This window comes from Giraffa tippelskirchi, chromosome 12 (genome assembly GCF_054371585.1).
Source record: "Giraffa tippelskirchi isolate mGirTip1 chromosome 12, T2T-mGirTip1v1.2.pri, whole genome shotgun sequence".
NCBI lineage: Eukaryota > Metazoa > Chordata > Mammalia > Artiodactyla > Giraffidae > Giraffa > Giraffa tippelskirchi.
The window spans coordinates 80,239,055-80,383,233 of NC_137286.1; the positions used below are offsets into that span (position 1 = coordinate 80,239,055).

General features: G+C 36.5%; 1 long non-coding RNA gene across 1 annotated transcript; it reads right to left on the bottom strand.

Annotated features, from left to right (window-relative positions):
* Nucleotides 1-12,069: 12,069 nt before the first annotated feature.
* LOC145528925 (uncharacterized) lies at nucleotides 12,070-70,885 on the bottom strand. The gene is made up of 4 exons (XR_014070795.1): nucleotides 70,637-70,885; nucleotides 49,931-50,106; nucleotides 16,643-17,252; nucleotides 12,070-12,397 (listed from the first exon to the last, which is right to left on the bottom strand). It is a non-coding gene; the product is annotated as an uncharacterized LOC145528925 (long non-coding RNA).
* Between the last annotated feature and the right edge of the window lie 73,294 nt (nucleotides 70,886-144,179).

Consider the following 144,179-nt stretch of genomic DNA (forward strand, 5'->3'; position numbering starts at 1 on the left):
TGACCCAGGGATTGAACCCGCAACTCTTATGTTTCCTGCATTGGCAGGAAGAGTCTTTACCACTAGCGCCACCTTTTATTCCCCTCACCTGTGTCTATTTTCCCATAAATATATGTCGCATTCTCCAATATAGCTTCACAAATTATAAAGAGGATATTTTTTTCTTCATTTATCCTACTTGGTTAAGTTGGTTTGAAACTTAAGTATGGAAATGTGCTGATGTACTGAATGCCTTCACATCCAATAGTGGTTCATGAAGATGGTAGGGTTCCAGCCAAATGGAATCATTTTAGAAATGGCAGGATGTTCAAATCAGTATTATTATTTTACAAATGAAGAATCCGATATTTAAGGAGGTTAGTTATCTCTTTAAGGGGTTACAGTTAATTCATGGCAGAACTATAAACTAAACTGGTTTATTGACCATCAAGGTCATGCATACTAAGGATCCCTTCCAATTTGCTATATTTGAAAATCCATGATCGCTAAATTCAGAAGATCTCATTTCTAGTTCCTTTTCTTATTACTTATTACAACATTCAGTTTTCTTTTTTGCAAAGCAATGCCCAAGTTCACAAGTTTGTTCTAGAATAAGAAGAGTACCCTATATTATTATTATCATCATTAGTCCTGTCCTACTCTTTATGACCCCATGGACTGTAGACTGTCAGGCTCCTCTATTCATGGAATTTTCCAGGCAAGAATACTGGAGTGGGTTGCCATTTCCTTGTCCAGGGGATCTTCCAGACCCAGGGATTGAACCTGGGTCTCCTGCATTCCAGGCAGATTCTTTACCATCTGAGCCACTAGGGGACCCCACACTATTGAGAAAATATCCACTTACCACATTATTCTCTATAATTATTTTTCTAATCTGAATCACAAAAATAAGTAAAATATGAACTCTTAAGGAATGAATATTCTAAAATATTAACAGCATTTAGCAATGCTGATTAGGATGATAAATTATAATCACACAGTTAATTTTAACTGCATGAGATTTTAAGACATATTCATTAAAAACATGTAAAAGTTAGGATATATTTCTACAGTAATTGAGAAATTATAGTTTTCTGTGTAAGGTGAATCTAAAGGTATTTTAATATATCATAAAATCTGAATTCATACCGTCATTATCAAATCAAGTGCTCTTTTAAATCTGTCTTTCATGGGTGCCCTGTTTATCCTTTTCTATTTTTTCTTACCTTTACAAACCAGTTTCATACACATTTACCCAGCAGTACTATTTTTGTTACTATATTTGACAATCATTTTTGTAATGAACACAAATCATAGAAAATATTCCTTTTTAAATAGTAATGTCTTTTTTTTTTTTTTTTTAATCTTACTCTCACTGAGATAGCTTGAGGAAAGCAGACAGGTTCAAATGAAAAACTGTCATTTATTCATCCTTTTTTACAGTTGTCAATCTTACCTGTGGGATGACTTCTCTGTTGATGTCTCTGCATACCTGATGTATCCTTAATTCCAACTCTCATTGAAAACTTCACACTAAGCTAAAAGATGTAATATCAAGGAAAGATCATGGAAGAAACCTAAGCTGAACATAACTAGTTTAAATAGCTCTGCAACTTCAAAAGGATAGTCTGATAAGGGTGCTAAAAATATACAAAAACTAAAAGGCAAATTGCTTTTCTTAATAAATTATTTTGAAAAGTACCTCATCTAATTTAGATAATTTGTGGCAATTTTTAAAAAATTGTCTCATCAGCATTCTTTACTTAATGGTTAATCCCAAAACAATCTGTAATAATTCTTTACAAGATTTCAAAAAAAATTATAAACAGCATCTAAAATTGGGTCTTGACCAGTGAAATACATTTAAGTAAAATTTAAATTACCTACACTAACTCCACTTTCGTGAGCACCCAAATTAACTGAGGGCTTCCTGGGTGGCTCAAATGGTAAAGAATGTGCCTGCAATGCGGGACACCTGAGTTTGATTCCTGGGTCGAGAAGATCACCAGGAGAAAAGAATGGCAACATACTCCAGCATTCTTTCCTGGAGAGTTCCATGGACAGAGGAGCCTGGAAGGCTACAGTTCACAGGGTCACAAAGCGTCAAACATGACTGAGTGAGTAACACACACAAATTAACTGAATTTATTTCAAAAGATATCATTTAATTACCTTTTATTATTTCATTTGCTTATTCATCTTCAAAAAAAATGTTTATTTAATGTTTGCTATGTTAGAAATTGAACCAATATTGTGAAAATGCCTATATTGCCCAAAGCAATCTACAGATTCAATGCATTCCCTATCAAATTACAAAGGACATTTTTCACAGAATTAGAGCAAAAATTTTACAATTTTATGGAAATACAAAAGACTTCAAATAGTGAAAGTGATCTTGTGAAAGAAGAATAGAGGTGAAGGAATCAGGCTTCATGACCTCAGAATTTACTACAAAGCTACAGTCATCAAAACAGTGTGAAGTGGCACCAAAATAGAGAAAGAAAGAAAGAAGCATAGATCAATGGGACAGGATAGAAAGCCCAGAGATAAACCCATGTACCTACGTCCACCTAATGTATGACAGAGGCGGCAAGAATATACAATGGAGAAAAGATAGTCTCTTCAATAAGTGGGGCTGGAAAACTGGACTGCTGCTGCTGCTGCTAAGTTGCTTCAGTCATGTCCAACTCTGTGCGACCCCCAGATGGCAGCCCACCAGGCTCCTCCGTCCCTGGGATTCTCCAGGCAAGAACACTGGAATTGGTTGCCAGTGGACAACTATATGTAAAAGAATGAAATTAAAACAGTCCCTGGTGGCTCAAATGGTAAAGAATCCACCTGCAATGCAGGAGACCTGGGTTCAATCCTTGGGTCAGGAAGATCCCCTGGGGAAGGAAATGGATAACCACTCCAGTATCCTTGCCTGGAGAATTCCATGGACTGGCAGGCTACAGTCCACGGGGTCACAAAGAGTTGGACATGACTGAGCAATTCAATCTTTCATTTTCACTAATATTATACACAAAACTCAAAATGAATTAAAGACGTAAATGTAAGGCCAGATACTATACAACTCGTAGAAGAAAATATATGCACAACACTCTTTGACATAAATCACAATTTTTTTTTGTTCCACTTCCTAAAGTAATGAAAATAAAAAGAAAAATAAACAAATATGTTAGAAATTGCCCTCCCCTCAGAGAGCATTAGGTGCAGTCTCACTGTTGCCCTCACTGTCCTTGAATCATATTCATTGAATCTGGAAAGCTTCTATCACAACTTTATCAACATATCAAAATAGAATATTATCCTGGGGGTTACACAGAATTCCTTGAAATTATAATATCTGAGTCAACTCCTCTTTTTTAATCACTTGTGTGAACTTGTTTCTTAGGTGGCTCTTTGTGTGACCACAGAGGCTAAGAAATCACTTTCATATGGAGTCAGTTCAGGCTCCATATACCTTGGACTTCACTTTGTATTCCTTCTCTTCTTTTGGTCTGAGAAGGGACAGAGAGCAGGCAGAGCCACAAAAAGTCCCCTACGTCACTGAGGACTTCCCAGGTGGCGCTAGTGATAAAGAACCCATCTCCCAATGCAGGAGACTTAAGAGGTGTGGGCTCAACCCATGGGTTGGGAAGATCCCCTGGAGGGAGGCATGGCAACCCCCTCCAGTATTCTTGCCTGGAGAATCCCATGGACAGAGGAGTCTGGTGACCCACTGTCCAAAGGGTCACACAGAGTCAGATACGACTAAAGCTACTTAGCATGCAGACGCACTATGTCACTGAAAGAAACGTGGACCTGAATTTAAGGGTGATATAAGATAATTGACAGTTCTATACAGGGTTACTAACATGATTCTTATTGACATGTTTTAAATTATCAATGTTGTTAAATTTCAGAAGCATATGAAGTTTTCTACATGTACGTTTTTGTATGTTAGTGAGCAGAAAACAAAGAGCTATATGTTGAAAACACGTAGCTTATTTTTTATTTAATTAACTGCAATAGATTGGCATTATGTATGATGTTTTATTAAATACATAAATTAATTTCTGAGGTACTCTGGAATCCAGAGATCCCACACTTACTTCCACTATTGATTTAACTTTGTACAAATTGCTTATCCTTTCAAAGCTCCTTTTTCTTTGTTGTTTTCATTTGTTTGTTTGTTTTGTTTTTGGTGAAAGCTTCAGCTTCTTAAAATACCAGGGACCAAAAGCCATAGTGAGGAGTTTGAGGAGAGAATGAGTGATGTGGAAAATTGGAGAAAGTATAGAAATCAATAATAAGAAGTGGGCATAAAAAGAGAGAGGTGCCAAAGTAGCTGAGCATGAAGTTGAGTTTACATTATTTGTGTATGTGCGTGAGTTTTCGGGAGAGAGAGACTTAACCATGTTTTAGTGCTGATGTGAGAGAACTGCTGTCTACACGACATTTAAAGTCATGAGAGAAAAAGAGGATAATATGGAGAAAAGTCCCTGAATATCCTTTGGGGAATATTTGTCATATTAGGATCACATAAAATAAACAATATTCTCCAGAAATAATATATTAAGTTCTCTCTTGACCTATGCTCTCATGACACTGTTGTGTGTTTGTTCAGTTGCTAAGTCATGTCCAACTCCTTATGACCCCATGGACTGTAGCATGCCAGGCTCCTCTGTCCTACACTACCTCCTGGAGTTTGCTCATGGCACTATCATGAGATTTACCAAGTTGTGTTATATTTGTATATTTACATATATATCTCCCAGGTTAGGGAAAAATTGAGCGCAGGCAGAGAAGGGGCGATAGAGGATGAGAAGGTCGGATAGCATCATAGACACAGTGGATAGGAATTTGAGCAAACTCCAGGAGACAGTGAAGGACAGTGAAGCCTGGCAGGCTGCAGTTTGTGGGGTCGCAAAGAGTTGGACACGACTGAGCAAGTGAACAACAATAACTCCCAGGTTAGCTTGTTAACTCTTTGAAATTTGAGGGTTTACTTTGCTAATCCCTTTTTCCCTAGAACCTAATATTTTTTTATTACATTGAATAATGCAATGAAAATGCTATGTGAAATGCTGTATGTATAACTATTATAGTTATTACTGTTCAAATCATTAAGAAAATGCATATAAAATGCTTAATGATATATAATATGATGAAAACCTCATTTGAAAGAGATGGATTCAATACTTGTAGTATTCAAAAGTTTCTTCTTAATGTTGTTTTCACATACCCTTTGGAGTAAATTTTTAAATGAAATATACTGGCTTCTTATTGAGACTCTACAGTGGCAACATTTCCAGTCTATTCTATCAGCTCTGAGCTCAGTAAAGATCTTAGAATGCCTAGATCCTGAGTATCAAACTGAAGGAAAGGATTGGAAGCATGATGCAGTTTTTTGTTTGTTTGTCTGTTTGTTTTACCTTGTGTTCTCATCTGATGGTGAAGATTAAGTGTCCTGATGCCAATCAGTTGGGCTTAAAATTTGTAAGTATGTAGGCATTTAGCCTTAAGCATAATCACTACTCTTTCAAATAATACTTTAATGATGACAGTATCATCAAATAAACACTAATCATTCCATTGGTGACAACAGATTATAATACCTCATTTTTAAACTTCAAAATTATCAAAAGTAACTAATTCCCTCTTGGCCTGGTAACCAAGAGCACAATTAATTAGCTATTTAGTTCTGAAAGTTTTCAGAGTTACAAATTTTCACTTAAATGGAATTGGAAATAGTCTTCACACAGAAACAAATGGAAATGTCTTTCCAATTAAAAATTCACTTACCCATACACATACATTTTTGTTTTGAAGTACAGAAAATTATTAGTTGTCATAATTAAAGCTTTCCAAGGGGCATCTAAGGCAAATTTCAAATAAAACATTTTAAATTCTGCTGACACTTTTCAAAAACATTTGTGATTATTACACTAGAGTCAAGAATTTAGTGAGAAAGTGAGTTTTAATAGTTAAAACTCTTGTAAGACACAAATATCAAGTACAAAAAAAAGAAAAAAAATCATCATAGAGAGTTCTGACTTAATATAAATCTCACTAAAGATTATAAAGAGCTTTATTCATATTCAAAAGTGGATCAAATCTTATGAATTTCTCTGAACTGACAGGGAGTTAAAAGGAAGCGGTTTGTAGGAGAGAACAAGGTACCTAAGCCTTCTCATCAGCAGTTTAGTCAGGAAAGGGACCTGGTGACTGCTCTAAGCAGCCCACACAATTACTTCTGAAATTTGCTGCCAGTAAAATCTCTTTCCATCTCGAATTTAAGTCCTGTGATTGTCACCTAAATCGAGTGTTCAAGTAGAATACCAAGTGCAAAACATTCCATTAAATGTTTTTTTTTTTCGTTTATGCTTTGGTGTCACCCGCCCACTCTGTTTATGTTTTTATACTAACCATCTTATATACACCCTCAGGCAAATGTGCATGTATCCCAGAATAGTAATACACAAAGTGATACAGTACACATCATTATTACACCACAGCTTAAGTTTATATTTTTAGAGTGTATAAAAGCATGTGAAAAATTCCTCTCCCACAGATGAAATGCTCTTTGATATTCAGTTTTGAAAAGGTTATTAGCTTTAATAAAAAACTTTAAAACTAGGGAAACTTGTTTAAAATATTCCATCTATATAATTTTTGGCAGCTACATATTGGAACAGGTTCTAGAAATCTCAGGAAAAAGGAACACTCCTCACAACATGAAAATGTGCTACCTGGATGGGATGGTGTTGATATTTAGTCTACAACCCTCACAACCTGAAAATGTGCTACCTGGATGGGATGGTATTGATACTTAGTCTACAACCCTCACAACCTGAAAATTTGCTACCTGGATGAAATGGTATTGATACTTAGTCTACAACCCTTACAACCTGAAAATGTGCTACATGGATGAAATGGTATTGATACTTAATCTCAAGGTCATATCCAAACATGTACCACTGACACAGTTATTGGCAGAATTTTGTGTTCATATGGAGGACAGGATAGGCAACATGCCTTGAGTAATAGGGAAGAACAAATCTGATTCCATGCTTGATCTGTTTCTTTTACTTTAACCTTTGTGTTCTGTTTATTGTTTTTACTACAGGTTAATCACAAATGGATGTTGCCTTTAGCTTGTGTGCATGTGTTCATGCTAAGTTGCTTCAGTTGTGTCTGACTCTATCGAACTCCATGGACTGTAGCCCACCAGGCTCCTCTGTCCATGGGATTCTCCAGGCAAGAATACTGGAGTGGGTTGCCATGCCCTCCTCCAGGGGATCTTCCCATTCAGAGATCGAACCTACGTCCCTTATGTCTGCTGCATTGGCAGGTGAGTTCTTTATCACTATCACCACTTGGGAAGCACATTGCCTATAGCTTAGAATATACACAATAACTCATTTCAGGGAACTCTGCCTCCCATGCCTGAGTGTTAAGCTAAAATATTTTTGCTTAAGTTTACAGGAAACAGCCTGACCAGGCCCACCTATGAATGGCTACAGGAAAGAAGAATGAACACATTCCCTCTGGAATCTGGCTAGAACCAGGAAATATTTGAAATAATGTATTGCCTTTTTTACATTAGACCCTCACCTCCCCTGACCTTTGTTTTTATAAATGAAGCTAGCATCCAAATCTGGGGAAGATGGTTCTTTGGGACAGTAGTCCACCATCTCCTTGGTCTCCTGGTTTTCTGAATAAAATCATTATTCCTTGCCTCAACAGCTCATCTCTCAATTTATTGGCCTGTTATGTGGCAAGCAGTACAGGTCAGAGTAGGTAACATTAGCAAAGGAGTGTGAAATTCAAATTTGGTTCACCTCCCCTAAATAGAGAGAGAGTGAGATGATTGGACATATCATATTAAGCCTATCTTCTTTCTTTCCAAGCTCCCTATCAAGAAGTAAGAATACAGATTAAATGAGCAAATGACAAACTGAAAATAATAAAAGTTGATATTTTTGATTAAGCTGAGATTTTTTTAACAATGAACAAATATTTACTGTGTCCCTCTTTGATTTCAAGGCAAGTGTCTAGGCACTAGGGATATAAGAAAAAAAAAAAAATGACAGAAACAGTACCTGCTGTTGTTAAGCAGGAAATTAGCCATGAGCAATGAGAGGCAGCCCCATTGACTAAACGTCCAGTAGCTACCTAACCCTGCCAAGCTATTTGCCAGTCCTGTTCCAAACACAGCCTTGTCAGTACTCTAAATGCTCAAAGGATCAGAAAAATCCCCCTGTGGGCAACTGTCCTCTCTCTGGCACACAAACACACCTCACACTATCATGTTCTTAGATAACCTTGGTGGCCACTGGGCTCATTAAATGCTCATAAATATTCCATGAATATATGCATCTAATTATAGCAGACTGAATTATGGGAAGGACATATGCAGCAGAGCCTAGGACATATGCAGCAGAGCCTCTTGTTATATAACCTGCTGCTCTCAGATAAGACTGTCAGTCAATGACCTCCTGGATTATGCAAAAAACTTTGCCTTAAAAACTCGATACCACGGCACTCTAGAGCCATTGTTTCCTTGGCGCGGTCTACTTCTTCCTCGAAATAGGCTCTCTGTTCTCTCTTTAGCATAATAAACTCTCTTGCAACAAGTAAGACCTCAAATTCTTCTTTGTATCCTTACCAAGAACCAAGGCCAATGGGAAGAGGAGTCTCTAGACTCTCTTCTGCTAACACTATGATGGCTTTTTCTAGAATGCAGATATATAAATGCTACCTTTGAATTTCATGGTGCTATAGGAGCACTCAGTCCAACTTGGATCTTGTAAGAAACTGGAGATGGGAGGATGCCTGGTAAAACAAAGGGATGAGCAGTTAGCCTCTGCAATTCCACTTGTATCTTCACTCTGAATCTTGTTTATATAAAAGTATGAAGCTACATCTTTCCTTCTGTCAGATTCTGCCTGTCTCTAAAATAACTCTTTTCTCTTTCATAAATAATCCTTATATTAGCCAGACGTTTCCCTGATTATTAAATTGGGTATTTGGCTGTAAAGTGTGAAGACATGCTAACCACCAAGTGATGAGGAGAAGGAATAGTAGAGACAACATTCACACCTTGGTAACCACTCCGCTCTCCCCCAGGAAACTTCATCTGTTGGGAATAAAGTCTTAAATTAGTGTCAGGGGACCTATGTTTCTTCACCATTCCCATTTGTTGTGCAAACAGAAAAAGAGAAAAACTATCATTATGGAGAAAGATCATAGATTCCCAATAAATAGGTAATACCTGAGTTTGTAAATAAGAAATTGGCAAATTTATAGGATCTTTTGTGTTCTTCCTAATGCCTTAAGTTGAGTAAATCTACTGAGGGAACCACCCTGATCCAAATTTATCTCAGTCCTTGAAGAGTGTCCACATGAAATGGAGCCCGCTAAGAGTTCACTTACAGTGGAAACACTTGAGAAATTCCAGCCTTTCTATTATCTACAGTCTGGATTAAGATTTGTTTCTGCTGTTGGTTCCCAAAATGGAGTGTTCAAGGTTGAAATCTGAAACTGGTCCCAGTATGTGGAAGGCAAGTAAAGACTGGGTAAAGAATCCGATCACTCCAGATTGACAGGCAACAGGTCTAAGAAGCAAAGGAACTTATATATGGGACGTGTCATGGGCATCACGAAATGAGTAGGTCTTCACACTTCCTGCCAAAATTTTAAAAGATTATGCAGAGGACTATGTTTTGTCACATACACAATTCAAATGGCTTCAGCAATGCCTTACCCTCTCCAGTCTGTGTCCCTTAAACAGCTCCTAGTGCAGGAATGGTGGACAGAGTGCACTTTCCAAGGATGGGGGAGGGGCAAGGAACATCCAACTACCTGAGTCCAGTTCTTGGGTCAATCCAAGGTCACAACCTTTCGATGACCTTTTCCAACACCTGCCAATCGATACTAAGATCAAGATCAAAGACCTCCGGGGTAACTTTTGAGGTCCTGTGTATCTCTGGAGTGACAGAACACTCAAAATGTCAGTGTGATTTGCTCTTTCAGATTTCTCTCTCTGCCTGATCTCTAGTCCATGGACTGACTGTCAACCTGCCTTATCTCAGTCTCTATTCATGATCGCACTCTCTTCCTGAATCTTTTGCCATCCTCACATACACACACACACATACAAACATAAATAGATGCTTTAGGACATGATAGCTTTAATTATAACCTTTAAGAAGGGCTGGATCTGCTGTCCTTATTTTTCTCCCTGTTCTACCCTACATATATTACTTGGGATTCTAACATAAAATAATCAATTTCTCATAACCCCATTTCAGATCATTATGTCCCTGCCCTCTTTCCCTGTACTCTGTATCTTTATATAGTTACACAGCACCTCTAGAGGGGCCTTTCTTACATCTTATGCATATTTAAATTTTATTTGTTATTTGCACAATCATATTTAATATGATTTACTGAATGTTTGCTATATGCCAGGAATTTCTAAATACTTTATATTCATCATGTTTTTCCTGTAGTGTATAAATAGCAAATAAGATAATACCTAACACATAGATCCTACTAATATTTGTTGAATGATATTATGATATTATCCCAATTTATAGTAGTAAAATAGACTTATAGAAACAGCAATTTGACTAAAATGCAGAATCTAGTTCTTAGTTTCCTTTTCACAACTAGTTTTAAGCTGCAATTATTACCCTGGCTTTTTGTCAACTACCTTTGGGTTGTTCTTTTGCTGTTTCTTGTGTTTAAGTTCCTATCATGACAATAACTTTCCTTCTTCTCATATATTGCAATTAAAATTAACAAGAATATAATCATTTAACTTCACAGAGTTTTTCTTTGTTCCTTATAACTCAAGATACTGTTTTAAAATATATTTGGCATATTTTCCATCTCAGTAATTTTAGTTTCACTTTTGTTATTAAAGATAATCCAATTTATCCAAATGTAAGCAAAAACTTTTATTGGAAATTCACTGTATAGAAATTATATGTCAATTAAAAAAAAAAAAAAAGAAACAGGCTGCGGGTCATTGCCCTGGAGAAGAGAGTATAAAAAGAAGTTACAGTGAACTTTTGGCTTTGAATTTCTAAAGAAGTTTCTAGAAACTGATTAAGGAATGAAATACAAAAAAATATGATAAACGGAAGTATAACTTTTAAAATACATGATTATCAAGTTCTTTTATATAGTTATTCACTATTTATTATAGATTTTTACTTATCACTGCGTAGAATCTTATTATTTGAGCTCTTCAAGGATATGTATGTATACACATTTCATTACATTTGCAACATTTTGTGCAGACCTTGAGAGAAAACTTATTGACCAAAAATGAATTTTAATTGCAAGATAAAGAGAAATTTACCAATGAATTCTAAAAAATCAATTGCTTATGTATTAATTGTTTCATTTATATAAATTACAATTTCAGATAACTCTAATAGCTCAGACACTTCATTTTCACTGTATTAATTATTCAGTGGGTGTATAGATTTCAAGTACACATAAGGACCTGAAAAAGTCTTATCAAAATGCATATTGCTAAGCTTCATTATCCAAATTCAGAGTCAGCATATCATTGAGGGCCTAGAAATCTAAAATCTTGCCCCATCACTTCATGGCAAATAAAAGGGGAAAATGTGGAAACAGTGACCGATTTCCTCTTCTTGGGCTCTAAAATCACTGGGATGGTGACTGCAGCCATGAAATCAGATGATTGCTTCTTGGCAAGAAAGCTATGACAAACATAGACAATATGTTGAAAAGCAAAGACATCACTTTGCTGACAAAAGTCTAGATCGTCAAGGCTATGGTCTTTCCAGTGGTCACATACAGTTGTGAGAGCTTGATCTCTCTCTCTCTCTCTTTCTGTATGTATATAAAGAAGGCAGAGCACCAGAGAATTGATGTCTTTGAACTGTGGTGCTGGAGAAGACTCCTGAGAGTCCCTAGGACAGCAAGGAGATCAAACCAGTCAATCTTAAAGGAGATCAACCCTGAATACTCATCAGAAGTGTTGTAGGAAGGAGGACCCCTTCCAGGGCCTGAAACCGGGCTCTTGTCTAACATTCGGAAATGAATCGTCCGAGGAGACACATGTGCTGACGAAGCAAGATTTTATTGGGAAAGGGCACCTGGGTGGAGAGCAGTCGGGTAAGGTAACCCAGGAAAACAGCTCTGCCACGTGGCTGGCAGTCTCGGGTTTTATGGTGATGGATTAGTTTCCGGGTTGTCCTTAGCCAATCATTCTGACTCAGAGTCCTTCCTGGTGGTGCACGCCTTGTTCAGCCAAGATGGATGCCAGAGAGAAGGATTCTGGGAGGTGGTTGGACATGTGGTGTCTCCTTTTGACCTTTCCTGAACTCTTCCAGTTGGTGGTGGCTTATTAGTTCCGTGTTCCTTACCAGGACCTCCTGTCGTAAAACAACTGATACAAATGGTTACTATGGTGCCTGGCCAGGGTGGGCAGTTTCAATCAGTGTGCTTCCCCTAACAAAGAGACTTCATACTCAAGATACTTCTTGGGAATTGGGGCGGAGGTATTTCTTCTGTAACTTCTTCCTGCTATGCATGGGCGTAGGCCTGCCTAGCAGAGCAGAAGTCTCTCTCTACCTGATCTAAGTCAAGGTATTTTTTGCCTGAAACCAGCATTCACCCTTGTAGTAACATCAATTTAGTTTGAAACTGTTGGTTCCTCTCAGAGATGAAATAGACAGGGGCCAAACAGGAGACCTAACAGGATGGTCATCACTGGTCCCCAGAAACAGGAGGCAACATTTGGGGTGACGGCTGCAGGGTTTGTGACTTTTTTTTTTTTTTTGATTGGTTGGTGGTGAGGCAGCAGGGCTGTGCTCCAGGTATCTTGTGTTTAGTCTGAAGTTACCATCCTCCACCTGGGTGGGGGCTCCAGTTCTGTAGAAGAACTCAAAGACATTGTTATGCATATTTCTTTGAGTAGGAACCAGGACCCTGTCTGCTTGGCTGGACCAACCTTTGATTGTTTCTCCTCGGTTTCTGTATCCCTTCGCTTCCCTGATTAGCAATTGTTTGAATCCACCCTTTGGAACTCAGGGAAGGTCAAGGAGGCTGAATGAAGCCTATATCCTACAGACAAGAAATGGAGAACACAGAACAGATCTGTACTCCAGAGCCCCAGAGTCTTGCTCAGTTTTAATTTAGGGGACTAGGCAATTATGATTGTGATAACTTCCTGTCAAAATAGGGCATAGGACTGCCTCAGCTTGGAGAATAGACACTGAATTGGAAGTATTCCTGAGTATGAAGTTCTAGATCTGAGTCTTGTATGATTAAAATCTCAATCCCTTGGTCTGCCATTTTGGTGTAACAGACCCAATTAGAAGTAGTTGGAGGAGTGATAACTGGAATTTTAATAGACAAAATAAATCTCATTTCTTTTTAGAAGAATAGTCCTGAAACCCAGTCTGGCCCTGGCACTTCAGGGAGACTTGTAGCCAGGTAGCCAGTTGCCTAGTTTTATAAAAAGTTAGGTTGCAGTTACTAGCTTCCAGCAGACATTGTTTTGAGAATGGTGGCATCCAAGCCTGACACAACTCAGAAAACTCAAGTGTTTAGCAATACAAGGTCTAATCTGAAAGTACACCCATAGCATCACCTAGTTATTTCCCAGGATGTCGGAACCATAGCTACTCTATTTTGACTTTTAATTGTAAACTTTTCTTTAATAGCCAAAGCAGATTTCACTGTTAAGGACATCAGTGTTTCTCTAGGTATGAAAAGATGTAAGAATTGGATGCTGAAGCTGAAGCTCCAGTATTTTGGTCATTTGGTGAGAAGAGCTGACTCATTGGAAAAGACCCTGGTCCTGGGAAAGATTGAGGGCAGAAGAAGAAGAGAGTGTCAGAGGATGAGATGGCCGGATGGCAACACCCATGCAATGGACATGAACTTGGGCAAATTTCATGAGATGGTGAGGGACAGAGAGGCCTGGTGTGCTGCACATCACGGGATAGTGAAGAGTCCGACACGACTAGGCAACTGAAAAACAATGGAATATATTACACATTAATAGTTATCAACGTGCCATTTGGTCCATGTCTCAGTAACAGGATTGGACACAACTTCAGCACACAAATGAGAATCAGTTACTGCAATACCATGAGATGTTTTCCTGGTTGTTCTTTTATCTTGTTTTCCTCAGATCAAGGACAGAAACACAGTTATAGGCTAGTAACCTGGAACTGTTGTCCATTACATAATTAGCAATTGTTACAACTGATTATTGTAAGTGACTCCTTTTCAAGGGTAAATTTACATTAAAATATTCAATTGTCAAGGAAATGACTGTGACTATTCTTTCAAAATGTGAATGAAAATAGTCATTCTTTCTCCTACTCACATCACAGCATAGGGTGACTATACCCTAGAACCCCAGCAGAGTCCAGAACCATATATATATATATTTTTTTTTTTTTTCCCCTAAATTGTAAAATAGAAAGTTAGGTTAGGTAATCTCTAACTTCATTCCAAGTAAAGAATGATGTACTATCCTGGGTAAGATCCTGGAACAAAGACATTAAGAAAAAAAAAACAAAACTAAAGAGATATAAAATGAGTATGAACTTAATTATAAGCTATTGATATTGTTTCATTTATTTTAAAAAATTTCTCATATTAAGATGTTAATAATGAGAGAAACTAGGTATACTGTATACAGGAACTCTTCATCCTGTTGTTGCAATTATTCTGTAAATTTCTCTCTACTGAGTTGTTCACTTAAAATTAGTTGTTTCATAGAATATTTCAAATATTTTTAATTAAGATAATGAGCTTATCCATTACCCCTCGAGTTTTCATTGTGTTCGTTTTTGATTCCTTGAAACCCCTTCTCCGTTTTCAGGTAATCAGTAATATGCTTTTTGCTTATGTGGAATAAACTTTGAATTTTCTAGAGTTTTATATTTTAAAAAAAAATCCTTTAGATGCACTGTTTCTGGTCTTTTTTCATCCAGCATAATTACTTGGTATCCTGTCATTTTAGTTATGCATTTCAGTGGTTCATTCATTCCTGGATAATATTATTTGCATGAAAGTTTCAATACCACCATTTTTCTCTCCATGGATCTATTAATGGATCACTGAAGTTTTGGAGTATTATATACAAAGCTACTAGAAACGTCACTTTTTATGTTTTTATATGCATTTATAATTTCATTTCCTGTTGGTAAATACTTAGAACTAGCATGGTTACATTGCATGGAAGTTGAAATTTTAAATTTTTAAAGAAAGTTCCAAGCAAAAAAATTGTAGTAATATTTTGCATTCCAACTAACAGTGTATGAGATTTCCAGTCACCCTATAACCTCTCCAGTACTTAGCTCGGCAGTCGTTTTGTTTGTTTTTTTTTTTTTAGCAATATAATAGATGTGCAATACTATCTCATTATTTTGTACATTTACATTTTGCAAATGACTAATGATGTTGGACATCTTATGTGTTGTTTGACCTCCATATATCCTTTTGAGTTAACTATTTGTTCAGATATTTTGCCTATTTTTTAATTGGGTTGTTGTCTTATTATTCAGTTTTGAATGCTTTTGTAATCTGAAACCACATATCCATTATCACATGTGCCTCTCCATAATTAACAAGTAGGAGTCTCTATGGTGACTGTTCTCAGAAGACAAATATCTCTAAATTTTTTGCCTAAGAAGAGGTCTATCTATTTATTTATACATTCATTTCTTTGTCACAATTCCTCCAAATTCTTTACCTCCTGGCCATTTCTCAGCTATATCTATGAATCAATGTACATTTTTACTTTAGACCATGTTTCCTGAATGAAACATATATCATGAGAATTTCATCCAGGATTTTCTCTATCATTCTTCAGGGTTACTCCTTCTGGCTTGTACCAGAATATTGTGCAGAACCCTCTGAAAATTATCTTCAGAAAATGTAATATGAAGAATATAACAAAAGACAAGTGGTAGGTGCATAGTGGCAGTACAGCTGAAATCAACATACAGGAAGTATAAAACAGCTTCTTGTGTTAATTGTTTGTGCATTAGAGATTTCCTAGCTAATCTAACATATACCACTATCACTGAATAAAGCAACGTTATTGGACTCTCCCAAATTTATAAATAACTAGAAGGCCAAAGGTCAGGTGGTTCTCCATTGTACTCAATAGCGATCCAAGAGGTGTTTTTCAAAAGGTAACTAATTATTTTGTAAAGAAGGTAGGGATTGTTGTAAACCTCCAATTATTGATATAAGCCTCTTAACTCAGCTTGCCACTATCACACACGTTTTAGATGTGACTTTTAGAGTCTGGTGAAATATTTAAGTCTCTGTACTAAACTATGACATAAAACACAACAGCTGGCCTAACTTCACTACTTAGGTCTTCTTCACTGAATTGTAAAGTTCAGTAAGACTAAAACAAAAATTACCACTCTCGCATTCACAACTTTGATATGCAACAGTTGTCTGTAATTCTCCTGAGGCTGCTTTTGTAGCAGAAAGAGAACATTCTTAAGGTTTCCCCCTTGCTTTCTTGCACATGAGCTCTAATCCCTTTCATAGATGGACAAATTGCAAGGATTGTGGCAGTTGTGAAGCATAGCTAGTCGAAGAATATACACAGAAACTAAAGAAATAAGTACATTACGGGTACACTATTGTATCTTACCTTGGGTAGAACTTACGGTACAAATCCATTTATTATCTGCTGCCCATCAAACACTGCTCTGTTTGGTGAACTGTAGTGGCACTCAAGATGCATAGGAAGTAGTTTACAAAAATCTCCATAAGGTCTGACTATTTTTCTTTCCCTGTATTCAGACTTTCTCAGGAAAATTAGTAGATGATTCAGTGCTTATGATCATAAGCTATGTTTATAGTGCTTATGATCAATTTAGATGTCTTCCTCGGGGTATTTGTCCTGCCATTTATTGAAAGGATTCTGAGTCTATGATCTGACGTCTGGAAGTTGGCAAAAGATCGTGACTCTATTGTAGTGTGTCAAAAGTAAATTCAGCTTGCCAGACTTAGAATTATTAAATTTATGCAAATTAAGCTAGCCTTTTGTGTAATATGCAAATATTTCATTCTTTGTATTCCATAAATATTTGTGCTTCTAAAGGAGATATTTAAGAATCAAGCTATTTTGCCACTCTTGTTGCAGAAAATCCGCCATTCTTCTTTATAGAATATTGATTACAATCATCTTTCTCTTTATTATTAATTCACAAGTGAAAATCCATGGTGGGTGTATTTGATTGATGGAGCCATCACTCTACCTGTAAGGAGGGTAGAAAAGTAATGTTTTAATAAGAATAGAAAATAGCACTTGAGAACTGGTATTGAAATTCTTTACCACCCATAAGCTCTGTGCGTTGAGGGAGTCACTTGTGTACTGTACCTCACTTTCTTTATCCATAAACTAGGAATAATAGCAGCTACCTATGAGGGTCACAGATAAGATTCAATTATTTAATTAATATAAAATTCTCTTAACATATGTTCAGTATATAGGACTCAATTAATATTGGCTATTTTCCAACAATATCATTACTGTTATCATTATTTGACATGTTCAATTTATTCATAGGATAAAAACCTCTGCTCTCTCCAATACCCATAAGGTCAGAAAGTTCCCACATTTAGAAGTGCAATTGTGGTATTCTGAGTCAAAAAGAATAAGAGTGCTATATAAATTAAGCATTCAATTCACAATCTGTCAATCAGTGCTTTCTTTCATTCATTTCATCCTACCTATCTAAAACATTTTGCCCATTTTCCATGTTATAATTTACGGCCATCCAAGTCAAGATTTTTGTATCTGGAGCTGTTGACCATCACCTGTTGCTCACTGTGCCAATAAAATTAAAAGTTTTGGACACTGTCATTATATCATGTAAAACAAGCTTCATTAATTATGTTGCTTTATAATATCATCCTTGATTTTGTGAATATCACTAACCACATTGCAGTAATGGTTTATAAAAGTAGTGTTAAAATCACTGAGGCAGACATTGATTGACCTATCTATATCATAGCTTATAGAATTATGTTTTTTGCAGCCTAGGAATAGACAAGATAATAATGGGGGGAAATAAACCACAGCAAAACTAAAGAACTAACATGTTTTATAAATTAGTCTGCTAATTGTATATAAAGTATTTGTATAACAGTGTTTCAGAGTAGGCATGACTTTGGAAAAGCAAGCTGATGAGAGTCTGGACTTATTATTGGCAGAAAAATATGAACAATAGCTTTGATTTTACAAAGAAAAATAATCAGAAGCAATTTGTGATGGGTTGCATTAAATAGTATTGCAGCTTGATTAAGACTGTATCCAAGTGATTATTGATATAAATGGTTAAATAATAATAAAAAATATCAATTTTGGATTACAGATGATAGATTCATTATAGGAGTCACTGAGTTTGAGTTAGCATCAGGATGTTCACATGCTGCTATTGCACGTAGGTATGCAGCTTTGGAAGTTGTCAAAGATGCTGGATGAGGAGTTCACAATAAATGTTTACAAGTCATCAATATTGCAATGATTGTTAAGGTCATGAAAGTGGTTGAAACTGTTAAGTTTGGAAGCAAATAAGAAGAATAAAAATAATTTAGTAAAATGCCTTCAGAAACACCCTCATCTGGATGTGAGTTTAGTCAAAAAAGAAAATATGAGACTTAGAGAGGTGATAAGAAAATGGCCAAGATGAAAGACAGTATCAAACTATTGTATTGTGTGATACAGAAAAGTCATGGAAGCCAACAAAAAATGAAAATGTCTCTCCTCAGGAAAAACTGTTATGAAATGCAGAAAGTCAGCATTTTGAAGTTGAGTAAAATGTTTTCCAAAGCTGATGTCCATATGATTAAAAGTTTATTAAAAAAACAAAAAAGTTGGGAGAAGAATGCAGTCATGGAAATAGAATACAACTCTGTACACAGAGAACAAAGGTCCGTCTAGTCAAGGCTATGGTTTTTCCAGTGGTCATGTATGGATGTGAGAGTTGGACTGTGAAGAAAGTTGAGCACCAAAGAATTGATGCTTTTGAACTGTGGTGTGGGAGAAGACTCTTGAGAGTCGCTTGGACTGCAAGGACATCCAACAAGTCCATCCTAAAGGAGATCAGTCCAGGGTGTTCTTTGGAAGGACTGGTGTTGAAGCTGAAATTCCAATACTTTGGCCACCTCATGTGAAGAGTTGACACATTGGAAAAGACCCTGATGCTGGGAAAGATTAAGGGCAGTAGGAGAAGGGGATGACAGAGGATGTGATGGTGGGATGGCATCACTGACTCAATGGACATGAGTTTGGGTAAACTCTGGGAGTTGGTGATGGACAGGGAGGCCTGGCGTGCTGCAATTTATGGGGTCGTAAAGAGTTGGACATGACTGAGCGACTGAACTGAACTGAACTGAACTGAACACAGAAGAAAACCTATTCAAGAACAAAATAAAGAAATGAAGCAAGAAAATGTGTTCATTCAAATACCTTTAACATACAAATAAGAATAGTCACCAAAATCAAAAGAAAAATATTTTCCCAGAGACCCTCGGTCAAATTTCCTAGTTGGAATCCTGACATCCTTTAATATTTACCATTTAATTAGTATTATTTCTCCGCTTTCTAGGTAATGAAAATTCAAGTATCTAACTATCAACTCATTTTTAAATAAATTCCACTAATAAGAATTAATCTCAAAAATATACAAGTAATTCATGCAGCTCAACTCCAGAAAATTAAACAACCCAATCAAAAAATAAGCCAAAGAACTAAACAGACATTTCTCCATAGAAGACATACAGATGACTAACACATGAAAAGATGTTCAACATCACTCATTATCAGAGAAATGCAGATTAAAATCACAATGATTCATGTCAATGTATGGCAAAAACTATTACAATATTGTAAAGTAATTAGCCCCCAACTAAAATAAATAAATTTATAAAAAAAAAAAAATCACAATGAGGTACCATCTCACACCGGTCAGAATGGCTGCTATCCAAAAGTCTACAAGCAATAAATGTTGGAGAGGGTGTGGAGAAAAGGGAGAAAAGGGAATGCAGTCTAGTACAGCCACTATGGAGAACAGTGTGGAGATTCCTCAAAAAACTGGAAATAGAATGGCCATATGACCCAGCAATCCCACTGCTGGGCATACACACTGAGGAAACCAGAACTGAAAGAGACATGTGTATCCCAATGTTCATGGCAGCACTGTTTATAGTAGCCAGGACACAGAAGCAACCTAGATATCCATCAGCAGACGAATGGATAAGGAAGCTGTGGTACGTATATACAATGGAATATTACTCAGCCATTAAAAAAGAATACATTTGAATCAGTTCTAATGAGATGGATGAAACTGGAGCCTAATATACAGAGTGAAGTAAGTCAGAAAGAAAAACACCAATACAGTATATTAACACATATATATAGAATTTAGAAAGATGAGAACAATGACACTATATGCAAGACAGCAAAAGAGACACAGAGATAAAGAACAGACTTTTGGACTCTGTGGGAGAAGGCGAGGGTAAGGTTATTTGAGAGAATAGCATTGAAACAGGTATATTACCTTATGTGAAATAGATCGCCAGTCCAGGTTCGATGCATGAGACAGGGTGCTCAGGGCCAGTGTACTGGGACGACCCTGGAGGATGGGATGGGGAGGGAGATGGGAGGGGGTTCAGGATTGGGGGCACATGTACACCCGTGGCTTATTCATGTCAATGTATGGCAAAAACCACTACAATATTGTAAAGTAATTAGCCTCCAATTAAAATAAATAAATTATTAATAAAGAATAACTGAACCAAAAGGTAATTTTCTCATCATTATAATACTGAAAATTATAATGATTAATAATTTATTTTGCCAAATATCCTTTATAACTTGTAGCTTCTATTGAAGAACAGAAGACTTTCCCAATAAATCTCTTATATGAAACAATAGATATGATTGGAAGTCATCAATCGATAATTTTTATTTGAAAAATGTCATAAGCAGCGTAAGCATATCTTACCCACTTTGAAATAGGTTCAGTACTGAGTAACAAATTCTTTGGATTTACCCTCTAAAAGTTCAGATTTCTAGTTTTGTTTGAACACAGGGGAAAATAATGAATATTATTCATTAGCATAAAACTTAAATAGAGGTAATGAGGGCTAAAACCAAAAGCAATATGCAAATATAGTGTTGTTTTTTTTTTTCTTGACATAGAGATATAAGGTTAGTTTCTGCTAATATTGATCGGTGTCCTGAAATTTCAACTAAACTGCTATTTTAAAATAATAAAAAATTAAACTTTGCCTTGAGTATATAAGTGAACTGAAAGTCACTCACTCATGTCCGTCTTTTTTCAACCCCATGCACTATACAGTCCCTGGAACTCTCCAGGCCAGAATACTGGAGTGAGTATCTATGCCCCTCTCCAAGGGATCTTCTTAACCCAGGGATTGAACCCAGGTCTCCCACATTGCAGGAGGATTCTTTACCAGCTGAGCCACAAGGGAAGCTCTGAGTGCATAACTTGTGACCACTGGCAAGAACTCATTGTTAATAGACTTCAATAATCAGAAAAGATATTTTAAAATATTTTGAGTATTATATGAAATCATAGATAAATGGGCCAATAAATAAGCATATTTTACTATTATGAATGAATGAATACAGCATTTGAGGCTACGTGTATCCCCCAAATTAGGAACTTCTTTGGTGACCCAGCCAAGTCTTTCTTATAGAGACACCATTCTCAGGACATAAGGACTGAATTATATTAAGACAAAGGGTATGGATTTGAGTACACTGGACTTCCCCCAACAAAATTAGTTGACTAATCTTCAATGTAATGATTATGCCAAAACCAAAAATCAGTTTTATGTTTACCTGTTACACTGGTGTGGAGATCTATGATTATATATTAATTATATTTGAAATTCAAAGATAGCATGTATTGATTATTAATTGAGGGCTTCCCTGTGGCTCAGATAATAAAGAATCTACCTGCAATGTAGGATACCTGGGTTAGATCTCTAGGTTGGCAAGATCCCCTGGAGAAGGAAATGGCACCCCAGTCCAGTATTGCTGCCTGGAGAATCCCACGGACAGAGGAGCCTGGCAGGCTACAGCCCATGGGGCTGCAAAGAGTTAGACACGACTGAGTGACTAACACTATTGATTATTAACACAAACCCACAAAGGCATTGAGAAAAAAAAAATTACTTTGCTTTTTTGAAATTATTAAAAGCTAACTAGCTCAAAGCACTTTTATATAAAAAAAATGACCTCAGATCATTCAGAACATTATTCATTTTTTATTTTAAATTAGATATACCACATGTACTCACACTTGAATGTAGTAACATAGCAAGTAACTTTTGTTTGTAATTAAACATTTGTGCTTTTTTAACCTTAGTAGGAATGTTGCGTTTTGCCCTCCCTTCAGACTTCTTCCTCCCATTCTTTAGCAGCAGGCAAGGTGTCTGCCTGTCTCCGTAATATGAATGGTTGAACATTTCTTGTAAAGAATGGAATACAGTATGCTGTAGGAATTGCATAAAAAAATCCTCCATGAAGGAAAAAAAAGGCTCTGGGACCTTGGATGTCACTTCCAGGAGAGACAAATTTATAAGTATAACAATCTGTCTTTTATAACTGACGTCTAAGGTCCCAGAGGCCTTTTCCCTATCACTAAGGATATTTCATGCATTTCCTACAATATGAAAAACCTGTGAGTGTAACATTTAGACATTTTTGCTGCACATAAAAGGAGGTTTTTTTTTATTTTGGTGTAGATCCATATCCAAAATCAATTTTAATATTAAAGTTTCATCTTCAAAAGAAATGAGACTTTTACACCATTGCAATAAAGAAATGTTAAAAGATTAAGCTTACTCAGCAATTTAATATTTCACCGGGAACTAATAATAAAGAGGCCATTCACCCTTGTAGTGTAACAGTCACCAAGTGAGGTATATTCTCTTTGGGACTCAAAGAGGTATGGCTGTCACTCACGGAACAGTGGCAGAAATACAAATGACTGCTTTAGTGGCCTGAAGAGCTAAGTGAGCTTTTCAAAGTGACATTTGCCATGGAGTGTCTAAGGCATTAAGAAAAATAATAACTGTGGCTCAAGGAGGCTAAATGATACACCACCACAATGCTACAGAAATTATCCTAAAACTGTTGCAAATCATGTAAAATGTCTTGACCAATCAGTGGGGTCATGCAGACACAAAGGCTGATTCCACCTTTCGGGTAAAAAATTTTTTTCAAAGATTCATTTCTGCTTATGACCAAAATTGTACTACTTTGTCAGAGTCAAGCAAGGAATATAACAATATGGATTCCACTGATCCATGAACATGGAAAAATCACTTCACTTAAGTTTACTTTTGTTTCTCTAAGCAATGTTTTGTAGTTTTCAGTACACAGGTCTTGTACATATTTAATTATATTAGTCAACAAAATATTGCATATTTTGGGTGCTATCATGTCTAGTATTTTTACATTTAATCACATTTTTATTGCTAGTAAATAGAAGTGATAATGCTAACAGCTGTATCGGTTGCTCATTTATGCATGCTTTTAATAACATGGAGCTATCCATTTTAAAAGGGGAAATTTTATGGCATGTAAATTATGTCAATAAAGTTGACTCAGGAAGAAATATGCAGTGTCCTTACTGTATAAGTGTTAGTCACTCATTTGTGTCTGACTCTTTGCAACCCCGTGGATTGCAGCCCTCCAGGCTCCACTGTCCATAATATTCTCCAGGCAAGAATACTGGAGTAGGTTGCCATTCCCTTCTCCAGGGGATCTTCCTGACTCAGGGATCACACCTGGGTCTCCTGCATTGAAGGCAGATTCTTTACCATCTTGAGCCACCAAGGGACCCCCTTACTGTATAAGATTTTGTAGATAGAAAAATGAGATATTTCCTGTAACATGTTTATCACAGTCCTAAAAAAAACTGAGGCTTCCCTGATAGCTCAGCTGGATTTTTTGGTAAAGAATCCGCCTGCATTGCCGGAGACCCCGGTTCAATTCCTGCGTCGGGAAGATACGCTGGAGAAGGGATAGGCTACTCACTCCAGTATTCTTGGGCTTCCCCTGTGGCTCAGCTGGTAAAGAATCTGCCTAATGCTTGACAAAAATTATTATAGCTCTTATCATTATTTTAATTCTACATAATACATATTTTCTTTACTATATACTCAGCATTCATTGCCACATATATACTTGAGAATCCATGTAGAATATTATCTACATACATAAACAGGATATATTATTGGAGATTTTCAAATATTTTAATATTATTGACAAAGATCCTTATGAATACAAAAATTATTATTGGTTTCAGTCTTCAAATGAAGTCCTTTGATGTTATTCTCAGTTGCCTGCTTTTAATATTGCCGCTAATACTCCTGTCTTGCTTACCCAGAATTCCACTGTTTCACTTTGTTGACAGTTTATGCCCAGAAAACTTCCACGTGAGTGCTTTGCTCACATTTTCCCTCAAAGTTATTTGCTGACATTCTTTGTCTTAATCTTTGAGAAGGATGACTGTCTCTTATTGGACACTTTTGTTGTGCTCCTGTGCTTCACAGTTTATTATTGCAACTGCGGTCTCTTCTCCTTCCATCAACAATATTCTTGGCAAAAGAAATTTAAATTCCTCTAAAGATGAATGTATTTATATGCAACATTAAGTAAAAAAATAAAGTAAGAGTAATAGTAATAATTATACATACATGTAGGGCTTCCCTGGTAGCTCATACAGTAAAGAATCTGCCTGCAATGCATGAGACCTGGGTTCGATCCCTGAGTCGGGAAGATCCCCTGGAGAAGTGCATGGCAATCCACTCCACTATTCTTCCCTGGAGAATTCCATGGACAGAGGAGCATGGTGGGCTTCAGTCCACGGGGCCACAAAGAGTTGGACACATCTGAGCAACTAACACACACATATATATATACATTTATATATAATGTACCACATGACAGGGAGCCAAGTGGTACATATATACGCAAGTATACGGTTCTATATACACACGTATGTAGTGAAATCTACAAAACAAGTAGGGACTGGGTGCTAATTATACTTTATTTGCAACTAAATTTGTAGAACAGAGTAATTAAATGGCTTCTCTAAATTATGACCATGTTTAAGCAGCCTCATACTGAGGCAGTCTGAATTCTTGTAACTAGAATCTCAAACATTATATTCTCTTACCATTCAAAATTCTCTTTTTTGATAAGATGAGTAATATTAAATTAGTTATGATGAATTACAGAACTTAAATGATCCATGGTTAAATCAATTCATTTTATATCCTGGAGCAAAAATATAATGATAGGCATAGACTTCATATTTTTAACGTTGAAGTTCAAGGTGACTATATTCACAACTCACATTCAAACATATAATGTAGCTTCACATTCCACCTTTAAAATGTTAGTCCTTCTTGGACAATTAACTTGGATTCCAAGTAAGATTGCATTATGTTTCCATAAAACAGATATATCCCTGTGCTTTAATTAACTTGTATCTTAAAGCTATGCATCAAATGTTGGCTTTTAAATGCCTTAGAGAGGCTTTTGGCTACATATATTTTGAAGGTGTTTCTGAATGAATTGTCTAAATATAATGAAAAGTTAATGACACTATTTTGCTATGTTATTCACAGTTCTTTAAATAACAGCTCGATACTGTATTTAGCTAGCCTTGAACTCAGTCATAGAATATCTATCTAAACATCATATATATATGTATATATAAATGTATGCCCAGGTGCTAAGTCGCTTCAGTTATGTCTGACTTTTTGTGACTTCATGAACTGTAGCCCTTCAGGCTCCTCTGTCCATGGGATTCCCCAGGCAAGAATACCAGTGTGGGTTGCTCTGCCCTCATCCAGGGGATCTCCCCTAGCCAGAGATAGAACCTGCATCTCTTATGTCTCCTGCATTGGCATGCAGGTTCTTTACCACTGGTGCCACCTGAGAAGCCCTTATAAACACACACATATATATATAAACCTTATATTTATATATGCTATGAACCTTAGTGTGCAAAACTGAAACATGTCTATGCAGAAAAGGCACACAGATCACAGTCACTCAGATCAGTCTTCACTTTGAGTGAATACTTCAATGTGATCCAAGTAAATTCCTCTTAAGAAGTTCATATGCGATTTCTACTTATGGTGATGAAAGAAATCCAGTTTGATTCAACGTATTACATTTAAATTATTTAGAAAGACATAGGTATATTTCTCATTTCTATAATATATTTTATTATTTGACTATTTGTGCTCAGTTTTATGACATTCTTTGTTCCCAAAATGAGTTTTCATACAGTTTTTGCAAATGATCTGTGTCCATCATCATGTAATGTATCTTCTATAGTTTCACGATGCTCTATTTCAGGTGTTCATGGAAATAAGGCCACTGAAAACAACTTCTGGCAAATAGGGTGGTATAATAAACACCTATTTTATATCCCTTTGACATTTTAATTTGATTGCTGAAGACTACTAAAAATTGGCAAATAAATAAAATTTCTTTTTGCTCAGTATTTTTAAAAATTCAGTAGCTCTTGTTACCTAGCACATAATACAAAGCTTATGTAATGCTTGGAGTAAATTTACAAAGAGTAAAATTGAGATAGATGGAGTCTGTTATTTGGAATTCTAGTATTCTCAAGATATTTAAACGCATTTAAAAGGGGTGACAATGATGATAAGCTAATAAAAGTATAACTCAAGAAAGCCAGACCATATATAAAGATATCTGAACATACCACTATCAGAAAGTCAGAAAATATTAATTTGTTAAATATTTTCAAGTAACGAAAACAAGGTGCGGGAAATAATTACTTTTTTAAAAAACCTATGCATTTCATTAATGAATGAGGGGTACATAATAGACCGTCATCTCCCTACTTGAATTATTGGCACATTTGTTCAGATTCTTCATTATTTGTAACCTGAAGGAAGACCTTCGGGTCTTAGCAGCCACTTTAAGATTTCTTCTCCAAACTCTGTCTTCATTTTCAATTCAAAAGTTGGAAACAAGCCAGTCTTAGCCTTTAATTGGGACCTTAATTGGGTTTTTGATGCCCTAATTATAAACAAGGTAATTGTAGTAATTATAAATGAATTAGAATAATAATAATTTTAAAATCAATTTTAAGTACTTACAAAAGAGATGTTTAATATGACATCACCACCTCAAACATTGTGATGCTTTCTACTACGTATATGCATGCTTGTTCAGTCACTTCAGTCGTGTCCAACTCTTTGCAACCTGTGGACAATAGCTCACCAGGCTGCTCTGTCCATGGGATTCTCCAGGCAAGAATACTGAAGTGAGTTGCTAAGCCCTCCTCCAGGTGATCTTCCCAACCCAGGAATCAAACCTGTATCTCCTGCATCTCCTGCATTGCGGGCAGGTACTTTACCCACTGAGCCACATGGGAAGCCCCACTACATACATATCTCTCATTAAATCTGGCTTAGATTTCAGGAAATTGAAATTATATAATTGTACATATATCTTTGTGATGAATCGAATTCTTATCCTATTCCCCAAGATTTTTTTAAAAGAAGCAGTATAATATTTAAATAAAAAGACCAATATCACAAAGTTAAAACAATGCACGTGCGCGCACGTCCGTGTGCGTGTGTGTATGTGTGTTCAGTAGCTCGGTCGAGTCCAACTCTTTGTGGCACATGTAATGTAGCCTGCCAGGCTCCTAGGCCCATGGAACTTTCCAGGGAAGGATACTGGAGTAGGGTATCGTTTCCTGCTCCAGGGGATCTTCCTGACCCTGGGATGGAACCCACATCCCTTGTATCTCCTGTATTGACAGACAGATTCTTTCCTGCTAGCGAAACAATAGACAGTGCTCAAATTTGAACACAGATTCAATTCCCAAATCCACAATCTATTTAAAATGCCATTTCATCATTTCTGTAGGTGAAAATTATTAAACAGATAAATGAGTGCCTATTCTTATTAGCTTGAACTTCTAAATATTAAAAATGTTAATACATTTTTGAAATAATAAATCATATTTTATTGTACCTTTAAATAAGTATTTCTTTTGTTTGAATCCCATCCTATTTAAGGGATGGCTCATTTATTTTCTCACTTTGTAACTACGAAATATCTGTTTCACACTTTAAAAAAATCTTTTGTGCTAATCGCCTTTCAGCAATTATATGTCCTTCTCTAATGAAGCAGAATACAATCAGCTCAGATTTTAATTTTAACTACATCTATGTCCGCTTTTTAAACAAAATCACATAACCAACACACAGCCCTTTCATTTGTTACAGTCGTCTTGACCAGAACTTTGACCGAAATAGCGATTAAATTAACATTTACCGTAGGACATCACTGAGACTACGTTCATTTTGCTCTTGTCTTGACAGAAATGCTTGGGAAATAGTTGTCAAAGTCTCAGATAACTATCAAATCCTGGCCCAGCTACTTGCACCTGTGTGATATTGTGCTACAATCTGCTTCTTCTGAAAAACGAAGACATAAAACCTATTGATTATATTTGTTGAGAGTTAAAACATAATACCTAACCAACTCTGCCAGGCAGATAGTTGAAATGGAGAGTAATAAATTGTATCTGTAATTATAAAATGACCGCAATATCTTGATGATGATACAGCCTAATGATTATTTATACCCATGGAACCCACTACCTGTCAAGTTCAGCTGCATATTTCTCTGTATGCCGCCAAACTTGACAACACTGCTCATCGTATTGAGTTCTTTCGAACCTGTTTCCAGGTCATATCCTGGAGGAAATAGTAGTTCGTTTAAAATAATAAAATACACTAACAGGAAAATACATTTGTAATTTCCTATTAGAATAACTGATGACATTATGATTGAAGATATCAAAAAGACGTGAAAATGCCAGAGATTTTTTTCAACTTCTAATCTCAAAATTTTAAGTGTACATCCTAAGTTTTTAATTTTCTGCTGATCTATCTTCATAATCACTGATAATTTCCTCAGTTTTCCAGGGTACGAGATGAACATCTCAAAGGCATTATTTATTTCTCCTCTGTTTTTCTGATTTCTGTAATTTTTAAGTTTTTCTCTTAGTTTCCATCTCCATGTTGAAATTATCAGATCATATATTTTGTCCATTTTTTCCATTAGAAAAATCTAACATATTACACATATCTATTTCACATTTCTCATCTGATCTTTCTGACATCTGTGTTATAGCTCATTCTGCTTCTAAAGTTTTCTTTGTCTTTTCGGACTGTGTTTTTTCTTCTATTTCTGTGCGCCTTGTAATTTTTGGCCGAATGGTAAAAATGTTTTTAGGACACACGACAAGAAGGTTGGTTGGCTGATTGGCTATTTATTTTTTTTATTTAAATGCTTGCCTGATTGTAGTATGGACTCAGTAATACTAATTAACTGACTTGAAATCTGTTGAGCAGAAATTTTTTAAGTTCACTTTTATAGTGTAACATGTAGATCAACTTTTATAAATGTCCTACACGTACTTGAAAATGTATGCTCCAGTGGACATGCGTCCAGAGATCAATTATTAATGAAACTCCTTAAATATATTATATATGCCATATATTTTCTGTTGTTTTGTTTTAAACATTTATCAATACCTTATCGAGGTATTTTAGAAACCTCTCATCATGTTGGCATATTTATCAATTTCTCATGTCAAAAAGCTATGAAATTTCCTTTATATCTTTGAAATTGTTATTCTTATATATACACTTAACTTTTAGATTCCCTTTGTATGTTAAAGAGTTTTTCATATGGCTTAGGTTCATCCTTTAACCCTAAAATATTTTCGCTTAAAATCTACCTGTCAGAAATTGTGCAGTTATATCATTTTATTTGCAGAATAATTTTAATTTGTATTTTATAATTTCACACTAAACCAATCTTTTGAATTTAGGCATGTGCCTTGGAAACAGAATGTAGCTATTATAAAACAAGCATTTTAAAATTGAAAAATTTATATTAGAGTTACTCTTAAATGAGTGAGTTCACTAGAGGAGCTCCTACTAACTTCCAAGTACAAATCAGTCTAGAAATTTATTTGTTAAGCGAGTAAAAAATTCAACTGTCACCTTCTTATTTATACCTTATTTTTAAAAACCTCATCATCTGGTGAAAAAACTTGAAAATATGAGTGTTTTCTACTTTTAATGGCTTTAATTGCTGAGAGTAATGACTCTGAAAAGAGATTATATTTTTATTGCCTGGGATGTTCTTCCAACGCAGAGTTTTTCAGCATAGCAGTGCAAGTCCTGGGGGGTTACGCTAATGGACAGTGTTGCCACCAAGAAACACCTTGCTGAATTGGTAGTTATTTCACGGAAAAAAAAAAAAGAAGTCATTCTTTAGACTGAGTCTTTTAAATACACTGTGAAATGAAGGGCATGTAAGCTTAAGAGTAATTATTCCCATTATGCACACTTTTATGACTCAAGATACTGAGATAACAAGGAAAATATGTAAAATAGGCATGTACAGAAAGCTCAGCAAAGATGAGATTCTCACTGAGTAGAATTGATTAAAAACATGAATAGGTACATAACACATTTATAAATTTTTTTAAAATTGATCATTTTATACAATACAGAAATGCTGTATTAATTGATATTTAATTTCATGAAGTGACTAAGTTGCTTCTAATGGAGATTATGCATTATTAGGGAGGGGAGATCATTTCTATTTTATATCAAGTATGTAGGTTATGTTATTCAGAATACATCAAAAATCAGAATTTTAACATTAATAATAAATTTCTACTACGTAAAGGAAAAATAGCAAGTTATCAACATTACACTAAAGTCTCATGAAAGTCACTTTCTGGATCATCTGATCATCTTCCATTATGTCATCTCTCTAGCACTCTTTAATTAAAAAACGATAAACATCACCCCATGTTCTGTTAAATGGAATGTTTAGGAGCATATAAAGTTGAGAATTTTCTTGTGCTTCAGTTAAACACTTATAAAGGGACTGTAAATTGAAATCTGGGTAGGGGAGATTTTTCAATATACAATTATTTAATACTGGAAAGAAGTGATAGAAACTGTTCTGTTTATTTAAGCAAAGTTCATCGACAACCTAAATACTTCAAAATTATCAGTCAACTTAAAAATTGTGATAACATACATTTGAGAATTTATAAAAGAAAATGATTCAGCTTACTGAAGACACTGTGAAAATGTCAACATTTATTTATTTATTTACTCTTGAGATGGTATTCATACTAGTATTTTGTGCAGCAAGTTGCTAGAAATGTAGTGGCTTAAAACACCTATTTATTATCTAGCAGTTTCCATAGGTTAGGAGTCCAAGCACAGCCTGTTCAAGTATTCTGTTCAGAAACTCACAAAGAGGCAAAATGGTATCAGTTACTTTCTCATGTGGAAGATGGATTCTGGAAGTATTTTCTTCCAAGCCCATTCTCATGGTTAGCAGAATTTACCTCCTTATGATTATGGAACCAAGGACCCAGGTTTCACTGGTGGTGGCTGTCAGTCATCCCCATGTCCAAGAAACTGCCTGCACATCCCTGCCAGGAGGGAATTTCCGTCAGCATTTTCACAGCATCTCTGTTTAGTTCCCTGAGGTCAGCAGGAGAATAACCCTTAGACAATCTGGCAAGATGGAGTTTTACAGGTGCATTGTAATCTAATCATGGGAGTGACATCCCATTCCCTTTGTTATACTCTGCTTGTTAGAAGCAAGTCAAAATTTCCATCCACACTCAAGGGGATGAGCTTATACAAGAATTTGACACATTGAGGGTTACCCTAGGGTGAGTCCACTCAGAATTCGATTTCACTCATAATCTTTGTACATATTACAATATATATATTAAGAGCATGTATGATAAATATAATCTTCATATAATTTATATTACATACAATAGATATATATAAATAATATATAGATACAAATTATAAATAAAGTTTTGTAATACTAAAATTATTATCTGTGATAGAACAATCATCAACCCTTACTCAACAAGACTCTCAAAACTCTTTTGAGTAAGTTATCAGTAACCACTTTGAACCTCAAATCATATGGGTTAAAAGAAGTGCTTAGAATAGTGTTTTGAACATAGTAAATATGTAATAAATGTAGTTTATCAGTATTATTATTGTTTTAATTATATTAAATATTATTGGCATCTGGTCCCATCACTTCATGCAAATAGATGGTGAGACAATGGAAACAGTGACAGACTTTATTTTCTTGAGCTCCAAAATCACTGCAGATGGTGCCTGCGGCCATGGAATTAAAAGATGCTTGCTCCTTGAAAGAAAAATTATGACCAACCTAGACAGCATATTTAAAAGCAGAGACATTACTTTGCCAACAAAGGTCCATCTATTCAAAGCTATGGTTTTTCCAGTAGTCATGTATGGGTGTGGGACTGAGTAAAAAGACCATAAAAAGACCATATAAAGACTGAGTGACAAAGAATTGATGTTTTCAAACTGTGGTGCTGGAGAAGAATCTTGAGAGTCCCTTGGACTGCAAGGAGATCAAACCAGTGAATCCTACTATGGCAAGAAAAATAGTGGTGAGGTTGGGGTGACAGAAAAATTAGCAACCCAAAACAGGACAAAGTCTGAACTTCTACTTGACTGAAAAAAAGAGTGTAGGATAACATACCAGACATGCCTTATATTCTGTGGGGATTCACACAGGGCTAGTTTTCTTAATTAACACAGAATTAAAAGGCAAAGAAAAAATATTTAGTCAGAATGATTAAAAGATGGAGTTTCACAAAGACATGTAGGTAGTATTGGGTTTGTCTTTGGGGTATGTTCATAGTGTGTGGAACTTACCATCTGTCCTCAAGATGAGACGTAAGAGAAGATAATTTTCCTGGACTCATCAATGTCAGTTTACTATTCATGTGAGGAGAAAAAGTACAAAGGTATTACTCAAAGGCAGGTAAGGGGAAGAATGATAGTCCATTCCTTACGTCCTTTAAGGGTTAGTCGCTCAGTCATGTCCAACTCCTTGTGACCCTGTGGACTGTGCTGGTCCTCTGTCCATGGGATTCTCCAGGCAGGAATACTGGAGTGGGTTCCCATTCCCTTCTTCAGGGAATCTTTCCAACCCAGGAGTTGAACCCAGGTCTTCCACATTGCAGGCAGACTCTTTACCATCTGAGCCACCAGGGAAGCCCCTCATTATTCCTAGGCAGTTGCAATCACCTCTAGTTAAAATCTGTCTTCCAACATTGTTTTTGTCAAAGAATTGTAAACAGGCAGTGAAAATAAAGCACTAAAATAAACAACTCAAGCAATAAAATTTGAAACTTTTCTTAATTTTCAGCAATTCTTGTCAGTTTTCAGAAGTTTTCTCCCAGGTAGTTCTCAACACTGAAGAAATGTGTCCTGTATTGTGAGTTCTTATATGCACTACTGAGTTTTCAGTTATGACTATACTTATTTGTCGATTTACTATATATCACTGGGGTAATGACTGGACATAATGCAAAGAGAGATCACTAACATAGGTTTTTTGGAGAACCAGGGACAACTACAGGTAAGAATGAGCTTAGTCTTAAAAAAAAAAAAAATTGGAGAAACATAAGTAAAATTGTACAGAAGAAAGCATCCCAGAGGGGGAAAAAAAAACAAAGCATTAGAATGTGCAAAGTCATGGAGACAAAGAAATAAAGGTGATTCTTAAGAAGACAGTTTTAGTGGAGTGATATGTCTGGAAATAATCTGAGATTTTGATAATGTTTCAGGAGCATGAGGCTAGAGAGAGAATCTTGGGCCAAAATATTGATAGCTTAAAAGAGATGAATGCTTGAAACATAGAAGTAATAAACTAAGATCTACATTTTATCAACATCTTACATGTCCTTTGGGCCCGATGCAATGACATGGGTTCCCGTGGGAAGATGGTGCAGCAAAACAGGTTAAAAAAGTGAATTAAAGGAGCAAACCATCAGTATAAGAAGGAAAAAGCTCAGCTGGGACATATTTGAGAGATGATTTTAACATATATTGGTGGCTAATATATATGTCTAGGAAAGGAAACAAAAACTTGTCTCAAACTGCACATCCCAATAAGATATGCTCAGCTACATGTGGCTTTTCACATTTAAATATATATTCAGTTCAGTTCAGTCACTCAGTCATGTCGGATTCTTTGCGACCCCATGAATTGCAGCACGCCAGGCCTCCCTGTCCATCACCAACTCCCGGAGTCTACCCAAACCCATGTTCATCGAGTCGGTGATGCCATCCAACCATCTCATCCTCTGTCGTCCCCTTCTCCTCCCGCCCCCAATCCGACCCAGCATCAGGGTCTTTCCCAATGAGTCAACCCTTCGCATGAGGTGCCCAAAGTACTGGAGTTTCAGCTTCAACATCAGACCTTCCAATGAACACCCAGGATTGATCTCTTTTAGGATGGATTGATTGGATCTCCTTGCAGTCCAAGGGACTCTCAAGAGTCTTCTCCAACACCACAGTTCAAAAGCATCAATTCTTCAGCTCTAAGCTTTCTTCATCGTCCAACTCTCACATCCATGCATGACCACTGGAAAAACCATAGCCTTGACTAGACGGACTTTTGTTGGCAAAGTAATGTCTCTGTTTTTAAATATGCTATCTAGGTTGGCCATAACCTTCCTTCCAAGGAGTAAGCGTCTTTTAATTTCATGGCTGCAGTCACCATCAGCAGTGATTCTGGAGCCCAAAAAAATAAAGTCTGACACTGTTTCCACTGTTTCCCCATCTATTTCCCATGAAGTGGTGGGACCGGATGCCATGATCTTAGTTTTCTGAACGTTGAGCTTTAAGCCAACTTTTTCACTCTCCTCTTTCACCTTCATCAAGAGGCTATTTAGTTCTTCTTCACTTTCTGCCATAAGGGTGGTGTCATCCGCATATCTGAGGTTATTGATATTTCTCCCTGCAATCTTGATTCCAGCTTGTGTTTCTTCCAGCCCAGCATTTCTCATGATGTACTCTGCATATAAGTTAAATAAGCAGGGTGACAATATACAGCCTTGACATACTCCTTTTCCTATTTGGAACCAGTCTGTTGTTCCATGTCCAGTTCTAGCTGTTGCTTCCTGACCTGCATACAGATTTCTGAAAAGGCAAGTCAGGTGGTCTGGTATTCCCATCTCTTTCAGAATTTTCCACAGTTTATTGTGATCCATACAGTCAAAGGCTTTGGCATAGTTAATAAAGCAGAAATAGATGTTTTTCTGGAACTCTCTTTCTTTTTTGATGATCCAGCGGATATTGGCAATTTGATCTCTGGTTCCTCTGCCTTTTCTAAAACCAGCTTGAACATCTGGAAGTTCACGGTATATTAGTTAATATTAAATCAATTTAAACATTAAGTTCCTCAGTATCAGTAGCCACATGTAGAGTGTTCAATAGTCATATTTGGCCAGTGGCTACCATACTGGAAAAAATAGATAATACATAACACTGTTATAGAATAAATCCCAGATAATGTGTTTGATAGAAGAAGCATATGAAAAAAATTGAATATGGGAAATAGCATAATGAGACGAATGATTATAGACTGTGTGTTTGAGATGAAATTTCCTATCTCTTTTATCAATAATATTTCAAGATTTTTATTCATATATCTTCCTATTTAGAAGCAAAATGATAGGTTAAATTCCTCAGTGAATATTTGTTGCTGCAAGAGTATTTACATTTATAATTAATAATAGTTGGAAAGCTGTCCTCTAATTTATATCATCTAGTTAAATAAGATTAATCTCATTTTTTACAAACCTCAACTATGTAATACAAAAAGTTAGTTTTTTCTCCAAAGTATAAAGTGTTATCTTATTTTAAACTTACATTTATCTAATTATTAGTGAATCTAAGCAATTTTTCATATATTAACATTTATAATCAATCTGTGTGTATTTTTAGGACTGATGTTTTCATATTTTAAGCTTTTTTTTGTATTTTTCTTAGTGATTTGTAAGGTATTTTTTATATTAGAATAGAATATTAGTCAGGGGGTTGTCTTGTGAGTTAAAAGTCTTTTTTTTTTTTTCTGTTTATTTATTCCTTCAAGGATCCTGTCTATGATCAGTTTATATCCCCTTTTAAAAGCTGTTAAATGTGTCAATATTTATTTTATGATTTCTGGAATACAATTATGTTTGACTTATAAGAACACTGATTTTGCTTTGATATTTTTATGGTTCTATTTTAAAATGATTAATCCATGTGGAATTTATTTTAAGCAATAGTGGTTTTAAAAATTTAGCTATATACGCATATGGGAAAAAAAGAGAATTAAGATGGTTCCTCGGTTTTATTGGAAATTTTGTGGTTGTTGATTTAATGACAACAACAAAACAGTTTTCATACATTTATACAAAAAAGAAAAACAATAGAAATTTTATATGTATAAGCAAAACATTAGAGTAATTCCCAATGAATATAGGGAAAAATCAATAACACCATTTTTCTCAAAACTATATTGATTGAAATAAATGATTCAGATACTATAATAAGTCAAAAACAATTAATGAAAATTCATTATGTTCCAAAAAAGAACAAAATTTTCACATGTATATCTATATGTATATGGTGATTAAACTTGAAGTAAATTAATCTAAGAGAATTAACTGACATAACGTTCATAATCAGATTACTTTGATTGAAAATTAGTCATAGAGAAACTGGGAAATAAAGTGGGGTCTTGACTATTGGTGAAACAGCTTATATAATAGAATTGATAATATGTTTAATTGCTAATTTAAGATTTTTTATATAATCTGTTCCTTTAAGAATAAGTGTCAATTAGCAACAAGTAAGGAGACAATAATTGCATTAGCAATTTAAAAAACTGAATTTAAAGAATTATTTCCTAATAAAACGTTGTCAGGAGCTTCCCTGGTGGCTTTGCAGTTAAGAATCCACCTGTCAATGCAAGAGATGTGGGTTTGATCCCTGGATCAGAAGGATCCCCTAGAAAAAGAAATGGCACCCCACTCAAGTATTCCTGACTGGAAAACCCCAGGGATAGATGAGCCTGCTGAGTTATAGTACATGGGGTCGCAAAGAGTCAGACATAACTTAGTGACTAAACAACCAACACAAATTGTTGTCACCCACAAAAAGAAAGCCTAGTAAAGTAAAACAAACAAACAAACAAACAAAAAAAACCCTAAGGAATACAAAGTTTCTACTTCCTCTAGCACTAAGAATCCAAAATATGGATGCAGACCACATTTTAGAGGGTGTGATTAAACCTCTGTAAAGTACAGAACTCCAGGACAGAGATGTAAGAGCTGGTCAAAAGGAACAATTACTGGAGTGCTTGGGAGACTCACTACAGGATGTCAGACTTTTGTTGGTGGCCGTGATGTAGCAGGGAAAAGAAACACACCAGGACCAGGAACGGTGTGATCACTCATCGAGAGCCAGACATCCCGGGATACAAAGCCAAGTGGGCCTTAGGAAGCATCACTACGAGCAAAGCTAATGGAGGTGATGGAAGTCCAGCTGAGTTATTTCAAATCCAAAAAGATGATGCTGTGAAAATGCCACACTCAATATGCCAGCAAATTTGCAAAACTCAGCAGTGGCCACAGGACTGGAAGAGGTCAGTTTTCATTCCAATCCCAAAGAAAGGCAATGCCAAAGAATGCTCCAACTAACACACAATTGCACTCATCTCACACACTAGTAAAGTAATGCTCAAAATTCTCCAAGCCAGGCTTCAGCAATATGTGAACCGTGAACTTCCAGATGTTTAAGCTAGTTTTAGAAAAGGCAGAGGAACCAGAGATCAAATTGCCAACATCTGTTGGATCATCGAAAAAGCAAGAGAGTTCCAGAAAAACATCTATTTCTGCTTTATTCACTATGGCAAAGCCTTTGACTGTGTGGATCACAATAAGCTGTGGAAAATTCTTCAAGAAATGGGAATACCAGACCACCTGACCTGCCTTTTCAGAAATCTGTATGCAGGTCAGGAAGCAACAGCTAGAACTGGACATGGAACAACAGACTGGTTCCAAATAGGGAAAGAAGTACGTCAAGACTCTATATTGTCATCCTGCTTATTTAACTTATATGCAGAGTACATCATGAGAAATGCTGGGCTGGATGAAGCACAGCTGGAATCAAGACTGCTGGGAGAAATATTAATAACCTCACATATGCAGATAACACCACCCTTAAGGCAGAAAGTGAAGAACTAAAGAGCTGCTTGATGAAAGTGAAAGAAGAGACTGAAAAAGTTGGCTTAAAACTCAACATTCAGAAAACCAAGATCATGGCATCTGGTCCCATCACTTCATGGCAAATAGATGGGGAAACAATGGAAACAGTGACAGACTTTATTACTTCACAGGGAGTGAAGAGGGAGCAAGAGTACAGCCATCTTGAATGGCCTGAGTATACACAGGGTACAATTTAATTATCAAGTAACAGGTCAAAGAAAAGTGAATGTGGAACACAGAAGTAATAATTTGATAACTGGTGTAGTCCACCATGTTTGCTATTTAGCTTCTTTATGTACACTTATATTCATATTTGAATGTCAACAGAATAAAATCACTCTTGTTCCCCCTATGCAAAACATATCATTTGCTATCATTTATACAAATGGAGTTCTTAACTCTTCCCCAAAATGAGAAGACTGAATATTCTCTTCTTTAAAGAGTAATTTTAATATCCAATTGTGTATATGTAAAATAATAAAAGAAGGAGATAAATGAAGAACGTAAATAATATATAAAAAATATATTTACGTACATTGTTGTTGTTGTTCAGTTCCAAGTCACATTCCACTCTTTGTGACCCCACGGACTGTAGTACATCAGATCTTGCTGTCCTTCACCATCTCCCGGAGTTTGCCCAAGTTCATGTCCATTGAATTGATGATGCCATCCAACCATCTCGTCCTCTGTCCACCTTTTCTCTTTCTGGCTTCAATCTTTCTCATCATCAGGGTCTTTTCCAATGAGTTGGACCTTCACACCAGGTGGCCAAAGCATTGGAGCTTCAGCTTTAGCATCAGTCTATCCAATGAGTATTCAGAGTTGATTTCCTTTAGACTGACTGGTTTGATCTTGCTGTCCAAGGGACTCTCAAGCATCTTCTCTAGCACCACAGCTCAAATACATCAATTCTTTGGCACTCAGCCTTCTTTATGGTCCAACTCTCACATCCATACATGACTACTGAAAAGACCATAGCCTTGACTATATGGACTTGCTTGGCAAATTGATGTCTTTGCTTGTTAATAAGCTATCTAGACTTGCTATAGCTTTCCTTCCAAGAAGTAGTCATCATCTAATTTCCTGGCTGAAGCCACAATCCACAATAATTTCAGAGCCCAAGAAGAGGAATTCTGTCACAATTTCCACCTTTTCCCTTTCTATTTGCCGTGAAGTGATAGGAACAGATGCCATGATCTTAGTTGTTGTTTTGTTTTGTTTTGTTTAAATTTTAATCTGGCTTTTTCAATCTAATCTTTCACATTCATCAAGAAGTTCTTTCGTTCTCTTTGCTTTCTGCCACTAAAGTCATTTTGTCTGCGTATCTGAGGTTGTTGATATTTCTCCTGGCAATCTTGATTCCAGCTTGAAACTCATCTGCCTTGACACTTCAGATGATTTTCTCTGCATATAAATTAACAGGGTGACAATAAACAGCTTTGTTGTACTTCTTTTTCAATTTTGAACCAGTTAGTTGTTCCATATAAGGTTCTAACAGGTTTCCCAATAGCCAGGTAAGATGGTCTGGTATTCCCATCTCTTTAAGAGTTTTCCACAGTTCATTATGATTCACACAGTCAAAGGCTATAGTGTAGTCAATGAAAGAGAGGCAGATGTTTTTCTGGAATTTCCTTGCTCTCTCTATGATCCAGCATGTGTTGGCAATTTTGTCTTGGTTCCTCTGTTTTTTCTAAACCCAGCTTGAACATCTGGAATTTCTCAGTTCACGTAAGGCTGAAGTCTGGCTTGAAGGTTTTTGAGCACAACCTTACTAGTGTGGGAGATGAGTGCAATTGTCTAGTACTTTGAACATCCTTTAGTACTTCCCTTCTTGGGGACTGGGATAAAGATAGACCTTTTCCAGTCCTGTGGGCACTGCTGGGTTTTCCAAATTTGCTCACATATTGAGTGAAAGGGTTTAATAGCATCATCTTTTAGGATTTTAAATAGCTCTGCTAGAATTCCATCACCTCCACTAGCTTTATTGACAGCTGTTCTTCCTAAGGCCCATATGATTTCACACTCCAGAATGTCTGGCTCTAGGTGAATTGCCACACCATCGTGGTTATCCAGGTTATATATATATATATATATATATGTATATATATATATATATATACATATATATATATTTACAGTGTACAATTCTGTGTATTTTTGCCATCTCCTCTAAATCTCCTCTGCTTCTATTAGGTCTTTACCATAACTGTCTTTTATTGTGCCCATCTTTGGGTCAAATGCTCCCTTGATATTTCCAATTTTCTTAAAGAGACCTCTAGTCTTTCCCTTTCTATTGTTTCCCTCTATTTCTTTGCGTTGTTCATTGAAGAAGGCCTTCTTGTCTCCCTTTGCTATTCTCTGGAACTTTGCATTCATTGGGTATACCCATCCCTCTCTCCTTGCTTTTCACTTCTCTTCTCTTCTCTTCTCAGTTATTTATAAAATCTACTCAGAAAGCCACTTTCCCTTCTTGCATTTCTTTTTCTTTGGGATGACTTTGTTCATTGTGTCCTGTACAATATCTCTGTCCATAGTTATTCAGTCACTCTGTTTACTAGATTCAGTCCCTTGAATCTGTCACTTCTGCTGTATATTCATAGAGGATTTGATTTAGGTTGTACCTGACTGGCCTAGTGTTTTTCCCTGCTTTCTTTAGTTGAGGCCTGAATTTTGCTATGAGGAGCTGATGATTTGAGTCATACATATACACACAGGCAATTATACAGTTATTATTTTTTTGTAATTGAGCATAAAGTCATAGCTGATATCATAACTGTCTTCCTTTTACTGCTTTTTCCTATTTAACTTGTTCTCAGCAATAATCTAAGCTGGTATGCTTTGCCTGGTCAAATAGCTCCAAATTTTCCTTCTGAAGAGCTGAGTCCTGAAATATCCTGCATTTTATGGTTACTCTTTATGATTAGGCATGGGACTATTAACAAATATCCTAGAAAATTTCCTAGGTAGCTTACATTGTCTTAGTTGCCCATTTCTCTCTGCAATAGCTGAATTTCTTATCAGTAAAGGAAATCACTCATCCCACTGAGTAAAATAACTCTTTCCTGTCTCTTTATTTAGTGACTGATGTAACAAAACCACAAAGACCAGTGATAGTCTTATCTTCAAATTCAGTGAAACATTGTCAGTTTGTGGAAACTTCCTTGGAAGCTTGGAAACTAAACCTTTCTTTGAAACTAAATTTCTTCCTTGGAAACCAAGGTTTTCAAACCAACAGAGCAAAAAAGCTGCCAAATAAGGATCAAAAATTCTGTGAATGGATTATTAGGTATAATAATGAAAAAAGCCACTCCCACTTCCATCTCTTGATTCCAGAGCCAACATATACTAGTTATGGATGGAAACACTATATATTTATAATAATCTCTGCTTAAAAGTATGTATTACAAACTGTAAGACAGAAAATCATCCTTTCAGTGTGTTATCTTCTGTGTGTGTGTGTGTGTGTGTGTGTGTGTGTGTGTGTGTGTGTTAGTCTCTCAGTCATGTCCAACTCTTTGTGACCCCATGGACTGTAGCCCTCCAGGCTCCCCTGTCCATGGGATTCTCCAGTCAAGAATACTGGAGTGGATTTCCATTTCCTTCTCCAGGGGATCTTCCCAACCCAGGGATCGAACCTGTGTCTCTTATGTCTCCTGCATTGTCAGGCAGGTTCTTTACTGATAGCACCACCTGGGAAGCACTGTTATCTCCTAAACTGCATTATAACTGAGTCTTCATTAAGCCATCCCAACTATCTATTAGGGCAAATAAATCTGGATATGGCATTTATGGTAAAACAGGTTAATTCCATGGCCTTAAGTCATTGCTATACTTCTGTGAAATAATTCCCTTGGCTAGAAGCAAAGTTGTGTAGAATACCATGATAAGGCATTCCATGTGTCCACAGATGACAGTGGCAAAAGTATTTCAGCCAAGAAAGATAGTACAGCAAGTATACAACTGCAATAGTACACCTAGCTTAGGAGGTGATGATTAATTAGGTACACTGAGATCCCAATTAGCCAAAATTGTAATCAGTTACCATTGTGTCCTTGAGGGTCTTCATAATAAATTGTTGGATGGTATTCTCCATGAATATTTTCAAGTTTCTACATGGCACTCCTTTCTAAGTGAGGAACATTTTTGAATCGTGAAGGCTATGGAAGTTAGAGATAATGTTATCACTCTGAAGAGGCTTAGAGAATTCTCCCTGGAGCAATTTCCTTACATTTATGTTGATATCTGACTGTTTACGGGTGAAGAAGCAGTTCAGTTCAGTTCAGTCACTCGTCATGTCCGACTCTTTGCGACCCAATGAATTGCAGCACTCCAGACTTCCCTGTCCATCACCACCCCTCGAAGTTTACCCAAATTCATGTCTATCGAGTCGGTGATGCCATCTAATCATCTCATCCTCTGTTGTCCCCTTTTTCTGCTGCCTTCAATCTTTACCAACACCAGGGTCTTTTCAAATGAGTCAGCTCTTTGCATCAGGTGGCCGAAATATTGGAGTTTCAGCTTCAACATCACTCCTTCCAAAGAACAGACTGACTTCCTTTAAAATGTACTGGTTGGATCTCCTTGCAGTCCAAGAGACTCTCAAGAATCTTCTCCAACACCACAATTCAAAATCATCAGTTCTTTGGTGCTCAGCTTTCTGTATAGTCTAGCTCTCACATCCATACATGACTACGGAAACACCATAGCCTTGACTAGACGGACATTTGTTGGCAAAGTAATGTCTCTGATTTTAATATGCTGTCTAGTTTGGTCATAAATTTCCTTCCAAGGAGTAAGCATCTTTTAATTTCATGGCTGCACTCACCATCTGCAGTGATTTTGGAGCCCCCAAAAATAGTCAGCCACTGTTTCCACTGTTTCCCTATCTATTTGCCATGAAGTGATGGGACCAGATGCCATGATCTTAGTTTTCTGAATGTTGAGCTCTAAGCCAACTTTTTCACTCTCTTCTTTCACTTTCATCAATAGGCTCTTTAGTTCTTCTTCACTTTCTGCCATAGGGGTGGTGGCATCTGCATATCTGAGGTTATTGATATTTCTCCTGGCAATCTTGATTCCAGCCTGTGCTTCATTCAGCCCAGCGTTTCTCATGATGTACTCTGTATATAAGTTAAATAAGCGGGGTGACAGTATACAGCCTTGATGTACTCTTTTTCTTATTTGGAACCAGTCTGTTGTTCCATGTTCAGTTCTAACTGTTGCTTTCTGACCTGCATACAGGTTTCTCAAGAGACAGATCAAGTGGTCTGGTATTCTCATCTCTTTCAGAATTTTCCACAGTTTATTGTGATCCACACAGTCAAAGGCTTTGGCATAGTCAATAAAGCAGAAATAGACGTGTTTCTGAAACTCTCATGCCTTTTTGATGATCCAGCAGATGTCAGTAATTTGATTTCTGGTTCCTCTACCTTTCCTAAAACCAGCTTGAACATATGGGAGTTCACGGTTCACATTTTACTGAAGCTTGGCTTGGATAATTTTGAGCATTACTTTACTAGCGTGTGAGATAAGTGCAATTGTGCGGTAGTTTAAGCATTCTTTGGCATTGCCTTTCTTTGGGATTGAAATGAAAACTGACTTTTTCAAGTTCTGTGGCCACTGCTGAGTTTTCCAAATTTTCAGGCATATTGAGTGCAGCACTTTCACAGCATCATCTTTCAGGATTTGAAATAGCTCAACTGGAATTCCATCACCTCCACTAGCTTTGTCTGTAGTGACACTTACTAAGGCACACTTGACTTCACATTCCAGGATGTCTGGCTCTAGGTGAGTGATCACACCATCGTGATTATCTGGGTCATGAAGATCTTTTTTGTATAGTTCTTCTGTGTATTCTTGCCACCTCTTCTTAATATCTTCTGCTTCTGTGAGGTCCATACCATTCCTGTCCTTTATTGATTCCATCTTTGCATGAAATGTTCCCTTGGTATCTCTAATTTTCTTGAAGAGATCTCTAGTCTTTCCCATTCTATTCTTTTCCTCTATTTCTTTGCATTGATCGCTGAGGATGCCTTTCTTATCTCTCCTTGCTATTCTTTGTAACTCTGCATTCAAATGGGTATATCTTTTCTTTTCTCCTTTGTTGTTTGCTCCTCTTCTTTTCACAGTTATCTGCAAGGCCTCCTCAGACAGCCATTTTGCTTTTTTTGCATTTCTTTTTCTTGGGGATGGTCTTGATCCCTGTCTCCTCTACAATGTCATGAACCTCCGTCCATAGCTCATCAGGCACTCTGTCTACAAGATCTAGTTTCTTAAATCTGTTTCTTACTTCCACTGTATAATCATAAGGGATTTGATGTAGATCATACTTGCATGGTCTAGTGGTTTTCCCTATTTTCAATTTGGCAATAAAGAGTTCATGATCTGATCCACAGTCAGCTCCTGGTCTTGTTTTTGCTGACTGTATAGAGCTTCTCCATCTTTGTCTGCAAAGAATATAATCAATTTGATTTTGGTGTCGACCATCTGGTGATGTCCATGTGTAGAGTCTTTTCTTGCGTTGTTGGAAGAAGGTGTTTGCTGTGACCAGTGCATTCTCTTGGCAGAACTCTATTAGCCTTTGCCCTGCTTCATTCTGTGCTCCAAGGACAAATTTGCCTCTTACTCCAGGTGTTTCTTGACTTCCTGCTTTTGCATTCCAGCCCCCTATAATGGAAAGGATATTTTTTGGGGGGTCTTAGTTCTAAAAGTTCTTGTAGGTCTTCACAGAACCATTCAACTTCAGCTTCTTCAGCGTTACTGGTCGGTGCACAGACTTTGATTACCGTGATATTGAATGGTTTGCCTTGAAAAGAAACAGAGATCATTCTGTGGTTTTTGAGATTGCATCCAAGTATTGCATATTGGACTCTTTTGTTGACTATGATGACTACTCCATTTCTTCTAAGGGATCCCTGCCCACAATAGTAGATATAATGGTCATCTGAGTTAAATTCACCCATTCCGGTCCATCTTAGTTCGCTGATTCCTAGAATGTCGGTGTTCACTCTTGTCATCTCCTGTTTGACCACTTTCAATTTTCCTTGATTGATGGACCTAACATTCCAGGTCTTATGCAATATTGCTCTTTACAGCATCGGACCTTTCTTCTATCACCAGTCCCATCCACAACTGGGTGTTGTTTTTGCTTTGGCTCCATCCCTTCACTCTTTCTGGAGTTATTTCTCCTCTGATCTCCAGTAACATATTGGGCACCTAACGACCTGGAGAGTTCATCTTTCAGTGTCTTATATTTTTGCCTTTTCATACTTTTCATGGGCTTCTCAAGGCAAGAACACTGAAGTGGTTTGCTATTCCCTTCCTCCAGTGGACCACATTATGTCAGACCTCTCCACCATGACTCATCCATTTTGGGTGGTCCCACACGGCATGGCTTAGTTTCATTGAGTTAGACAAGCTGTGGTCCGTGTGATCAGATTGGCTAGTTGTCTATGATTGTGGTTTCAATCTGTCTGTCCTCTGATGCCCTCTCTCAGCACCTACCATCTTACTTGAGTTTCCTTTAGCTTGGACATGGGGTATCTCTTCACGGCTGCTCCAGCAAAGCACAGCCGCTGCCTCTTACTTGGGATGTAAGGTAGCTCCTCTTGGTCTCTGCCCCTGACCTTGGATTTCTTGGGGTCTTAAGAGGAATCATTACCCTCTTGCAGCTGTTTGCATCAGGAGAGATTATCACAGTGTTTTCAAGTAAAGAAAGGCTAATTTCCTCTAACAAAAGTGGTCAGTCTATCTAAATGGAACAAGGAAGCTTAGAGATAGTAGTAGGTTAATATTGTCTGTTTCTTCTTAGTCCAATCTGTTCATAGGATTAAGCTCCAATTTAATAAGATAAGAAATGAGCTGAGTGCAGTCAATTATAACTGTCACAGAATAGGACTAATTAAAAAAAAAAAGCAGAATAATTGCAAACATCTATCACAATAGCCCACATATTTGGGTTTCCCTGGTAGCTCAGTGATAAAGAATCTGCCTGCAGTGCAGGAGACAGAGGTTTGATCCCTGAGTCGGGAAGATCCTCTGGAGAAGGAAATCGCAACTTACTTCAGTATTCTTGCCAGGAGACTTCCATGGACACTGGAGCCTGACAGGCTACAGTCCATTGGGTCACAAAGAGTCAGACACAGCTGAGTGACTAACACACATCACATAAGTCTGTGCCAGGAAAATAAGTTAGTTATTTTATAATTTGGCTCAGAAATAGCTGATATTTCACTCTACCCCCATTGCTCATGAAAGGTAATTTATTAATATATTCTCTGTCCTTGAAACCCTATTGAGATACATATATAATCTTTTTTCAACAACGCAATATAGGTACAATTGCAATTACATGCCTAAAATAAAAATTATATTGTGAGTTGACATAGTAAAATATGTTTTAATATAGATTGATGACATTTGTTTGCATTTAATAAAAACAATCATTAACATTAGTATCCAAAATACGGTATGAAGAGGAATGCTATACTTAACACAATTTACCCTTATATGGAAATTGAATAACACAGGAAATTAGGTCACTGACCCAAAATCACTAAATGATTTAGGAATTAAATTCTCATATATTGACTCACTGCTGACCAGCATTTATTACATTTTTTATGGTAATAGCTAGTTTTTGAGGAGAGTGTGGCAATCCACTCCAGTATTCTTGCTCAGAGAATGGACAGAGGAGCCTGGCAGGCTGCAATTCATAGGGTCACAAAGAGTCAGATACAACTGAGTGACTAAGCACAGCACAGCATGCTTGTTTTTCATGCATTAATTTCATTTTTCTCCTGAATGACAATGGATAATAATGATCATATTACTGTGTTATATAAAATATCATGATAATCTCTGTCTTAAAGTCCATGGGGGAAAAGATATATTCCAGTGTGGGGGAAATATACATGTTTTATAGATAATTAGGCTTACCAAATGAATAATTTTATCTTGTCAATTGAAAATAGAAGGTAAAATATTTCCACCTCATCCTTTAGTCCATCTGCCTTGTTCATGCTTTATTGCATCAAATGTTCCAGTCTTTCTCAATCATTTTTTAATTACAAAAACAATTACCCATATTCCTCTGTTTTAACCTAAGAATCTCTGACATTTATATTGCTTCAGTGCCTATCTTCCTAGGTTAAAAACTGACAGCAAATATTGTCTGAATACTGTCCTTCTGCCATCTCATTCATGTGTGACACCCATTTGTTACCCTGCTAGATGCTGGCCCAGTTCCCTGCTGTGAGTACTCAAAGACCTGTCCACCTTGAAGTTATGATGCGAAGTAACCTAGTTGTTTTGTATCCATCCATCTTCCTTTGGTCTCTGTCACTTCTTAAGCATTCTGCTAACATCAGAGCTTGAGTTAAAATGAGATTGTATTATTTTTGACCTGTATGCTATTGTTTACTATATTGTTGATGGACTACTTCTAAACCAATGTGACTAGGAGTCATAGTCATGACAATAATTTGTGAACAGAATAAGAAAAAAAAGATGGAAATGGGTGATTTTCTTACCATTAGAGCATCTTTTACTCTTTGCTGTTAACTGTAATCACATTCTCATCCCAGCAGGTATTTCCCCAAGAGAAATACAGATAAATGAGGGGAACTGTAGCCCCTGGTGGGGATTGTGAATCCCTGCACAAATACAGTTGTCTTTCTATCTATCTATTGGGATTCAGGGTAGGAGAAATATGAGCCAGATTATATAAAGGTTCTTCACTTCAAGCTTTTATTAATGATGTGGCAACCAATAACTTTTTAAATCCAAATTGGCTTAAAATGTAATTTTTCACATTAACCTAACATAAGAAGGCCAATTTTCCAATTTCAGTTGAACTTTAACATAAGAAAGCAATTATAGTGACATTAATAATAACAATAATAATATTAATTGTAAACAAGCAATGAACCAAACTCTATGCCAAATGCTTTCCATGGATTATTTCACTGATGCCCATTAGCCTACTGTTACTTATCAAGAAACTGAGAATTAGTTGTGTTGAATAATTTATTCAAAATGATCATTTATCAGTAAAAATATTGTCATTGGCTAACTCATGAACAATTCTACAAACAGAGAGTGTTCTGACAGTTTCTCAAGACAAGGAAGATGAAGCTTGGCAAGAGCAGGTGTAATCTGTAAAAGTAATTGGGTCATTTTACACATAAGAAAAGTAGACATTAAGAAAGTAAAAATCCTAACTATGTATCAAGATAACCAAAGTGAATCATCATATAAACAGAAGTTTTAACAGACCTTGAATACTGTCTTTATAGAGGGAACAAATCAGACTTGTTTCTCTTACTTACTAATTGGGTTAAGCAATTATATATCAGGACAAAAAGTAACAGAAAAAACTGCTGTCCTCCACCACTATATTCATGTTATAGCTTTTATGTATAGGCATTTAGCCAACTTGAACTGATACAAGCCTCCTGGAGTGTGGATGATGAAGGTCTCAGAATCGATTAGTAATGAGTTCTATATCTTTCAGTCAGTTCTTTAATAATAGCTATGTGTCATACATTAGACTAAGAGCTTTACACATATTTTCATATTCAGTTCTCAGAACAACCAGAAAAGGTAAATTTCCTTATCATCAGCTGAATATAAGAAAACTTATGTTCCATGAAGCTAAATAACTCATCCAAGAGCATCTTGCTGCCGGTATGTACCAACCCTGGATTTGCGTGGAATTATTTCTGTTAAAGTCTTTGATCTTAGTAACCACTGTATAACATTTACTCTTTAACTGCTTTGAAGCAAATCATTGTTATTCTGATAAACATATTTTTGTCAAAACTATGTACCATATTATTTATATACAAATAGTCACATGCATAAGTAAATTTGATAACATGTATTACTATAGAAATTTAGTTTCTTTTAGAAGGAGGGGTTATACTGATAGTCCAGGAAGTTTCTAGATTATCAGACTCTCAATAAATATCTTTGTTGTTGTTCAGTCACTCAGTTGTGTCCAATTCTTTGCAACCCCATGGACTGTATCCCACCAGACTCCTCTGTCCATGGGATTTCCCACGAAAGAATACTGGAATGGGTTGCCATTTCCTTTGTCACAATAAATATTGCATTATAATAACAGATCCTTTAATAACAAATGTTTATCATCATGCAGTTAAAAACCAAAACAGCAGAATTCACTTTAATGCTACTTAACACTAACAAGTTTTCTTTCCCATTTGGTTTTGATCCACAGATATTGTTGCTGTTCAAACAGAAAGACAGATGTTACAAGATAATTCACATTTATAGGTAAATTTAATTTACACTATGCTGGCGTAAAAACATTGGACAAATTCCTTTAATTTTTTGAGTATATGGGGATGTATTAATCAGAAAGAAATTCTATCTATAGTGACAGGTCTTTGCATAGATTAATTTAGAATACCTACAGGGGCTGGGGATAGGATTGGGGATAATCTGACCTGCTTTTTAATATTATAGTGATGTATGATGCAATTAAATAAAACTTAAATGTGAGGTTCCCTGGTCAGCTCAGACAGAGTGTTTTTTGTTTTTTTTTTTAGATATAAAAACACTTGGTCTCCGTGTCAAGAGAAAGAGCTCCACATTGCTTTGAAGCACCCCTGGCAGTTGATAATGGAGAGCTGTTGGCAATGATTATGGAGGCAGATGCTTACCTGTACTCCTACAGTGTACAATCTTGGCTTGATGACAAGGTGAGGAGAAGGAGAAGCTGTCACAGAATGGGGGCAACTGGCAGCTGAAACCCTAGCAGGGAAGGGTAAACTGGTCGCCCAGGGCTGCTTGCTTGACTGTGGCTGCTCTCATCAATCATGCCAACATATGCAGCTGCCTGAAAATAAACAGGCTTCTCAGACAGGAGACAAAATGTGGCAAATTAAAAGCCCAATAATTTAAATAAATCCATTCCCAGTTTCACGGCAAAGATGGATGGAGGAATTGTGCTGAGAGACCCAGACTCCTGATGAATTGATAAAAGTCAGTGATATATACAAATGCAATCAGTTTAAACATGCCAATTGTGAAATAAGATCTCTGTATCAATTCTTTTAAAAAGTTGCTTTCTAAAAAATACAGGCATGGCATATTTTTTAAAAATCTATCAATTATTATCTTCTAGATTTTTCTACAGTTATGCCTTAAATAAACTTTGCAATTCTAGGTATGCTACTGAAGCATATGTCTTCTAGTTCTGTCCAAAGCCCCCACTGAAACCAGTGGGAATTTGGCTGTAACAATGACTGTATAATTATCCTTGTAGTGTTAAGATGAAACTTTTTATTTTCATTTCCTTTTCCCTATTAATCTTTCTATTAGCTAATCTTGAAAGTGTTTATTACAATATTGCTTCCATGTACTACTTCATCATCACAAACTCATTTACTTTCTTGACTCTCTTTAGGTTAATATTAGCCTATTTTGACTCCTTCCTATATATGTATATACATTATTCTTCCAAATATTCTATTCTAATTCTTTAAAGTCCTGCAGCAATCTGCTATTTCACATCAAGAAAACAAATTACTTGCTGTCCTTCCTTTGTTGGCTTAAAACAGACTTTTCCTGGGAACTCTTGACTAATAATCACAGATTCCCTAGGGTTAAATGATGATGAATTCCACTGTTAGAGACTTAGTCACTTTCACTCCTTGTTAGCATCTCTCTTCTTGAGTCTATTCTGTATCCTTCGTCTAATTTAGATTTATCTAAAAGTACCAAAGAGCTCGTGTCCTTCTCACTGATGTGCTTGGTATTCATAAGCTTCTGATTGCTGCCCAGTGCTCTCCAGAGCACTGAGGGGTCTGATGAGACAATATCAGAAGGTGATGATTTTCTTTTTCAAATCTGACAGTGGTGCAGAAATTAGAGAAAGATGAAACTAGCCCGAGGTCAGTGTAATTCTCTCGACTCTCAGACTCATCTCCTTACACAGGTGGCATTACAGCTGCTGCTATGTCTGCAGGGGAATCAGATTTGCTGGCAGTCCCTTTCACAGCTGGCGGCCGGATGCAGGGACATGACAATCAGGTTCGACACAGCTAAATGGGGAGCATCCACCTTGCCTTCCAAATGTCTGCTTCTCTGCAACCTGCACTACAAGATGGTTTATTTTTGTTTTTGCTGTTGCTGTTGTCTTTTTAATCATGGCTGAGAGTTCAAATTTCTCCTCACCTAGTAAATTGCTTAATGATCTGTCATCCCACTTCACCAACTCTCTCCACCTCAGGGACAAATAGACATCCTTTAGGAATGAATTGAGCTCAAGATTTTTAATGATTTTGAAGCAAACAGTTCTTTTTTAAGCTTTCTTTGGAATTTGTAATAGCTTGGGGATAATAATAGATCCCCAAGAAAAAGAAGTTGGATTTTAGTACAGTGGCATTTCACCTCAGCAATTACTGTAAGAAGCTATGGAAAAATACGGTACTTTGGACAAGGGAAATAAAAGATGAATTCAGTAACTAAGACAATGACAATGACATTTTGCAACATCCAAAGGTAATGCACACACATATGTGTACTCTAGTTTTATTTACTGTCTTGGACATCTTCCTAGTACATATATATCACAGATTCGTTATTGCTTACATTGGATTTCATCTCGTTGTCAGATGGTTACTATAGTCATTTTAGAATCCCTGGGAATAATTGTCATAAGCACATTGACAGATATGATTTTTTTCAGCCATCTAATTCAGTACTAGTGTTAATCCGGGTTCCACAAATCTGTCCTTTATCACAATTTTCCTTTGACTTCAAAGAACATCCATGGTCCATGTACACTCTAAGCTTCATTAACTCTGATGGTCGTGCCATATGCTTACAACCAAAATGATATTATGCACATAACTTAGCCCAGGAACAGGTTAAAACAGTCACTAAGTGGTGACTTGCATATCACCTTCTATCTCCAGACACTTCAGCATAAGCATTTTTGCCACATTTTGTGTGACATATAATAAAAACCTCATGAACTGGCTCTAAGCTACAGTGCATAAAATCCTACTATAATTAATTAGTGTTGTTATAGCAACACCTTTGATAGTATTGCTTAACACCCAAAGGATGCAGTGGTGTGGGGTAAAGCATCTAAAAAATAATTTTGTCAATTTAATCTTCAACCATTCTCATCCTACCGTCTTTTTTTCCCTTTATTTTAATCATTCCTCCCTTTATTTAGATTTCTCCTTTTTCGCAGAAATTGAATAGTCAAACCTCAACAAAGCAGCAGGTCTTAATATTAGTTTATTTGAATATTGAGAGGCTAGCACTAGGTTTTTTTTTTTTTTTGGTCATAAAAAAAAAAAACAGTATTTACTTTAGTTAAAATTAACTTTTTTATTTACCATGATTGCATATAGCAGGAAACAGCATGCCACATTTGATTACCAGTAATCATTTCTGTGTATCCATGGTGCACCGTTAGAAGAAAACTAGCATTTTTTAATAACAAAATCTATGGGACTACATATACTTATTATTATATTTATAAAAGGAAAAAAATCTGAGTTGGAAAGGAACTTATAGGCTATTTAGTATAGCCCATCTAATTTATAGGTTGAGAAACAAAGAGAAAGGAATATCCAGAGGTCTCATGAGTAGTTAACCCCAGAACTGGGATGTGAACCAAGGTGTCCGTCTTCCCTTATCAGTATATTTACTGTATGATCAGTATACACCAGATTACAAATGGCCTTCTATTACACAGTTCTAACACACACAGCATCCTTTTTAAAGATATAAATTTTGGGAAAGCTCTATGGTAATGCTAGCTTAAGTGCATGATAATCTCACTTGCCTGGTGGTAGAAAAACTATGGTAGTGAATCAATGCACAAGATATCTGTCTATATACTAAAGTGGGATGAATTTCAGGTGAAATTGAGTATGAGAGAGGAAAAAAAAAAAGTCTGGAACAGGCAGGAGCACTTCAGCATTGGAAGAGCATGTGTATCCATGAAAGTAGAAGTTTTGCCATATTAGGAGAATCATGGAACTCTAGAGAATGGCCACACGTGGATGCTGGCAGAGCTCCAAGTCTAGGAATCTGGGGAGATGCCATACATTGTGACAGCCAGCAGTCAGGATCCTGGAGCTGATATCACAATAGAATTAATGGTAGGTGGGAGAGGATTGGGAGTTAGAGGTTATCAGGCGTAAACTAGTAGATTAGTAGATATAGGATGGATAAACAAGGTCCTACTGTATCACATTGGGAACTATATTCAATATCCTATGATAAACCACAATGGAAAAGAATATGAAAAGGAATATATATATATACATATAACAGTCACTTTGCTGTACATCAGAGATTAACACATTGTAAATCAACAATACTTCAGTAAAAATAAAAATTAAAAAATACAACAAAATAATAGAATACTTGGAATTAGGATTTAGAGAGGCAAACAGCAAAATAAAAGCCCTAACCAATTTCCTTGCAATATCAGATCCTGGTAACATGCCAGAGCTCTTTACAGGGTTGACAGAATCCACTACATAATTTGGGGAGCCCAACGCAAAATCATTCAGTCATTATTAGAAATTCCAAGATGGTAACAGAAGAGCTTTAAACCAAATGTGAAGCTCTTCTAAATATTGGGAATCTGAAATATACAATTTATAAAATTCCTTGTAGACAGAATTCTGCATATGACTTTGGTTTTGCCACATAGATGTATTCATAATTGATTAAAAAGCCAGAGATAAGGCCAAGACTTTCGGCTACGCTTTCATCACTCTAGTATTCTTGCCTGGAGAATCCCATGGGTGGAGAAACCTGGTGGGCTATAGTCCATGGGGTCTGAAAGAGTTTGACACGACTGAAGCGACACCTTAAATCAAAACCATTGGTTCTGCTCTTCGGCTTCCTTGCTATCGAGAAGCCAAGTGTTAGAGTGGTGAAGCTTTCACTTCAATCATAATCCAAGAGGTTGCTTCAGAGTGTTTGCTCTGCTAGCAGATTATTGCTGAGTTGTATTAGGATTTAGTCAATGAGTTTCAGACTAGAATCTGCTGCCTCAACACTCCTAAAAATTGTGTGAGCATCTAACGCCCTAGATCTCTTCCGGTAGAAAATACCTATAATGGTTTCTGTTTTTCACTGAACCCCACATAGGTCAATCGAATTTAGTGGATTCTAAAGTTGGGGGTAAAGATTCCCCAGCAATAACTTTGCAACAGAGATTCTGGTAAGCATTTTTTTTTTAATGTATAAGCATATAATGTATACACATAAAATGTGTAAGTGTACAATGTCAATTTCCATTCTCAAAAATGTATTGATGGCCAATGAAAGAAGGATAGGAGAATTTTTTAAAAGAAGTACGTCTCTCATACTAAATATATAATTTTCTGGGGCTGCTGTCATGAACTGTGACAAATTTGGGAGCTTAAAATAATAGACATAGACTCTCTGAAATCTGAAGAGTAGAAGACTGAAATCAAGATGTCAATAGGGTTGCTTTCTCTCAGAGGCTCTGAAGGAGAACCAGTTCCGTGTCTCCCTTAAATGAGTGAGTGCAGGCAGCCCTCGGCCGTCCTGAATATGTAGATGAGTCACTCCAGTCCCTTCCGCCAGTTTCACAAGGTTATCTTCCTTTTGTGTCTGTGTCTTACACAGAAGCTCCGGGAGTTGGTGACGGACAGGGAAGCCTGGCTTGCTGCAGTCAGTGGGGTCGCAAACAGTCAGACATGACTGAGCAACTGAACTGAACTAAACAGAGTCCATACAATTTATGTTGATTTGAGTGCTAAAGAAAAACATTAGGCTATATGAATCATTATGTTATCTCCATCTCTAATGATAAATTATTTTATTCCTGTTTTATCTTCAAAATGTTTTGTGTGTAATATTTTGTTTTTTATTTTTACTGCAATCTCATGAAACAAATCGACACTAAAGTCCCCCACACTGGTAAAAATTTTAGTGAATTTGAGCAAATTGTGTAGGAAAAAAAGTATGTGGATGAAGGGAAGATACCATGATATACTAGATACCATGGTGAGAGAATGCATATCGTCTTCTCTCTTAGTAGACCGAATAGCTAGAGAGAACCAGACACTCTTTCCATGCCTCTTTTCTTATTTGACATAACAAATTATAATTAATACATTCAATTAAATAAACTATTACTTGAAACTAAATTGAAGTAATTCATAAATTAATGTTTTTGAAACATAAAAATATCCACCTAATTTCCTTTGATTACATATCCTTCCAATGCTGACAAACACTGCTTCCAGTACTAAGTAATCAGTAAGCATAAGTTATTTATCACACCAAATATAGAAAAATAATCTAAACTAGAGGCAGCAAAGGAGTGGAGTGAATAAAGACAGAGATAGGGCTTTACCTGAAATGTACTAAGAATCCCCTTTACAAGCTTTCACTCACTTATAGCTTTCTCTGCTATAAGTTGTCAACGAGTCCCAAAGTATCCTTAAAGCACCTGGTATGTATCCTTCTTGAAATCTGTAAATTTACATTTATTGGCAATCTGTCTCTTCTCCTTGACTAAGACTAAGTTGAGAGTATAAATCTAATTGTTATCTATCCATCTAACCATCTAACTTTCACTCTTTATTCCTTCTCTCCCTTTCTTCCATCTTTCCTTTCTACTTGGGTACTGCTGCTGCTGCTGCTGCTAAGTCGCTTCAGTCGTGTCCGACTCTGTGCGACCCCATGGACAGCAGCTCACCAGGCTCTGCCGTCCCTACACTTGGTAACTAATATAATGCTTAGCTTTGGGATAGTACTTCTAAAACTGTAATATTTATTGGAACCATGTAGAGGTGATTTTAATAATCCTGCCAGCATTTAGTAGGACTAGAGTTTCACATCTGTGAGTTACCCATTCTAATAAGTTTATAGGTGATTTCAGTGCTGCCTTAATGGTGACTACGCATTGAGAACAATGCTCTAGCTTATAGACAGTTGCCAATAAATGTTTACTTAATAAAAAATCAGACTCCTATACTAGTGTGCCCCACACTGCAATTTCTTCCATTGCTGATGGAGACTTTGGTCAATTTGATGATTAGCTCTACTAACTGCTTTTAATGATTTCTGTGAGAAGGCGTTGAATTAAATATATGTCTTTCATGTAGACTTTATGTATATATCTGTCTTTTATGTGGATTTCACAGTACTTAGTAAGATAGTATCAGACCTAAATTAGATAAATAGATTCATTTTATAAGATCAAGGGCAAATTATAAAAATTATCCTCAAAAGTCTATGAGTTTCTTTAAAAATAGCCACAAAAGGTAATAAATCTAAACATATAATTTTCACATTCTTGCTTCCATTAATGTGTTTCCAAATTGTTTCCCTATGAAACTTGAATATCAGGCTAGCAACACCCGCTGTAAGTTTGTTGGTTCTTGTTTGCTAAGCAAAGCTCTTGATCTTTGCCTTTCAAACAGCTCATTCAGTAAGCAGAGAGAGAAAATTCAAGTTTTATTAGAGCAGGGGTAATACATTGAATGCTAACAAAGCCAAGAAAATAAATCCCATTTCAAAATTCTCATTGAGGAGCCGATTGCTAAATATTCATTTCCACGATTTTTTTTAATTTGTGTATTTACAATATGAATAGTAAAACTGGCCATCAATAATTATGCGTAACCTGATCCAATGATTGAAGTCATGATATTCAACAAACATAGACTACCATGTGAGGTCCAAAATTCAAATTCTCACCATGAATTTCATTACAATTATTAGTTCATAAGGACTAGAGAAAACTAAACATGTTTGGAATTTCTAAAGGACTTTTCATGAAAAATGAAGATAAATTCAACTTTTTCCCCTCTGATTTTATTTATTATTTTTCTTCAAGCTAGTTTACATTCTAAATGAAATCTCTATTGATTCTTACATACTCTTTGAGAATAGCTTACTTTCTCATTAAGAGCTGACTTATTAAGACTTTGGTTCTCAATTTGTGCTGCATAAGAATCACCTGCAGGACTTGTTAAATCAGAGTGTTGGGACCCAATAACATATTTTAATTCACTAGGTCTGGGGTGGGGGCAAGATATTTTGCAATTCTAACCAGTTCCCAGATGATCTCGATGATGCTGGGAGATGAATTCTGAAAAATATTCACAGCTTTTTTTTTAATAAATGAGGGCACTTTGCTTCTTAATTATCATGTTTGTACAAATCTAGCACAAATTTTGCTCTTTTACCTTTTTAATTTTTAAATAATTTTATTGGATACAGCTGATTTACAATGTTGTGTTAGTTTCTGCTGTACAGCAAGGTGAATCAGTTGTCCAGCAAGGTGAATCAGTTGTCAGATCAGTTCAGTCAATCAGTCATGTCCAATGCTTTGGGATCCCATGGACTGCAGCAACCCAGACTTCCTTGTCCAACACCCAGAGCTTCCTCAAACTCATGACCATCGTGTCAGTAATGCTATCCAACCATATATTCTCTGTCATCCCCTTTTCTTCCCGCCTTCAGTCTTTCTCAGCATCAGGGTCTTTTCCAATGAGTCAGTTCTTCACATCAGGTGGCCAAAGTATTGGAGTTTCAGCTTCAGCATCAGTCCTTCCGATGAATATTCAGGACTGATTTCCTTTAGGATGGACTGGTTGGATCGCCTTGCAGTCCAAGGGAATCTCAAGTGTCTTCAACACCACAGTTCAAAAGCATGATCAGGATGGGGAACACACGTACACCCATGGCTGATTCATGTGAATGTATGGCGAAAAGCACCACAATGTTGTAATTAGCCTCCAATTAAAAAAATAAAATAAAAATAAAATCTACATGCAGAAAAAAACAAAAAAAAAGCATCAATTCCTTGGCACTCAGCTTTCTTTATCGTCCAACTCTCACATCCATACATGACTACTGGAAAAACTGTAGCTTTGACTAGATGGACCTTTGTTAGCAAAGTAATAATGTCTGTGCTTTCTAATATGCTGTCTATATTGGTCATAGCTTTTCTTCCAAGGAGCAAGCGTCTTTTAATTTCATGGCAACAGTCACCATCTGCAGTGATTTTGGAGTCCAAAAAAATTAAATCTCTCATTGTTTCCAATTTTCCCCCATCTATTTGCCATGAAGTGATGGGACCAGATGCCATGATCTTAGTTTTTTGAATATGAGTTTTAAGCCAACTTTTTCACTCTCTTCTTTCACTTTCATTAAAAGGCTCTTTAGTTCTTTGCTTTCTGCCATAAGGGTGGTGTCATCTGCATATCTGAGGTTATTGATATTTCTTCCGGCAATCTTGATTCCAGCTTGTGCTTCATCCAGGCTGGCATTTCACATGATGTACTCTGCATATAAGTTAAATAAGCAGGGTGACGATATACAGCTTTAACATACTCCTTTCCTGATTTGGAACCAGTATGTTGTTATCAGTTATAATTTGAATCAGTTATATGTATATATATATCCACTAGTTTTTAGATTCAATTCCCATATAGGTCATTATAAAATGTTGAGTAGTGTTTCCTGTGGTATATAGTGGTTTCTTATTAGTTAATGACTTTATATATAATAGTATGTCTTCGTCAGTTTCAGTCTCCCAATTTATCCCTTCCCCCTTCTTTCCCCACTGGTAGCCATAAGTTTGTTTTCTACATCGATGACTATATTTCTGTTTTGTAAATAGGATCATTTGCATCATCTTTTTTTACATTCCACATATAAGCAATATCATATGACTTTGGAATAAGTCTGACTTATTTCACTCGGCATGACAATTTCTGTGCCATTCTATGTTAGTGCAAGTTGCATTTTTCATTTTTATGGCTAAGTAATATTCCATTGTATACATGTACCATATCTTCTTTATCCATCGCTCTGTCAGTAGACATGTAGGTTGCTTCCATGTGCTGGCTATTGTGAATAGTGCTTCAGTGAACACTGAGGTACATATATCTTTTCAAATAAGGCTATATCTGGATATATGCCCAGGAATGGGACTGTTGGATCATATAATAGCTTTAATTTTTTAAGGAACCTTCACACTGTCCTCCATAGCTGCTGTGCCAATTTGCATTCCCACCAAAAGTGTAGGTGTGTTCCCTTTTCTCCACAGCCTTTCCAGCATTCATTGTTTGTAGATTTTTTGATGATGGCGATTATTGGAAGTATGAGTTGACATCACTTTGTAGTTTTGATTTGGATTTCTCTAGTAATTATTGATATTGGGCATAATCTTCACGTGCTTTTTAGCCATCTGTATGTCTTTGGAGAAGTGTCTATTTAGACCTTGCAATAATTTTTATAGGGTTGGTGTTTCTGTATTTTTTTTTAAATATATATTGAACTGCATGAGCCATTTGTATATTTTGGAGATTAATTCCTTGCTGATTACTTTGTTTGCAAGTATTTTCACCCATTCTGTTAGTTTTTTTGTTTGTTAGCTTGTTTTGTATTGTTAATGATTTCCTTTTCTTGGCAAAAGCTTTTAAATTTAATTAGGAGCCTTTTTATTTTTTTTAACTTTTGTTTTTATTTTCATTACTCTAGGAGATGTATCAAATTATCTTCCTGAAATGTATGTCAAAGAATGTTCTGCCTGTTTTCATCTGTTTTATAATATCTGACCTTACATTTAGGTCTTCAGTCCATTTTGAGTTTATTTTTGCTTATGGTGTTAGAGAATGTTTTAATTTCATTCTTTTATATGTATCTATTTTTCCCAGCACACTTATTGAAGGCACTGTTTATTCTCCATTGTATATTCTTTTCTCTCTGTAATATATTATGCGACCATAGGTGTGTGGATTTATCTCTGGACTTTCTCTCCTATTCCATTTATCTGTATTTCTGTTTTCATGCCAGTGCCATACTGTTCTGATGCTACAGCTTTGAAGTATAGTCTGAAGTCAGGGAGACTGATTCCTCCAGCTCTGTTTTCTTTCTTAAGCTTGCTTTGGCTATTTGGGATCTTTTGTGTTTCCATACAAATTGTAAACTTTTTGTTCTAATTCTGTGAAAAATGCTATTGGTAATTTGATAGGGATTGCACTGAAACTATAGATTACTTTGGGTGGTAGAGCCATTTTGACAGTTTGATTCTTCCAATCCAAGAACATTGTATATCTCTCCATCTGCTTGTGTCATCTTTAATTTCTTTTATTATTATTTTATAGTTTTCTAAGTTCAAGTCTTTTGCCTCCTTAGGTAGGTTTATTCCTAGTTATTTTATTCTTTAGGATGTGGTGGTAAATGGTATTTCTTTCTTAATTTCTCTTTTTGATCTTTCATTGTTAGTGTATAGGAATGCAAGCAATTTCTGTGTATAAATTTTGTTTACTTGCAACTTTACCAAATTCATTTATGAGCTCTAGTAGCTTTCTGGTAGCATCTTAAGGATTTTCTAAATATAGTATCATGTCACCTGCAAGCAGTGACAGTTTTACTTCTTTTTTTCTTTTTCCAATTTGCATTCCTTTTATCTCTTTTTCTTCTCTGATTGCCATAACTTGGACTTCAAAAATTATGCTGAATAAATGTGGAGACAGAGGACATCCTTGTCTTATTCCTGATCTTAGAGGAAATGCTTTCCATCTTTCACTGTTGAGAAAGACTTTTGTTATGCATTTTATGCATTTGCTGTATATGGCCTTTATTATGTTGAAGTATATTCCTTCTATGTGCACTCTATGGAGAAATTTTGTCATAAGTGGGTGTTGAATTTTATCAAAAGCTTTTCCTACATCTATTTAGGTGATCATATATCTTTTATTTTTCATTTTGTTAATATATTTTTCATTTTGTCTATAATTGATTGATTTGCATAAGTTGAAGAATCTTTGCATCCCTGGGATAAATCCCACTTGATCATGATGCATGATATTTTTAATGTGTTGTTGGGTTATGATGTTTTCTTAAGTATTTTTGCATCTATGATCATCTGTGTTGCTGTCCTCTAATTTTCTTTATTTGTGTGTGTGTGTGCTATCTTTATCTGGTTTTGGTATCAGGGTGATGATCACCTCATAGAATGAGCTTGGGAATGTGCATTCTTCTGCATTTTTTTTTTTTCAGAATAGTTGAAGAAGGCTAGGTGTTTTTTCCTAAATGTTTGATAGGTTTCATCTGTGATGCCTTCGGGTCCTGAACTTTTGTTTGTTGGAAGTTTTTTTTTTTTTTAATTGCACTTTCAATTTCATTATTTCTGACTGGTCTGTTCATACTTTCTCTTTTCTCCTGGTTCAGTCTTGGGAGATTGTACCTTTTTAAGAATTTTTCCATTTTTCTAGGTTCCATTTTATTAGCATATAGTTGCCTGTGATAGTTTCTTGTGATTATTTATATTTCTATGTTGTCAATTGTAACTTCTTTTTCATTTCTAATTTTATTGATTTGAGTTCTCTCCCTTTTTTCTTGGTGAATCTGGCTAAAGGTTTACCATTTGTTTATCTTCTCAAAGAACTAGTTTTCAGTTTCATTGATTGTTGCTATTGTTTTCCTTCAATTCTCTTTTTATTTCTGCTCTGATATTTATGATGTTTCTTTCTTTCTACTAAGTTTAGATTCTGTTTGTTCTTCTTTCTCTACCTGCTTTACGTCTAAGGCTAGGTTATTTATCTGAGATTTTTCTTACTTCCTGATAAAAGATTGTACTACTATAAACTTCCCTTTTAGAACTGTTTTTGCTGCATCTCATAGATTTTTGGATTGTTGTGTACTTGTTGTCATTTGTCTTTGGATATTTTTGCAATTTCCTCCTCGATTTCTTCAGTGATCCATTGGTTGTTTAGTAATATATTGCTTTGCCTCCAGGTGATTTTTTTTAATTATTTTATTTATTTTAATTGGAGGCTAATTACTTTACAGCATTGTGGTGGGTTTTGCCATACATCAACATGAATCAGCTATGGGTGCGCTTGTGTCCCACTATCCTGAACACCCTTCCCACCTCTCTCCCCATCACACCCCTTGGGTTGTCCCAGAGCACCAGCTTTGAGTGCCCTGCTTCATGCATCAGACTTGCACTAGTCATTTGTTTTACATATGGTAATATACATGTTTCAGTACAATCCTCTCATATCATCCCACCCTTGGCTTCTCTCCCCATAATTCAAAATTCTGTCCTTACATCTATGATTGTGTTTTTTACAGTTTTTTTTTTTCTTTCCTGTAATCAATTTCTATTCTCACAGTGTTTTGGACAGAAAAGATGCTTGATATGATTTCAGTTTTCTTAAATTTACCAATGCTTGATTTGTGACCCAAGATGTGACCTATCTTGGAGAACGTTCCATGTGCACTTGAGAAGAAAATGTGTTCTGCTGCTTTTGGATGGAATGTTTATATATATCAATTAAGTCTATCTGGTCTAAGGCTTGTGCTTCCTTATTAATTTGATGCCTGGATGACCTGTCCATTGATGAAATTGGGGTGTTAAAGTCCCTACTATTATTATGTTACTGTTGACTTCCCCTTTTATGGCTGTTAGCATTTGTCTTATGTATTTAGGTGCTCATATGTTGGGTGCATATATATTTATAACTGTTATACCTTCTTCTTGGATTGAGAAATTTTGTTCTTTTGAAAAGAATGAAACACATTAAATATAACTTGTTGCTTTTCAATTATCTAAAAGTGCATAGCTGATATCAAACTTTGGGCTTTAACTGAATTTACAATTATGAGTTTCAAATTCAGTAGTCATGATTCTGTAACTATTTATTCCTGATGAAGGAAAAAGCCTACATCTAAAAAAATAACATTATATCTTAACAATGGTAATTAATACATGAACATATAGTTATGTAAAGATATGCTACTTATAGGAGATTTGACTGAATGGTTCAATCTACATTTTCAAACAGACTTAATATTTAAAATTATATTTTATACATTCAATACCAAGATGGCCAAAAAAAAAAAGAGAATAAACTTCAAAAATAACACTTTTATAAAATACATAATTAAAAATTATGTGGAATGTTTTTATGACAAATATATTATTGCTCAATTCCATTTAAGTTCTAAGAGATGAGAGAAATGAAAAGTACTAATATTTGGAATTTGGAAGGAGTTGTTCCAAAAACATATGCTAGTAGGAAGTCTATTCCTGTATAAGACAGCATTTCAGAGCATGGTAAATGTCAACAGTCATGTCACTGTCTTTGTAGAGTTCCACCAGAATGTGTAGATTATAACATTCTCCACAGAGAAATATTTCAAATACAAACTAGAAAGTGGTAATTTTGTGGGTAGCTGAAGCAAAAGGATGTGATTTGAATCCTTAACACATTGGTTAGAATGATTCAGAGATTCAATCCTAGAAACATGGAGAGACAAATAAAAAGAAAAGAAAATATTCACAGGGAGATACTTATTCATTCTGAGGCACCAACAGGGAATTGCTTCTAGAATAAAAGAAAATTTTCTTTAGTGAAATTGAAATCAGAGTTTTATAGTAGAAATTGTACATATTAAGAAATTTCATTTTTTCCTCTTTAAATAAGTGTTGGCCTTAGAAATTTTCAAGTAAAAGCTAAGTAATTCCAACAAGATGGGGATTTCAGGGTCTGAAAACCAACCGAAAATCATACTGCAGTATTCTAATGTTTTTAATTGTTTATTCTTTCACTATGAGGAAATATCTAGAACTCATTTTTCAAATCAAGGAACTTGAGAGTGAGGGGATTTTTCTAAGCAATTCAGGGTATCTGTGAAAATTACAATAAAATAAAGCATTTGTTCTATTTTAGGAAAATCATCAGTGACTTTTACAGTTTCCAAAATCAGGGAAAAGCAAGAAAAAATAATTTAAATCACCATGTAAAAATATAAACATGAGGGTGTGTGTGTGTGTGTGTGTGTGTGTGTGTGTATGAACTCAGTCTTGCCTGACTCTGTGACCCCATGGACTGTATCCTACCAGGCTCCTCTGTCCATGGAATTTTCCAGGCAAGAGTACTGGAGTAGGTTGCCATTTCTTACTCCAGGGGATCTTCCAAACCCAGGGATCGAACTCATGCCTCTTGTGTCTTGTGCATTGGCAAGTGGATTCTTTACCATTGTGCTACCTGGAAAGCCCATAAATATCAGTAACCTATTATTAATATTGTCTGATATTGAGGTACTATTTGAAAATGAAAGTATAGCTTTCATTGTATCATAGGACTACTATTAGGAGGATAATACCAAAATCTACATATTTTTTTCTGTTTAAACAATGACTGTACAGATATAAAAGCTTTAAATACCTATATTATAAAACAGTGCTAACTATTAATAAATATATGTACTGATATAATTTATAGTAAACTGAAAAACTTTGTAAATCAGGAGTCACAAAATCTGGTGTATTTTCTATCTTTTCACAAACTCACTACTCAAACTTACTTCAAATCACTTAACATTTCTGAATGTATCCTCATCTTTAAATTATACAGCAATATATTCAAGACTAGTTGAACAATTAAACTCTATAGGCTCCTTTTGAGTATATTAGTTACTAATAAATAGTCCATAAATTAATGTAGGTGATACTTTCCATACAGTGAAACGCAGTTGGAAATGCTGAATTGAAACCTAACATGAATAATAACACAGTGAAGCAGAGGAATTTTAGCTTAATTTCTGATCTTCAGAATGATCAATAATCTGAAGCTCCAAGAGGCCAGCTACTGAGAAACAGCATGAGAACATGGCAGAGTCTGCATGAGTCCTAATAAAAAGAAGTTTAAAGTGAAAAGGAGTTAGTAGCTGAGTGGGTAAACAGAGGGAGTGACTAGCAGAAGAGGGAGTTTAAAAGGAAGGGAAAACAGATCAATGGAAAGTTAGCTTAGCACTCAGAAGCAACTATAGAAAAGGAAGTCCTTAAGGAGTTCAAAGGCATTTGTGTAGTTGATGTTGTTGACATTTACAAGATTCTATAAATGAGGCAGCTTACTGAAAAGAAGTCATTGAGAAATTAACAAGTCAGAATAAAAAACATAGAGATGAGAAAAGTTCTCAAAAGAATCATTTCTATAGAAAAAGAGCAAATAAAATGCTCTCTTGTTTTTTCTCTAATAAAATACAATTAAGGGAAAAAAATGAAACCATGTCCAAATTCTGAAGAACAAAGCTGAAGATGAAATATTTTAAATATCAATAATTAAGAAGAAACTGTTGGGGAGAAGAAAGGAAGGGTATTTGTAGCCTCTGGAAATGGACCATCCTTTGTGATCAGTCTATGAGTAGCTCCTCCACATGTTAACCCTTTCAAGAGTGCTTCCCTTCCTGAAGAATATAGCTCTAATTAGTTTAAGGGCAATGATCTCATTCTTCAGAGCAACTTGTTTTCATGGATTAGACTTCTTAGTGTATAATCATAGGCTAGATAGATTAGAATGTCTCCTAAAATCATAGCTTTAGAGGAGTTTTTATTTATGGGAGATATTTGCACACCCGATGTTAATTATTTCATAGAAGTAGGAATTATTAGGAAACAGTGATGGCCCTGTGGTTTGGAAATATGTGGTAAGAGGAAAGTGACTCTTCTAAGCTTCAGACACCCATGACTTTGATGAGGATGTTTCTGCAGATGAAGAAAGTGACAGTTGTGAGCTCATCACCTGCTCCCCTGTTTCAATAATCCCAATTTACTTTTCAAGTATTAACTTATATTTGACTTCTCCCTAGGAGGCTCCCCTGCTCACAGCCTCCCTCAGAGATATCCAAGTAAATTTAAGTGTTCTTCTGGGATTCAGGTCAGTTCAGTCGCTCAGTCATGTCCAACTATTTGTGACACCATAGACTGTAGCACTCCAGGCTTCCCTGTCTATCACCAACTCCCGGAGCTTGCTCAAGCTCATGTTCATCAAGTCAGTGATGCCATCCAACCATCTCATCCTCTGTCATACCCTTCTCCTCTTGCTCTTCTGGGTTTACTCTTGGCAACTTATAATGCTTACACTGAACTTGTCCAAAGTTTTGGTTTAGAGCTTAGACCGATCTATGTAATAAATAATGTGTGTTTAATAGAATAAAATTTCACTGAAAGTCTATTTCATTAAAAAATAATTGAACCATGCAGAACTTACACAAAAAGCATATCTATAAGTTAAATCCAGCAATTTTGCCCAGTTGTTTAAAGATTAGTTCACATTTTTCTCAATTATAAGATACAAAGGGGCAGGCAGTACTGACCAAAGGTTCCTAAACATGATCTAATGATATAAAATCAGATAAGTATATTTGCTTTTCTTAAACTAATATTTTTTTTAATTTGTGATAAGCAGTAAGACATAATCTCTTCAAAAACAGATATAATTATTCTAGACAAATAAATAAAATGGGATAACACATTGACTACTCAGGTATCTAGACTCATATCAGAGAAGAAAAGGAAAATTAAAATAAAAACATTTGGACATAGTTAAGACATAAGTGGGGGAATCTGATAACTAGGATTTCAAATAGATTGATTCATTGCACCCAGCAGTGATAAAAATGTAAGCTTGGCTGGAAGAAATCTCTCCACTGTGTACCAAAATTTGTAAAAACATAGCACTTGAGAGCACCGGATTTAAGCTCCCTGTATCATACAGGAAATCCCCACTGGGTATTTAATTTTACAGATGGCAATATATATGTTTCCATGCTTCCCTCTCAATTTGTCCCACCCTCTCCTTCCCTCACTGTATCCACAAGTCTGTTCTCTATGTCTGCATCTCCATTACTGCCCTGCAAACAGGTCCATCAGTACCATCTTTCTAGATTCCATATATATTCATTAATATATGGTATTTCTTTTTTCTCTTTCTGACTTAACTTCACTCTATGTAATAAGCTCTAGGTTCATCTACTCATTATAATTGACTCACATGTGTTTCTTTTTATGGCTGAGTATACATGCACCATTTACCTAGAGGGGTGAGATGGGTTGGGAGGTGGGAGGGAGGTTCAAGAGGAAGGGGACGTATGTATACCTATGGATGATTCATGTTCATGCATGGCAGAAACCAACACAGTATTGTAAAGCACTTATCCACTAATTAAAAGTAAAAAAAAAGAAAATGCAAAAAAATATAATGCCTCAAATATAACCACTTAAACAGCTATTCTTCTAAAAATAATAAAAGTATTTAAAGCAATAATAAAAAACATATATGTCAAAGGAAAATCCACAATGAAAATTAACTACAAAATTGACAAAGACAGAAATATTCTATAAGTGCTGTTAGAGTTAATAGATCTCTGATTTATTTTTCATATGATCCAGAAATATAGTTAAAGCAGAGTTCCTTAGGTTTCTAAAGATAATCTTGCTTTGTCATTTTGCTGTAGTTTTAGATAAATAACTTTATTGTCTGAAGGTTTTGGGCTTTCCAGATGGTTCAGTGGTAAAGAATCCACCTGCCAATGCAGGAGACACAGGAGACATGGGTTTGATCCCTGGGTCAGGAAGATTTCCTGGAGGAGGAAATGGTAAGCCACTCCAGTATTCTTTTTGGGACAATCCCATGGACATTTTAAAGATAAAGCTGCTACAGAATAGATAAGGTGTGAAGTTTTGTTCATGGCAGATATTAAGATACTAAATTGGTGGCAAAATTGACTTGAAATCAGAACTTGGTTCAGCTCTGTTCTACAACAGTGCTTCTGTTATCATATGCTGCCTATTACTTACAAATAAAACACTGTAGACAAAAATGTTTCTAAATTAGCAAATAAAAATAAAATGTAGATATTATAATGAAAACAAAGACACACATATTTATATAAAGTATTAGGATTGAAATTTATAAAATCCTTCTGAAAAATAAATGCAGCATATACAATAAAATAGCATATAAAATAGTTTTAACAGTATATAGTAGAAATATATTCTGACTTGTCAAATTTTTCAATCAATAATCTAGAAAAATGGACAATTCCAAAATGTTTTAATTCCACCAAAGATCAAAAAAGTTGCAAATAGGAAATTTCTAAGTTAAAAATACAGTCAAGAAACAGGGAAAATCAGCATAGAGCATCACAAGCAATTCATCAAATAGGGAATAATTCAAAAAGCATTAAATGTGAGAGTAAAACCAGAAATTATCATCATCATTATCACAATTACAATCATAGTATACTCCATCTTTCACTTTCAAGAAGTTGTAAGATGGAATATAATTTTCACTACTCTTCCTGCAAAGCTCAACTAAAAACAATAGGGATTATTACAAAACAAAATAAAAATACTCTTCAAAGTATAAAAATTAAAAAAAGGCAGACCATCAAGGAAACTGGGACCTGAGGAACTACATGATCACACACATTGACCAATTTCTTTTTGTCTTTTGTCTCTTATACACAAAACTGGGAACTGAAAAAGCTAGCAATCTAGAAATACCAATAAGCACACACACCAAAAAGCCAACAAAAATGTGCTCTCTCTAGGTGTAAAACAAACAAACAAACCAAAAAAAAACAATGAAAGGGACAGCCTAACAAGGCAGAAAACACGTAGACAACAACCAGTCTAATCGATTGGAGTAAAACAGAAAACACGATTGCCACACTCGCTATACTAGCAACAGCTGATCACAGAGCCCAAACTTCCACTCTGGAGAGCCCGGGGCAACCCATACCAATACCCCTGCATAGACGGTGTAGAGTGTTAGCAATTTCATTCCCAATGGCTCACCATGAGCTTGCTTACAGTAGTATTGGTGGGGCCATGGCAGTGACATGGACCTCGAGCCCTCCCTTCAGCATTAACTAGAAATCCCTTCTCCCTATTTCAGATGTCACCAGAGACTGAGAAGGAAACTCAGATTTCTACATTCATCTGGAAACAATGAGGTGAAATCCCTTTTTCCCTTGCCAGAGAAACATTAAAGAAAATCACCTAAAATAGAAGTTTTATATAAGATTTAGAATCTCAGATAAAATACAAAAATGGCCAGGATTAACTGATAAATCTTTCATCATACTAAGAATCAAGAAAACCTCAATTTAAATGAGAAAACCAATCAGCAGATGTCAACATCAAGATGGCACAGATGTTAAATCTAATTTAAAACCTAAATCCAATTTAAAATTAGATTTTTAACAACCATGATAAAAATGCTTCAATTAGCAATTATGAATACAATGGAAACAAATGAAAAAAACAGAAAGCTTCTGCAATAGTTTCTTCAAAGACATAGAAGATTTAAAGTAGAACCAAATAAAACCTTTAAAACTCAAGAATACAACAACAAAAATTCAGTAGTCAGGGTTAACATCAGAATGGAGCAGACAGAAGGAAGTGAGTGGAAGACTGAATAATAGATATTATCCAATCTGAACGAGAGAGTAAATACATTTAAATTAAAAAAAAAATGAACAAAGACTTAGGGATGTTTGGAACTGCAACAAAATCACAACATGTATGTCTTCAAGGTCTTAGAAAGAAGAAAACCTACAGGACTGAAAAAGTACCCAAATAATGGGTGAAAACATCTGAAACATAGCAGGATATTCAAACTTAAAATTCTAACAATTTATGCATGCTCAGTCACTTCAATCGTGATAAACTCTGTGACTCTATGGACTGTAGCCTGCCAGGTTCCTCAGTCCGCAGGATTCTCCAGGAAAGAATACTGGAGTGGATTGCTATGCCCTCCTCCAGGGGATCTTCCAGACCAAGGGATCAAACCAACATCTCTTGCATTGCAAACAGATTCTTAACCACTGAGCCACAGGGGAAGCCCAATAAGTTATGATGGACGTTAAACTGGGTAAACCCAAAGGAATCCATGCTAATATGCATTATAATTAAACTTCTGAAAACTAAAGACAAAGTTAAAAAAAAAAAAAAGAATCTGAAAAAATGTCACAGAGGAAAACCATTAGAAATACAGCATCATTCTTGAAACAGAGGAGGTCAAAAAAAGTGGTACAAGAAATTTCAAGTGGTAGAAGAAAAAAAAAAAAAATCTGCCAATCCAAAATTCTATATTCAGTGTAAATATTCTTCAGATTGCTTCAGGAACGTACCTTCTAGAGTACACCTTTAACATTACTGGTGAAGATAGGAAACAGATAGTGTTAGTGTTAGTGTTAGTCATTCAGTCACGTCAGACTCTTTGTGACCCCATAGACTGTAGCCCACCAGGCTCCTCGGTCCATGGAAATCTCCAGCAAGAATACTGGAGTGGGTTGTCATTACGTTCTCCAAGGGATCTTCCCGACCCAGGGATCCAATCCACGTCTGTTGCGTTAAAGGCAGATTCTTTACCCTCTGAGCCACAAGAGAAGCCCTATATAATCTGTATTATCTATCTATAATCTCGAAAGAAACCTGGTTTACTTGCAGGGTTAATTTTCCTTCGTTAAACGCGTTCCTTGTGCCACACGACCTAGGGAACAGATAGGAAAAGGTGAAGCCGGATGAATGGGTGCCTTACTGTAGTCCTAGCTGGAAGGCAGGCGTGCTTCGTGCTCAGGGATGACTTCCGGAACGCGGGTCTGGTCTCCACGCCACTGCTCAGGTGGAGGAACACAGCCCAAGTTCATTCCCTACTTTTACAGCAGCCAAGGCCCCGTGGAGGCAGCCGAGCAGATGAAAAGTGGCCTTTCGTTACAAGGACACCTATGAGAGGGTGAGCATCCACCCGCTCTGGGTCCGGGCCTGGCCCACCTCCCACGTGGGCCCATCCGTCAGAACCGCTTCCAGTTCCCCACCGCCCGCCAATGCCCACGTCAGGAGGACTCCGGACCTTGGACCTCAGCCTCGCGTCCGCTCAGGCCTTGAGCCACCCTGTCTAGTTGAGCCTCTGGCCACGGGACTGACCTCAGTGGAAGGACGGAGGAGACTGGCCTTCAAGGTTTAAACGGAAGTTAGCGGCGATGGGGAGCGGCCCTGGCCAACCACACCCCTGCTGGCTGTGGGCACGTTCCTTGGAACTCGGGTAACAGGACGAGGATCCACGTGCCAGCTTCAGGGCTGCTGGGCATTTCTGATCACAGCTAGAGGGGACCTCCGGGCTGTTCAGCGGACCTCATTGTCCTGGGACCCCTATTTGTCCGTCGGGCCCACCAGCGCCCTCCACCACCCTGGTTTTGCATTTCACAGCCAGCCTCACTCCAGCCTGCGCTACCCGCGGGTGACCCCTTGGTCTGCAAAAGCAGAAGCTGCAGGTGGGATGCCCCACCTCAGATGCCTAAACTAACAATCGGTTTAAAAAAAAGAAAGAAAAGTGAAGTCACAAGGGTTTATTTAGCTAATCTGTGATCCCCATTTGACTTTAAAGTTTACATTTGATGTGTGTAGGTGTTCTGGAGAAGGAAATGGCAACCCATTCCAGTATTCTTGCCTGGGAAATCCCACGGACAGAGGAGCCTAGAGGACTACACTCCATGGGCTCGCAAAGAGTCAGACACCACTGAGCGACTAACACTTTCACTTTTCACTTACAGGTGTTGTGTGATTTTTTTTTGTACACTGTATCAGAAGCTCTCAAAGTGCTTTCCACATGCTTTAGGAACTCAATGAGTATTAGTTGAATAGGAACTTGTTTAAGATACGTGTTTATCTCAACTGAACATATTCCATAAAAAGACCTTAGTAGAAACCACAGGTACCTTCAATGTCATTGAGACTTGCACCCTTGAAGTCTCTGTCATCTAACAGCACTGCTCAAATGGGTTGATTGTTTCAACGTATGCTGCAAAGCATTTCTACTTGGTACTTTGAACCCTGGGAGTGGCTGTGTTTTACATGCTTAATACTAGAGTTTCAAAATTATCTATCTTAATTAATCCATTTGATAGGTAAACAGTAACAACTCTGACAGGCATTCTTCTAGGAGTTAGAGTTACAGTGGGAATTACAGAGTCACAACAGGGGTTAAAACAACTGGCATTATTCCTCCCTCCAGGGATATGATGACATTCAGAGGGGACAGCATGAATCAGTTTCACAAATAATAAAATATGGGTGTTCCTAGGCTTCTGTCTTTGCCTTGCTGTACCCAATCCACTATAACTCTTCTAGTATTATCCCTTAGAGTAGAAATAATATTTGAATTTCATTTTCACTGTATAGAATTTAGGGTGGTTTGGATCTCTGCCTTCTCTATCATCTACCCTGCATTACTGTACAACTAACACTTACAGTATTATATGTTTGAAATTATTCAGAATCATTCTGACAAATGCAGCAGACTTAGAAAACAATAACCCCATCATCTCTAAACTACTTTTTCAGTAGAATAACACCTATGTATATTATAAATGCTGAAAAATCATAGTCTAAGCATTTGTCCTAAAATAATTACTAGTATCTGGTTCTAAATGGTGAATCTTGACTCCTAGTCTAATGCACCCTGATTAAAGGAGCAAATCTCTTCAAGTCTCTTCATATACATATATACAGTAAAAATCTACATAATTATATATATGTGTGTGTGTGTGTGTGTGTGTGTGTCTCCATATTTCAAACTTTAAAAATCAGTAATTTTGCCTGGCCTCACATAGCTTTATCTGCAGCATATTGGGGTTGTGAAAGTGAAAGTTGCTCCGTCATGTCTGACTGTTTGTGACCCCATGGACTATACAGTCCATGGAATTCTCTAGGCCAGAATACTGGAGTGGGTAGCCTTTCCCTTCTCCAGGGGATCTTCCCGATCCAAGAATAGAACTGGGGTTTCCTGCATTGCAAAGTAGTTATGACTATTTTGAATTTCTCCAATTCTATTTTGACTTTTTTGTCACACTCAGTATTCTTAATCATGTTTGTATAAGGAGGGACTTAGAATTAGATTAACCTAGATTCAGATTCAGGCCATATGATTTCTTAGTTTTCAGAAATTGCTAGAAAAAACTTGCTCCTTTCTCTTACCCTCATTTTCTTTGTCTATAAAATGAAAGTAGTGCTAGTCTTTACATTTCATATAATCTAATAAAACACCATGTGTGATAAGCGATGCTTCCTTCGCTACTGAGAAATAATATATGCTATCAATTAATTGTGACAAGTCATCAGCAGTAAAATACACTCTAAGTTCAGAAATGTGCTTCTTAAAAATTACAAAATAGCATTCCACATCTTTGTTAGTAATGCAATATATATATGTATACATATATATATATATATAACATGATTCCTTTGATCCTTTGAATGTTAGTTTCTTATCTGATTCACTTTCAGTCAGACTCTTATTACAGTGTTTTTGATGATCAGATTAAATGTGGTGTACAAACATGATAAGATACTACAAATACATTGCCAATTCTCTTGCTTACTATTGCATTATATGATCAGAATCTATGAATATTTACTCAAGCACTACAATTAATTTGCCTTTGATTTTAGAGAAGTAACTAAATTTTCTTGACTTTATTAATTCGCAAAATGAAAACATAAGTTTATAAACGTATTATTAAGTTTAAAATATAAAATTGATTCTGAAATATTTCCCAAATACGTATGTTAAGTCGTAATGGAAAGAATGCTTGAAGCAAATGAAATCTATCTGGCATTGTTAATTCAAAAAACATTTTTGCCTGTGTGAATGCCACTGAATGAGGAATCCTCCCAGGAAAAAAAGACAAAAGCAAAGCTTGAAATAGCCTCTCATCCTTCATAGGTAGAATCTCTAGAGTGGTGGTTCGGGTTGATGGGAAATTTTTACTCCCTGTGCTGTATCTGTTCAGTTGATAAAAAGAGGACTTTGATCTCAGAGACTGTCAATCCAGCTCTTTTTATGAAAAATTTGCTTAAAGTAAACAGTAAAAGTAGCAAAGTAGTCATTAAAATTCCACCCCAATTGGCTATGCTCCCAGTTCCAAAACATAATGCCTACTGATTATTCAGATTACGTTTAAGACTTTTTTGTGTGTTCTTAAAAAAAAAAACAACACTATAAATAACCAATCTAGTTGAGAAAATTACAAATCTTCCCTTTCAAATTCTAATCATATTAGTTGAGTTAAAGTAAGATCAGCCAAAATTCTTTCAGTGACATTTCTATTGATACAAGCTCTAAGTACTAAATTCTGAGCTATATCCAGCCCCGAAAGTTTTGTGCATAACTATGAAATACTACACTTGAGTTTATATCCACTGACTGTCAATCATCTTAAAAGCACACTTATCTGTAAAATTCATATGTATATACATATATATGTATATATACTTGAGATATTAATCTATTCACTAAGGCTGTCTTTTCCCACTGCTAGTTACCTTCTGAACTATTTTCCTTTTTATATTTTAAAGAGATGCCCACTGAGATTTTCAAACAAATTACCCATATACAATGGGATAAAGTCTCCTTGTTTATTTGACAATCTTGTTAGATACAATTGTGTAACAAATACATTAAGTTTTCTCATTCTGCTTTTGGCTATTTAGAGAAGATGAGAACTATAAAAGCTATGTTTCTTAGTATCTATTGGAGCTAAGGTTCTGAAAACGGATCAGTTAATTCACTTGTTTATTTTGCTAGTTTACTGAAGACAGGAAGAGCGGGGGCCCACCTTGCTGCTGGATCTTTAAGTAACAGAGCCAGGAGAGATGAGTATTTAAGGCATTCAGACTCAGCATTGCAGACTCTGAGGCCATCCGGAGGCAGAGCTGCTGCAGTCAATGCAGTAACAGAGGGACATTCTCACCTGTGAAGTGCAGCTCTATGACTGTGACCGCCTTTGTCTACACTTCTAGTGCTTTGAAGTCCCCTACATTGATTTCCTTTCAAGGGAAATACTTAAAATGGTTTCTGTCTCTTCTATGAAATACTGACTGTAAACTTCTCAAAGGGAGTACATTTAATTCCAAAGCATTTTTTCTAACGTAAAGGGGAAATTAAAGATTGCTGATATATATATTTGAATGAAGAATGAAAGAATAAAAATCTAGGAAATTAATTGTATGTTTCAGAGGAATTAAAACTGATATGTAACTCTAAAAATTATGGTTAAATGATGTCACACACTTCTTGACTTCAAAGTGAACATGTAACTTCGGGGGGAAAAAATTACACTACCAAATCATTTATATTCAGTTTAGTTCAGTCACTCAGTCATGTCTGACTCTTTGCAACCCCATGGAATGTAGCATGCCAGGCTTGTGTGTCCATCACCAAACCCTGGTGCTTGCTAAAGCTCACGTCCATTGAGTCAGTGATGTCATCCAACCATCTCATCCTCTGTCATCCCCTTCTCCTCCTGCCTTCCATCTTTCCCAGCATCAGGATCTTTTCCAAAGAGTCGGCACTTCCCAACAGGTGGCCAAAGTATCGGAGTTTCAGCTTCAGCATCAGTCCTTCCAATGAATATTCAGGACTGATTTCTTTTAGGATTGACTGGTTTGATCTCCTTGCTGTCCAAGGGACTCTCGAGAGTCTTCTCCAACACCACATTTCAGAAGCATCAATTCTTTGACACTCATCTTTCTTTATAGTCCAACTCTCACATCCAAACATGACTCCTGGAAAAACCATAGTTTGACTAGATGGAACTTTGTTGACAAAGTAATGTCTCTACTTTTTAATATGCTATCTAGGTTGGTCATAACTTTTCTTCCAAGGAGCAAGAGTCTTTTCATTTCATGGCTGCAGTCACCATCTACAGTAATTTTTGAGCCCAAGAAAATAGTATGTCACTGTTTCCATTGTTTTCCCATCTATTTGCAATAAAGTGATGGGACTGGATGTTATGATCTTAGTTTTGTGATGTTGAGTTTTAAGCCAACTTTTTCAGTCTCCTTGATATATTCTACATATAAGTTAAATAAATGGGGTTACAATATACAGTCTTGATGTACTCCTTTCCCAATATTAAACTAATCTGTTGTTTCATGCCCTGTTCTGTTTTTGCTTCTTGAGTTGTATACAGATTTCTCAGGAGGCAGGTCAGGTGGTCTGGTAGTCCCATCTCTTTAAGAATTTTCCACAGTATGTTCTGATACACACAAAAGCTTTGGCATAGTCAATAAAGCAGAAGTAGATGTTTTTCTGGAACTCTCTTACTTTTTCTATGATCCAATGGATGTGGACAATTTGCTCTCCACTTACTCTGCCTTTTCTAAATCCAATTTGAACATTTGGAAATTCTCGGTTTATGTACTGTTAAAGACTGATTTGAAGAATTTTGAGCGTTAGTTTGCTAGTGTGTGAGATAAGTGCAACTGTGCGGTAGTTTGAACATTCTTTGGCATTGCCTTTCTTTGGGATTAGAATGCAAACTGCTTTTTTTCAGTCCTGTGGTCACTGGTGAGTTTTCCACATTTGCTAGCATATTGAATGCAGCACTTTCACACCATCATCTTTTAGGGTTTGAACTAGCTCAGCTGGAATTCTATCATCTCCACTAACTTTGTTCATAGTGATGCTTCCTAAGGCCCACTTGACTTCACATTCCAGATGTTTGGCTCTAGGTGAGTGATCACACCATTGTGGTTATGTGGGTCATGAAAATCTTTTTTTGTATAGTTCTGTGTATTCTGGCCACCTCTTCTTTATATCTTTGCTTCTGTTACATCCATAGTGTTTCTTTCCTTTATTGTGCCCCTGTTTGCATGAAATATTCCCTTGTTATCTCTAATTTTATTGAAGAGAGCTCTAGTGTTTCCCATTCTTTTGTTTTCCCGTATTTTTTTTTTTTTGCAATGATCACTGAAGAAGGCTTTCTTATCTCTCCTTGCTATTCTTGGAACTCTGCATTCAGATGGGTGTATCTTTCTTTTCTCCTTTGTCTTTAGCTTCACTTCTTTCCTCAGCTATTTATAAGCCCTCTTCGGACAGCCATTTAGTCTTTTTGCATTTCTTTTTCTTGGGAATGGTCTTGATCACTGCCCCCTGTACATTGTCATGAACCTCCATCCATAATTTTTCAGGTACTCTCTCTATCAAATCTAATCCCTTGAATCCATTTGTCACTTCCACTGTATAGTCATAAGGGATTTGATTTAGGTCATACCTGAATGGTCCATTTGTTTTTCCATCTTTATTGAATTTAAGTATGAATTTTAGAATAAGAATATCATGAACTGAGTCACAGTCACCTACCAGTCTTCTTTTTGTTGACTGTATAGAGCTTCTCCATCTTCAGCTGCAAATGATAAAATCAATCTGATTTTGGTATTGACCATCTGGTGACTTTCATCTGTGTAATTGCCTCTTGTATTGTTGGAAGATTTGTTTGCTATGACCAGTATGTTCTCTTGCCAAAGCTCTGTTAGATTTGCCCTGCTTCATTTTTACTCCAAGGTCAAATTTGCCTATTATTCCAGGTATCTGTTGACTTCCTACCTTTGCATTCCAGTCCCCTATAATGAAAATGAAATCATTTTCAGTGTTAGTTAAAGAAAGTCTTGTAGGTCTTCATATAACCTTTCAACTTCAGCTTCTTTAGCATTACTGGTTGGGGCATACACTTGGATTACTGTGATATTGATTGGTTTGCCTTGGAAATGAAGAGAGATCATTCTGTCATTTTCGGAACTGCATCCAAGTACTGCATTTCAGACTCTTGTTGACTATGAGGGCTACTCCATTTCTTCTAAGGGATTCCTTTCCACACTAGTAGATATAATGGGCATCTAAATTAAATTCACCCATTTCAGTCCATTTTAGTTCACTGATTCCTAAAATGTTGATGTTCACTCTTGCCATCTCTTATTTGACCATTCCCAATTTACCTTGATTCATGGACCTAGAATTCCAGGTTCCCATGAAATATTATTCTTATAGCATTGGACTTTATTTCCATCATGAGTCACATTCACAGCTGGATGTTGTTTTCATTTTGGCTCCATCTTTTCATTCTTTCTGGAGTTATTTCTCCACTCTTCTCCAGTAGCATATTGGGCATCCACCGACCTGGGGAGTTCATCTTTCAGTTTCATATCTTTTTGCCTTTTCATACTGTTTATGGAGTACTCAAGGCAAGAATACTGAAGTGGTTTGCCATTCCCTTCTCCATTGGACTGCGTTTTGTCAAAACTCTCAACCATGACCTGTCCATCTTGGGTGGCTATACCTGGCATGGCTCATAGTTTCAGTGAGTTTGATAAGGCTGTGGTCCATGTGATCAGTTTGGTTAGATTTCTGTGATTGTGGTTTTCATTCCGTCTGCCCCCTGATGGATAAGGATAAGAGGCTTATGGACGCTTCCTGATGGGAGAGACTGACTGTTGGAGAAGCTGATTCTTGTTCTGATGGGCGAGGCCATGCTCAGTAAATTCTTTTATCCAGTTTTCTATTGATGGGTGGGGCTGTGTTCCCTCCCTGTTTTTTGGCTTGAGACCTGAGATTTTCTTCAAAAGGACTTGTACAGGCACTCTTTTTTTCAGTGCCCCTGACCCCACAGCATGCTACTCTCAACCCATGCCTCCACCAGATGACCTGGACACTCATAGGCAAGTCTGTGTCAGCCTCTTGTGTGGTCACTGCTTCCTTCTCCTTGCTCTTGGTACATGCAAGGTTTTGTTTGTGTCCTCCAAGAGTCTGTTTCCCCAGTCCTGTGGAAGTTCTGTAATCAAATCCCACTGGCCCCCAAACTCACATTTCCTGGGGGTTCTCAGCCTCTTTGCCAGTTCCCCAGGTTGGGAAATCTGTTGTGTGTCCTAGAACCTTCTTAACAGTGCAAGAATTTATTTGGTATAATTGTTGTGCAGTTTGTGGGTCATCTGCTCATCAACTCTATAATAGGGCTAATGGTGACCTCCTACAAGAGGGCTTATGCCACACTGCATGGCCCAGATCTGCTGCAGCCAGAGCCCCTGTCCCCACAGCAGGTCACTGCTGATCCTTACCTCTGCAGAAGACACTCAAAGGAAGGTCTGGCTCAGTCTCTGCGGGTCATTGGGTCCTTGTACACACACAAAAAAACCTTGTGTGTACCAGGACGCAGAAAAAAAATTTATGGTTAAATGATCTAACACAGCTCTTGACTTCAAAGTGAACATGCAACTTCAAAGGAAAAGAAGTTACACTATAAAATCATTTAGATTAGATTTTTTAAAAACCCTGAGATCCAAGGAGTGATGTAATTGTCTAAATATTATACAATTAGTGTCACAAGCATGAATAAAAGATAGCTATTAATGTTTAAGATTCACTGGTATCATATAAAGATTCCCAACTTCAAGAATTTCAGCTTGCTGCAGTTAAAAAATAAATAAGAAAAGGAATAGGAAAAGAGAATGGAAATATTATTAATTCAATAACATCTGAAAATATATCCATTAAATCTACTAGGTAAAATACACTTTAATAGGTGCTTCATTAGGAAATAAGAACAACTGAAAGCTAATGAATTACACAAGTAATTTTAAAACTTTGTCAAAAGAGTAATAGTTCAAACCCAAAGAGGAAGATAAAAAGTGAAAAGAAATGGAAATAATAATAGAAATTGAAAACAAAGAAGAAATAGAGACTATAAACAAAATCAGTAATTGATTTTTTAACAATCAACATCTATGGAGCTGAAAATTGCTATCAGAAGAAAAATATGCAAAAATGAAATACACAAAAAATAATAAATCGGTATAGACAACAGAGATTTAAAAGCATAAAAGTTTTTGTTGAATGAGTGTTGACAATGTTTACTTTGCACAATAGTGCAGGGTCATAAAAATGACTGCAAGCTGAAACTACAAAGTAATTTTAGTAATCAATGGAGAAATTTACAATAGCGCTATGACCTTTCAAAGTACTGTTAAAAAGTTTAAAACTCTCTTATGGTCAATTATAAATATACAGAAAAATGTACAAATAGAAAAATTAGTATATTTTTGTACCTTGTAATTTCAAATAGTATAAATACTGAGAAAACTTCTTTGGGAAAAGTTATGAGAAGAATTCTGATTATTGTTTACTTTCTAATTCTCATTGCAAAACCTATAATATGAGGGATTTTTTTTTCTATACTTTGGCAAATTTCCATGCTCATTTGTAAGTTTGGATCAGCTTCCAACATTTTACCCTTTTCATTTTCTATATTATGAACTATCTCTGAGTTTCTTTACTATGAAGTTTTCTATGGTGTCTCTTCTAAAACATTTTACCCTTTAGCCATAATCATTTTTCTCATTTATGGAAGAAATGTACTACTGATTAACTTCTTCCTTATGAATATCTAGTTTCTGGAATGGTGACAGTGTCAATATTTCCATTGTCAAACTATTACTTTTATAATAACTCCATTTACATTCCATTCAGATTTCAGTTTTAGCATTTATAATTTTCCATGCTTTTGCTGCACTTCTTTTTTGGCCAACTCCCTATTTTGATTATCCTTTGTGTAAAATGCCATTTGAGTTTATTCCTGGGAACCACGGAATTCACACAACTACCTCCTTTATTGTCTGTTTCAGAAATGAATAAATGTATAATCACCAATCACTGACAGACTTGAAAGGAAATGAGCATTGTTCACTAATGATGATAGGCACTATTATTTATGTAGTGGTATGTGAACTGAAGAGCTAGCAGCAAAGTTCATTCTTTAGTTCACTATTCAGAGTTAATAAAGCATAGCAGCTGAAATTTGAACCATGTTGTTGCAGGGACTAATATTACTAAGCCCTGGTAAGTGAAATTTGTGAGTGTCAGAAGCATGCAAAATGAGGACTCCCTGTATGTATTAGTCAACTTGAAAACAGGGGAAAAATAAAAAGATTTCTGAAAAAAAAAAATAAGGCACTAAAATTGGCACATGAAATAATAGAAAATGTGTCTAAACAAATAGGTATTAAAAGAGTAAAACAGCACGGGCCCAGATGTTCCTACAGTTGCAGAAGACACCTGCTTTCATATGGCAGCCAAAAGCACAACAAAACGAAAATCATAGTTTTCTGTGAAACTAGCAAAAAAACACTGAATCAGAAATTCTGATTAACTAAATTTAAAAAAAGAAGCAAAGCAAGAAACACATAGGTCTTCAGAGAATGACAGTTCTTTCCTACCCATACTTTGTCTGGTTATGGACTGGTCTTGGATATACAGAGAGATATTCCAGATTATAAGAGACACGGGATTTTTTTTTTTTTTTTGGCATAAGTTAAGAAGCTAATTCTCGAATTGAATAGAATAAAAAGAATTACACTGGCTCAGTCAGTAAAGAGTCTGCCTGCATTGCAGGAGACCCGGGTTCAATCTCTGGGTGGGGAAGATCCCCTGGAGAAGGAAATGGCAACCTCCTCCAGTATTCGTACCAGGAGAATTCCATGGAGAGAGGAGCCTGGAGGGCTACAGTCCATGGGGTCACAAACAGTCAGACACAACTGAGTGACTAATACACACACACACACACACACACATGATAGCCAACAAAACTTTGAAAAAAAGAAGAAAAATAGTGAAGGACTTATATCACCACATTCAAGACTTATTTTCTTTCAACTTACAGTTATCAAACCAGTGGGTTTTTATTTGATGTTGTTGTTGTTTGTTTTGGTAAACCTAGATGTACTTTAACAGTGAACCAAGTGATCTAAAAGTGAAAGGGTTAGTCGCTCAGTTGTGTCTGATTCTTTGTGACCCCATGGACTATAGCCCTCCAGGCTTCTCTGTCCATGGAATTCTTTAGGCAAGACTACTGCAGCGGATTGCCATTTCCTCCTACAGGGCATCCTTATGATCCAAGGATCAAATCTGGGTCTCCTGCATTGCAGGCATATTCTTTAGCATCTGACTCAAAGTGTGAAAAGAAACCCACAATTATGTGGTCAGTTGATTTTCAAAAGTGTTACCAAGGCAATTCAATGGTGAAAGAATAAAATTAAAACACATTGTGCTGGAAAACTTGAATAGCCATCTAAGTAGTAAATATTTTCCTTATACCAAATTCAAAATTAAGTTGAAATAAATGAGAAATACATAATAAAATAAAATGCTAAAATTTCTAAAAGTTAAGCAGGAGACTATCATAGTGATTTTGAGTCTGGAAAATGTTTCTTAATTACTTCTCAAAAACAAGACAAGAAAAATTAACAACTTTGACTTCATAAAAATATAACCTTGTTCTTCAAAATACACTGCTAAGATAATGAAAAATGAAACAATGAGTGAATTTAAATGATAATGGACAGTCAATATAATATCCTCAGAACATATATCCAACAAAGACTTGTAAGTAGCATGTGCAGGAATTTTTCACTCAATTATAAGAAGACAAACAGACCAATTGTTAAACAAAGAGAATTTTTTAAAAGCAGTACATATGGATGGACACTTTATTAAAGAAGACAGTTGGATTTTTTTTTAAAGTTCAAGATGTTAATTAACACTGTCAGACATTAAGGAAATTGAAATTAAATTCATAACTCAATCTGACTACCTAAACAAACACACAACAAAGAGATAAAATTTAAAATCTTCACCAACTGTAGCATGTTAGGGAGGATTTGAAGCATCCATAGTTCACATACACTGCTTGTAGGATTTTAATACAGTATAACCATTTGGAAAAACAGTTTGAAAGATTCTTAAAAATTTAAGCATATATCTAACATACAACCCAGCTGTTTTATTTCAAAGTAATTATTGGACAAAAACAGACATTTGTACACATACAAGTTATTTGTATTAACAAAAACTGGAAATAACTCAAATGACCACCAATAGTTGAGTGAGTGAACAAGGGGGGATGTGCATAGAACTGAATACCGGTACCAATGAAAGAAATAAACTACAGATGTATGCAACAATATGTGTTTATTTCAAAAGAATTACACTGAGTGAAAATTGTCAAGAAAAAAATTAGTTCATACTGTGTGGTTCAATTTAAATAAAATTCTAGAAAATGCAAACTAATCTAGTATGACAGAAAGCAGATGGATGCCTAGCAATGAGGGAATAAAATAGGAAATAATTAATTACAGTGGCACACAAGGAAGCTTTGGTGTTGATAGATACGTTCATTCAGTTATATACTTTTAACACATGCAGTTTGTCATATGTCAACAATATTGAAAACAAATGTAGGCATCACTTAGATCCACTAATCTATAAATTACCTAATAAAGAACTGCAACCTGCTTTCACTGATCAAGTTTGTAAAAATTTGCATATCTTCCAAGCTTCATGCAGCCTGTACAATAAGATGTTTGTCTGAGTCTTTTTCAGGATCTTGAGTCCAGTTCAATCCCAAACCAATTAAGATTGGTTGGGACCACCCTTACTCCAACTGGGCATGCATGAGTGTCTGATCAGAGAACATTTGATGTCAGAGGGCAAAAACTACCTCCTCAGAGTATGCTGCTTCCACCATTTTCTGACCGTGCCCCATAAAGAAGCCTGTAGCTTAGTTGTACTTTCATAGAAAGATGACTACCTCACTTTTTTCTTATCTTGCATTACCCTTCCCCATGGCCCCCATGCCTCAGATTTATCCCACAAATACCCCAAGCCATTTCACCTTCAGAGGTGAATTTGAGATTTGTTCTCTTCCTCCTCTCACTTGGCTGTCTTGAGAACAATGCTTTCTCTGCTGCAGATCTCACCAACCCAGCATTTGGCTTGCTGGTTTGGTAATATGCATCCTCCGTACATCTGTTTAAAATATAGACTTGGTTTGTAAAAGAAGAAGCAGAATGAGTCCTGTAACAGTGTACTATCCATAAAAATAAAAATCAATTTCAAAATAGCAATACATAATTTACAATGATACAAGAAAGATTGATACACAAATGACACATTGAAATCATTGCTCATAAGAAGGAGAATGGACGGACTGATGCTGAATCTGAAACTCCAATATTTTGGCCATCTGATGCAAAGAGCTGACTCTTTGGAAAAGACCCCGATGCTGGGAAAGATTGAAGGTGAGAGGAGAAGGGGACGACAGGGGACGAGATGGTTGGATGGCATCACCGACTCAATGGACATGAGTTTGAGGAAACTCTATAGTGATGGATAGGGAAGTCTGGCGTGCTGCAGTCCATGAGGTAGCAAAGAGTCAAACATGACTGAGCGACTGAACTGAACTGAACTGAAGAAGGAGAATACTAGTATAACACTTTTAATAATGTTGAGTATTTTTTCTCAACTCAAGGTCCAAATTGGAAACAATTACAATGGTGTTTATCTTAAGTGCTTGCTGAGTTGCTTGTCATGTCTGACCCTTTGCAACTCTATGGACTGTAGCCTGCCAGGCTCCTCTGTCCCTGGGATTCTCCAGGCAAGAATACTGGAGTGGGTTACCATGCCCTCCTCCAGGGGATCTTCCTGACCCAAGGATCAAACTAGCATCTCGTATGTCTCCTGCATTTGTAGGGGGGTTCTTTACCACTAGCACCATCTCGGAATCATAAATAAATTTTCCTAAATCTAAAAATGTTTAGTCTCTTCAAATATTAAAGGAAGTAGTTATGCTGATGAACTTTGAATCATTATCAAGTTTATTTAAATTTCATTCAACAGATATTTATTAAATGACTCTGCAGTAATGGACACCATGTCGGGTCAGTGGTGCATGAAATCACTCTGGTTTTTGCTCATACTGAGATTTTATTTGATGGCAAAAAAGCAGATAGTAAATGCATTTTTTCCTGTTTCAGGACCTTTCTCACTCCTGCTTTTCTTCCACCTGGAGTTGCATTTCTTTTGCTTTTTGCACAGATCTAATAACAGAAATCTTTATTGTTGTCATTTAATTATCATTTCCTCAAAGAAAGTGATCCTGAGAACCCAGCCTAAAGAACATATGCTACACTACCACTTCTCCTTGCTCTTGTCTCTAGTATTGCACCTCATTTGCTTCTTTACCTGCCTGTCTTCTTTATTAATTGCAAATTCCACAAGGGAATTACAAATTTGCTAATATACAATATCCAATGCCTTAGAAACTGGCACACAGCCTGCATACTATACATTTTTAAAATAAGTGCATAAAATATATAAACACATAAAATTAATTAATTATTGATAAATTAATCAGAAAAATAATAAATTGTGGTCTTGAACAATGTTAGAGAAGATGTTACTTTAAGCTGGTCAAAGGAAATGCTTGTGGAGGCATAAATTCACTTTCAAAACAGATTAATTTCTGACCAAAATGTACATTATTCTAAGTTCAAGGTTAACTTCAGGAGAAAAAAAAATCCATAAAATGTTGAAAAGCATACATCGAGAAAATCGAAAGAGTGCCATCATAGACGTGAGACATTAAATATTATATAATAGACCAAAAACCACACTGCTGACAGGTGAGAATAAAACTCTTAAATGAGAAAATGCTTATACAGAATGCAGAAACTCTCCCACACAAATATTTTGATATTCTTGTTACTTTGAGATTCCTAGAATTTTAAACATGCAACCACATGCCAAGTACTTCCCAGATTAAATATATATTAGTTTAGAGATATTTATAATTAAACTCTGAAATATCAATCTGTAGACTGAACAAAACGATGCCTCTATGGACACACTTCCATTAAGTGTCTCTAAATACCTATTTTTTGTTTTTGGTTCCTGTACAAATGGAATAGCAAAAGAATTCTAATTTTCACATACAGTGATTGAGACCACTAAGACTGTGAATTTTATTTTTATGCATTTTTGTTGCACTATAGCAATAACCTAATTGTGACAGTCGTTTCACTTTTGAAAAGAGCATAACCAATTCTTCAGTAAGCTTAATGTTAGAGAAATCTATTATACTCACTTTACAAGCAGCTATTAAACATACGTGCACATGCTTTCATGTGCATATACTAAAAACAATAGATCTATTTGTAAATCAGAAATAGTAAAAACCTTAAAAACTGAAAATATGTTTGTATACACACACAAATGCATACATCTGCATTCACACTTATAAAGTCAGCTTCTTGTCAGTAGGAAATTCTCTTTCTTTAGAAAATAATTAAAAATGAAGATTCAAGACTGGTGGAAAAAAATTATTCGCTGAAAACCAAAAGTCAAATAACAAGAAATAAATTTGCTGCACATGGTGCGTTTGCTTTCCTCCTTAAAACAACCAAGCCAAACCGCAACACTATCAGATAAATATAATTTACAATTTCAATTCAATATGTATGTGGCAATACTGTCATGAATCTTAATTATCACTTAAATGTATAGAATATTTAACACTTGCTGGAGAAGGACATGGCAAACCACTCCAGTATTCTTGCCTGGAGAATCCCATGGACGAAGGAGCCTGGTAGGCTACAGTCCACGGGGTCGCAAAGAGTCGGACACGACTGAGCGACTTCCCTTTCCCTTTAACACTTGCTGCTGCTGCTGCTGCTAAGTTGGTTCAGTCGTGTCCAGCCCTGTGCGACCCTATAGACTGCAGCCCGCCAGGCTTCCCCTTTCCCTGGGATTCTCCAGGCAAGAATACTGGAGTGGGTTGCCACTTCCTTCTCCAATGCATGCATGCATGCTAAGTCGCTTCAGTCGTGTCCGACTCTGTGCGATCCCGTGAATAGCAGCCCGCCAGGCTTCCCCCGTCCCCAGGATTCTCCAGGCAAGAATATCGGAGTGGGTTGCCATTTCCTTCTCCTAACACTTGCTAAGAACAATTAATAAAAATCAACCTCTAACCCAATTAGTCTTGAATTGGCTTTACTTCAGGAAGATAAGTGACATAATCATGAAAATTTTGGAAGAATAAAATACATAGGTGCATATTTTTCATAAAGAGCCTTTATTTCTTAATTAATCATTTTGCAGCAAAATCACAGTGTTCCGTATGGCTTAAAGGCATGCACATTTATTTATCCTGTGTAGCTGCCACATTTTAATTGAGACATATGGGAAGTTTCTGATTGGGCACTTAATAGTCCTAACAGCTTGCTATTCTTGAGAAATTCAATTACAGTAAATAAAGCAGTGTTAGTAGCTCAGCACTGGAACTACCTAAATGGCTGGCACAGAGATACTGCATTTTAAAAAAAATGAATACTTAGTGATTTCAACTTTATGAAGGTGAAAAGATGTATTTCAACAGTGGCAATTTGCATTATAATAAATGCTGTTCTTAGAGGTGGGTGAGTTGGAGTAGAAACTGGATAGTTTTATCCTAATTTCAATGTAAAAGATGACTCTGATGGCTTTTAAAGTAAAATGTTGCCTACATTTTGTCTGATTTCCAAAATGTACTTTGAGAGGTTTGACCTAATAACAGGGACTGAGAGCAAAAATATCCATATTCAAGCATTCAGGAAAACAACTTATTCATTTTATATCTAAAGCACTCTAGTTATAAGTCGGCAGAAATCGCTGGCTTAGTATGCATAGAACAAGACTTTTAATTTGCTCTATGTAAGAAGTTTACTTAACAAATAAAATAGCCCTTGCTGAGGAATTATAATTAGACGGAGGTCTCAAAATAAAAGCAAATCAATAAATAAGAAGGATGTCAATAAATAAAATATACATATAACAGTAATATTTTTATACTAATCTTGCTGATATGAAATTTGATATGAAATAAGTCATGATCTCATACCTCAAAGACAATGTTGTGTGGCATAAACTTTACACAACTTGGAATATACATGCATATATCTCACCTATTTTCCTAGGTTGCGAGTTCCCTGAATATAGGAACTGTGCTTTACTTATGGTTATATCCCCAGCATTTTATGATGTTTTGTATCTGGGCATTGGGGCTCTCCTCGTGGCTCAGCACTAAAGAATCCACCTACATTTCAGGAGACACCAGTTCCATCCCTGGGTCGGGAAGATTCTGTAGAGGAGAAATAGCAATCCACTCCAATATTCTTGCTTGGAGAATCGCATGGACAGGGGAGCCTGGCAAGCTACGGTCCATAGAGTGGCAAAAGTGTTGATTATGAAAAAAAAGTGTTGGACATGATTTAATGACTAAATAACAACAATAACAACATCTAGGCATTAGGAGGTATTGAAAACATCCTTACCTTAAATGGTCTATGCAGTTTGGGTACTATGATTTTGAATAAGCTATCTAGTATTAAATATTCACTATGTAAGTATCTACAGTATTTGGCTGGGGGGTATTGATGAGCATTGTTGAACATCCATCACATACTGCTGATGCATTTCTGCTTCGATTCACTCATGTAACCAACATTCATTCATTGGAAGGACATTGAAGGAGATTCTGGGGAAGCAGAAATTTACAAAACCATGAATAAAATTTAGGTCTTATGTTTTGGTGAAACAGTCAGACAATAAACTATGTGTCTGTGATAATCAGTGCTGTGATTATAAGTAAAGTGGGATGAATGATAAATAGATTGGGGATGCTTATTTAAGAAAAATTGTTGCAGAAAGCCTTTCTGCAGAATTGTCATTTGAGCAGAGACTTGAATGAAATGAAGAAGCAAGCAAACTACACGGATACTTTGTTCAAAGTCATTCCAAGTAGAGATAACATTAGATACAAGTGCTCTTGAGTGACAATGTGTTTGACTTGTTTTGGGGAAACTCAAGAAGACAAACCTGGATGGTGCCAAGTGAACAATGGGAAGAAATTTTAGAAATAAGGTCACAGAGTTGGGGTGGCCATGTCAATCTATAGTAAAAATATAATTTTAGTCTAATTTTAGTGTCAGTCTTGTATTTTTTCTCTGAAATTGAACTTATCATAGAGTGAAATACTTGCATTCTTGAGTCAAAATACTCTTGTCTTCTCTACTATTTCAGAAAATCATAGGGAACAAACTACTAAACAAGAGATGAGTCTTTAAATGTGAATTTTGTAAGACAGACAAGGTTTTTGCACAAGATGCTATTGAAAAACACAGTTATACTTGACCCAGTTAAAGAAAGTTATTCATGTAAAACAAACAAACAATAAAGGCAAGAAAAGAAAATTCTGATAATAAAATGTAATCATATAGAGTAGAAGACACAAAGGTAAATGGATGAGTTAGGAAAAAACGAAATGCTTAAAAATATTACTAAATCAAAAACAATTTGAAAATGTTAGTAAGAAACACCAATGCTACTATACGTATTTATTTGTTTTATAACAGTTTAAGAGGATAAGAAAGATGTTTTCTTTCATGGAAATTGCATTCTAGTGTGGGAGATGCACAGTTTAAAAAATGGTAAATATGGTGATTTTAGAACATTAAGTAGTAAGTTTTTAATATGTTGTTGAGCTATACCTTTAGATTCATTTGTTGCAGTGATTTAGTTACCTCAGTTGAGTAGAACACAGGATGATGAAATATGAAAAATCAAAAGGAAATCATCAAAAACAAAAATATAAAAAGAAAGATCAGACCAAAGACTAAACAATGTAATTTTAATAAGTGTAAATGGAATAAAGTTATCTATTGCCAGGAAAAATAATCCATTCTCAGAAGTGATATAATAAAATAATTAAATTAAAATATAGGCAAAGACAGCAAAATGAAAACAAAAAGAAAGCATGGACAGTGATACTAATATTAGAATGATGAAAGATAAAATTAACTTATGAATTAAGTGAAGTGTGTTATGTATTATACAGAGATAAACACTGAGGAGAAACAATTTATAAAAATTGAAATCCATTCTGTTTCAGAAGTGTGAATCAGCCAAGGGTTTTGTATTTTTTATTGTAAAATAATTGATACTATTTGATACTTTTAACAAAGTTCAGGTATTGGTTGAAAAATAAAACTGAACTGCTTGTATATTTTGGCTATTAACACTTTATCAGTCAAAAAATTAAAAAAAATGAGAAGACCTAAATGGACATATTTTCCAAAGAAGACACACAAATGGTCAACAGACACAAGAAAAGAGGTTCCACATCTCTAACAACTAGAGAAATACAAACCAAAACTCTAATGAGCTATCACCCCACACCTGCCCAAATGTCTATCACCCAAGTGTCTACAAATAAATGCTAGAGAAGGTGTGGAGAAAAGGGAACCCGCATACATTGTCCATGGGAATGTAAATTTGTATAGTCACAATGGAAAACATTATGCAGGTTTCTTAAAAGAGTAAAAAGCTACCATGTGACCCAGCAATCCAACTTCTGGGAATATATTTGTAAGAGATAAAAACTCTAACTCGAAAAAAATACATGCACCTCAATATGCATAGCAACAGTATTTACAATAGCCAAGACATAGAAACAATCCAAATGTCATTTAACAGATGATCGGTTTAAGAAGATGTGAAATATTTATATTTATATATGATATAATATTAGCAAGCCATAAAAAGAATAAAATATTGAATGGAACCAGGGAATATTATGCTCAATGATATAAATCAAACAGAGAAAGACGAATACTAGATGATATTATTTATATGTATAATCTAAAAAAAAATACAAGTTAGTATATATACAAAATGTAAACAGATTCATAGACATAGAAAACAGCTCATTAGTTACCAAAACAGAGATAGAGGTGTGCAGAAATAAATTGGGAGTGGGATTAACTGTTACAAACTATGATTTAGAAGATAGATAAACAACAAGGATTTACTGTATATCACAGGGAATCATATCCACTATTTTGCAATAGCCTATAATGAACTATAACCTCAAACAAAAAACTATAATAAAAAAAACCCCATTGTGCTGTACATCTGAGATTAACAGAATGTTGTAAAACAACTCTATTTCAATTAAAAATGATATAAATTTTAAATAAATAAGAAATAAATTTGAAGATTCACCTCAAAACTCTCACTAAAGCACCACCAATACATCATCACAAATAATAGAACATATTTAAACAAATTTAAAAAAATACTTTATTCATGTAAAAATTTTATCCAATAAAAATTTGAGCATTTCTATATTCTCTTATTGCAATGAAATAAAGTAGGAATGAAATATTTAAATATAGAATTATAATAAGTATCATAGCTAGCAGTCCATTAAAAAGATAAACAGAAAACATTTAATGCTTTAAAATACTTATGAATAAATAAAACAGTTGACACTCCAATAGAAAATATGTACATGACAATAAGATATTTCATGCAAATGGAGACCAAAAGATAGCAGGAGTAGCAACACTCATAGAAGATAAAATAAATTTTTAAATAAAGACCATGAAAAGAGACAAACAAAGACACTACATAATGATCAAAGGATCAATACAAGATATAACAATTATAAATATATATATGCCCAACATAGGAGCATCTCAATATGTAAGGCAAATGCTAACAAGTGTGAAAGAGGAAATTAACAGCAACACAATAATAGCGGGAGACTTTAATATCCTACTCACACCTATGGATAGATCAACCAAACAGAAAATTAGCAAGGAAACAAAAGCTTTAAATGATACGATGAACTGGTTACACCTAAATGTTATCTATAGGGCATTTCACCCAAAACAATGAATTTCACCTTTTTCTCAAGTGCACAGAGAACATGCTCCAGGATAGATTATATCCTGGGCCATAAATCTAGCCTTGGTAAATTCAAACATTTTTTTAAAATTTCTAGCATATTTTCTGATCACAATGCAGTAAGATTAGATGTCAACTACAGGGGAAAAAAAATTATTAAAATACAAATATGTGGAGGCTAACCAACATGCTTTTGAATAACCAACAGGTCATGGAAAAAATCAAAAAAGCAATTAAAATATTCACAGAAACAAATGAAAATGAAAACAGCCACCCGAAACCTACGGAGTTCAGTAAAAGCAGTGGTAAGAGGAAGAGTCATAGCAATACAAGCTTACCTCAAAAAACAAGAGAAACATTAAATGAATAACCTAACTTTACAATTAAAGCAACTAGAAAAAGAAGAAATGAAGAACCCCAAAGATAGTAAAAGGAAACAAATTACAAAAGTCAGAGCAGAAATAAATGAAAAAGAAACAAAGGAGACTATAGCATAAATTAACAAAATTAAAAGCTTTTTCTTTGAGAAGATAAATAAAATAGACAAACCAGTAGCCAGACTCATCAAGAAACAAAGGGAGAAGAATCAAATCAACAAAATTAGAAACGAAAATGGAGAAATCACAGCAGACACAGAAATACAAAGGATCATAAGAGACTACTATCAGCAACTATATGTCAATAAAATGTACAACTTGGAAAAAATGGACACATTCTTAAAAAGTATAATCTTCCAAAATTGAACCAGGAAGAAATAGAAAATCTTAACAGGTCCATCACAAGCACAGAAACTGAAACTAATAAAAAATCTTCCAACAAACAAAAGTCCAGGACCAGATGGCTTCACTGGTGAATTCTTCCAAAAATTTAGAGAAGAGTTAACACCTATCCTACTCAAAGTTTTCCAGAAAATTGCAGAGGAAAGTAAACACCCAAACTCATTCTATGAGGCTACCATCACCCTCATATCAAACCAGACAAAGATTCCACACAGAAAAAGAAAACTGCAATATCACTGATGAACATAGATGCAGAAATACTCAACACAATTCTAGCAAACAGAATCCAACAGCATATTAAAAAGATCATACATCATGATCAAATGGGCTTTTATCTTGTGATACACCATATTACCAAACTGAAAGATAAAAACCATTTGCCTATCGCAATAGATGCAGAGAAAGACTTTGACAAAATTCAACATCCATTTATGATAAAAACTCTCAAGAAAGCAGGCATAGAAGGAACATACCTCAACATAATAAAAGCCATCTATGATAAACCCACAGCAAACATTATCCTCAAAGGCAAAAAATTGAAAGCATTTCCTCTAAAGTCAGGAATAAGACAAGGGTTCCCAACCTCACCACTACTATTCAACATAGTTTTGAAAGTCTTAACCATAAGATTCAGAGAAGAAAAAGAAATAAAAAGAATCCAGATTGGAAAAGAAGTAAAGATCTCACTGTTTGCAGATGGCATGATCCTCTACATAGAAAACCCTAAAGACACCAGAAAATTATCAGAGCTAATCAATGAATATAGTAAAGTTTCAGGATGTAAAATTAATACACAGAAATCCCTTGCATTCCACTAACAATGAGAAAACATAAAGATAAATTAAGGAAACAATCCCATTCACCATTGTAATGAAAAGAATAAAATAGGAATAAATTTACCTAAAGAGACAAATCCATCCTAAAAGAGATCAATCCTGGGTGTTCATTGGAAGGACTGATGTTGAAGCTGAAACTCCAATACTTTGGCCACCTCATGCGAAGAGTTGACTCATTGGAAAAGACCCCAATGCTGGGAAGGATTGGGGGCAGGCAGAGAAGGGGACGACAGAGGATGAGATGATTGGATGGCATCACTGACTCAATGGACATGGGTTTGGGTAGACTCCGGGAGTTGGTGATGGACAGAGAGGCCTGGCATTCTGCAATTCATGGGGTCGCAAAGAGTCGGACACAACTGAGTGACTGAACTGAAGTGAAAGAGACAAAAGACCTATATATAGAAAATTGTAAAACACTGATGAAAGAAACCAAAGATGACACAAATAGATGGAGAAATAGACCATGTTCATGGATTGGAAGAATCAATATAGTGAAAATGAGTACACTACCCAACGCAATCTATAGATTCACTGCAATTCCTTTCAAACTACCAGTGGTAATTTTCACAAAACTAGAACAAATAATTTCACAATTTGTATGGAAACACAAAAAACCCCGAATAGCCAAAACAATCTTGAGAAAGAAGAATGGGACTAGAGGAATCAACCTGCCTGACTTCAGACTAAACTACAAAGCTATAGTCAGGACAGTATGGTACTGGCACAAAGACAGAAATATAAATCAATGGAAAAGAATAGAAGGTCCAGAGATGAATCCATACACCTATGCACACCATATCTTTGACAAAGGAGGCAACAATACACAAGGTAGAAAAGGCAAGCCTCTTCAATAAGTGGTGCTGGAAAAACTAGTCAACTATGTGTAAAAGAATGAAATGAGAACACTTTCTAACACCATATGCAAAAATAAACTCAAAATCGATCAAAGATCTAAATTTAAGACCAGAAGCTATGAAACTCCTAGAGGAAAACATAGGCAGAACTCTCTCTGACATAAATCACAGCAAGATCCTCTATGACTCACACCCAGTGTAATGAAAATAAAAGTAAAAATAAACAAATGGGACCTCAGTTCAGTTCAGTCGCTCAGTCGTGTCCGGCTCTTTGTGACCCCATGCATTGCAGCACGCCAGGCCTCTCTGTCCATCACCAACTCCCGGAGTCTACCCAAACCCAAGTTCATCGAGTCAGTGATGCCATCCAATCATCTCATCCTCTGTTGTCCCCTTCTCTGCCTGCCCCCAATCCTTCCCAGCAATAGGGTCTTTACCAATGAGTCAACCCTTCGCATGAGGTGGCCAAAGTATTGGAGTTTCAGCTTCAACATCAGACCTTCCAATGAACACCCAGGATTGATCTCTTTTAGGATGGATTGATTGAATCTCCTTGCAGTCCAAGGGACTCTCAAGAGTCTTCTCCAACACCACAGTTCAAAAGCATCAATTCTGCGGCGCTCAGCTTTCTTCACCGTCCAACTCTCACATCCATGCATGACCACTGGAAAAACCATAGCCTTGACTAGATGGACTTTTGTTGGCAAAGTAATGGCTCTGCTTTTAAATATGCTATCTAGGTTGGCCATAACCTTCCTTCCAAGGAGTAAGCGTCTTTTAATTTCATGGCTGCAGTCACCATCAGCAGTGATTCTGGAGCCCAAAAAAGTAAAGTCTGACACTGTTTCCACTGTTTCCCCATCTATTTCCCATGGAGTGATGGGACCAGATGCCATGATCTTAGTTTGCTGAACGTTGAGCTTTAAGCCAACTTTTTCACTCTCCTCTTTCACCTTCATCAAGAGGCTCTTTAGTTCTTCTTCACTTTCTGCCATAAGGATGGTGTCATCTGCATATCTGAGGTTATTGATATTTCTCCCGGCAATCTTGATTCCAGCTTGTGATTCTTCCAGCCCAGCGTTTCTCATGATGTACTCTGCATATAAGTTAAATAAGCAGGGTGACAATATACAGCCTTGACGGACTCCTTTTCCTATTTGGAACCAGTCTGTTGTTCCATGTCCAGTTCTAACTGTTGCTTCCTGACCTGCATACAGGTTTCTCAACAGACAGGTCAGATGGTCTGGTATTCCCATCTCTTTCAGAATTTTCCACAGTTTATTGTGACCCACACAGTCAAAGGCTTTGGCATAGTCAATAAAGCAGAAATAGATGTTTTTAAGGTACTCTCTTGCTTTTTCGATGATCCAGTGGATATTGGCAATTTGATCTGTAGTTCCTCTGCCTTTTCTAAAACCAGCTTGAACATCTGGAAGTTCACAGTTCACGTATTGCTGAAGCCTGGCTTGGAGAATTTTGAGCATTACTTTACTAGTATCTGAGATGAGTGCAATTGTGTGGTGGTTTGAGCATTCTTTGGCATTGCCTTTCTTTGGGATTGGAACGAAAACTGATCTTTTCCAGTCCTGTAGCCACTGCCGAGTTTTCCAAATTTGCTGGCATATCAAGTGCAGCACTTTCACAGCATCACCTTTGAGGGTTTGAAATAGCTCAACTGGAATTCCGTCACCTCCACTAGCTTTGTTCGTAATGATGCTTTCTAAGGCCCACTTGACTTCACATTCCAGGATGTCTGGCTCTAGGTGAGTGATCACACCATCATGATTATCTGGGTCGTGAAGATCTTTTTTGTACAGATCTTCTGTGTATTCTTGCCACCTCTTCTTAACATCTTCTGCTTCTGTTAGGTCCATACCATTTCTGTCCTTTATCGAGCCTATCTTTGCATGAAATGTTCCTTTGGTATCTCTAATTTTCTTGAAGAGATCTCTAGTCTTTCCCAATCTGTTGTTTTCCTCTATTTCTTTGCACTGATCACAGAGGAAGGCTTTCTTATCTCTCCTTGCTATTCTTTGGAACTCTGCATTGAGATGGGAATATCTTTCCTTTTCTCCTTTGCTTTTCGCTTCTCTTCTCTTCCCAGCTATCTGCAAGGCCTCTTCAGACAGCCATTTTGCTTTTTTGCATTTCTTGTCCATGGGGATTGTCTTGATCCCTGTCTCCTGTACAATGTCACGAACCTCTGTCCATAGTTCATCAGGCATTCTGTCTATCAGGTCTAGTCCCTTAAATCTATTTGTCACTTCCACTGTATACTCATAAGGGATTTGATCTAGGTCATACCTGAATGGTCTAGTGGTTTTCCCTACTTTTTTCAATTTAAGTCTGAATTTGGCAATAAGCAGTTCATGATCCAAGCCACAGTATGCTCCTGGTCTTGTTTTTGCTGACTGTATAGAGCTTCTCCATCTTTGGCTGCAAAGAATATAATCAATCTGATTTCGGTGTTGACCATCTGGTGATGTCCACGTGTAGAGTCTTCTCTTGTGTTGTTGGAATAGGGTGTTTGCTGTTACCAGTGCATTCTCGTGGCAAAACTCTATTAGCCCTTGCCCTGCTTCATTCTGTACTCCAAGGCCAAACTTGCCTGTTACGCCAGGTGTTTCTTGACTTTCTACTTTTGCATTCCAGTCCCCTATAATGAAAAGGACATCTTTTTTGGGTGTTAGTTCTAGAAGGTCTTGTAGGTCTTCATAGAACCGTTCAACTTCAGCTTCTTCGGCGTTACTGGTCGGGGCATAGACTTGGATTACCGTGATATTGAATGGTTTGCCTTGGAAACGAACTGAGATCATTCTGTCGTTTTTGAGATTGCATCCAAGTACTGCATTTTGGACTCTTTTGTTGACCATGATGGCTACTCCATTTCTTCTAAGGGATTCTTGCCCACAGTAGTAGGTATAATGGTCATTGAAATTGGACCTAATTAAGCTTAAAAGCTTTTTCACAATGAAGAAAACTATAAGCAAGGTGAAAAGGCAGCCTTCAGAATGGGAGAAAATATTAACAAATGAAACAACTGATAAAGAGTATCCCCAAAATATGCAAGCAGCTCATGCAACTCAATACCAGAAAAATAAATGACCCAATCAAAAAATGGACCAAAGAACTAGACAGATATTTCTCCAAAGAAGACATACAGATGGCTAACGAACACATGAAAAGATGCTCAACATCACTCATTATGAGATAAATGCAAATCAAAACCACAATGAGGTACCATCTCACACTGGTCAGAATGGCTGCTATCCAAATGTCTACAAACAATAAATGCTGGTGAGGGTATGGAGAAAAGGGAACCCTCTTACACTGTTGGTGGGAAGGCAAACTGGTATAGCCACTATGGAGAACAGTGTGGAGATTCCTTAAAAAACTGGAAATAGAACTGCCATATGACCCAACAATCCCACTGCTGGGCATACACACCAAGGAAACCAGAATTGAAAGAAACACATATACCTCAATATTCATTGCAGCACTATTTTACAATAGCTACTATTTTACATCCTAGATGTCCATTGACAGATGAATGGATACGTTGTGGTACATATACACAATGAAATATTACTCAGCTATAAAAAGGAACACATTTGAGTCAGTTCTAATGAGGTGGATGAAATGGTAGCCTATTATACAGAGTGAAGTAAGTCAGAAAGAAAAATACCAATACAGTATATTAAGACATACATATGGAATTTAGAAAGATGGTAACGATGACCATGTATGCAAGATAGCAAAAGAGACACAGATGTAAAGAACAGACTTTTGGACTCTGTGGGAAAAGCCGAGGGTGGGATGATTTGACAGAATAGCTTTGAAACAAGTATATTACCATATGTGAAACAGATGACCAGTACAAGTTTGATGTATGAAGCAGGGCACTCAAAGCCGGTGCACTGGGACTACTCAGAGGGATGGGATCGGGAGGGAGGTGGGAGGGGGATTCAGGACTGGGGGTCCTGAATGCACACCTCTGGCTGATTCATGTCAATGTATGGCAAAAGCCACCACAATACTGAAAAGTAATTAGCCTCCAATTAAAATAAATAAATTAAAGAAATAATATGTATGACAATAATAAGTTATCTATAGGAAATATATGACTATCTTATAATGGCTGTAACATAAAGACATCATTTAAATAACCCCAAATTAAATGATAATGATGCATTCTTTCCCTCTATTGGGATGCAAAGTTGCAAAATTTTAATGCAGAGAACTGGTGAGGTAATTCTCATACAACATTATGGGAATGTAAATTGGTTTGCTGTCCTTGAGAAAAATTTGCAACTATTTTTCAAAACAAAATCAATAAAAAATTTTAATAATACTAAGACTTTTTTTAAAGAAAAAGAAAATTGATAAGCCTTCATAATACTAATTAATTAAAAAGGAGAGGGTCTGAATAAAGAAAATTAAAAGTGAAAAATGAGAGTTACAACTGATATAATGCAGATGGCCATTAGACACATGAAAAGATGTTCAACATCATTAATCATCAAGGAACTGCAAGTTTAAACAACAATAAGATATCACCTCCCAAGTGTCAGAATGGTTATCATTCTAACAAGAAATGAAATAACAAGTGTTGGCAAGGATGTGGAGAAACAGAAACCCTAGTACAATGTTGGTGGGCCTGTAAATTGCTACAGCCTTTATGGAAAACAGTATGGAAGCTTCTCAAAAAATTAAAAATAGAAACACCATACAATCCAGCAGTTCTAGTTCTGGGTATACATCCAAAGAAAACAGAAACACTAATTTGAAAAGATATATGCACCCCAATGTTCATAGCAGCATTACTTACAACAGCCAAGATGTGGAAACAATCTAATGATCCATCAAAAGATGAATGGATAAAGAAGATGTGGTAAATATATACTTTGGGATATTACTCAGCCATAAAAAAAAGAATGAAATTTTGCCATTTGTGACAACATGGATTGATCAGGAGAATATTATGTTTAGTAAAATAAGTTTGACAGTAAAAGAAAAATACCATATGTTTTCACTTATATGTGGAGTTAAAATAGTGAGCAAATAACAAACAGAATCACAGATATAGAGCCCAAAAGTAGTTATTAGAAAGGTGAGGGGCAAGGTAGGTGAAGAGGATTAGGAGGCACAAACTAATATTTATAAAATCAATAAGTTAAAAGCTGTAATGCATGCACAGGGAATGTAGCCAGTATTTTATAAATCTATATGAAATATAATCCATAAAAATCCTGAATCACTATGTTATACTCCTAAAACTGATATAATACAGTAAGTCAACTATTCTTCAATAAAAATTAAAAACATAAAAATTCCAGAGGGATGGGATGGGGAGGGAGGTGGGAGGGGGGGTTCAGGATGGGGAACACATGTAAACCCATGGCTGATTCATGTCAATGTATGGCAAAAACCACTACAATATTGTAAAGTAAGTAGCCCCCAACTAAAATAAATAAATTTATAAAAAAAAAATTAATGAATAAAAAAGAATCAGTTAAGATCTTCAATTTTTAAAATAGAATGAATCTTATGACCAGTTATTATTTATCAAAATCTCAGCTGAGAGTAATAATTTTTAAGGAAGATTGCACAAAAGATATATAATTCATTCCACTTTCTTGCCAGTTCAGGAAATAATTGAATATTTAGATCATAATTTATTGACCACTTACAGAATTTCTTTTATAAAATGCAAATTGTTTAATTTACAGGTTGATATAAGTGAGATATTCAGTATTTATTTACAGAAATCTCTGAGAAAATTCTAACCATATATTGTTACCAAAAATAATACATTTCTCCTGAAAAACTTTATTTCTTGTTGCTGTAATTGTTGCTTTTAATCTCATATCATTTTGAACTAGACTAATAAACTTATCTTTTTTGATTTTCCCTTCAAAGGATAAATCTGTGACCCCAATTTTAGTATACATGAAATCATTATGTTTAATAATTTCAGACTTATATATGGCTTTTCTTTTCACCACTGTTATTTTTATCTTCTCCTTATCCCCACTTTGAACTCATTTTATAATGAGGTAATGTAAGCTGACTTTTTGAAACAAATCTGGGTATAAGCAAAATATTTTAATAAAAATATACAAAAATTAAATAACAAATTATATATATAGGGTTATCTTGGGCTTCCCAGGTGGTGCTAATGGTAAAGAACCTGCCTGCCGATGCTGGAAATGTAACAGACATGGGTTTGATCCTTGAGTAGGGAAGATCCCCTGGAGGAGGGCACAGCAACCCACTCCAGTATTCTTGCCTGGAGAATCCCATGGACAGAAGAGCCTGTCAGGCTAAGGTGCATAGGGTCGCACAGAGTTGGACATGGTGGACACGACTGAAGCAACTTAGCACGCATGCACAGGGTTTTCTAACAAATTAGTAATAATAGTGATGGCATTCACTATTTAGAATTCTCAATATTTAAAACAAAAGTATTTCCTTTTAAGACATTTTATTTCTGTTAAATATGCATGTTGATGTTTAATGTTTATTATTACTATTCAGTATTTTTCTATAAAAGCATTTATAAAATCCAAATGATATGTGTTGTTTTATCATATTCCAGTTCTGTGTGAATTTTAATAAATGTATCTATAATAACTAAGCTTACATGAATAATTGTATTAGAAACCAAAGACAATATGCTCTCAGTAGTTAAGACAGTGCCTTTAGCTATGGGAACATGAAAATCAAAATGATGTTTATTTTATGTCTGTCAGTTGCTTATTAAGCAAAGCAAAGAAGCAATTTTTGCTAATAAGAACCATCTAATGTGTTCTAATAGAGATATCATTGATGTGTTAAAAAATAATGATGGTATTTCTCTTTCATTTATTATCCTTTATATTCACCAGCCTTCACAGTAGCATCTGGATAGTCTCTAAAATTATCTCTCCCACCACCTTTTTAACATGCCTAACCATGGGCCAAAAACATTAACAAAAACTTCTTAAGCTTTTCTGAACCTTTTCTTCACTCCTTGTCCCTTCCCTTTAGTCAGATATTTCTTTTCTCCTAGTGTACTATAGTCCTTCATCTACTAGAATAAAATTCTACTCACTCTTTGAACTCAAAGGTATAACTCAAAGATCACTTTTTTTAAATGTTGAAAAATTAATTTTCTTCTTTTAACTCTGTCTACAGAAAATCACTCAATTTGCACATAATTATGCATAATTACTCATATTTAATATGAACTGGCTACTGTTACATTTTTATTTGATCAAAATATTTTTATATATCTAAACACATCTAATATCGCTTATTATATTTGTTGCTTATTTTCCTGAGTGCTCTACCATACTATCTCAAGCACTACTTGAAGACCTATTTAAATATTCAAGTTATCAACAATTTCTAGTGTAGTGTGTGATGCCAGAAAATATTTAATGTATCTGTTTAGTATTAAGAAATGATATATTTATCCTTACTCTTGTAAAATTAATAATTTTATTTTATAAATTATAGAATTTTGCTGCATCAGGACAAGTAAGTATGCACTAAAGTCCTTTTTCATAAGCCTCTTTCTCACATTTATATAAAAAGAAAATCAATCTCCTCTTGTAGAAGTCATAAATAAAATTTAAAAAATTTCAGAATAACTGATGACTTTGTATGTAAAAGCTAATGTCAACTTAGAAAAATGGAAAATTTATTTTTGTATCTGGAGGCATCAGAATTGAATCAACACGAAAAGAACTTAGAAATAAATTCAAAATTATCATTAGAATGTTCAAAGACACATGTACACAGAACTAAATAGGACATCTCTAAATTTCCCAATTCATTTATTCTTACTGAACATTTTTTAAAAAGAAAACTTTTTTCTTCTTAATCATTCTCCTACACTTCATTACAATTTTCTTACAGTATTACAATTTGAAGCAATATATAGATATTTATTTTATATTCCTACTTCTTCCTGTTGGACAGGGAGTAACAGCAGTCCTCTAGTTAAGAGATTATCAGGTCAGACTCCAGACCGAATGAAGTTCTGCATTTTAACACGATCCCCAGGTGATTTATATGCACCATAACGTGTAAGAAGCACTTATTTAATATAAAGTCTGAAGCTTAGTTTTTGAGCTTCTCCAATGACTCAGTGGGTCAAGAGTCCACCTGCAATGAAAGAGATACCAGAAATGCAGGTTCGATCCCTGGGTCGGGAAGATCTCCTGGAAGAGGAAATGGCAACCCACTCCAGTATTCTTGCTTGAAAATTTCCATGGACAGAGAAGCCTGGTCGGCTACAATCCAAAGGGTGGCAAAGAGTCAGACATGACTGAGTAACTGAAAATGCAGAGCTGAAGTTTTAGTTTGTACCAAACAAATGTTATTTTAACTTCTTCTCCTTATCATGCCCTTACTCAGCCTTTGTAGCCTTAAGATTTAGAGGAAGAAAATAATTTTTGTCCCTCATTTCCATAGTCACGTGTTATGCCTTTGCTTAGTCGCTCAGTCACGTCCAACTCCGTGCGACCCTGTGAACTATAGCCCACCAGGCTCCTCTGTTCATGGGGGTTCTCCAGGCAAGAATACTGAAGTGGGTTGTCATGCCCTTCTCCAGGGGAGCTTCCCAACCCAGGGATCGAACCCAGGTCTCTGCATTGCAGGCAGATTCTTTACCATCTGAGCCACCAGGGAAGCCCTAGAATAATGGAGTGGGTCACGGGATCTTCCTGACCCAAGGATCTAACCGAGGTCTCTTGAATGGCAGGCAGATTCTTTACCAGCTGAGCTACCCATGTGACTTGGTTATTTGATACAATAAGTGAAAGTTTAAGACCAAATTTTACCACAGAAGTAAATTCTCCAAGCCAGGCTTCAGCATACGTGAACTGTGAACTTCCAGATGTTCAAGCTGGTTTTAGAAAAGGCAGAGGAACCAGAGACAAATTACCAACATCTGATGGATCATCAAAAAAGCAAGAGACTATGAGAAAAACATCTATTTCTGCTTTATTGACTATGCCAAAGCCTTTGACTGTGTGGATCACAATAAACTGTGGAAAATTCTGAAAGAGTTAGGAATACCAGACCACCTGACCTGCCTCTTGAGAAATCTGTATGCAGGTCAGGAAGCAACAGTTAGAACTAGACATGAAACAACAGACTGGTTCGAAATAAGGAAAGGAGTACAGCAAGGCTGTATATTGTCACCCTGCTTATTTAACTTATATGAAGAGGACATCATGAGGATTGCTGGGCTGGAAGGAGCACAAGCTGGAATCAAGATTGCTGGGAGAAATATCAATAAACTCAGATATGCAGATGACACCACCCTTATGGCAGAAAGTGAAGAAGAACTAAAAAGCCTCTTGATGAAAGTGAAAGAGGAGAGTGAAAAATTTGGCTTAAAGCTCACCATTCAGAAAACTAAGATCATGGCATCCGGTCCCATCACTTCATGGCAGATAGATGAGGAAACAGTGGAAACAGTTGCTGACTTTATTTTTCTGAGCTCCAGAATCACTGCATGGTGACTGCAGCCATGAAATTAAAAGATGCTTACTCCTTGGAAGGAAAGTTATGACCAACCTAGACAGCATATTAAACAGCGGAGACATTACTTTGCCAACAAAGATCCGTCTAGTCAAGGCTATGGTTTTTCCAGTGGTCATGTATGGATGTGAGAGTTGGACTATAAAGAAAGCTGAGCGCCGAAGAATTGATGCTTTGGAACTGTGGTGTCGGAGAAGACTCTTGAGAGTCCCTTGGACTGCAAGGAGATTCAACCAGTCCATCCTAAAGGAGACCAGTCCTGGGTGTTCATTGGGAGGACTGATGTTGAAGCTGAAACTCCAATATTTTCACCACCTGATGCAAAGAGCTGACTCATTTGAAAAGACCCTGATGCTGGGAAAGATTGAAGGCAGGAGGAGAAGGGGACGACAGAGGATGCGATGGCTGGATTGCATGGCTGACTCGATGGACATGGGTTTGGGTGGACTCAGGGAGTTGGTGATGGACAGGGAGGCCTGGCGTGCTGCGGTTCATGGGGTCGCAAAGAGTAGGACATGACTGAGTGACTGAACTGAACCGAAAACCTTATCAGCAATCAAAGGGAAACATTGCCATTTTTGCTGCATTATTTACTACATTTCTAGTTGAATAAATGTATGGCTCCTTCATTTTGGTGGTGGAATACTGGGTTGGATGGAGTTCTTGGCCTCAGGGGCCATTGCAGTGTGTAAAACTGCAGGGGGTGTCACATTCTTAGATAACATTCATACATCTCCACGGATGTTATGGTTATCGCTAGTCAATCTCTGTATGTTAACACCTACTAGAATTGCCAGTGATGAACATTTGTAGCATTCTATTAATGCCTGGGGCCATAAATTCCCAATTAGTCTCTCAAATATTAACAAAACCATTTATGAGATAGGTGATGCTAATTAGAATACCTCAAATCATAACTTGAGTGTAGACACAGTGTATTAAAGCCAAGGCAAAAATGTATATATTACAATGGGCAGGACAAAGCAATTTTAAATAAATTATAATACTCTTTTCAGTCTCTAATATATTTCCTTGAGGAGAGTGTACCTTAAAGTGAAAATGCTTTTTCCTCTCTTTATGTTGAGTTTACTGTCGAAAATTGAGGTAGGCTCAGTAAGGCTGCTTAAAGAGTTGTTTCACTGGGTTAGGTTTGAACCTATTTTTTTTTTTTTAACTCTAGACAGGAAACTGCAGATAAGGGAATGCCATGGATGGTTGACAAATGTTTTCTGCTTTACTGGAGCAGTGGAGCTTTAGTAGATTTTTCAAACTAATAAATAATGGGAATCTTTTGAAAAGCCAACATTTTCATAGGTTGGAACTAACTATCATCTCCAGAAGAACTTCAGTGCCTTCAGGGATTAAGAAGACAACTTGCTGGCAAAGTGGCTAATTCCAGAATTATTCTAGGATCACAGCACAGTGGAGGATAATGAGAGACAGAGAGAGGAAGCCTCTATGATTGGGATGTAAGACAATCAGCTTTCTGCTGAGACAAATAGTGAAATAATGCCTCAGGAATTTATGGTAGTTAGGAGGATTCTAATTGATTGTGATATTATTTTTCAAATGCTCTATTTGTTGTGGCAGCTGAGTGCACCCTGCATTAGTTTACACGGAAGGATGTTAGAGGTTGTTCTTGACCAGAAATATGCATTTCATGTTTTTTGCATAGTGTAGCACAGGCAGATACATACAGAAATTTGAATGGAACTAGAACAGTGGTTACTCCAAGTAGCTGGTTCTGCAAGATACCTGTTACTTTGCTGAATGTGTGATGCTATCTAAGGGCACCAAAATATAAGACTTAGCAGTTCACATTGTTGACTGGAAATTTAAAGGATGACTTTCACTGATTGAAACTCACAAAACGCAAAGTGTACAACCCAGAGAGGCAATTAATTAATTTACAGTGAGAGATATTCCAGAAGGTAAGTCAGGCTTTTGTGTTTGCCTAAATACTAATTTGTTTTCCCTATAGACAGCATACACGGGAAGAAACTGAATGGGCATAAAAAAAAAAAAAGGAAAGGAATTGAGTTATTGGAGTTAGATATTTAGTAGCATAAAATATGACAGCTTTATGAGTTCATCTCAACACGTTTCAACACCACACTTTCACATGCCTTGACTTAAAAATTTGACTTGTTGATCATCTTTCTGTTTATAGCCCACAACTCTTTCACTGTCTTTTCAATTTTTTCTCTCATATAGTTCATATTTCCTAACACTTATATTTTATTTTTCAACCATGGTCAAATCCACCCTCATCACTAAAATGTACCATTACTATAGACTGGTAACTAGTCTCTCATTTGCCTCTCAATCTCCATTCTTACTTCAACGTAGTTTATTTCTATAGCAGCTCAAATGGTTTGCATAAAAAGTAAAACAGATCAAAAGATGACTGGGTATGTGGATTTCAACTGATTCTCATTATTTACATAATAAAGTTTAAACATTTCTACACAAAACTCTTTAAGTTCATCTCTTGTCACTCACACCCTCTTTCAAGATGTTCAAAAACCTCCGCTTGCTACTCTCTTCTTGCCCTTTTACCTTGGACCTGGCTCCCTGGCCAATGCACTGATTACAGAGGTTGACAGCATCCTTAGTGTTTGTTAGAGGAACCAAGTACCACACCCAATGTGGTCAGGGTCTTCCAAGCCAAGGTGAGTATTTCTACCTTCTTCTCACTGGAATTCTGGACTTTTAACATGAGCAAACCATCAAGGGCAATCAATTCTAATCTCTGGTTTTCTTCTTTTACGGACTTACCCCTGAGATTCAGTGTTATCAATCTGTCAAATTAGCACATCAACTAGAACCCGGGGTGCCTAATGAAGGTCTTCAGTTCAACAACAGACCACAAGAGAAACTAAAGAATTGTGTTACTCACAGGTCCCGGAGGAAGTGACTGGCACATTTTGAGGGGCCACAGGATGTAGTCCAGGCAGAGTGCAGAAAAAGTTTGTTAGGGTTCATAAGTGGAGTGTTTTTGGGTTTCCAGGATAAGGCCAGATGGGCTATTTAAACCAAAGATTGAGCTTTGGTAAGCCCCATGGGGGTCTTATCTAAGAAATACATTAGTCATACAATTGCTGGGAGGCAGAAGAGACTGTTGATCATAAGGGCAATTGGGGAAGTCATAGCAGAAACTTAAATTGTCTTGTGACTCTGTGGGCTGCTATCTCAGGCATTCACCTGCATGGATTTGTGTCAGTTTAAGGTCACTACAAAATGGATGCAATGCCATGGAACAGCTTAGTTAAATTCTTAACATTCAAAATTTCTCTTCCCCATCCTCTATGGCAGGGCTCATCAGCCTCTGAGCCACAGTCAGGAACCAGGCCATGCAGTACGAAGTGAAGCACGGGCGATAAACATAGTGCACTTGAATCATCCCCAACCATCCCCCACCACACCATTCATGGAAAAATTGTCTTCCATGAAGCTAATTCTTGGTGCCAAAAAGGTTGGGGACTGCTGCTATATGATTAAAATTTAGGCCATAATGTGTATCAACTTGGTTTTATTGTATTAAATATAAAGTTTAAAAGAATCTAGACTTGTCTTAAACTGTTAGTGTCCTACTTTGAGTATTCAGAGAAAATTCAGTTCTCCCTTAGTAAACCCATACTCTGTAAATTGTGTTTGCTTTCAAAACTAATAAAGGACATAAAAAAAAAAAACTCTATCAAAACACCCAAGTATGATTTACAATCAGCCATATCTTTCCATCCACTTCTGCTCCATTGGCTACACTAAAGCCTTTGATAGTGTGTTTCACAACAAACTGTGGAAAATGCTTAAAGAGATGGGGATACCAGACCACCTTACCTGCATCCTGAGAAACTTGTATGCAGGTCAAGAAGCAACAGTTAGAACCAGACATGAAACAATGGACTGGTTCAAAATTGGGAAAGGAGTACATCAAGGCTGTATATTTTCACCCTGCTTATTTGACTTACATGCATACTACATCATGTGAAATGCCAGGCTGATTGAAGCACAAGCTGGAATCAAGATTACCAGGAGAAAGATCAATAATCTCAGATATGCAGATGACACCACCCTTATGGCAGAAAGCGAAGAGGAATTAAAGAGTCTCTTGTTGACGGTGAAAGAGGAGAGTGAAAAAGCTGGCTTAAAACTCAACATTCAGAAACCTAAGATCATGACATCTGGTCCCATCACTTTGTGGCAAATATATGGGGAAACAAAGGAAACAGCAACAGATTTTATTTTCTTGGGCTCCAAAATCACTGTGGATGGTGAATGCAGCCATGAAATTAAAAGATGCTTGCTCCTTGGATGAAAAGCAATGGCAAAAGTAGACAGCATATTAAAAAGCAGAGACATTACTTTGCCTACAAATGTCTGTATAGTCAATGCTATGATTTTTCCAGTAGTCATGTATGACGTGAGATCTGGATAATAGAAAAGGTTGAGTGGTGTAGAATTGATGCCTTTGAACTGTGGTGCTGAAGGACTCTTGAGAGTCCCTTGTGTAGCAAGATCAAACCAGTCAATTCTAAAGAAAATCAATCCTGAATATTCACTGGAAGGACTGATGCTGAAGCTGAAACCCCAATACTTTGACCACCTGATTCTAAGAGCTGACTTGTTGGAAAGAACCCTGATTCTGGGAAAGATTGAAGACAGGAGGAGAAGTGGATGACAGAGGATGAGATGGTTATATGGCATCACCAACTCAAAGGACATGAGTTTGAGCAAACTCTGGGAGATAGTGAAGGACAGGAAAGCCTGGTGTGCTGCAGTCCATGGGGTCACAAAGAGTCAGACACGACTGAGTGACTGAAAAACAAATATCTTTCCAACTCCAGAGGTACCAAATGCCATTTATTTATTGAGTGAGACGATCTGGGTGTTGTTAAGAATATTTGGTGATGCATGTGTGTTAAGTCACTCCAGCTGTGTTCAACTTTGTGAAACCCTATGAATTGTAGCCCACCATGCTCCCCTGTCCATGGGGTTCTCTAGGCAAGAATACTGGAGTGGTTTGCCATGCCCTCTCCAGGGGACCTTCTAACCCAGGGATGAAACCTACATCTCTTGCATTGGCAGGAAGATTCTCTACCACTAGGAAGCTCATTTCATGGTGGTGGATGGATAAAAATCAGAACTATTATCCCTTTATCATTGCATGACATCCAAGGTGTTAAATATCTCTGTTAATAGACAATATGAGCATGTAAGAGAAAAAATGTTTATGTTGATGAATGAAGCTTCTAAAAGCTATGATATACGCTATCTAAGGTATAAAGGGCAGGTGTGCAAGTTAAAACCAAAGTAGATTCTTGGTTGTCTATTTAGATATATGATGAACCAAGTAATGCTGGCATGAGAACTCTGAAAGGAACATGGAAGGCAATAACTAAGGGTCATCAAAACACACAGAATAATAGTGGATGGTACTTTTGTATTGGAGGAAGCTATTATCCTTTTACTTTGAAATATAATAGCTTTGATCAACTTTCTGGGACTGTATGCAACACTATTCATGTTATATATTGTCTTAACCCACTCCAGGATTCTTGCCTGGAGAATCCCATGGACGGAGGAGCCTGGTGTACTGCAGTCCCTGGGCTCGCAAAGAGTTGGACACAAACTAGAAATGTGTATCTGATAAAACTTCCAAATTGGTACACCGACCTCAATTTTCCTTTTATGTTTCTAATTGTACTTAGATGAATTTCCAAGCCAAGATGATACATAATCAAACCTCTGTCCCCAAACTTTGTTCTCTAATAATTCAATCCTTGAAACCTGAAGACAAATTGACAAACCTTGTCAATTTCCCCCTGAATTTTTGTTACAATATCAGCCACAAAGTCCTATACATACTCAGCCTGAGAATATATCAATATTCTGTGTGTGTGTCTCTCTCTTTCCCTCTTTTTATCTTTAATTAAGTGCACTGACTTTGGAGTCACATTGTCTGTGTTTGAGCTCAGATTTAGGCATTTACTAGCCACATGACTTTATTTTGGACATACTACTTGGTCTGTTTTTCAGAATTCTCTTCTATAAAATGTAAATGATAATAATAGCATTATTATGAAACTCAGATGAGATGATTTATACAAAATGCCTAGTATCCATTAACCTTTTTTGAAATTTTTGCTGTTATCATTTACATATTTTCTCTAGTATTAACTGTTTTCTGTTCACATCCACGGATAACACATACACAAACAATCATAATTTTATAGTTCTAGTAAGTAATCCTATGTTTATATCCATCACAGTTCCTAGACCATCAAATACATTATTATTTTAAACATATTTTTCAAGTTGAGTACTTTCAAACCGTGTCTAGACCCCTGTATTCTCTTAAAGAATATTTCATAATCATGCATGATGCAGAAAATATATAAGGATATTATGTATAAATGCATGTATGTGTGTATATTATGTAGCATATGATATTAAAAATATACATGTGTGTATATATGTGTGTTTTATAAAACAAATTTCCTATGCTAACTGAACTATAAAGGAATTTGTTTGTAATAAGATATTCAGAACAAATGTGTTCAATACAGAAAAATTGGAAATCCATACAACCTATTCTGAGCTTAAATCTTAAATTCAAATTTCTGAGTAACATGTATGAAATTTCCATTTTTATTCCTGAATAGAACTAAAACTGCACAAGCATTCTGGAGCATATGAGACTGGAATATTCAATGTATGTAAACAATTATCTTTCACTAGCTGAAAAATTCCTAAATTTTTAGCAATTGCTAAAAGAATTTTTTGACATAAACTTCATAAATTTGGGGAAGAATCTTCTGAATTTAAGTATTATTATTCTGTTCTTTATACTCATATAATATTTTGCTCTTACCTTTATTTTAGCATGGATCACTCTACAGGATGTTCATTTTATTGGATCTATTACCCTTCATTAACTTGGGGGTGGGCTTCCCAGGTGGTTCAGTGGTGAAGAATCTGCCTGCCAATGATCCCTGGGTTGGAAGGTCCCCTGGAGAAAGAAATGGCAAACTGCTCCAGTACCGTTGCCTAGGAAATCCCATGGAAAGAGGAGCTTGGCGGGCTACAGTCCATGGAGTCACAAAAGAGTCAGACATGGCTTAGCAACTAAATAACAACAATTTGGGAATATCTAAATTTGTCAGGTACATATTTTACCATAAATGAAGGCAAACTTATGCTTGCTATATATTACATGTTTAGCAAATATGTGTTGAATGAGGTTTTTACTATTGTACATTATAGACATCACATCACACGCATACACTTAATCTGTATTAGTGTCATGTCCAAATATTGAAGTCATGTCTATTGTTACAGTCTATTAAACATAAGTATTAGAAATATAAAATGTTTACTCACTATTTTTCTGTCTATAGTTTATAAATTTGTTTTTAATTTCCATAATTAGCTTTAATTTAATGTTAAATAAATTATGTATTACTCAAATTACCTGGTGGCTCAACTAGTAAAGAGCCCATGTGCCAATGCAGGAGATACAGGAGATGAGGGTTTGATCCCTGGCTCGGGAAAATTCCCTGGAGAAGGAAATGGCAACCTGCTCCAGTATTCCTGCCTGAAAATCCCGTGGACAGAGGAGCCTGGTGGGCTGCAGTCCATCCATGGGATTGCAAATAGTGGAATATGACTGAGCACACAGAAAATGAATTAAACCACAGAATACAGCAAAATGTAACATAGCCATTGTTTTTTACTCAGGCAGTATATTCATCCTTCTCGAACAAATATGCATTATTTTAAGGAAAATGTTGACTGCATCCTTATTTTAAAATGTGTCTACTCTAGTGACGAATTACAAACTGCACCTTTTAATGTGCAAAGTAAGTTGCAGTCATCTAAATATTGCTTGAGGAAGTGTAACTAAATATATATTACTCAGTCAATTTAAACTTCTTTTTTATATAAATGACAGGAAGAACCTTGAGGATATATGTGCATTATTTCTAGAATAACAAAGATGTGAAAAGCAGAAGTAAACTATACCAACAAACTAAATATCAGACAAAAATAAACAAGTTAAGAAACTAATTTAAATTTACCCTGAGGAAGAGAAGCTAAAGGCAAATTTTGAGGCAGGAATAAATATGGAACAAGTTTCTTGTTATTTTAGAATTATCGTAAAAATTCTGAAAGACTATTTCTCCTTTCCATATGAAAAACATGTAAGGGCCTTCATTAATGTGAACACCTCTCTGAAAAGATGTACCACACGTCACCAAAGTACAGTTTAAAGAAAAAGCAAGCAGGGAGTGGGGATATATCTTCACTAGATATCAAGGCATAATATTTTAGTAGTAAAGGCAAATGGTGTTGGTGCAAGGATAGACCAATGAAAAGAATATTCACTGCGGGAAATACTTATAAAAAAACTTGATTTATCTCAAACTGAGAATACAGATTGGTGAGAAAATTGATGAGTTATTAAAATAACAAAATATTTAGTCATATGAACAATACATGTAATTGGACTCCTAGTTTATATCATATACAAAAAATAATCATTTAAGGTAACTTAAAGATTGAAATGAAAAAAAGAAAACTTATCAAATGTTTAAAAAAGCATTACAGAGGAAAAATTTCACAATGTAGTTTTAAGGGAATAACATAAGACATTGTTTAAAAAATGGCTTAATTTTTGAATAAGATGTATTCAGGAAATATAAAATATGAAGAAAAGTTTAACAAATTGTATTAAATTAAAAATTTAGGAACACTTTTATTGAAGTATAATTGAGTTACAAAATTGTGTTAGTTTCAGGCTTACAGCAAAGTGAGTCAGATGTATACATATATATATATATGCATATATGTATACACAATTTTTCACATTATATTCCATTATAAGTTTCTACAAGATTTTGAATATTGTTCTTGCTTATCTATTTTATACATAGTAGTTCAGTTCAGTTCAGTTGCTCAGTCGTGTCTGACTCTTTGTGACCCCATGAATCGCAGCATGCCAGGCCTCCCTGTCCATCACCAACTCCCGGAGTTTACCCAAGCCCATGTCCATCGAGTTGGTGATGCCATCCAGCCATCTCATCCTCTGTCATCCCCTTCTCCTCCTGCCCCCAGTCCTTCCCAGCATCAGGGTCTTTTCCAATGAGTCAACTCTTCGCATGAGGTGGCCAAAGTATTGGAGTTTCAGCTTCAACATTAGTCCTTCCAATGAACACCCAGGGCTGATATCCTTTAAGATGGACTGGTTGGATCTCCTTGCAGTCCAAGGGCCTCTCAAGAGTCTTCTCCAACACCACAGTTCAAAAGCATCAATTCTTCTGTGCTCAGCTTTCTTCACCATCCAACTCTCATATCCATACATGACCACTGGAAAAACCATAGCCTTGACTAGATGGAGCTTTGTTGGCAAAGTAATGTCTCTGCTTTTTAATATGCTACCTAGGTTGGTCATAACACTCCTTCCAAGGAGTAAGTGTCTTTTAATTTCGTGGCTGAAATCACAATCTGCAGTGATTTTGGACCCCCCCGAAAAATAAAGTCTGACACTGTTTCCACTGTTTCTCCGTCTATTTCCCATGAAGTGATGGGACCAGATGCCATGATCTTAGTTTTCTGAATGTTGAGCTTTAAGCCAAATTTTTCACTCTCCTCTTTCACTTTTGCCAAGAGGCTCTTTAGTTCTTCACTTTCTGCCCCAAGGGTGGTATCATCTGCATATCTGAGGTACATTTCTCCCGGCAATCTTGATTCCAGCTTGTGCTTCTTCCAGCCCAGCATTTCTCATGATGTACTCTGCATATAAGTTAAATAAGCAGGGTGACAATATACAGCCTTGATGTACTCCTTTCCCTATTTCAAACCAGTCTGTTGTTCCATGTCCAGTTCTAACTGTCGCTTCCTGACCTGCATACAGATTTCTCAAGAGGCAGCTCAGGTGGTCTGGTATTCCCATCTCTTTCAGAATTTTCCACAGTTTATTGTGATCCACACAGTCAAAGGCTTTGGCATAGCCAATAAAGCAGAAATAGATGTTTTTCTGGCACTCTCTTGCTTTTTCGATGATCCAGTGGATGTTGGCAATTTGATCTCTGATTCCTCTGCCTTTTCTAAAACCAGCTTGAACATCTGGAAGTTCACGGTCCACGTATTGCTGAAGCCTGGCTTGGAGAATTTTGAGCATTACTTTACTAACGTGTGAAATGAGTGCAATTGTGTGGTAGTTTGAACATTCTTTGGCATTGCCTTTGTTTGTGATTGGAATGAAAACTGACCTTTTCCAGTCCTGTGGCCACTGTTGAGTTTTCCAAATTTGCTGGCATGTTGAGTGCAGCACTTTCACAGCATTTTCTTTGAGGATTTGAAATAGCTCAACTGGAATCCCATCACCTCCACTAGCTTTGTTAGTAGTGATGCTTTCTAAGGCCCACTTGACTTCATTTTCCAGGATGTCTGGGTCTAGGTGCTGTTAATCCCATTCTCTTAATTAATCCCTCCTTTTCTTTTCCCTTTGGTAACTATACATTTATTTTCTATGCCTGTGAGTCTATTTATTTTTTGTACACAGGCTAATTTGCATTGTTTTTTAGGTTTCACATATAAGAGATGTTATGTACTATTTATCATTCTCTGTCTGACTTACTAGAATTATGATATTCTCTACGTCCACTTATTTTGCTGCAAATGGCAATATCTCATTCTTTTATATGGCAGAATAGTATTTCGTTATATATTTTTATATTTATACTTATATATATTCCACCTCTTCCTTAATCATCTGTTCATGAATAATTAGTTTACTTACAGATCTTGGCTATTTACATAGTGCTGCTGTGAACAGTGGGATACACATATCTTTCTGAAATACAGTTTTCATCTTTTCCAGATATGAGATTGAAATTCCAGGAGTGGGATTCCTAGATCATATGATAGTTTCATTTTTAGTTTTTAAAGAAATCTCCATTCTGTTTTTCCATAATGGCCACACCAATTTACATCCTCCTGAACAGTGGAGGAGAATTTTCTTTTCTCCACATGCTCTCCAGCATTTATTTATAGACTTTTTAATGATGGCCAGTCTGACCAGTGTGAGGTGATAGCTCATGGGTTTTGGATTTGCATGTCTCTATCAGAGACATTGAGAATTTTTTTGTGTGCTTGTTGGCCATCTGTATCTCTTTGGTCTGCATCTACTTAAGTCTTTTGCTCATCTTTTGATGAGGTTGTTTGCTTTTTTGATATTGAGTTGTATGAACTGTTTGTATATTTTGGAAATTAACCTTTTGTCAATCTTATTGTTTGCAAGTATTTTCTCCCATTCTGTAGGCTGTATTTTTGTTTTGTTGATGGTTTCTGTAGCTTCCCTGATAGTTCAGTTAGTACAGAATCCACCTGTAATACAGGAGACCCTGGTTCAATTACTGGGTAAGGAAGATCCTCTGGAGAAGGGATAGGTTATCTACTCCAGTATGCTTGGGCTTATCTTGTGGCTCAGCTGGTAGAGTCTGCCCGCAATGCAGGAGACCTAGGTTCAATTCCTTGGTTGGGAAGATCCCTCAGAGAAGAGAAAATCTACCCACTCCAGTATTCTGGCCTGGAGAATTCCATGGCCATATACATGTCCAAGGGACCTCAAAGAGTTGTACACAACTGAACAACTTTCACTCTATTGTTGTGCAAAAGCTCTTAAGTTCCATTTGATCTCATTTGTTTATTTTTGTTCTTCTTTTGCATTTGGAGACTGATCTAAGGAAATAAAAAAACTTCGTTTTTAACAAATAGACCCTGTAGAAAATGAAACAGCAATCCATAATCTAGAAGTTCCTTACTAAAGATATAACTGGGAAAGACTTGATATTCAATATTTATTTCAAAAGACCTTCTAAAGTAAAAAAAAAGAAGAATCCTTCAATAGAAAATGGTCAAACGACTTCAATAGGTACTTAAAAAATAATGAATATAATAATTCATATCCATCAGTGTGACACACATTTTTAAATTGTGTCAAATGACTATATGAATGTGGAGGAATTCCTCCACACTGAATAACAAAATTGTAAAATCAATATGCTAAACAATTTTGTATTGTTTGTATTAGTCACTGAGTCGTGTCCAACTCTTTGCAAACCCCATGAACTATAGCTAGCCAGGCCCCTCTGTCCATGGAATTCTCCAGGCAGGAATATTGGAATGAGTATCCATTCCCTTCTTCATGGTACCTTCCCAACCCAGGGACTGAACCTCAGCTCTGAACAATTTATAATTCAAGAATTTCACTCTTAGGTATGTCCTCTAAAGAAATTTCCTATGAACATGTACTATTATATGTTCAAAACATTTTTAAGACCATTGTTTTCAATAATAACAACAAAATAACTAGAAAGAAAATAAATGTTCAATAGTAATAGAATGGATACACTCATTGTGGCATGTTCACAAAATGTACTGAACATTTTAAATAAATGAACTACAGGTCCCTGTGGTAATGTTAATCAATAGCAAAAATACAAGCAGATTAAACAAACAGCACAAAACAATACCTATAATATGAGTGTACCTTCAGAAATTTTTAAGACATGAAAACAATGCAATTTATTGTTTAGATATGCAAATATAGTACAACTATAAACAAAAGTAAGAAGATTCTAAAATTTAAAAAAATAAGCCAATAGTAAATAAAATATTCAAGCTAATTATCCCTTTTGGAAATGGGGAAGAACTGTGTATCATTAGGGTGGAACACAGAAAATTCCTGGATCACTGCTAAGGTTCAATTTACTGTCTGCAGCCAGAATAATAATACTAAAAACAAAAAAAATAGTGAGCACATATATAACACTTACTGCATGCCAAGAACAAAACTATGAAACACATATGATTCCCTTATTCCAGAGAAGAGATTCACTGGTTTGTCTAGCTGCATATTGATAGTAAGCCCAAAAGGCATGGTTCCAACTAAGGAACCTTAGTCTAGACACCCTGCCAGGATCTCAATCCTGACTTGGCACAGCAATCACCAGTGAGGTTATACATATATAAATTCCTGGATCTCACTCTCTAAGATACTGGTTGAATTGGTCTGGTATTCATCTTGAGTAATTTTTAAAAGCTCCCCAAGTGGCTCTTCTTCAACAGAGCCAAAGAACAACAACTTAAGCAAAGCTTGTTTACCTTGCTTACCCAGGCACTTAGCTATTCTCAGATCCATCAGAGAACCGAGTTGCAAGACAAACTGCCACCTCAAAATCTTGAGAGACAGATGAATAAAGGAAATTACAGCCAAGATCACATTAAATGAAACAGATGACACTAGAGCCAGTAGGAATACTTAAACTAAAGCTTTGAAGACCTGTTAAAGACTGAGTGTGGCCTATCTTGAGAGTTAAAAACTAACGGGGAGGTTTCCAGTTCCACATTTAAGGCACTTATAAGTTGCCTCTCCACTTTTTCCATAAGTGAAAAAGCTAAGCAGACTGAATTATCAACAACACTTTTTTAAATCCATAAGAGAGGGAAGAATGGGGGTCAAACTGCTGCCTGCAATATTGGAGAGAAAGACAGGTGTATACAGAACTCACTGCTTAACAGAGCAGGGGATCATGATTGAAAACCACCACAGGAACCAATACCAGGAAAGGAAAACTTGAACTGGAGTTGACAAATTGCTGGAAGCTCAGTATCGACAATACTGAGAGTTAAAAACTCCAGAGGGACCTAGTCAAAGAGGGAGACCCCCAGAATATTATGAGATTTATCACTAAGACCTTGATCAGTTTCTTAAATTAAATATCACAGATAAATCCATTTTGACTCTGTCATAGAGAGGAGGAAAGAAAGCTTTTTTTTTTTTAACATATCAGGAAACTGTTCTCAACAAAGCCTACCCTCTAGGAAAATTAGTTACCAGAGCCTAACCTGCTGTGGTATTAGCAGAGTCTAAGTAATCTTGGATAAGGAAAATATCCAATTTCTGCTCTCTATAGCAAACTTGTCCCACCTTAGCGTGGATAAAAGACTGAGAAACTCCTGTGAAAATCGCAATCCAGAGGCACAGGTTTACTGCAACACTTTGATCTAATCATATAGAACATTCCTTCTCCCCTCATACCTCACCATAACACTTGGTGTATTTACAATAGTTTCTTTTACCTAGGACATCATGCCTACGTACAAAAAAAAAAAAAAAAAAAGAAAAAAGAAAGAAGGAAATTGTAAGACATACCAAAGGGGAAAAATAAAATTAGAAAAGATATAGAAAACATCATAACAAAATGTGGCAGAAATGTTGAATGATCAGACCAGGAATTTGAAATGTGTTTGACTAATATGGGTTTCCCTGGTGGCTCAGGGGTTAAAAAAAAAAAAAAAAATTGCCTGCAATACAGGAGATCTGGGTTTGATCCCTGGGTCAAGGAGATGCCCTGAAGGAGGGCATGACAGCCCACTCCAGTACTCATTCTTGGAGAATCCCATGGACTGAGGAGCCTGGCAGGCTACAGTCCATAGGGTTGCACAGAGTAGGACATGACTGAAGTGACTAAGCAGCAGGAGCAGCACAACTAATATGCTAAAGAAGAATAACACGCTAAAGTAGACTAATGTGCTAAAGTAGACTAATATGCTAAAATAGACAGCATAGAAGAACAGAGGATCAGTGTAAGCAGAGAGATGGAAATCCTAAGAATGAATAAAATCAAGCAAACAAAAAATATTAGAGATTAAAAACAGAATTGAAGAATGCCTTTGATGGGCTTACTAGAAAGCTGGACACAGCTAAGGAAAGAATATCTGAGCTAGAACACTTATCAACAGAATCCTTGAAACCAAAAAGCTAAAAGAACAAAGACTGAGAGAACAGAATATGCAAGGAGCAGCATTGAGGTACTGAAAAAAAAAAGAAGAGTGTAATTGACTCATCACTAGGACTACTACACAGAGAAGACTGAACAGAGAAAAAGGAAATACATGAATAGCAATGATTGAGAATATCCTTACATTTCCGTCAGACTCCAAACCACAGATCCAGGAAGCTCAAAGAATACCATGCCAAGTAAAAGCCTAAAACACCACACCTAGGCATATCTCTTTCAAATTATAGAATATCAAAGATAAAATAATCCAGTAAGCAGGCATGGGGCGGTGGTAGGGACACGTTTCAACCAGATGGGAACAATAATAAGAATCACATCAAACTTCTCAGAATCCTTGCAAACAATAACAGAGTGGAGTGAAATAATTGAAGTGTTAAGAAAAAAAAAAATGCTACCAATCTGGAATTCGGTACTCTGTGCAATTACTAAAAATGAAGGAGAAACACCAAAACTGCCCAAAGATATTATAAGAAAACTACAGACTAATATCTCATGAACATAGATGCAAAGCTCCTTGAGAAAATATCAGTAATTCAAATTCAATAATGTGAAAAGAAAACATGCCACAACCAGTAGATTATTCCAGGAATACAAGGTTATTTCAATATTTGAAGATCAACTCTTGTAATACAACACATAAAGAAGCTAAAACAAACAAACAAACAAACAAAAAACCACCATATGCATATCAATGTATATCCCACTTCAGTATTCTTGCCTGGAAAATCCCCTGGATAGAGGAGCCTGGAGGGCTAGAGTCCATGGGGTCCCATAGAACCAGACATGATTGAGCACACACACAAATATATAGTAAAAGCAGTCGATAGAAACACATCATATGTTTACTATAAAAACTCTTAATAATGTAGAAATAGAGAGGAGCTTCTTCAACTTGTTAAAGAATATTTACAAAAAAGAAAGAAAAAAAAAGTATAGCTAACATCAGACTTACTGGTGAGAAACTCAAAGCTTTCCCACTAGAACCAGATACAAGACAAGGATGTACTTTCTCATAATTTTTTTCAGCATTTCAATAGAATTTCTAGCTAATGCAATAAGAAAGAAAGGGAAATCAAGGGTGTATAAATTGGTGAAAAAAACAAACTTTTCTTGTTCACAGATGACAAGATCACCAATGTAGCATATATGAAAACAAAAATAACAAGTCCTAGAAGTGATAAATGCTTATAAAACCGTATGGGATAAAAAGTTAATATATAAAATTCAATATATTAAAAATGAGCAAATTAATTTTAAAATAAAAAGCACAATGCTATTTGCATTAACACCCTCCAAATATGCTCAGGCATAAATATAGATACACAATAGGTACAAAATAGGTACACAATACATGTGAGAAAAACTACAGAATTTCAATAAATAAAAAAACTAATTTAATGAAAATATATTCCATGTTCATGAATAAAAATTAAATATTCTCATAGTGGTGGTACTTCCCATTTATTGTATAGATTCAATTGCAATTCACTCTAATCCCAGCAGACATTGTTGCTATTCAGTTGCTCAGTCGTGTCTGACTCTTTGCAACCCCATTGATTGCAGCGTGCCAGGCTTCCTTCACCATCTCCTGGAGTTTGTTCAAACTCAGGTCCACTGAGTCAGTGATGCCATCCAACCATCTCATCCTCTGTCATCCCTTCTCCTCCTGCTCTCAATCTTTCCCAGTATCAGGGTCTTTTCCAATGAGTTGTCTCTTCACATCAGGTGGTGAAAATATTGGAGCTTCAGCCTCAGCATCAGTCTTTCCAATAAATATGCAGGGTTGATTTGCTTAAGAATTGACTATATGATCTCTTTGCAGTCCAAGGGACTGTCAAGAGTCTTCTCCAACACCACAGTTTGAAAGCATCAATTCGTCGGTGCTCAGTTTTCTTTATGGTCCAACTCTCACATCCGTACATGACAATTGGAAAAACCATTGCTTTGACTAGACGGACCTTTGTTGGCCAAGTAACGTCTCTGCTTTTTAATATGGTGTCTAGCTTGGCCAGAGCTTTTCTTCCAAGGAGCAAGTGTCTTTTAACTTCATTACTGCAGTCACCATCCACAGTGATTTGGGAGCCCAAGAAAATAAAGTCTGTCACTGTTTCCATTGTTTCCTCATCTATTTGCCATGGAACAATGGGACAGGAAGCCATGACCTTCAGTTTTTGCATGCTAAGTTTTAAGCCAGTTTTTTCACTCTCCTCTTTCACCTTCAACAAGAGGCTCTTTAATTCCTCTTCACTTTTTGCCATAAAGGTGGTGTAATCTGCATATATGAGATTGTTGATCTTTCTCCTACTAATCTTGATTCCAACTTGTGCTTCATCCAGCCCAACATTTTGCATGATGTACTATGCATATAAGTTAAATAAGCATGGTGACAAACACGCAGCATGACAAATTAGTTTCCAAAACTATAACCAGTCTGTTGTTCCGTATCTGGTTCTAACTGCTGCTTTTGACCAACATACAGGTTTCTCAGGAGGCAGGTAAGGTGGTCTGGTATTCCCTTCTCTTTAAGTATTTTCCACAGTTGGTTGTGATCTACACAGTCAAAGGATATAGTATAGTCAATGAAGCAGATTTTTTATTTTTCTTGAATTATCTTGCTTTTCCTATGATCCAACAGATGTTGGCAATTTGATCCTTGGTTCTTCTGCCTTTTCTAAACCCAGCTTACAAATGTGGAAATTCTAAGTAACCTAGCAGGTTGCTATGTGAATATTGACAAAGGGACCCTAAATTTACATATGATGAGGAAAAAGATCCAAAATACCCAAAACAATATTGAAGAAGAAGAAAGTTGAAGGACTGATACTGTCTGATTTATAGACTTTAGTTCAGTTCAGTTCAGTCTCTCAGTGGTGTCCAACTCTTTGGGAATCCATGGATTGCAGTGCGCCAGGCCTCCCTGTTCATCACCAACTCCCAGAGTTTACTCAAACTCATGTCCATTGAGTCAGTGTTGCCATCTAACCATCTTATCCTCTGTCATCCCCTTCTCCTCCTGCCCTCAATCTTTCCCAGCATCAGAGTCTTTTCAAATGAGTCAGTTCTTCGCATCAGGTGGCCAAAGTATTGGAGTTTCAGCTTCAGCATCAGTCCTTCCAATGAACACCCAGGACTGATCTCCTTTAAGGTGGACTGGTTGGATCTCCTTGCAGTCTAAGGGACTCTCAAGAGTCTTCTCCAACACCACAGTCCAAAAGAATCAATTCTTCAGCACTCAGCTTTCTTTATAGTCCAAATCTCACATGTACACATGACTCCTGGAAAAACCATAGCTTTGACTAGACAGACCTTTGTTGGCAAAGTAATGTCTCTGTTTTTTTAATATGCTGTCTAGGTTGGTCATAACTTTTCTTCCAGGGAGCAAGCGTCTTTTAATTTCATGGCTGCAGTCACCATCTTTAGTGATTTTGGAGCCCCCCAAAATAAAGTATCTCACTATTTCTACTATTTCCCATCAATTTGCCATGAAGTATTGGAACCAGATTCCATAACCTTAGTTTTCTGAATGTTGATTTTTAAGGCAACTCTTGCACTCGCCTCTTTCACTTTCATAAAGAAGCTGTTTAGTTTTTCTTCCTTTTCTGCCATAAGTGTGGTTTCATCTGCATATCTGAGGTTATTGATATTTTTCCCAGCAATCTTGATCCCAGCTTGTGTTTCCTCCAGCCCAGCGTTTCTCATGATGTACTCTGCATATAAGTTAAATAAGCAGGGTGACAGTATAGAGCCTTGACGCACTCCTTTCCCTATTTGGAACCAGTCTGTTGTTCCATGTCCAGTTGTAACTGTTACTTCCTGACCTGGGTACATATTTCTAAGGAGGCAGGTCAGGTGGTCTGGTATTCCTATCTCTTGAAGAATTTTCCACAGTTTATTGTGATCCACACAGTCAAAGGCTTTGGCATAGTCAATAAAGCAGAAGTAGATGTTTTTCTGGAACTCATTGTTTTTTTGATGATCCAACGGATGTTGGCAATGTGATCTCTGGTTCCTCTTTGATCTCTGCACTGGATAAAAGACTTGATATTCAAAGTCTTTTAAATCCAGTTTGAACATCTGGAAGTTCATGATTCATGTACTGTTGAAGCCTATTATGGAGAATTTTGAGCATTGCTTTGCTAGCGTGTGAGATAAGTGCAACTGTGTGGTAGTTTGAGCTTTCTTTGACATTTTCTTTGAGATTGGAATGAAAACTAACATTTTCCAGTCCTGTAGCCACTGCTGAGTTTTCCAAATTTGCTGGCGTATTGAGTGCAGAACTTTCACAGCATCATCTTTCAGGATTTGAAATAGGTCAACTGGAATTTCTTCACCTTCACTAGCTTTGTTTGTAGTGATGCTTCCTAAGGCCCACCTGACTTCACATTCCAGGATGTTTAGCTCTAGGCAAGTGATCACACCATTGTGATTATCTGGGTCTTGAAGATTTTATTCTTTTTTTTATATAGTGTTTCTGTGTATTCTAGCCACCTCTTCTTAATATCTTCTTCTTCTGTTAGCTCCATAACATTTCTGTCCTTTATTGTGCCCATCTTTGCATGAAATGTTCCCTTGGTATCTCTAATTTTCTTGACTAAATCTCTAGTCTTTCCCATTCTACTGTTTTCCTCAATTTCTTTGCATTGATCCCGGGGATGACTTTCTTATCTCCTCTTGCTCTTCTTTGGAACTCTGCAATAAAATGGGTATATCTTTCCTTTTCTCTTGTGCCTTTTACTTCTCTTCTTTTCAGAGCTATTTTTAAGGCCTCCTCAGACAACCATTTTACCTTTTAGCTTTCTTTTCTTGACGATGGCCTTGATCACTGTCTCCTGTACAATGTCATGGACCTCTGTTTATAGTTCTTCAGGCACTCTGTCTATCAGGTCTAATCCCTTGAATCTATTTTTCATTTCCACTGTATAATAAGAAGGGATTTGATTTAGGTCATACCTGATTGGTCTAATGGTTTTCCCTACTTTCTTCAATTTAAGTCTGAATTTAGCAATACAGAGTTCATGATCTGACCCACAGTCAGCTTCTCGTCTTGTTTTTGCTGACTGTATACAGCTTCTCTATCTTTGGTTGCAAAGAATATAATCAATCTGATTTCAGTATTGACCATCCAGTGATGTCCATGTGTAGAGTCTTCTCTTGTATTGTTGAAAGAGGGTGTTTGCTATGACCAGTGTGTTTTCTTGCAAAATTCTATTAGCCTTTGCTCTAATTCATTCTGTACTCCAAGGCCAAATTTGCCTGTTACTCCAGGTATCTCTTGACTTCTTACTTTTGCATCCCAGTCCCCTATAATGAAAAGAACATCTTTTTTGAATGTTAGTTCTTGAAGGTCTTGTAAGTCTTCATAGAACCTGCAAGAGCAGTGGCTGTTGCACAGCTCTTGAGTGACTATGAGGAGATACCCCACATCCAAAGGCAAAGTAGAAGCTCCAGCAGGATGGTAGTAGGGGTGAAATCACATTTAGAATCAAACCCCATATCTTCTAGAGATGCACAGAGGGCTCAAACATACCTTGTGTGCTCCAGGACCCAGAGACCTCACAGAGACTGAGACAGATTGTGTTTGAGTGTCTCCTGAGGAGGTGCCAGTCAGCAGTGGCCTGCTGCAGGGGCAGGGGCTCTGGATGCAGTAGACCTGGGTATGGCATAAGCTCCTTTGGAGGAGGTCACCATTATCCCCACCATAGAGCTGCAAGAACTTACACAGGGCTGCGAAACAGACTCTTGGAGTGCACAAACAGAACCTTGTGCACACCAGAATCCAGGAAAAGGAGCAGTGACCCCAAAAGTGACTGACCCAGACTTGCCCATGAGTGTCTAGTAGTCTCTGGTGGAGGTGTGGGCCGGCCATGCCTGCTGCACATTTAGGGGCACTGAGTGTAGAAGTGTGTACATGGGACCCTTTGAGGGAGATCACCATTATCTTCATTACCTCCACCATAGTTTTGCCTCAGGTCAAATAACAGGGAGGGAACACAGCACTGTCCATCAACAGAAAATCGGATTAAAGATTTACTGAGCATGGCCCTGCCCATCAGAACAGACCCAGTTTCCCTTCCGTCAGTTTCTCCCATCAGGAATCTTTATAACCTCTTATCCTTCTCCAACAGAGAGCACACAGATCGAAAACCACAATCACAGAAAAACTAACCAATCTGATCACATGGACCACAGCCTTGTCTAACTCAATGAAACTGAGCCATATCGCGTAGGGCTACCCAAGTTGGATTGTGGTAGAGAGCTCTGAAAAAACGTGGTCCACTGGAGAAGGGAATGGCAAACCACTTTAGTATTCTTGCCTTGAGAACCCCATGAACAGTATGAAAAGGCAAAAATATAGGATACTGCAAGATGAACTCTCCAGGTCGGTAGGTGCCCAAGATGCTACTGGAGATCGTTGGAGAAATAACTCCAGAAAGAATGAAGAGGCAGAGTCAAAGCAATAACAACACTCAGTTTGACTGTGACTAGTGATGGAGCTTAAGTCTGATACTATAAACAGCAATATTGCATAGGAAGCTGAAATGTTAGGTCCATGAATCAAGGCAAATTGGAAGTGGTCAAACAGGAGATGACAGGAGTGAACATTGACATTTTAGGAATCAGCGAACTAAAATGGACTGGAATGTGTGAATTTAACTCAGATGACCATTACATCTACTACTGTGGGCAAGAATCCCTTAGAAGAAATGGAGTGGCCATCACAGTCAACAAGAGTCTGAAATGCGGTACTTGGATGTTATCTCAAAAACGACAGAATGATCTCTGTTCGTTTCCAAACCAAACCATTCAATATCACAGTAATCCAAGTCTATGCCCTGACCAGTAATGATTTATAGACTTACTATTAAGCTACTGTGAGCAAAAAAAGTATGGTGTATGAAAGAAGAGACAAAGAGATCAATATAATAGAGCAGACAGCCTTGAAAAAAAAAGACCACAAAAATATAGTTAAATTATCTTTGAAAAAGAAGCAAAGGCAATACAATAGAATAAAAGTAGTCTTCTCAAAATGGTATTAGAGCATGTGGACATCCAAACTACAAAATAATAACAATAATAGTAATAATAATCTAAACACAAACCTTATCTTTCACAAACTTTAACTCCAAATACATCACAGACCTAAAGTATAATGCAAATCTGTAAAACTATTTCAAGATAATAGAAGACTTTGGATATGGCAATTGTTTTTTAGATGCAAAAGAAAGATATGATCTATGAAAGAAATATTTGGCAAATTGTATTTCATTAAAATTGAAAACTTTTGCTCAAGAAACTGAGAAGAGAGTCACAGACTGGGAGAAAATATTTGAAAAACACATACCTGATAAAGGACTGTAACCCAAACTATACAAAGAATTCTTAGAATTGAACAATAAGTAAACAAGCAACCTTATTTTTGAAAAGACTGAAGACATTACAAACATCTCACCAGGGAATATTTACAGATTGAAAATAAGCACATGAAAAAATGTTTTATTTTATATATCATCAAGAAAATGTAAATTAATACAACAATGAGATAAAACTATGTATCTATTGAAATGAACAAAATCCAAACACTGATAATACCAAATGCTGATAAAGATATGAAGCAATAGAAACTCTTATTCATTGATGACTAGAGTGCAAACAGTTCTGGAAGACAGTTTGTGGACAGGTGGGCTCTTGCAAAACTAAACAAACTCTTTCCGTAACATCCACCAATTATACTTTTTAGTATTTATCCAAACTTGGAAATATTTCCACACAAAAACCTGTATGAAGATATTTACAACAACTTAATTTATAATTGCTAAAACATGGAAACAATCAAAGTGTCTTTTGGTAGGTAAATGCATACATAAACTGTGGTTTATCTAGACAATGGGATATTATTTGGTACTAAAAATGAACTAACAAGCCTTGAGAAGACATGGAGGGAACTTAAATGCATATTACTAAGTGAAAGAATTGATCTGAAAAGGCTAGTTGCTATATGACCCCAATGTATGACAACTTGGAAAAGACAAAAGTATGGAGACAATAAAAAGAATACTGACTGCCAGAGGTTTGGTTGGGGGAGAAATGAATAGGCAGGGCATAGATGACTTTTAGGGGTGAAAATATTCTGTATAATATCATAATGTTGGATGCATTTGTTCAAATTCTCAGAATTACTGCAATAAGAGTTAACTGTAATATAGATATGGACACTGGGTGATTATGTCCGTTTAGGTTTATCAGCTGTAACAAATGTACCACACTGGTAGGATAAATTAGTAATGAGGGAGTCTATGGATATGTGGGGGTAAGGTTGTATGGGAAATTGCCATACTGCCCTTCAAATTGCTACTAACCTAAAACTGCTCCAAAAAATAAAGTCTTAATAACAATATTCATGAGTATGTGATAAGTCATTTCAGTCCTGTCTGGCTCTTTGCATCCCCATGGACTATAGCCTGCTAGGCTCCTCTGTCCATGGGATTCTTCAGGGAAGAAAGCAGGACTGGATTGTCTTGCCCACCTCCAGGGGATCTTCTTGCCCCAGGAATTGAACATGCATCTCTTGTCTCCTGCATTGGTTAGTGGATTCTTTAACACTAAAGCCACCTGGGATGCCTAACAACAATATAATACAAAACAACAACAACAAAACTACCAGAACTAGTCTTATAGAAACCTCTAAACCACCGTGGATTTAGTCACCAGATTCTCATGCAATAGGTTGCAAGAGAATCTTCTATCGTTTAGCAAGGAAAGCAACAAAGTTACTTCGAAATACACTAAAGTCTTTTTTTTTTTTTTTAAACCAGAGCTTGACTTCCAAGGATATCAACATTACCAAAGACTTTTTTATGACCTGGGGAAGGATAATTAGTAAACTCCAAATTGGACTTTGTATCTAACTTAGGAAAGAAGAAAAGATAAGAAACAAGTTTAAAGATTATAGTGAAAGCCCACTAAAAAACTGAGATTTAATCATGATAGAACACTTTTCTTCTCTTTCTCAAAACTTTATCACCACATCAGTAAGCTTAAGCATAACTGCAGTGAATTGCAACTAAGAGAGTAAAAGACACAGACACTAGCAGAGTTTCTTAAAGAAACATAAAACAAGAATCAAAATAAACAAGTAAACAAATAAACAGGCAAAAGCATACAAACAAGGAAATTAGAGAAAATGAAATTTCTGACATCTACAGCTATAGAAAACGGTAAATAAGGCCCAATTCCTAGCCAAATTAATATGCAAATCCACACTGAATGTCAAATAATGTCAGTTCCTAATACCTGATGCATCTTGTTGATTATTCAACAGAAAATTACAAAGCATGCTGAAAATTAAGGAAAAAAAAAGAGAGAGAGAGAGACAATTCAGAATGAAGAAGCAAAGCAAACATTAAAACTAGACTCAGATAAACCACATATTTTTGAATTGTTAAACAGAGAACTTAAAATCTCTGTGATTGATCAAAATTCAGGAAGTTTGGCCAATATGGTAGAATTAGAAGACCCTGAACTCATCTCCTCCCTCAGTCACATTAAAAGTATAAGTTACAGAGCAGTTATTATTCTGAAATCTAACATAAAAGATTTTCTATAACTGAAAGTATAAGGAAGGAACCACAGCAAAATGGGTAGGAGGAACAGAGATATGGTATACTCAAAACCTCCATTCAGGGGTAGGCAACTCACGAACAAGAAGGTAAACAGAATTGTAAAAGTTCTCCCCAAGAAATGAGAATTTGAGACCCACATTGACTTGCAGCTCCGGAGTCCTTCCCCAAATGAGTCTTGCACCAAATGTATCCTCAGAATGCCAGAATGTCCTGACTTTGAAGGCCAACAGGGCTTGCTTCAAAACCCAGAGGGCAAAAGATATTCCACCCTTGAAAGGGGCAGGGCAATTCTAACTAACTCTGAGACCCAGCACAGAGACAGAAATTTTAGAGGTCTTGAATCAGACAGACTTGCTCTCAGAGAGCCAGGAGGTCCCTGGGACCACCCCTGAGGACATACATGCTGGTGGTAACCATTTTGGGAGCTTGTTCTACCATGAGGGCACTGGTACCTCATGGCAAGGGCCATTGTGGAGTCCTCCGTCTTGGCTTCCCTGGTGGTGCAGATGGTAAAGAATCTGCTTGCAATGTGGGAGCTATGGGTTTGATTCCCGGGTTGAGAAGATCCCCTGGAGATAGAATGGCAACTCACTCCAGTATTCTTTTCTGGAGAATTCCACGGACAGAGGAGCCTGGTGGGCTACAGTCAATGGGGTTGCAAAGAGTCAGACAGACTAATTGACTAATACTTTCACTTTTCCTCTTCACTACTAGCACCAGGATATAACCGTGCACACCAGCTAATCCCAGGACCCCAAGACACAAGTAGTCAGTCTTCTGGAGACCCAATCCTGCCCACCATGAGGATGGCATTAGCCCTTCCTCCAGGTCTCCTAACCAATTTTTTTTCATGATAGGCCCTACTCCCAGCAGAATAACACTCCCAGGACTTTCAAGTCCATGGCCACACCTACCAATGAGCCAGCACTAGTGCCAGGAGCCTAGACCCATAGCCAGCCACTGAGACGTTCATCTCACCCACTTATGGGCTGGTATTAACCCCAGAATCACCCAGATCATGCACCCAGCCATGCCAGGACTCAACACTGTCAACCAACTGGCAGAAACTAACTCCAGAAATCATGGGCCTTACAGCCAGCCACACTGGAACTGGTCTTACCCAAAAGCAGGTTACCACCAGCCCCAGGACTCCTCAGGCAAGGCAACCAGCTTCTCCTTGATAAGGTCTTGGTCACCAGAGACTGGTAGTCTCTGTATAAGGCAGAATATGAAAGTCAATCAGGCCAAGGACTAGACCCAGCTACCAACACACCACAGTAGCCAGCCCAATCACAACAGAAGGCCCAACCCAGCCCACACAGGGCCAGTTTTAGATTATACAACTCTGGTGACCAGAAGAAAATGCGTTACTAGGCCCTATAGGACATCTTTTATATGTGTCTACTTCTTCAGACTGGGAAATGTAACCAACTAACCTAACACATACAAACAAGACAGAGAATCAGGCAAAATTAAGTGGCGAAATAATAGTTCAAAAGTAAGAAATAAGATAAAGCCCCAGAAGAAGAAACAAATGAAGTGGTGATAAACAATCTATCCCAATAAAGACTTCAAGGTAAGGATCATAAAGATGCTCAATAAACTAAGAAAAAGAATGGATGAGCACAGTAAAAAGTTTAACAGAGTTAGAGAATATAAGGAAGAATCAAACAAAGCTGAAGAAAATAATAACTGATATAAAAATACACAGGAAGAATTCAAAATTAGATTAAACATTACGAAGAATGGATCAGTGACTGGAAGACAGACAAACAGAAATCACTCAAGCTGAACAACAACAACAACAAAAAATAAAACAGGGATTAAAAAAGGAGGACAGTTTGAGTCCTCTGAGGCAACATCAAATGTACGAACTATTGCTTTATAAGGCTCCCAGTACAAAAAGAGAGAAAGTGGCAGACAAAACATGTAAAGAAATAAAAGCCAAAATTTTTCCAAACTTGAGAAAGAAAACAGAAAGGCCCAGAATACACATAGAGTCCCAAATAAGATTAATCCAAAGAGCCCCAAACAAAGACCCTTTGAATTAAAATGGCAAAAATTAAATAAAATAAAAATAAATCATAATAATAAAATAAATATCAATAAAAATAAACTAAAATAAAAATAAAGAGAGGCCACTAAAAGCAGAAAGATAGAAGCAACTAGATGTATACAATGGAACTCCTAAAATTACCAGCTGATTTTGCAGCAGATACTTCACAAATGAGAAAAGAGTTGCAAAGTGTATTTAAAGTGATGAAAGGAAAAAGACTACAATCAAAACAAACAAGCAAACAAACAAACAAAAAATACCCAGCAAGGTTATCATTCAGATTTTAAGGAGAAATAAATTCTACAGACAAACAAAAGCTGCAAGTGTTAGTACTACTAAATTGTCTCCACAAGAAATATCCAAGGGATTTCTCTGAGCAGAAAGAATAGACCACAATGGGAAATATGAAAATAACAAAAAGAAAAATTTTATTGGTAAAGAAAATACACAGTAAATATAGATCACTTATAAAACCTGTAGGAAGATTAAAAGAGAAAAGGACTAAAATAATGTATATCCATAATAAGTAGTTAAGGACTAAAACAATACAAAAATATGTTTAAAAAAAAACAGTATAAATAGTGAAGGGGAGTAAAAATACAGGATTGATAGAATATTTTAGGGAGAAAGTGATGGCACCCCAATCCAGTACTCTTGCCTGGAGAATCCCATGGACGGAGGAGCCTGGTAGGCTGCAGTCCTGGGGGTTGCTAAGAGTCGGATGCGACTGAACGACTTCACGTTCACTTTTCACTTGCATGCATTGGAGAAGGAAATGGCAACCCACTCCAGTGTTCTTGCCTGGAGAATCCCAGGGACGGTGGAGCCTAGTGGGCTGCCATCTATGGGGTCACACAGAGTCAAACATGCCTGCAGTGACTTAGCAGCAGCAGCAGCAGAATATTTTAGAACTTAAGCACGTATTCTTAGTCGTTCAGTTGTGTCCAACACTTTGCGACACCATGGACTGTAGCCCGCCAAGCTCCTCTGTCATGGGGTTTCTCCAGGCAACCAAACTCGAGTGGGTTGCCATGCCCTCCTCCAGGGGATCTTCCCAACCCAGGGATGAAACCCAGGTCTCCCACATTGCAGGGGGATTCTTTACTGTCTGAGCCAGGGAAGGCCAAGAATACTGGAGTGGTAACCCATCCTTTCTCCAGTGGATCTTCCCAACTCAGGAATCAAACCAGGGCTCTCTTGCATAGCAGGTGGATTCTTTGCCAGCTGAGCTACCAGAATTTAAGAGATCAACAAATTAAAGCAATATATGTATGTATGTGCATATATGCATAAGATACTATATATAAACACTGTGGTAGCCACAAACCAAAAACCTGTTATAAACACACATGCTAAAAATAAAGAAGAAAAGAATCTAAACATAACACTAAATAAATTCATCAAATAACAAAGGGAGTAAAAGAAAATAAAGGGACAAAAGAAAAAATTCTAAAACAACCTGAAAATAATTAACAAAATGGCAATAAGTATATACCTATAAATAATTGCTTAAAAAGGAAATAGATTTTAAATGTTCCAATTAAAAGACATAGAGTTGTGGACTGGACACAAATAGAGGACCCACATATATACTGCCTACAAGAAACTCACTTTAGCTCTAAACAAACATAAGTTGTAGGTGAGGGGATGAAAAAAGACATTTCATGAAAATGCAAACAGATAGCTGGAGTAGTAGTATTTGTATCATACAAAGCAGACTTTGAAACAAAGACTATAACACAAGACAAAAGAAGACATCATATAGTGATAAAAGAATTGATTCATGAAGAAGATATAACAGTTCAAATGTATATATACAAACCCAACATAGGAGTACCTACATATTAACAAACATGAAGAAACTCAAGGTATCACAATAATAGTAGGGACTTAAATACCCCACTTACATCAATGAACAGTTCATCCAGACAGAAAATCAATAAGAAAACCCTGAACTTAAACGACATGTTAGATTAGATAAATTTAATAGATATACATAGAATATTCCATCAAAAAGCAGCAGAATAGCATAACATTCAAAGGTATATGGGCCATTCTCCAGGACAGAAAAAAATGCAAAGTAACTTTCAGTAAATTTAAGAAGTTTGAAATCATTTCAAGCATATTTTCCACCACAAAGCTATGAAACTAGAAATCAAGTATACATATATTAAATCAAGTATATATTTAACACTGCAAAACAACACACAAAAATGTGGAGGATAAACAATATATTACTACAAACCAATAGGTCAGTAGTGAAGGAAACAAAGGAAATTTTAAACTGCCTAGAGGCAAATGAAAATGAAAACACAATGATCCAAAGTCTATGAGTCACAGCAAAAGCAGTTCTAAAAGGTGATCGCAATAAAGTGAACCTCAGTAAAGAAGACAAAAAAATTCTTGAATAAACCACCTAAGCTTACAATGAAAATAATTAGAAAAACATAAAAAACCCTAAGCTAGTAAAAAGTAAGACAAGATAAATATCAAAGTAGAAAAAATGAAATAGATCTTTAGACTACAAAAGATCAATAAGACAAAGAGCTAGTTTTCCAAAAAGAAACAAAATTGACATTCCATTAACTAGACTCATCAAGAAAAAGAGAGGACCAAAATATATAAAGTTAGAAATCAAAAAGGAGTAGTTACAACTAATTAAAAATAAATCCAGAAATTTAAACAACAGCAACAACCTTGTTACAGAAATTAAAAATGACTTTGATGGACTCATCTGTCATCTGGGCACTGCCAAGGAATGAATCAGCGAGCTTGAAAATTGAGCAATATAGACTTTCCAAACTGAGATTCAAAGAGACAAAAATAATGGGAGAATTGAACAATATCCAAGCACTGTCAGACAATTACAAGTGGTATAATATATACTTAGTGAGGATACTAAATAAGAAGAAGAAGAAAAGCACCAGAAACATTTGCAGTTACAGCATCTAAAATCTTTTCAAAATGAGTAACAGTCACCAAACCATAAATCAAGATAGCTCAGAGAATACTAACCAGGAAAATATGAGGAAACCAATACCTAGGCATACAATATTCAAACTCCAAAAATACAAAGAAAAATATCTTGAGTGAAACTAGAGTTAAAAACCCCTTACGTGTAGTTTAGGTAGAAACTAGGATAAGAATCATATTGTTCATGGGGTTCTCAAGGCAAGAATACTGAAGTGGCTTCTGTCTAGTCAAAGCTATGGTTTTTCCAGTAGTCATGTATGGATGTGAGAGGTGGACTATAAAGAAAGCTGAGCACCGAAGAATTGATGCTTTTCAACTGTGGTGCTGGAGAAGACTCTTGAGAGTCCCTTGGACTGCAAGGAGGTCCAACCAGTCCATCCTAAAGGGGATCAGTCCTGGGTGTTCATTGGAAGGACTGATGTTGAAGCTGAAACTCCAATACTTTGGCCACCTGATGTGAAGAGCTGACTCATTTGAAAAGACCCTGATGCTGAGAAAGATTGAAGGCAGGAGGAGAAGGGGACGACAGAGGATGAGATGGCTGGATGGCATGACCGACATGAGTTTGAGTAAACTCCGGGAGGTGTTGACGGACTGGGAGACCTGGCGTGCTGCAGTCCATGGGGTCGCAGAGTCAGACACAACTGAGCGTCTAAACGACAACAAATCCTTCAAAAGAGGAGAAATATTTTCATAGACAAATATTGAAGGAATTTATGGCCAGTGGACTTGCCTTGCAAGAAATCTTAAGAGAAATTCTTCAGAGAGGAGGAAAATTACATAGCACAATTACACAGCATACACATTGGATCTATACACAAAGAGGAAGTACCGCAAAGAATAAGCAACGGTAAAACAAAACATGTATTTTCTCATTTTTATTAACCTAATACAAAAAAAAAATTGTTCAAAATAACAATAGCAACAATGTACTGAGTGATTAAGAAATAATAAATACTAAATAAAACAATGACAACACTGTTATAAAAGATGTGTGTGTGTGCTAAGTCGCTTGTTATGAGGGATAGGAGGGAGGAATTGGAAATAGTCTGTCATAAATTATTTCTACTCTCCATGTAATGTGTTAGAGTGTTATTTGAAAGTGGATTTAAATTAGTTGTAAATGTCTATTGCAAATCTAGGGTAACTACTAAAAACAATAAAATGGAAGCAAAATTAGTATGCTAAGAGGGGATAAAATGGAATCATATATAATACCCACTTGAAATAAAAATATTAAGTTTTTATTAAAGTTAAAAGCTCTTCTGTGAAAGACAAAGATGTTAAAAGCATTAAGTGATAAATTACTTAATGGGAGAAAACATTTGTGAAACAAAGATTTGATAAAGGACTAATATCCAAAATATAGAAATAATCCTTGAAAAGAAAAAAAAGAAAGAAACAATTTAATTCAAAAATGAGCAAATGTATAAGGAGACGTTATATCAAAGAAGATAAATTGGTGGAAATTAGCACAGAAAATGATGCACAACTTCATGGCATTAGGAAGCTGCAAAAAATGAGATAACATTGTGCACCTATTTGAACATCTTATATAGGAAAAACTGACAATATCAAGTGCTGGAGAGTATATCATGGAATTCCATTATATCTTTGATGCTGGTAGAAATTCAAAACAATGCAGTCATTTTCCAAGTGTTCGACAGTTTCTAAAAAACTAGACATAGTCTTACCATATGATCTAGCAAATTTCCTCTTAGGTATTTACCCAATTGTGTTGATAGCTTATTTTTACACAAAAATCTCAGGCTTCCTTGGTGGTTCAGCAGTAAAGAATCCACTTGCCAATGCAAGAGATACAGGTTCAATTCTTGGGTCAGGAAGATCCCCGGAGAAGAAGCTGACAACCCACTACAATATTCTCACCGGGGAAATCTCACACATAGATGGGTCACAAAGAGTAGGACATGACTTAGCAACTAAACAACAACAACACACAAAAACCTACACACAGACATTTACAGCAGTTTTATTTATAATTGCCGACTAGAAGCAACCAAGCTGCTCATCAATAGGTAAATAGATAAACTGTGGTATATTTGTATATATGAAAAATGAAATATCATTCAGCAGTAAAAAGAAATAAGCCATGAAAAGCAGAAGTAAACACTCAAATGCTCAGCCCCACCGTCATGCCTGACACTTTTCCAATCCCGTGGATTGTAGTCTGTCAGGCTCCTCTGTCCATGGAATATTCCAGGCAAAAATGCTGGAGCAGGATGCCATTTCCTTCTCCAGGGGATCTTCCTGACCCAGGGGTTGAACCCATGTCTCTCATGTCTCCTGCATTGGCAGGCAGATTCTTTACCACTAGAACCACCTGGGAAGCCCAAACACTCATGTGTATATTCCTAACTGAAACAAGCTAGTCTGACAAGGCCATCAACTGTGTGATTCCAGCTGTATGTATCACATTCTGGAAAAGACAAAACTATGAAGACAGTACAAACATCCGTGATTACTAAGGGGTTGGGTTGAAGGAGGAAAGGGAGAGAATAGATAAAGAGGAAATGTTTAGATTATACAGAATTGTAAAACTATTCTGTATCACACTGTAATGGTGGATATATAACATTATGCATTTATCAAGACCTATAGAGATTTATAAGAGTGAAACAATGTAAATTATATATTTTAGTTACTCTTAATTTCCAATATTCATTCATTCATTGTAACAAATTATATTATTTCTAATATTAATAATTGGGGAAACAAGGTGTGAAAATGGGAGATGAGGTGTATGGGAACTTTGTGTACTATCTTCTTAGTTTTTCATTAAATTTTAAAAATAAAATGTATAAAAATAAAACAAGTAGCAAATCAAGCTTTCTATCTAGAAAGAAATGGTCAATGGGCATAAAATAATTTTTTTAAAAAGCAAATGAAAATACTTACAATAAGAGTGATCAATTATTTCATTTTATGAAAAGATAAAATTCAATTTTAAGGTTTATTTCTTCCATGAACCTTTTCCAGATTTTTAACAACTTTCATTTTCCTTCTGTCTGACCCTAGATTTTGGTGGCTGTAACTTCCTTACAGTCTATTCCGTCAGGGTTGATAATCTGTATACTTGCATGAGTTGAATACTATTCTTTACATTTGGATGTATGTATTCTTCTATGCTTCTAATTTATACTCTACAAAATCGGCAGCTCTTAGTAAGACTGTGTCTTTACAACCTCAGTAATGCCAACTATTGCTGAAATAATGCCTTTGGTTAATTGGCTATCTCCTCATTGATCAGTTATTGTTATGTTTGGATCCTCCTGTCATGAGGAAATTATGACTTGTAGATCCTCATCATTCATTTCCATGAAAGGAAGTTTTATACATCAAAAGGAAGTTGTCAGTATAGTAGTTAGGAGTACAGGTTTTTGAACCAGACCATCTGCTTTACCTCTTGTTCCCACTGGTATTATGTGGGACTTTGAACAAGGAACTGCATTCCTCCAAGAATGTCTGTGTCATCTGAGGGTAAGAATCAGTGATAGACAAGGCAATATTATTGCATACTGATGTCCATCATAGCATCATACCCTGCTACCACCTCGGTCTCTCTAGGCAGCATTTCCTTCGATAAAGGACATATTATATTTCTACATTTAAAATATAATGAGCACTTCTTAAATTAGATTCACTTTTAGATGAGATATGCCTTACTATTTTTGAAAGTTCTTGTAAGTTCATACATTCCTTCAAAGTAAAATCTGTTGATATTAATTTCCATGCCCTATTAAAAATAATTAATTAGGACTATATTTTTATAAATTCATTAAATTTCTTCATTTTATATCTTAGAGTTTTAAAACATCATCACTTAAAACTCATGTACACCCATGGTGGATTCATGTCAATGTATAGCAAAACAAATACAATATTGTAAAGTTAAAAAATAGAAAATAAACTAATTAAAAAAAATAAAAAATAAAACTCTCACACAGCAAATACAAATATAAGGTTTAATTATAAAAATAATAATTCTCAATTCTTATTACAATCTAATAGGTAATTAACACTTCAATGCCTATTGTCTCTATAATTTAAAAAAAAGGTCATTAAGATAAGATGGAAAATTGAACAGTTTATTCTAAAAAATGAAACTCTTAAAAATGCCTTTTTACTATTGATTAATTATTTCATAGTACCAAGAGACATTTTTACCTTTTAGTTTATAAGAATAAAGAGAAAGAGGAGATACCACAAAAAGTGTTTGTGTTTTCACTAAAATGAGAAATCATATCAAATTCTGAAATACTTATCTCAAGTAAAATATGGAAAGCTACAAGAGATAATGAATAATAAGAGTAATATAAATCATTTATGCCCCCATATAATATAAAATCTAAAAATATACTGCAATGATTTTGTCTGGAACATTATATTTATATAGTCTTCAGTTTATTTTATGCATAATATTAAATATTTTCTTCAAAGGTAAAGAAGAATGGAAAGAGTAATCATGATTTTTGTGAGATAAATAATAATGCATTATTAAAAACTAAAGTTATTGTAAATTATGTCTTAAATTATAAAATGTATTACTTTGCTAATAATGACATCATTTAAGAATATCGGAGCTAATAATTTTGAGGGATAGAATGTGAGCATGTTCTCACTAAAATTAAAGAGATTTTCAATATATAAATACAGATTAAGACTTTTCCTGTTTTCAGTATTTGAATTTAGACATATGTAGGTTTTTAATTCTAGTTATTTTAATCTAGAAAGAGATATTCACACTACATATGAATCAATCCTTTACAAGTGACATAAATTCACAAGAGAAATACACACAGATATCAATTAAAGGTTTACTGTAAACCAGCAATCTACACCCACTGATTCTCTGTACAGAAGTATAAAGAAAACGCAACATATTTTTTTCCATAATCAATTGTAGCCCTTTTGAGGTTCTCATCTTATTTATTCATATTGAACTAAAATGCTAAATTGAAATCAATCCAGTAATCACATTTCAATTTTAATAATCTATTCTCCTTGAGTAATCCAGCTTCATTTATTTAAATCTCCAGGCTTTCCGGCATCCTCCTCTTTCTCTTTCTTCCTGACAATGATATATGTGGAAGGAGGGCTTGCACAGCCTCCAAGGTGGGGGGTGGCAAAGAAGTGACCTATCACTTTAGATTTCAGATTGGATGTTAGCATTGTCTTTCAACTCCTGTGGTATCTGCAGCAACAGTCTTTTCACCTGCTACTGCTCATTCTCCTGAAATTGATGGTTTAGAACAGGGGCCAACCCCTGGGCCATGGACAGGTACTGGTCAATGGCCTGTTCAGAGCCAGGCCACCCAGCAGGAGGTGAGAGACAGGCAAGTGAGCAAAGCTTCATCTGTATTTACAGTTGCTCCCCATTGCTCGCATTACCACTTGAGCTTCCCCTCCTGACAGATCAATGTGGCATTGGATTTTCAGAGGAGCATGAATCCCACTGTGAACTGCACATGAGAGGGATCTAAGTTGCTTGCTCCTTATGAGAATCTAATGCCTGGTGATCTGAGATGAAGCTGAGATGGTGATGTTAGTACTAGGAAGCTTCTGCAATACAGATTATCATTAGCAAAGAGGTTTGACTGTACCGAGACCATAATAAATCAATTGCTTGCACACTCATCTTAAAACTTTATCAGTGAGTGACACGTGACAATTCAGCTGCATCTGGTGGCAAGTTTTAAATCAGAATCCAACACTTATTTTAGTCTGTGAGTAGCCCACATGTTATTTTATTTACCACTTCCATATGTGGCTCATTCCCAAACTACGCACTTATTGCAGTCACAGTTTTGGTAGGCCCCCAAGTTAACCCTGGCTAAAGTGAGTGAAAAATAAATATCATTAGAAAGCTTCTTTGAAAAGGGGAAAGACCTAAGGATAAGACATTGGAAAAGAAAGCTGCATTTAAAAGAAAATAGCAAAGTCCTACCTAAATTATGGGTTCATTGCAGCAAGTGATTCACATTCTCCAAGCCTGCTTTGTATAATATGTGGCAACTGGGTATCCACAAAGCCATGTAAGCTTCAAAACTATTTTGCCATATGAAGACCAAGCATCCACATTAAAAGACAAGCCTTTGGAATTTTTCAGAAGAATAAATGTGAACAATAAGAACAGAAGCAATTTTGGGGTTCCAAAATCACTGCAGATGGTGACTGCAGCCATGAAATTAAAAGACACTTGCTCCTTGGAAGAAAAGGTATGACCAACCAGGACAGAATATTAAAAAGCAGAGACATTACTTTGCCAACAAAGGTCTATATGGTCAAAGCTATGGTTTTTCTAGTCGTCATTTCTGGGTGTGAGTGTTGGACCATAAAGAAAGCTGAGCGCCGAAGAATTGATGCTTTTGAACTGTGGTGTTGCCGAAGACTCCTGAGAGTCCCTTGGATTGATTGGACCAGTCAATCCTAACGGAAATAAGTCCTGAATATTCACTGGAAGGACTGATGCTGAAGCTGAAAATCCAATACTTTGGCCACCTGTTGTGAAGAACTGACTCATTGGAAAAGACCCTGATGCTGGGAAAGATTGAAGGCAGGAGGAGAAGGGAACGACAGAGGATAAGATGGTTGGATGGCATCACTGACTCAATGGACATGAGTTGAGTCCATGACTCACGGACATAAGCTCTGGGAGTTGGTGATGGACAGGGAAGACTGATGTACTGCGGTTCATGGGGTCACAAAGGGTCAGGCACAACTAAGCGACTGAACTGAACTGAACGGAACCAGTTTATCAGATGTGTCTGAACTGAGAGTATCCTTCTTAGTGGCTAACCACAGTGCTAAAGCTAAGCCCTTTACTATCGGTGCTGTATAGCTGACTGTTGCTAAGGACATTCATCATAAACTTCTAGGAGAGGCTGCCGTTCAAAAGGTGGCATGAGTTCCTGTTTGGACTAGCACCATAATCAGACAAATTGATTAAATAGCAGAGGATACTGAGCCACAATTATTAGAGAGGATTAATGAGTTACTGTGGTCTGCATTCCAGGTTGACAAGTCTACGGATGTTGACAACAAGGAAACAATGCTTATTTTTGTGAGATATATTTTTCAGGACGATGTGCATAAGGATATGTTATGTGCAATTTTGTTATCAACCAACACCACAGCTGCAGAACCATCTAAGCCTTTGAAGGATTGCATACCAGGAAAATGAAATTGGTCATTTTGTGTCAGTATATGTACAGACAGAGTAGCTGCTATGACTGGATGGCTTTCTGGTGTCACTGCTTGGGTAGAAGAGGCAGCTTCTGAATGTGAGTTTATGCACTGTCATCCATAGAGAAATGCTGGCCAGCCTAAAAATGTCACCTGAATTTAACAATGTTTTGCAGGATATGACTGATTAAAATTGTTGTGTAGAAGAGTCAATTCTGACTCCATATTGGGTCTGTTTGTTTAACTTTAACATTTCTTTCCCACCGCTTTTGTTCACTAGAAGAATACTGTTTATACATAATGGCCTGCCTCAGGGAACTCTGACCCTCTGTCTGAATATTAAACTGAAGTGTCTTTATTCAGGACCCTATGTATCTGTGGATGGCAGGAAAGAAGAGATTAACACATTCCCTCCCCAAGGTTTGCTATTCTATTTTTTTTTACTTTACTTCCTTACCTCTGCCCATCTTTGTTCTGTAAAAGAACCTGGCATCCAGACCCAGGTAAGATGAGTAGTTTGAGACATTTGTCTGCCATCTTCTTGGTCAACTGGCTTTCCGAATAAAGTTATAATCCTTGCCTCAACAGCTCATTCCTCAGATTTATTGGCCTGTCATGCAGCAAGCAAAGCAAATTTGGACTTGGTAACAAAATGATCAACTACATTAAAGTACCTACCCTTAACTCATGTCTGTTCATGCAGCTTTGTGAGGAGATGGATGCAGAGCACACATATGTTCTCTTAGACATGGAAATGAGATGATTTTCTAAATGTAGTTCACTGGCCAGAGTTTTTGAGTTACAAGGGACAGTCCAGAGATTTCTTAAAAAAAAAAAAAAAGTCACCACTGGCAGCACATTTCAGAGACATAGAATGAGTTGCAAAATTTTGTTACTTATGTGACAACCTGTGCAACAAACTCAATCTGTCACTTCAGGAAAGAATAACAACTGTGTTCAAGTCAGCAGATAAAGCCCCTGCATTCAAAGTCCAATTGGAATTATGGGGGTGAGGAGTGAACACTTGAATTTTTGACACGTTTTAAACACTAGCAGAGGTTTGAAAGAGACTGATCCAGGGCTTACTTTCTCCTAGCTGGTGCATAATCACCTAGCTCAGCTTTCAAAAGAGTTTGAGCATTACTTCCCAACCACAAAAGGCACCCAAACTGGGAAGCAATGGGTCCTTGAGACATTTATGAATAAGCTGGGTGAATCCACTTTACCTGTGAAAGTGGGATCAATTCCTTGACATGACAAATGGTGATGAGCCAGCTCCAAATGTCCACACATTCTGGATTAAAGTAAAGGCTGAATATCCTGAGACTGTCACAAAAACACTGAAAAGCCCGCTTCCATTTCCAACGCCCTGTCTTTGTGAAGCAGGATTTTCTGCAGTGACAGCAGGACGAGATTATGGAGGAGACTGGACACAAGCAGCTTGCTCTGTGTATCGCTGTGTCCCGTCACCCCCAGAGGGGGTGGTCTAGTTGCAAGAAGGCAAGCTCAGGGCTCCCACTGATTCTGCATTGTGGTGAGTAGTGTAATTATTTCATTATGTGTCACAATGTAATAACAATGAAGCACACAATAAATGTAATACATTTGAGTCATCCCCAAACCATCCTGTCCCCTGGTCTGTGGAAAAAGTGTCTTCCACAAACGCAGGCCCTGGTGCCAAAAAGTCTGGGGAGTGCTGGTTCAGAAGTTCTGTCTGGCTGATTTTATGTTGTCTCTATTCTCCCTCAACTCAGTTGGGCCTAATGATTTTCCCTGAGACTCCACTTCAGCTGTTGTTGGAGTTTCCTACAGCTTGGAAATATAAATCACATTTTCCTACTCCTACTCATTTTCCTGGCTTGCCCTGAATTCTGGGACTACTTCACCACTTTGATATCCACTGGAAAGGTCCTCAGCAACCAACCGTCACATAACATCCTTGAGAGCGTATGGCAATTCTGGATTCCAGTTGTTTGCTACATACCCCACGGGATAGTTACCAACAACAGTTAAATGGGTGCTCCCCTTTCATATGTGAACTAGAACATATTTGTGTATTCTGGGATTTTACAGCATCAGTATTTGTTATATGAACCTAAGCTTCCTTGTTGTCTTCTCGTGTTAAGAAATATAACTCTGCTCGGCTCTAATGAAGCTATTTTCATCAAGAGAAATTTTGGTTCTGTTCAGGAGTAAATTTATTTGGGGAGCAAAAGGATGGGAAGCCTTCTGCATTCAACTTGGGAACTTAGGTAAGGCTTCTTGGAAGAGGTGGTTCTTGAGTTCTGAAAGTTGAAAGGAAATTAGCCAAGTGAAGAGAAGGGGAGAAGCTTTCCAGAAGAGAACAAAACTAGTGAAGTTGAAAAATAAAAGGCACAGTTTGAAGAGGCACGAGGGTCACAAACTTCAATGTTTGGAATGATTAAATGGGTGCTGTGACATGGTGGGAAGGGAAATAGAAAGACCACTATTCTGAGTTTCCTATCCAGGAAAGAGAGTTGAAATCTATCCTTGAAGGTAATAAAGAGCCACTCATGAGTTCTAAGCAACAAGGTGACATAGCCAGATGTCTGATTTTCTTTACAATATGAACATGGTGGGCTGTTAAGAAGGCGACTTACATACTGGCACTCCCTGTACCTGTCTCAACGTCAGAAAACAGAAGAATAAAGAAAATTAGCCACATGCCGCAGAATTGTAGAATAAAATTCCTACCTACAATGGAAAGTCCATGCTCTGTATGATACAAAAGCAGAAGCCAAGAGTTGCCAGCTGGAGGTAAATTCAGACCATAAATATTCTCTTCTACTGAATTGATTCTCATCCCAAATTTATTTTTGCACATTTCCTAGCATCTTACACTTTTGTGCCTAGAATCACTCTCAAACATTTTGACCACTTCTCTCCAGGAAGTATACAGAATGAGAGGGTTACAAACCATATCTGAACGCGGCACCATCTGTTTCTGTTTTCCTAAAGCATTCCATAATAGGCTGGATCAGAAAGGACAGATACTTGGCCGAGCCTGTGATGTGAACTTTCACTAGGGTGATTTTGTCTATTTCTGCTGAACTAACATTAAAGCCAAAGCTTCTCTAGTGATTGGAGAAAATGGCATCATAAGCAGTAGAACATTATGCCACAAACACAGTTACACTAACGAATCAGGACTCCAAAACTATAAAGTTGCACTGTTTTTAAATGTGCAATACCACTTAAATGGTGGTATAGATGGGAACACCAGACCACATTGCCTGCCTTGTGAGAAATCTGTATGCAGGTCAATGAGCAACTGTTAAAGCTGGAAATGGAACAACAGACTGGTCCAAATTGGGAAAGGAGTAGTCAAGGCTGTATATTGTCACCTTGCTTATGTAACTTATATGAAGACTACATCACGTGAAATGCCAGGCTGGATGAAGCACAAGCTGGAATCAAGATTTTTTGGAGAAATATCAATAACCTCAGATATGCAGATGACACCACCCTTATGGCAGAAAGCAAGGAAGAACTATAGAGCCTCTTGATGAGTGAAAGAGGAGAGTGAAAATGTTAGCTTAAAACTCAAGATTCAGAAAACTAAGACATGATGGCATCCTTTCCCATCACTTCATGGCAAATAGATGGGGAAACAATGGAAACTGTGACAGACTCTGTTTTTTTTTTGGGGGGGGGGTGGTGGCTCCAAAATCACTGCAGATGGTGACTGCAGCCATGTAATTAAAAGGCACTAGCTCCTTAGAAGAAAAGCTATGCCCAACCTAGACAGCATATTAAAAAGCAGAGACCTTACTTTACCAACAAACATCTCTAGCCAAAGCTTTGTTTTTTCCAGTATTCACGTATGGATGGGAGAATTGGACTATAAAGAAAGCTGAGTGCTGAAGAATTGATGCTTTTGAACTGTGGCGTTGGAGAAGACTCTTGAGAGTCCCTTGGACAGCAAGGAGATCCAACCAGTCCATCCT